The sequence below is a fragment of the Equus quagga genome, chromosome 9, assembly GCF_021613505.1.
Source record: "Equus quagga isolate Etosha38 chromosome 9, UCLA_HA_Equagga_1.0, whole genome shotgun sequence".
In the NCBI taxonomy this organism is placed as follows: Eukaryota; Metazoa; Chordata; class Mammalia; order Perissodactyla; family Equidae; genus Equus; species Equus quagga.
This window is the reverse complement of record NC_060275.1, coordinates 95,446,487-95,568,382: the sequence shown is the minus strand read 5'-3', so window position 1 is coordinate 95,568,382 and position 121,896 is coordinate 95,446,487. Positions and strand designations below refer to the sequence as shown.

The window sequence follows — 121,896 nt, the reverse complement described above, 5'->3', positions numbered from 1 at the left end:
ATACATCAAAACGGCCATGCAAAGGCAGGAAATGGTATGTGTTATGTTACGTTTTTCTTACCACCTACTATAAACAGAGGCTGTTTAATTTCTTGGCTTTTAACTCATTTTTTTTTTAAAAAAAATCACAAAACATTTATTTCTTGAATTCCTCGTGTCCTTTCCTAGCGCTCCGTTGTGTGGAGGACCTTCAGGTGGGGCTGCTCGTTTGAGGATGTCACTGCATTTCAAAGGGTTGGCAGGGGTTCTTGAAATCGGATAACGAACGTAGCAGTGCTATGTGAATGGAAAACACTGCAATTATTTTTATTTGATTTTATTTTATAAAAATTTCAACTTTACAGTAAGGATTGAATCCCATAATCGTCTGGTTAATTTTGCCATTTCCTGTGAGGCAAGGCACAGGGTGGGTCGAATGTTCAAGAATTCTGGGAAATCAGGCCCTGTGACCAGAGGCTCTGAGGCGGGATGAAACTCAGCCTCCTGGTAGAAAAAGGAAGGGTATTCATACATGCTCACAGGCTCTGAGGATACAGAAATAGCACCCCTTTATGAAGACATCAGGCACAGACGGTCCCACATTTGGAAGCTGGGGAGAAATCAGGGAAGTGATCTTGAGGTCGGTGAGAGCCAAAAGCTTCAGCGAGGAAGGGGCTTGAAGGGGCAGCTGCACAGCCTGCTGTGACGCTGCCTGAGCGCTGTTAGGGAAGGACGCACTGGAACTCTACCATCTGATTTAGAGGAACTTCTATCCACAGGACGATGCTGAGTGAGAAAGGCGAGATGAGAGAGGTTCCCCCAAATTCATATGATCTCTCGGAGGGTCCCCAGCAGGACTGAGCCCCTGCTGCCCACAGCGATACCTTGCTTTTAATGCACTCGACTGTTTTCCCTCCTGTTCTACTTTCCCACTTGTTCAGAGCTGCCTGGATCACTGGCCAAATAAACTACTTGCACCCCAATCTTCGTCTCAGAGTCGGCTACCAGGGGAATGCAAACTAAGACGGACAGACCTTAGGCAGCAGCCAAGATGGACTGAAGGTCATAGACAGACTTCATATACCCTAAGACTCCCAGAGAGCTCTAAAGAATGAGGGAGGAGTCCCTCTAGCTTGGTAACTACGAATGAATATCCAGTAAATCTAACTATATATAATGACTGAATTTCCAGTAAATCTGGGGGGATGTCATGAATTGACCTAAGTCAATTTGGCCATTCAGCAATTGTGACGTTCTTCTGGTAAATGGCAGTAGCTTCTGGAAGTCAGAAGTCAGCAGGGGCTATAGCTCTCTGCCACCATCACTACAACCTCTTTAGCAGACGGTGATATACAATGAAAGCCAGCCTTGGACCAAGTCTACCAGATGTGTATTTATTAATAGCACCAAAGAATCGTATTTCCTGTTCTTAGGTTGTGGGGGAAGACCCTCTCTCTGTGCTCAGGCCTCTACCCAGTACTTTGCATCAAAGTTTCACTCCCAAGATAGATGCAATGAGAGAGCAGAAGGAATTAACCCTATGGTCCATCAGGTGATGTGGAGACCAATGGAGTTTTTAGACCTCGTGCTCTGCTCCAAAGTGTGTACACTTCTGGACTTGATGGATATTTATATCCTGTAGGTCTGAGGATGGGGCCTCAACGCCATTTCCAGCCAACCACATCTCTCAAGTACTTACTCATTTCACCATTGAAAGCTGATTTTTTTTTTTTTGAGGAAGACTAGCCCTGAGCTAACATCTGCTGCCAAGCCTCCTCTTTTTGCTGAGGAAGACTGGCCCTGAGCTAACATCCATGCCCATCTTCCTCTACTTTATATGTGGGACGCCTACCACAGCATGGCTTTTGCCAGGTGGTGCCATGTCCACACCCGGGATCCGAACTGGCGAAACCTGGGCCACCGAACTGGAACGTGCGCACTTAACTGCTGCGCCACCAGGCGGGCCCATGAAAGATGATTTTTAATGTTCCTTGTGCTGCTCAACAAACCCTCAGGGGTAGATTTTGAAAACATTTAAAGTGCTTATACAGCCAGCTTTGAAACTTGGATTCCCTGTTTAGGGTATTTCAAATGCTAACTGCTCCTGGGGTGGAGAATAAAGTTAATCCACGCACACCAAACCCTCTGTTTACATGAAGTATTTGAAAGACCACATACACCAGAACAGTTAACATTTATTGAGCATTTACTATGTGATGGGCACTTAGAAGGAACTTATTTTTAACCTTCCAACACTCCAGTGAGCTGAGTTCTATGAACACTGCCATTTTACAGATGAGGAAACTGAGTCAGAGGGATGCTAACTCCTTTGCCCAAGTCCCACAGTTCCTAAGTTGCAAAGCAGGGGTTCAGACTCAGGCAGTCTGGCTCCAAAGAGCTCAGATCTTTAACCACTGCACTACACAGCCTCTGATGGGGGCCCGTGCCAGCGTTAATTTAGAGAAATACAAAAAAGTGACATTCATATTGTTACAAACTTTGAGGATCTGCCAGAAAGATGACTGCGTCACAAATAGTGAGCAGTGAGTAGCCATCAGTCTTTGCACTGGGCAAGTCTTTTGCACTGGGCACTAGGAAGCCATGCATACATCACTCAGAGCGAGTGGGAACAGCTCTAGTGCGACGTGAAGACCTTGCCTCAAAGCTGGCTGGCGCAGACTCTCTTCCCCCAGAATTTGGAATGAGGACCAAGATTCCAGCTTCAATCTGACTGTCTCTTAAAAAAAAGCGTTCCTGTGGAAGTTTCGTCCCATTTCATTAACTGGAAAGATGAGAAAGTGGTTGTGCAGAGCAAGAGCAGCAAATACCACTCCGAAAAGACTCCACGGGTTTCAGGTACTGAGATCCAACAGCATCTATGACCTCAACCTTCACACACACACAATTCCTCTTTTTGACTTAAGTTACTGCATCCGTCCATTTAATGGATGCATCTATTAAAAAGTTTTCGAGCCAAACAATGACGTGACTACTTTAGGAAGATTCATCGGCAGCAGTTTATGAGCTACATAGCAAGAGGAAAGGGACCAAAGGCAGAGAAAGGAGCTTATAATAACAATCCAGGCAAGAGAAAATGATGACGCAGAAAGACAATGGAAATGGAAAAGGGGGATGAAAGACGGGATGGGGAACATAAACGGTCTAGTTCCTTCTCCAAGTTCCATTATATCCTTGCGCTGGCCAGGTAGTTTGCTAAGGACAGGATTTCTCTTTCCCATAAGGGACTGATGTACTCCCTATACTTTTGTGGTTTTTTTTTTTTTTTTTGAGGAAGATTAGCCCTGAGCTAACTACTGCCAATCCTCCTCTTTTTGCTGAGGAAGACAGGCCCTGAGCTAACATCCATGCCCATCTTCCTCCACCTTATACGTGAGACGCCTGCCACAGCATGGCTTTTGCCAAGTGGTGCCATGTCTGCACTTGGGATCCGAACCTGCGAATGCCGGGATGCCGAGAAGCGGAACGTGTGAACTTAACTGCTGCGTCACTGGGCCAGCCCCCTTTTTTGTGTTTATAAATAATTCTTGAAGGATTTAAGACTTTTTTCCAAGAATTTATTATGAAAAGTTTTCAACATAGCAGTTTAAAGGATGTTATGTGGAGACCTATGCTCCCATGTGCCGAGCTCTTGATCATCTCACTGGTGTTTTACTTGATTTATCATATATCTAGCCATGCCCATCCCTCCATCCATCCATTAATCCATCTGATTGTTGGTGCCATTCAAAGTAAACTGCAGACAACAGTACACGTCCTCGTAAATAATTTGTGGGAATATCATTAACTAGAGTTCAATATTTGCTTAGTATTTTCTTTTAATGTAAAAGTTAAATACAATAAAATGTACAAATCTTAAATGTATGTTTGCTGAGTTGTGGCATACACCTGTATAACCCAAACCCTTATCAAGATACAGAATGCCACCATCATTCCAGAACATTCCCTCACGGCCCTTCCCAGCCCATCCCTGCCCCTACTCCAGGCAAAGTCTACTGATGGTTTTCCACCCCACATAGTTTGGGGAAGGGCTGTGTTCAATTCTCCTTGAGGCTACTGCAGTAGCATTTCAAGCCGCAGTCCTCAGGGTCAGTGAGAGGAATAAAATGTGGCCCATCCGCATTCCTTCCCACTCAGGAATGAGCACATGTTCTGTCCTTTCAGTGCTGGTGACAAATGAGCACTACATTCACCTGGCCCCAGACCTCTGCGAAGATGATAATTTAAAAAGTCTTCCAGTCAAGATTTCAAAAAAAAAAAAAAAAAGCCACACAGCCGTTAGTAAAAGTAATACTCAAATCTAAATTTAAAAAATAGTAACTGCTTAACAAAAACTAGACTGGCTAGCAAAACTGTAGTGTTTCTTTTTAAAGAAGGCCAAAAAGCTTACTGTGTGTATTTCCACGTGATTATACACTTCATATCCTTCAATTGCTAAAGGCAGACAATGCAACAGAAGGATTAAGAAGAAAAAAGAACCTGCGCCTGAACCACAAAACAGGCTGAGATGTTTGTGTTTTTAAAGACACAAAACCACCACTCCAACAAATTACTTTCCTCTTGAGTATATAAATGGCATTTGAAACAGGCATTTTGCATTGCCCACGGCTGGCCTGTTTGTCCACACACTCAAGTATAAACACTTGCACACATCCCTGGTTATACTGGAAAGCACGGCTCCCATCCTAATCTTCTTTTAAGGGCAGTATATACACTGGCTGTGTGTGTTGGGGAGGTTGTTGGGAGGGCATCTGTGGAAGGCCATGGTCACTAGAGACCTTGACCCTCCAGTGGGGCGAAGCAGGGGTCCTGCCCCAGGGTCAGCTTCACAGATGCCCGAGAGCCCCAGTGGGCAGCAGCATGGCTGAGGAGACTCTCCTGGTTGAGTAACTTTGACCACCATCACAGGAGGAGCTCAGAAAACAGGCTGTAGTGGAGGCTCCTGCTGCCCCTGCTGCCCCTTCCAGGACAGTAGGTGACACGAGGGCACAGAAGTGCCCCCTACCCCCTCGCCCCTGCCTTACTCTTACCCTACCCCCATCCTCACCTGGAAACAGGCAAAATCAGAAACAAGACAGCTGAGGCCACCAAAGGGTCAAGAGCCATTAAATATGGAAAACAGGACTAGAGTCTGCTCATCTATAGGGTCATAAGGACTACTTGGGAATTTAATACAAATATCAAAGAACTGAAACATGTGAAAGAATGTGGTAGCAGTGAGGACTTAAGTTCCAGTGATGTCTCAGAGCTGGCTTTGTGCCATACAGTGGGGGCAGGCAGAGGAGGGGGACGCCTTCTCTCATCCTGGCGGAAAGGAGAGGGCTGCCAGGAGGAAAGGTCAAAGAAATGGACTTTCTCCCAAGAAACACAAGCGACAGGTCTCAATCTAGTGTCGAAAATAATCCATAACTAATCTATAGATGAAAATTTGGGTGAGTTTATTCTGAGCTAAGACGTGAGGACCATGGCCCAGGGCCTTTCTTCCCGAAGGAAGAAAGGGCACCAAAGAAGTGAGGTACACAGAGTGGTTATATACCCCCAAACAGGTTGTTTCACATATGATTGAAATGTCCCTCCCACAATAGTCATAAGACTGCTCTGTCGGCACAGCGCTTGATGGACAGAGCAGGTAGGTCTGCTGTCTCGGTGGACACAGCAGGGTGGCATGGCAGGTCTGTTGTTTGGGTGGTCAAAGGTGAGCGCAGCAGTCAGTTCCTAGCCTAAGGAAGGATGCTTATCCTTAAGGAAATGCCAATGTGGGGGGAAATTGCACCTTTATCTTAAGGCGATTTGTTCTTGCCATGGTAAATGTTTAAAGCAGATATACAATGCATGCTTGATGGCCACGTCAGGCCCTTTTGGAAAAACAAAGTCAGGCCGAATTGGGTTTACACCAAATGGCTTCCTCATATACTTCAATATATCCTACTGCTTGCCATTTCTATTTGTCACTAGTGTTAAACAAAACGAAATCCTCTCCTCAAACCCCAACTCACTCAGTGCTAGCTTGCTTATCTTCTCTGGAAGGAAAAAACAAGCACTTTTCTCTTTCATGGCTTAACTGCGCACAGATCTCTTCCAGCGACAAAACAGTAGAATTCTCATTTTATGTACCCCTATAAAAGCAGAGGCAGTAATACTTAATTCTAGGGATTTTAAAAACCCTTTTCCTTTAGTCACCCTTACAGGGCTCACACCTTATTTCATTTTTCTTCACAGCATTTTATCACCACCTGAAATTTTAAATATTTGTTTATTGATTTCCCACTACCAACCAACCACCCAACCAACCACACGTGCGCGCACACACACACACACACGCACGCGCGCGCCCGCGCGCAAGAAAGCTCCAAGAGAGCAGAGCTTTGACCTGCTCACATCTCCTAGGACACTGCCTGGCACCCGGGACACGTTTAAAAACATTTCCTGAAGGAATGAAAGTAATCACTCCATGTGCTTTATCAACCACACCAGATACAGCACTGCTTGTAAATTGTGCTTTAATTTCTGCAATCAGATATGACGCAGTGAGATACAAGTATAAACTTTCATTGTACATCCAGAAAATAAAAAGCACATTTATACAGACTTAGCCCAACAGCTTATTCCCTTTAAAAAAAAGTTTTGAATGTAATTAAAGGTAATTTATCTTCAGTGTAAAAACTTGGAGGTATAAACAAACTCAAGATATTATATACAGTAAATTAATGTACATTTCCAAACTTGCACAGTGCAGCATTTTAAACAAAGTAAATGGTCTCATTTCAGCTTTTCCTGTTAAGCATAATCCGCGTCTCAATCTTGAATATAAATGTCACAATATATAAACCCACTGAGAACTCTGTACACAAATACAAGTTTATAGAAATCTGATTTCAAATATAAATACATAAATTGCCATGACCTTACATGTTACAACAGCTTACTTATTTTTCTATTGTAATTAAAAAAAAATCATAGAAAAATATTTCAATGCACATTCAACTGCTATGACAAAGGCCATGACCTTGTGCCTTTAAACCATACTTTGTGGAGTGTAAAGCATCACACCGGGCATTTTTGGAATGAAAATTACTAAGATCCTAAGACTGAAGAGGCTACTGTATAAATATTCACGTTATAATACGGTAACAAAAATAGTCAGCTCCATAGTGTATTGGGGAGGCAACGGGGTGGAGAAGTGAGTGGAGGTTAGTGCTAGTTTAAGAAGGCCCACAGAATGTACGTGAAGGTAGCTAGTGAACTAGTGTACTCCGAAATTCCCTACCGCAAGCCTAACACTGACCTCACTGCTGAGACTCTTAAGGCAATTGAGACCGGACACGGGCTGGCCCAGTGCAGGATCCTGGCCCCGCCGCAGCCTCTGTCATCTTGACAGACCAACCCAGCTCCTGTGTGACATGGAGCGCGGAGAAGAGCAAAGCAATTTCTTGTACGTACAAAAGATGATTCAGTGCAAACTGAGAAACTTCTTTGTTAACAGTTTCAAAATTTCTTCTTGCCCTTGAGCAACTGAAAGTTTTTCTAAACATGTTATATTCAAATTGGGATCTATACGGAGAAGAAAGGGAGATATAAAAGGCAAACATTCCATAGGAAACATTCTAACGTGAGATTTTTTTTCCCTTCCTTTTGCGAGATTTAACAAGGTTCCACTAAGAATGAAAAAACTGGTCCTTACAAAGTGTACTTTCCCGCATTTAAAAATAGATATCATCTAGACAGCAGATCCAAGAAGGTCACCAGGCATAGTCAAGTTTCTTCTATGGCTTTTTAAATCGCTGAGGTACTATGTGATAACTGTCACTTCTGACATTTACGCTTAACTGCTTCCCTACGAAGCCACGTTCAAAAGTGACCCTACTCATCAGTCTGGAGGGTAACAGAGAATTCGAGGAAACCATGTGAGGGGCTGCTGCAGAGGACCGTGGTCACAAATGCTCTGAAGCCTCGGCACGCTGTTAGAAAAAGGCACAGCAATTGCTTTCAAACACTGCGAGCCTCCGAGAGAACAGAAGCTGGTCTGGGCAAACCAGAGATTCCCCCAGTTCAACCAACAGGTTTAGTAGCAGGATCCTGGGACTATGTGCACCAAGATGGGGAGCAGAGGGATGGCGGCCAGGGGTAAGGAGCAGGCCAGAGAAAGACCTGGAGCTGTCAGCACACGCCAAAGAGCGGTGGGGTTGGCTAACGCATCCACTCCGAAAAGTGACACAGTCTACGCAGGAGGGAGGATGGTCTGAAACGGCAGGATGGGTGACCTGGGTGGAATTTCCCCAGCCTTTTATGGGGAAGAGGACGTAGAAAGGAAAAATTCTATGGTTTGTTTAAATGAATTCCATACATCTTAATACCTCTATTTGAATCTTTCAATTCACCATGCACACGTCACATAAAGCACAACTCGCTCCAAACTCAGATGGGTTAGAGAGACACTACTCCCCATGATTGGATAAATTATCTTGGCAGAGAAAAGCTCTGAAGAAAGTATCAAGTCCAAGAACATCTTACCAAAGCCCTTTCTAGTAGTAAACAGGCGACTGCGGGTTCTGTATGATACGCACGCATCAGACAATGGCCACCATTCGATTATGGGTCAAGTAGTAGTTACTTTCAATTAATAATACTAGAGATATGATTTTAATTGCATAGTCTTTCAGGACCACAAAAAAAAAATGAGAACCAGCTCTTTTCCCAAAGGCCCAGTCTCGCTCAGTGGAGCACTGGAGGCGGGCCCTCCCTCCCAGCAGTGTGCTTCAGCCGACACACCAATCCAGACACCAGATGCGTTTGACTACTGCCCCAGGCCTCAGCACTCCTCTTTCACAACCACTGAACAGACGAGTCACAAATCCCCTACATCCACAGACTCATCTTCGCGTCTGGCCAAATCTTCTTCATCTCCCAGAGCTTTCCAGCCGCTGGTGGGCAAGACCGGCTTGGAGGAATGTCGCTGAAGCAGAGCGAAAGGGAACAGAGAGGACAGCCGGGCAGAGGCCCGCAGCAGGGAGGAGGCCTCCGCCTGGAGGGCCACCTGGCCGTGGTGTCTCTCGTCGATTTTCTCTTGTAAACTCTGTACTTCCTCCATCATTTCCAAGAGTTTGCTCATGGTGGCCACTCTGCCACCGCCCAGGATTTGGGCTTCTGGAATCCAACGCAGGTAGCGCTGGGCCCAGACTTTGATCTCCGGCCCCTCGATGTGAGGCAACAGCAGGCCGTGGTAGTCAGTGGGCTTGCTATGCCAGCTGTCATAGAACTCTCGAAAGTTGTCTTGCAGCTCATCAGAAGAATTAATTAGTTTGCTAATTCTCTTGCCCAGAAGGTTTTTAATTAAGTGATCTGTTTCTTCCCTGAAAAATCCTCTTTTGGGAGATGATTTAGACTGGGTGAGTGGCAAGGAAAGCTGTCGTTGATGCTTTGAGAGAAAACACAAATAAAAATCTCTGGTTAAACTGAGAGCACAATTACAGTCGTTCCCATCAAAAAAGGGGCACAATCCAACCTTAACAACAGTCATGCAACATCAGAATTGCCATGTGAACGCATATTCATTAAAATGCTGTAACATACAGAGAGGAAGGGGCATTTGTGTTTATTCCATGATGCAAACGTGAGATGCACATGGTAATAATAAACGAATGGGTGAAACCAGGTGCAATGGAGCTGTGCAGAAAGGCAAGTTGTGACGTTCAATTCCCCTCTCCTCTGTCACAGGGGCACCAAAGGGCACTACATACTTTTCAAGAACAAGCTTAACTTAAGACAGGTTGATAATCTAGGGGAGTTTGGGGTGAGGCTTATTCATTCTTTGAAGGGAGCAAAATGTTTCTTCTTTGAGAACTTGAGAGTGCTAGCTTCTATAACACTCTCCACACCCGTGAGGAAGCAGGGCTGACTACCTGAAGGTCCCATCCCTTTAATGAAATAACTTTATAGCTCGTCAGGCATCCAGCAGGAGTTGAAGTCTAAGTCACAAAGATTCTTCTGGACAAAGAGACAGGTGGGAGCAAAAGGAATTTGAAGAACTGGCTAAGTTGACCAGATGTTCTTGACTGACAAGCTGCAGGGAGGAGAAAAACGTGAGCGCATTTCCATTTCTTTCCTCCTCAGTAATTCTACCTGCGGCCAGAGCAAGCTGTTGCACCTTGGCGTGTACTGTGAAAGGCTTGTGAAGATGAGGTAAGTGGTCAGAAGGTTACTAAGAATCCCCAGTGCCCAAAGGAGAAGGTAAAAATGTGAGGAGAAGCTGTTTCTCCCCAACTCTTTTGCTCCTCAGATGACCATTCAAAGTAAGAACAGATAAAAATTTTATTTTCAGGCTAGCCTTATAACTCTCTAACATCTTTCTGCTAGTGGTTCTTCCTTGTAAAAAAAAAAGGAAAGGAAAGGATTCTTTATTATAAAAGAAATACTTTCTTATAATGGAATATAGAGTTACAATAAAAATATAAAGAAGAAAGCAAAACCATCCACAATACCACAACTTAGAGATGACCAGGATTTTGACTTTCCACCTGGGGATGGGAAAGCCAAAGGCCAGGAGTCAGAGGCCTCTCTTCTCTCTGGTGATCCAGGTGAGGAAGGTGTGGCAGAGGACCAGGGAATGCAGGTGGAAGCTAAGTCACTGAGTGTTTCCTGCCTGCAGCTTCTGTGCTCAGTGCTCTCCATACATCAAAGTCACCATTTTACAAAGGAGGAAACTAAGGCACACAGGTTAAGTGATGTGGCAAAGGCACGAGCTACCAAGTGTAGAGGTGGCTTCATACACAGACAGCCTGGCTCCAGAGCCTGGGCTCCTAACAGAACTCTAGTGTCGTGGAAGGCCCTTCTCTCAATCTCCTAAATGAAGGGAGCATTCAAGACGGGCCAGGTGGGAGTAGTGCCCCGTGCCGGAGCCTGGTCAAGGCCTGGGGCTGAGGTTGAGACCACACATCTGATGTGATGAGATGGGGCGCGTTCAGGGTGCTATGGTCACAGATGAGACCACACGCCTGAGTAGGCTCGTGGCCTCCCACGGTAATTCACAGAGCGGCCAGCCACAGCTTCTTCAGTCTCTACAGACCATCTCCAATGCCATCTGTCCACATCGGGTCTTCTAACCCAAACGCTTCACAATTCCTCACTGCCCCAGCCCAACTCTGCTTTCACTAATACAATCTGAGATTCTCCAACCCTTCAGCTCAAACCTCTCCCATGGGTCAGCTCCAGGAACCTAGGCCATCTGCTCCTACCTACAGGGAGAAGGGACATTTAGAAAAACGGGTCTGGGCAAGAAATGAAACCCAGTCTTAGAAGGTGGAGCCTTGGTTTCCTCCCATGTAAAATAAGGCGTTAGGCCTTTGCCTCTCCTCCGGCCTGGGGCCGTTCTGTCCAGGCGAGATATGTGCATGCAGCCACCAGGGGGCACAGCACACTGAAGAAAAACTGCCCTCTGGCCAAGCTGTTCCGGAGCTCAGGGCAGTTCTGGTTCAGCTGGCAGGAAAGAGGTTGAACTGGGAGAGGAAATACGCACCCAAGGCCTGAGGACCCTTGAAAGGGCAAAGCAGCAGTTCTAAGTTGTTCAGCAGCCGGCACCTTCTGCGAGCGCTAGCTTTCCTCGCCTGGGTCCCCAAGCCTCTTTAGAAAGGAGCCGCCTCCATGCCAGAACTGGCAGGCTCCCTGGAACCCCTCAAGGGCAGGCGGGATCAGAAGTACAGTGGTGAAGAAGGCAGAGACACATACTGACTTGGGATTTACCACCACTGCTCTCACCTTTGGGAGGTCTGTGTGGGAGAGATTCCAGGCCAGGAGACAGAGTTAGGAATTGCGATGTAAATCATGTATCATTTAGGGAACTTTGGAGTTTTCACAACTAGTAAAATCAAGAACAAGTATTTGAAGGGAAACCCAAATAATTCGAGATTTGCGGTTTATAGCACAGATCAGCAAACTGCAGCCCGGGGGCAAATCTGGCTTGGTGCCTGTGTTCGTAAACACAGGAACACTGCCATGCCCACTTGCTTACGTACTGTCTGTGTCTGCTCCTGTGCCACAAGGATAGAGCAGGACTGTGTGGGCCTTGACAGAAAAAGTTACAGGTCATCTCATGGAGAAAGGTCTCGCTATTGAAGACATGAACTGCTACAGATGGAGCAAAGCCCACACAATGTTCCTCTCACTCTACTGACCATACACGCAGGCAGGGGAGACGCAGGAGCCCACGCAGCACGACTACTGGACAGCAGCACCCCAGTGACATTCAGCAAATGGCCATGCCTCAACAGGGCAAAGGCTGATTGGCTGAAAGCAAAGGACTCTCGTGGGCCCTGACAATCTGCCCGTCACAAATCTCAACTCTGCAGACTGTTTCCAGAATCCACGTGTACCTTTCATCCTTACATACATAGGGATCTCTGGGCAGACGAAGGGTGTCAGACATGTGCACATCTTACTTTGAACCGCATTCCTTTCCGCTGGCCTTTGTCCAGTTTCGGCTTTTCCACATAAAGAGGGTTTTTGAGCAACGTCTGGGCTTTCGGCTCAAACTGCACAGACCAATCCCACACGGTGAGCAGATTCAAAGGCTTGCCTTGTGTATCCTGGCTTTCCCTACCCTGCCAAAACAAGCACAGGTCACGATGGCTCCCAGGGAGGGCTGAGGAAAGCAAACACACAACACTGCGAGGCGGGCTCCAGAAAGGCCCCATGCTGCCCTGAGACTGAGCGTTCAGGAGCACTGCATCCTAAAGGCTGCGGCCATCAGTGCTTGTTCATGAAAAGCTGGGGGGGGGGCGCGATTAAGGGGGGGGAGAGAAGGTCAGGTTATTTTTCCAACAGGCCATATGTCAGCCACTGTGCTGGGCACTTTCACAACAACCTTGTGAGGCCGCTGTTATTTTTCCAATTTACATTTGAGGAAACTGAGGCTCAGAACACTGAAGTGAATTGCCTGAGGTCATGAAGCTGGTGAGTGGCAGGGCTGGGATCTGAAACCAGGGCTGTGTGACTGGAAGCCCAGGTTCTGTGTTTCCCACTTGGATTTGGTGAAATCCCTCCAGGGGGGCCAGCTAAGCCAACCCTGAGGCCGCTGAAGGCTGCTCAGAGCACTGAGATCAGGGAGGGAGTTAACCGCCGGGAGCAGGAGAGGCTCAAGAGAGGCTCAAGGGGTTTAAGATGGAAGGTGCAGGCCCAGCTCCCCTGCTCTGCCTTGTCTCCTTTCTCTTCTGAGGAACTCCAGGCATCAGGAACATGGGAGAGAAGGCTGACTGTCTTCACAAAGGACAGCTTTTAATTTTGCTTAATTCCCCAGCTCCAACACTTGCTCCCAGCTCCAATATTTACTGTGTGAGCTTGGGCAAGTTACTTATCCTCTCTGTGCCTCAGCTCCTCAGGGATAATAATAATACAGGCACCCATGAGGATTAAATATCAATACACAGAAAACACTCAGAATAGGGTCTAGTATACTGTCAGTGTTAAATAAATACCATTTTTATCGTTCATCTTATTGCATCCTACTTGTGAGACACGGCTCCTTCAATACACAGGTTCCTCAGAGGGACTCTTACCATGTTAGTATCTTTTTGATGAGGCGAATTGAAGAAGAAGGTGCTAAAAATAGGTATGTAAAGGCTATCTGACAAAACAGTCAGGTAAGTCTCCGTGAATTCAAATGCCGGGGGATGCTGGTGCACCAGCTGCCAGACACAATCTAAGAAAAGCAGGAACACAGGAACCTACGTGAAAACAAGACAGGCGTTACTGAGCGGCACCGAGTCCAACGTGGGCTGTCCCAAGTTCAGGGGCAGCCATCTCAACAGCCGTGGAATAAACACTTCTGAGCACGATATTCTCTGGGAAACACAGTAGACGCTATCCTGTTCCAAGAGATAAATACGCTCAATTGAAGCCACATTAATAGATTAATATCAGTACTTGGCAGTACCTAACTGTGTGAAAGACATTTCCAAGATGAAACATGTCAAATCTCATCGATCAGCATTGACAGATGAGCATTTGCAACTCATTTTGATGACAAGGAGCACTAACTCTAATCCCCAATTAAAGGAAATGTTATCTCCCCCCAAAAGAATTCCATTCTTCCTGTTAGTAGCACAGTATTACAAAAAACTGTGCTCAATTATTTTGAATTTTGTCAATAAAAAATTGTGGAGGAAAAAACCGCCAACCCATTGCCTGCCCACATGCTAACTAAAGTCAGGGCTTGGTCCTGGAGTCTGGGCTAGATGGAGAGGGCTCCCTTCTCCACCCCCTACAATGGCCCAGAAGACAAAGAGGACAGGAGAGAAGGCAGAAGCAGCAAAAATGAGTTTCTGACATTTTTTTCACAATTTTTCTTAACTGATAGCCCACTTTATTAGCCACCTAGAGGCAAGCCCTTTATTAGGAGAGAGAGGAATTTTCTAGGGAGCTTTGTCATTTACAAAGTGCTTATCCTTCTTGAATCAACAGTGACCCCATCAGGTGGACAGGACAGGCTACGCGCAGTCTCCCCTTTACAGAGGCTGGCCAAGGTTGCACGCACAGCTCACAGAGACACATGAGCTGAGAACCCAGCTCTTGAATTGAAGTCCAGTGCTACGTCAATTATACCACAAATTAGACCACCGATTTTCCTTCAAAACTCCAATATGTCAATGTTGAGATGCTGAGAAACCTTTATATAGCAACTTTATTTCACACCTCATTCTATGTTCAATACCATTAGATGGAGTGGGAAATATCTGAACCTCACTCTGCAGGTAGGGGAACGGGCTCAGAAACCATGGGCACCTTCTCCAAGGGCTGAGGGAACAGCAGATCAGATCTTCTCTTGGACTCTTTCTCCACTAGACATGGTGTCCATCAGTCCTCGTTTTCTCAAGATATGCAAAAGCACACTCTTCCTCACACAGTATCAGCTCTCTGCCTATCATGTTATTTGAGTCCCATCAACCTTTCAAATCAGTTTCTCAGAAAGGCAAGGTCCATTCCAAGATTGAAAGGTGGTGATTTCCATTCAGCTCGAAAGGACACAGATGAGTACAGACCAGGCTTGCAAGAAACCTAGCGAGAGGGGCCTGGGTCTCCCAGGAACACACGGAGTCCTTACGGGCAAGAGCCCCGGCTCTCTATCCCCACAGCATGCTGTGTGAAGCTGCTCTGCACCGCAGACAGACACGCTTATTATCTGGAGTAAGAAAAACCACCAGTTACGCTACTAGCCTGCGGTAGCTTTGCAGCTGATTTAATTAAAGAAAGTTCACCTGTTTTCATTTTTCCTTCCACAATCATTAACATTGCAGCCAAAGGAGTTTGTACAGCTATAGCCGGGACAACTACACAACAATGTGGGGGTTCATTTTCACTAACTGAACTATACTGCCAACTCTCCTGTGCCAGAATTCAGGGCTCAGGCCTGGAGGAACTCACACAGAAGGCAGAGAAAGCTGCGTGCTCAGCTCACACACACTACTGCTAAGGCCCTGGTAATGGACATTAACTTAACTCTATGCTTTATTTTGAAAAGGTTTATGTGCAAGGACAATTTCCTTCATGTTATTATGTATTTTCTGTAGGAAACTTGTACACTGAATATTCATTTTTTTTTCAAAGACTAATAACTTAACAGAAATTACAGGAGCCTCTCCGAGTTAATTTTTATTTAAGTTTTACAAATCAATATTACTCCCATCATGAAATTGAAATGCACCCTTGGTGTACACAATTTAGAAGACTCTGAATGCATCTGTTAATAGCCCTGTCCTCCGGGAAGGGTTTCAGTCCTGCCTGAGGCACTCAGCGTCATCCAGCAGTGAACTGAACAGTCTTCCTCACAAGCTCGCACAGCGTGCACTCTGTGAGCAGTACCCCTTCTCCCGACGGCCTCTTCTCCTCATGAATGAACCGGTCTGTGCTGAGGACACTCACCTCCTCCTTGTCACTCTGACGGAGATGGTTGCAGCGATCCAGGAAACAGTGCCCGCCCATGATCCACTCCTTTTGGACGAGGCTCTGGAAACCAACCCTGGTTCTACAGTGCGGGTCCATCATCACTTGCACCAGAGAGGAAATGAGGCAGCAGAGGTCAGAAGCGTTCTCCTCTAGGAGGGTGCAGCAGCAGTGCAAGGGGAAGGAGGGTACAAAGTGTTAAAAACTGCAAGGACTGCTTGCGCTTGCCCAGTTAATACTGAGTTCCCAACACCAAGGTCTGCCTGCTACTGACAGCCAAGCTCCAATTCCCTAAAGGCCAGGGCCATTCGATGGGGAGAAAACCTCCCGTTTTCAGGTTGAGGGACAAACTGCCTCTAGCCTGTCTGGTACAGGTCCCAGCATACACTGGCAGTAAATATGGATTTGCTTACTGAATAAATAAATGCAGCACGGCAAAGCCACGGTCAGCATGTGGGTGCCCAGATGTGCTACACAATGAGGGCAGATCATACACATAATGGTGACCTGCTGGGCTCCCCAGACCGAGTTCAAAACGCTTCTGCTGGTGTGTGAGTCTCCAGCACCGAACTCACTGTCCAAGGCCAGCTGCTGCTCAGACTCCCCTCAGAGCCCCTGCGCTCCGCTCTCGACTCCTCCACGACCTCTGCTTTGGAGAAAGTTTCCTAGTTCTGGACTGCACCAGAATGCTCTCTTGTTCTCAGCCCACGGCTCTCCCCGACTCCGTCTGAGAGTGCAGAGGTGCTGCTTCTCCTTGCCTGGCCTACAGAAGCTCTCCACGGTCTACTTCCACATGCCCACCCCCGAGTGCACTGTACAAAACCCACATGATGAAAATTCCACTCACATACATGTTTAACACTCACGACTGAGAGCAAATAAAAACATCTATCTACGCCCAGGCATTTGTCCCAGAGTTTTAAGATCCTAAAAGTCAGGGTCTCCATCCCCGGGCGTTCCTCTTTGCAGCTATTTTTTAATTAATTAATTTTTTTTTTTTTGAGGAAAATTAGCCCTGAGCTATCTACTGCCAGTCCTCCTCTTTTTGCTGAGGAAGACTGGCCCTGAGCTAACTTCCATGCCCATCTTCCTCTACTGTATACGTGGGATGCCTACCACAGCATGGCTTGCCAAGTAGTGCTATGTCCGCACCCGGGATCCGAACCGGTGAGCCTTGGGCCGCCAAAGTGGAACATGTGAACTTAACTGCTGTGCCACCAGGCCGGCCCCTCTTTGCAGCTATTTTAAAATGTCCGTGAAGATGATGGTGCTGGTATCAGTGGAGTAAGAGAAACCTGAGAATGAATTCTAAGCAGGGAGGTGTAACACTCTTAACACTCTCATTCTGACCCTGAAATCATGGAGCACCATGGGGCCAGGCTTACGCTTGTACTTCTTCTCCTGCAGGAAACAAGCCTAAACTACGGGAATGCATGAGTTTAAACGAAACTGATTTTTAATTCTGTCTTTCTAGTGCTATCCAGCTTTCGAAACAAGTTTCATTTTTAAGAGAATCTTCCTTCTTGCCCCTGAAGGGCATTAACAATACACCTGTAGGTAACAGGAAGTGGGGCTAGAAAACTCGATTTCAAATGAGAGAGAACTCAGCAGTCCATTTAGAAGCAGGGGACATTGCAGCCACATCAGCGAAAGACTCGGATTTCATTTCAAGCAACTCTGTGATTAGTGTGGTCTGGCCCTGGGGACCTCCACCTCTCAGACCCCCGACCTTTATCCCTCTCCATGTCACCAGTTACTTGCTTCTCTGTTCTGACATTGTTGGTTAGGCCTTTTTCAATAACATGCTCAGACCAACTCTCCCATTAGGTTGTAAACTTCTAGAAGACTCAAGTATAAAAGTCTACACACGGTAGGTGTTCAATAAAGGAACGAAAGTCAAAGTCAGCGAGCCAGGGTCAGGTGGTACAGAAGCCACAGGCAGACAATTTTCCAGTCTGCCCATAGACACTAAACCTCAGCAGTCAGGGAGCACGTCAGAGAAATGATAAAAGCTTGAGGGGATGAAAGCACGAGATAGTCGACTTAATTTGAAGCGTAGGGCTATAATATACTTAAAATATTCTAAACAGTAGACGTAGTACTTTAGCTCAGCTCTAACCAACTGCAGCAACAATCCTTGTTGCCTGGTGGTTACACCTGCTTTTACACATTCTGAACGTTTATGCCCTGTCCTCACATACAGCAAGTCAAGCCCACTGAGGAAATAAGAGACCACAAAGGTTCTGTGGCAACTGCACAGGGTTGTCAAACACAAAGATACAAAAATAACAATTCAACAATCCATGAGGCTCTTTATATAAAAAGGATTATTCAAAGATTTTAACTTTAACCAAGTTGAGTTAATATAAAACAAAATTCAAAATATTAGGAAATGTGAGCTTTGGTAAAGATACCAAACAATTCCTTCTTGGGTTGTGAATAGGTCTGCCAAGTTCCAAGTGGAAGATTTTATTTTTAAACCATAACAGTGAAATCCAACGCAAAGGATTCCAAGGTCAGGGTAGAGAAGAATGGGGAGGATTTCTACACTAGTTCTTTCTTTTTACAAGACAGTTCCAGCTATATCAAGCTGTATCTACAGAAACTGAAGCTCAAGGGAAGGAAAATGGAAACACCCTTTGTGCTATAAATATATTACCTAAAAGAAGAACGTTCATGTTTTGTGCTTCTAGACATTCTGTAATCTCTATTGCTTTTTTCAGGCAACGTCTAAACAAGAAAGAGACAAGAAAAAAAGGGGCATTAGTTCCTGAGTTTGGTATCATAAACATAAGAAATTTAGAGATAGTTTGACTTGATTGTCAGTTTTCTTTTATTTTTTCATGCTAAAATCCTCCAGAAAAATTCCATTTACACTATTCAGATACTGCAGATACACTCATCTGCCTATTGGAAACTTAAAATTTTCAGAAGGGAATCCCAAAACTGATGTAAAAGTGCTCCTAGGTGATTTCTAAACCAGAAATTCTTATTGACAACTCACATACCTGAGTCTGCTGGTGAGTCCTAGTAAGACCCTTAAACGCCCATGTCTGGAGACCGTGCTGCATGTCCATACTGTTTAATTCAAGGTCACCTGCCAAACGTGTTGGTGTGGCTGAAAAGGTCCAATATACCTAGAAATCGTTTTTGTCTCTCCCTCAATACAGTATTCCCTTCGAGAATGTTGCCACTATTTGCAGCTTCAACTTTAATTTGTGTGTAACTATGGGCTTCACACCTGCAGTTTCCTGCCTCTAGTGGTGCCCTTCATCTGCTTAGGGACGCTCAACCTTCTCTGCCTGCCCCATATGAAGAAAGGTCCTTTTCTCTTATAACGTGTACCACTGTTTGCAATTATATATTCAAATCACGGGACATGTAGCAGGCTCTTCAAAACAGATTTGTTAATGAGTGTTTGGAGGTCTGAGGCTCCTTTCCACAAAACTCACTGGTGGACCTGAGAGAGAACGCCGTGCTGGCTAAAAGGAAGAATTCTTCTTTTTCTCCAGGTGTTCCCCAGGGCTGGAGCTATTTCTCACCCCTGACCATTTCTGTCTTGTGCCTTCCCTTTGTCCTCTCCTCTGTTTAATGGCAACAGACAGGAGCTAGCCAAACTATGAAGTAGGAAAGGAATAGAATTCTGTTCTCTGGGAATCTCAATCTAATTCCAAAAGCAAAAATGACTAATTGACATTAATCATGATTTTAAAAATCTTTAAATAGGTAATAAACATGTAAGATACAGAATTCTTCTAAAAGGGTATTCAGTAAAAAGCAAGCATCCCTCCCCTTCCCCATCCCCAGGATCCTCCCTGGAGGCCAGCGCTGCGGCCTCAGTTAGAATTTTGGGTTGCCACGCCCCCTTTTTGTGGTCCTTCAATGCCTATAGTCTAGAGATCTCTGTGAGCAGAGAGCATGTCTGCAAATTCTGATCAAATGTGCACAGAAACAATAAATAGCAAATGCAAAATCCAGCTGAGGCCTGACTAGAACATGTGATCTAAGAATATGTAACTATGAAATATAAAACAGTTAAATCATTTGTCACTTTGCTTTACTACTCTGAATTAGAGAACTATAAAATTCATGAGCAAAACAAAAACAATGGCTTGAAATACCTGATTATGTCAAGCCAGCTGCTACTTTCCAACAGGGAAAACCATTTTATATCTGTGTCCCAAAACTCGGTACTATTATCTGAAAAATGAAAAAAGAGTGAAGAAGTCAGGTCATCATTTGCTGATTCGTCTGCCATAAAAAACCTGTGCTGCTCAACCGTGCTGTTCAGATGAGCGGTCCTAGGCCGAAACTGCGGATCCAGGAGCAAGTCTCCATTTTAAGTCAGGACATTTCAAAACCTCAGTTGAAATGGCTTTTGAACTGTAAGCCCTTGGAACAGTGGGGTAGTCAAAAATAGACTTTTATTGCTCAAATAAAAAGCACCCTATGACATATATACACAGCCACAGTCTACCCTGTAACTCAAACGGGGAGAATAACATGCTTTAGGCAGAAATAGTCAATAGGCAGGTTGCTGTTCCACAACTGGAAAACCCAACAGGACACACCCCAGTGCCACAGAGGCCTAAGGGGGAGATATGGCTTCCTCTGGAATCCTAAACACACAAACACCTTCACCTTGCACACTGCTACACAATCCCCCAACCCACCTTGCTACAAAGAGCCTGGCATTTTACAGAAATCTAATAAGTTTCAAAGTTGCAAACTCAAGTCAATGAAAAGGCAGCATACTCCTTCAAGTCCTGGATGGTGAAAACAAAAGTGCAGAATCACAGTCCTGTATCAACTAGTACAATTTAGCACTCTCTCTGCCAAGTCCCTGCTGTTCATAAATCTGTTTTATACATGCATCACGTGTTCTAGTCAGAGGAGTACGCTTCTGTTTCCCATTGTGTCACATTCATCTTTATCGCAGATGCCTAGTATAGTTAGTGCATATAATGGAAATTCAATAAATACTGGCTGAATGAATGAATGGATCCTAAATTAGTTAGAATTTGCTAGGCTAAAAAGCCCAAGTTAGGAAAAGTTACCTGTAAGTGTGACAAATCTCAGAGGGTAAAGACTCATTCAAAAATGAAGAGAGTTAATAGGTGACTGAGCTTGATTAAATGTGATTCAAGTTCTAAATTATCCATAGTGGGCAGCCTGGGCAGGCGAGAGGGGGTGGCTGGGATGGGAATATTTCATTTTCTACTTGGTATATTTCTGATTAATTGAAATTTTTTACATTGCTAAAAAATGTATATACTCAATCAGAAAAGTAAAATATTTCCACTTGGGGGAAAAAGTCCATTCAGTAAGCTGCTAAGGAAAACAAACTGATCATTCATTTTATAAATCACTGCAAGCAAGGGAATGATTCTAGGTATTGCACGGCTTCACAATTTTCAAAGGGAGAAGCCCAATGCTCACCACTGGGGAAAGGAGAGGAGAGGAGAGTGGCTTTGTGTTCACGGCTAGAGAAGGGGCAGTGGGGCAAAAGCCTGGAGAAAAAGAGAGGAGGACGGTGGCAATGGCAGCCGGACTCCTGGCTAGCATCCTCCACTCCACGACATGGCCATGAGCCTCTGTGCACCACCCTAAGGAGCCCAGGGAAAAGGCAGCAACTTTCACCCGTGTGGCCCAGCGTTCTCCTCACCTATCAGAAAGAGCTGCTTGAATTTAGAGTGTGCGGTCTGGATGTCCTGCAGGGACAGGAAGCTGCTTGATAGGTCTTCAGTTTTAACAATTTCATAGGGTGGCCTGTGGATGGTCTTGTAAACTCTAGGTATCAAAAAGTAACAAGAGATTAGAAGAGCAGATGTGAATTAAAAACAGCTTCTTTTTCCCCTGAGCACTTACGATGTGCCGAGCTCTGTGTGAAGAGCTCCAGAGGTATCCTCCCATATAATCCTCACCAACAGGGTAACCAGCACAGGACTGACACTCCCAGTTAACGGAAGTGGGCACAGAGGCGTGTGGAGCAGAACTTCCTGGCCCGAGATTATGAAGTTTATAAAGTGATCAAGTCACATGTGAACCAAGGCAATTTAACTCCAAAGTCTACCCCTTTTCTGTTTTTAACGTATCCACTTTGAGTTTCTTTCACTTTTTATTTTGAAAATTTCAAACACGCAGAAAAGTAGAAAAGGACAGTGATATATTCCATGACCTACATTTGACAACTGTTAACATTACAGACCTCATGCCACTTCCCCCTAAATGTTTCTGCGTGCATCTCTTAAAACAATGCAGTTGACATTCTTGATGATTACGTTATACTGACTCCTTTCAAAGTAATTAAAAATGACCACTCTGGGGGCTGGCCCCATGGCGTAGTGGTTAAGTTCGCCAACTCCACTTCAGCAGCCCAGGGTTCGCTGGTTCCGATCCTGGGTGCGGATCTAGCACGGCTCATCAAGCCATGCCGAGGCAGTGTCCCACATAGAAGAACTAGAAGGACCTACAACTAGGATGTACAACTAGGCACTGGCGGGTTTTGAGGAGAAAAAAAGAAAATGGGAAAACAAGGAGGGAGACTGGCAACAGATGTTAGCTCAGGGCCAATCTTCCCCACAGAAAAAAAAAAAAAAAAAAACCCTTAAAAAAAAAATGTGAGCAATATGTTCCAGCAGTTGTGTGCATTAAAAAGTAATCAAACACTGAAAATTAAAAAGAAAATGACCACTCTAAGTTGTGTTCCCAACACTAAGCTATCAGCGGGTAAACAGAATCAGATATACTACTAAGAACTGTTTCCTGCTTCTTAGAAAACAACTGATCTAAACAAAAACAAGATGTGGAAGAGTACTGACCCATCCAAGAAGCTCTTCTGGACTTGTAAAACGGCGTCATCCTGTTCTTTGGGCAGAGCTGACATTTTCAAAAGGGCACATCCATTGTGGCAGGACCAACACCACATCTGCAGAGGGAACAGAGGTTTCCAGACACAATATACACAACTCAACAGGGGACACGGAAGCTTTGCATTTAAATTCATACCGGGAAACTTCTAACTCCAGTAAGAAATGGCTGGATATATTCAGCTTTGTCAAGCCAAGAAATAGTCACTCACAATGAAACGACTGAGTTAGTCTTAAAAAAACCAAACCAGGTCTAGGCGGTCACACTCAGACTCGCTTACAGTCTAACATACACCTTTTAACTTGGCTTTAGCGCTGGGAACCTGGATGACGGGAACAACAACATTGTTATTATTAGGGTAGTAACTATCGTGGAGTGCAGCTTATGATGTCAGGCAAGTGACATGAATTAACTCAATTCTCACAGTCACACTCTGAGACAGTAAGATTATTAACCGTATTAAGAGCAAGAGCCTGGGGCTGGCCCCAGGGCTGAGTGGTTGAGTTCGCGCACTACACTGCGGCAGCCCAGGTTTTTCACTGGTTCAGATCTTGGACGCGGACATGGCACCGCTTGTCAGGCCACGTTGAGGCGGCATCCCACATGACACAACTAGAAGGACCCACAACAAAGAATATGCAACTGTGTACTCGGAGGATTTGGGGATAAAAATCAAGAGCCTGAGGCTTGGAGAGAGAGAATAACTTCCCCATGTTGCACAGAAAGCTGCAGCAGCCTGACTTGACTCTGGAGGCCGTGCTCTACCTGGACAGAGCGCAGGGGGAGCTCCCGTTATTAAAGAAAGTTCACACTAGAAAGGATGGGAAGTCGGCTATTCAGTGTACACTGATACCAGACTTGCACACGCAAGCCACTACATTAGGGTGTGAGAGGAGGTAGAGTGTGCTAAGATACAGTGTCTACCTTCTAAGAGCTTCTACTCTCAAAAGGGAAAAACGTTTACAAATAGAATAGAAGGGAGAATGTGATAAATGACAGAAGAGAATTTCAAGGAACAACAAAGGAGGGCAGAGGAGGAAGAAATCATATGAACAGCTGTTAAGTCAGAGTTTCAGGTGGTCAAGGCGGTTTTCCTGGCTTCAGTGGGAGTTTCCATTTGTTTGCTTGCTTTGCAGAGAGAAAAGGAGATGAGAACTGATCTTGGGGCCAAGTCACCCGCCAGTGGAGCTTGGGATGGAGGAAAGGGAAAGGGTGGTTGGGGCAGGTGAGTAATGTAGTGGACTTCGTGCCCCATAAAGCCCTGGCTAAGGGCTTCACTGGCTCAAGCCCCACCAGTGCCCTGGCTCAAAGGTAAATCGACAGAAGAAAACACCTTTTGTAATTCTGCCGCCCAGAGGGGCACCTTTTTGCCATCCACCTGCAACGTATAAACACATGCTGGAAATGCCAGCAGCAGCCTGGGCCGGGACATTAGAGATCAACACACAAGCCAGGTGACACTCTCTGCACTACACTTAGAAAGTGCGAAAGGCGGAAAGAGGAAGACGATGAAATCAGTGCCGGAAATGTGGGGCAGCTAATGCTGTGTGGAGATCTTCATCCATGATGAGGAATATGAGCTTAGGAGAGGCAAGCCTGGAGCCTGGGACATGGGAGCTGACTGTTAGCTGACATGGCAGAGATGATGAGCTTGCCCAGAGGGCGAGGACAGAGGAACAGAGAACTGCTTCAGGAACTGCCAAAATGAGCACTGATTCCCCTCTTGGGACTTGGGGCCACGTCGTACTTTGACTCTTTAAGATTTGTAACGAGGTGGAAGTGTTAGAACACTGAGACAAATCAAAGGGCCCTTTGCTGTCCTCTTACTCGCTTTTCCAATGTCATGCTAAGCAATGTGCAGGAACCACCACACAGTTTTCACTCTGCCACATTTCGCATGCCCAAGCAGTCCTGCCCTCTAGTTGGTGCAGCTCATTTGAATAAAGGGGGAGGCAACTTTGGCCATGACTGGGTAACAGGGTCTAAGAAATTAGGGTTCTTAATCCTTTTTATCTCCTCTCCTGGGGCAGAAAGGGTTGGTTCTTGGTGATATTCAACCCTAACTCATTTTCTATTTGGGGCACAACCATAACTGTCTCACCTCAACTGAGGCACTCAGGGGTAATTCCCTTACTATTCTCTATTTGAAACAGTCAATAGAAAACAAGCAAAATTCTTGGTCATAGAGAGACTTCTTACAGGAATTTACCAAAAAGTACATCTTCCCCTACTGTAATATGTACAATTTCTATCTGGGTTCTTTTTTTTTTTTTTTAGGAAGATTAGCCCTGAGCTAACTACTGCCAGTCCTCCTCTTTTTGCTGAGGAAGACTGGCCCTGAGCTAACATCTGTGCCCATCTTCCTCTACTTTATATGTGGGACACCTGCCACAGCATGGCGTGCCAAGTGGTGCCACGTCCGCACCTGGGATCTGAACCAGTGATCCCTGGGCTGCTGAGAAGCGGAATGTGTGAACTTAACTGCTGTGCCATCGGGCCAGCCCAATCTGGGTTCTTAATATGCATGGCTGACAATACACAAAAATAGTGTGTTAATCCCATTTATTTTGAAAAAGGAAGAGGGAACATGTACAACTGGAGACTAGAAAGCAGAGTAAGAAAGAAGGAAAGGAACTATTACAGAGGTGAAAGGACCAAGACAGCACAGTGTTTCCAAAGCAAGAGAGAAATTTAAAAGACAAACAGGGAGGACATAATCACTGTGAAAAACTAGCAATGGTGTGGAGAACTGGGGCCACGCAAGGCTCAATCAGCAGAGTGGGGGGAGCAGAACTCATGTTGCAAGAAGAAAGCAGTAGAGAGGTAAGTAGAGACAAGTAGTACAGACTCTTTCACTATGTTCAGGTGTCCAGGGAAGAGAACATAGCTTGACTCTTAAGGAAGGGATTCTTCAGGTTAAGGGAGAGGTGAGCAGAACTCATGGAAAGATACATGTGGATGAGGAAAGACTGACAGGAGCAAGTTCCAGACAAAGCAAGGGGAGACAAGATGAAGAGCCCAGGCAGAGGTTTAGATTCAGGATGAAGGAAACAGGAGCACAGAGAGAAACAACAGGAGGTAGAAAAGAAGGAAGCTGGGGTAGAAGGAAGCTGAGGGGTTGTCCAAGGTTCCACTGATGCAGGGGAAAGGTCATCTCTCAGTAAGAGGGTTAAGCGTGGAATCACAAACTTAAAAGAGAAGGAGAAAATGTTTACAGCAGCCCCAGAACGATACAGGAACCAAAGGAGTTAAGCAACAGACTGCTGAGCAGAACAAGGGCCCAGCGAGGCAAGGTAACACAGAGCTTTCATGTATCCCATTAAGTACACTCTGCTGTTCGGTTTGAATGATCTATAGCAATGTTCATTAGCCCTACAGCAAAAAAGACACATGCTCAGGGCTGGAGAACAGCAGAGGACCCAGGAGGTCAAAGTCCCTAGGACGGCAGCAAGGTAGGACTGAAACGACAAATGATGCAGGTCTTCCCTGAAGAGGAATAAGTGAAGGCAAGGAAGAACAGACTAGGTGAAAAGTCAAGGGTGGCTGCACAACACCGCAAATACACTAAATGTCACTAGCGGTCAACTTCACGTGACTCGAGAGCTCTGTGTTCCCTGGGTAAACGTGCAGATGCTATCTGTGCAGTATCTTTCTGCTGTCCATTCATGTAAACTCCACTGACGACTTTCAGGACACACAATTAAGGCTGATCTAATAAAGCGAGAACACCTTCCTACAGTTTCGATCAGTTATGTTGCTGGCTCCTCATCAGAACATTTTCTAACTTCCCAGCCGCAAGGCCTGGCTAGAACACAGAGTATGGAAATTTCCTACAAGGCCGGGTGGAGAAGCAGCCCATTCCCACATGTGTAAATAATTCATCTTTGTTTCTTCCCACAGAGCACATCCTCTTTTCCTAGATTCATTTATGAAAGGCTGAAGGACGAAGACTCTCATTTTCATTCTTCTGGAACAGAGATTATCAAAATGCAGCCTACAGGTCCAAGGGGTCCCAAGACCCTTTCAGGTGGTCTGAGAATAATACTAAGATATCATTTGTCTTTTTCACTGTGTTGACATTTGTGCTGCTGATGCAAAAGCTCTGGTGGGTAAAAGTGCTGGTGCCTTAGCACCACTCAAGGCCTTGCTGGCAAACAGCACTGGTCCACTGTATTCTTCACTGCCACACACTCACAGAAAAGCAAACTGTTTCACTTGAGAAGGTCCTTAAGGAAGGACTAAAAGTTATTAATTTTATTAATCTTGACCATTACATATTAATATTTAATATTATTTTTTATATTCTGTGTGATGGCGTGGGAAGTAAGCACTGAAGTAAGTGTTTGTCTCAAGGTAAAGCACCTACAAGACTAAGCTGAGAGCTAAACTAGGGCTTTGCCCATGGAACTGAAAGAATGAGTGACAGACAAACTACAGGTGTTCGGACTTTGGTATTTGGGAGAAATTTATTCTTAAAAAAATAAAAATGAATGAAGTGAGCCTATCACTTCAAGGAAAACAAGTGACAATTTGTTGCTAAGGATAAAAAGTGAACTTTCAAGCAAAAATTAGAAGTTTGGAAAACCAGCCTCTTTAGCTAGACAGCTTCCCAGTATTTACAGACTTCTCTGATGACACAGAGGTGATATTAATGAATGTGATTTTTATATTATACAAGGAAATATGTTAATATTTGAACAATCTATATAACCTAGTGAACCAATATTTCCCAATGACCAATGTACAGTCATGTGCTGCATAACGACGTTTTGGTCACTGATGGGCTACATATACAACGGCGGTCCCATAGGATTAGCACCATACAGCCTAGGTGTGGAATAGGCTATACCACTAGGTTTGTGTAAGTACTCTCTATGATGTTCAGACAACGATGAAATCGCCTAACAATGCATTTCTCAGAACCTATCCCCTTCGTTAAGTGACGCATGACTGTATTATGTTGTAAAATTTTTATACCATGTTTTAAGATCCTTTCAAAGTACAAGACAGACCAACGGATTTTAATTTAGCAGTGAATGAAAAGTTCACTGATTGTTTTCAGATTCCTTATTGCAACTAACCCTTATGAAACCACCTCATCAATTTTTTGGTGTACCATCAAAAAACAATATTCTCAATTACCTGAAAAGGCTATTAAATATTCTTCCCTTTCCCAAATATGTATCTGTGTGAGGCTGGATTTCCTTCAAATACTTTCAACCAAACCCAGACATACCACAACAGACTGAATGAAAGAAGCCACTGTAAGAACATAGCTGTCTTCTATTTTCAAAAATGTAAAACAGTGCTATTCTATTTTTTTGTTTTGGATAATAGTTATTTTTCAAAGAAATATGTTATTTATGTTAACAGGTCATGAGTTTATTACCACAATAAACATTAAAAAACTTCTCAGTTTTAATTTTTAATATGGCAAATCTCAATAGATAAAACCACATAAACAAAAACTCTTTGAGATCCTCAATAATTTTTAAGAGCATAAAGAGTCCTGAGACCGGAAAGTTTGAGAATCATTGCTCTAAATCAAAGGTTGCAAACTTGTGGGACATGAGCCAACTCTGGCCCAAAGACATATTTTTGAAACATTTGAATCAGTTGCATACATTTAGAAATTGGAAAAACTCACATAAAAATCTTCAAAGAAATCAGGACATCTGGCAAGATCAGGCCCATATTTCCATATGGCATGAACCAACTGGTACAGAAGAGCAGCCACCCCCTGGACCAGGCAGAAGGTCTCTGGTTCAGTGCAAGGGCCATGCTCATTACCTGCCTGGCCTGCTCTCATTTCTGGGCATGTGACCCCTGCTTAGACATTTTGCCTCCGACACAAGAGAGATCTTTTTGTTGAACCATTCATGTGCACAGCACAGCATTTATTTGTAATTCTCATTCCTTACTAAATTCCCTGCAGGCTTGGCAACTCCCAACCACCAATTGGAAACTGGGGTAATTGCCAGAGTCTTGCTTTCCTTGATCAGTGACACATTAAATATGGCTCCCATCCCAGTCTATTCTGTGAAAACTAAGTAAGCTCTCCATGTTGTCTCTGGGAGAAAACACTGCCACACCCACACAAAGATGAATGGTGCAGGACAAAAAGAATCTTAAACTCTACTACCATCAGAGTAGTTGGCTCAGCCTCAAAATGACTTAGGTGTTAAATCAGGCTGGCTTTCAACACTAGTCAGATCTGTAATCCTCTTAAAGCTGTTCAAAGATGTCTCTGCTAAGAACTCCAGTGCATCTGTGAAAACTTTAGAAGTCTGTCCCAGGAAGCCTCACGTCCAAGAGACTCCTCTAGGGAGTCCCTAAGATATTTTTGGATCACTCTTGGACTGAGGACAAACTCTTTAGTACCAAAGCCGAGGGCTGTAAGTAGGATAATTTGCCAGCATGGGCTGATGAGTGACCCATGGCAGTTGGGTTTCTAGATGCACTTACTGGTATGCCGTGACCCTGAAAGCGTGGCACATCCTCTTCAGGAAGAGGGGTGGGGACAACAAAGTATTCTGGCAACCTAGAAGAAAGAGATGTCATCAGTTTCAGAACTAGAGGTAACTCACTAAATATGAAAGCTTGACTTCAATGAACACAGGACGCCAAGCAGGGTGGTATGACATGGACCACATTTCCCTGTTAAGAAAAGCCAGTGCAGATGAACTGTTGCTGGTCAAATCAGTTGGGGATCAGAGTTCAAATCCTAGCTCTGCCTCTGGCTATGCATAACCCTAGGGAAGTTATTCCACCTCTCTGGGTCTGTTTCCTCATGCATAAAATGAGAGGATTGGAATATGTGATATTCCTCATCATATAGTGACAATATAAACACCTGTGTTGCTTTCAGTCAGTCTAACACGAAAATCAGTAATTATGACAACTGCTGCCAAGACACTTTATCAAGTGCTCTGACAACAACATATAAGTGCTTACTATATGCCAGACTCTCTCTCGTTCTAATTACTTAACACAAATTATTCATTTAATCCTCCCAACAACCCTGTGAGATATGCATTATTATCATTTCTGTTTTACAGATAAAGAAAGGAGACATAGCACTAAGGCCCTTCCCAGGTTACACAACTAGTCAGCATTAGTGGAGCTGGGACCTGAGCCCAAGCAGTATGACTTTAGTTCTACAGGAGAAAATTTAGGTTCTCACAAGAACAAACCTCCTAAGTAGCAGGACGTGGAAAAGTCAGGTTTTCAGAGTTGCAGTGATCAGAGATATATGGGGACACCATCTCTTCCTCTAATTAGCAGAAGCAGGTTTTATTAATAAGGCCACCTTAGTTCTACCACTGTGGAGCTGTAAACATCTTTCTCTCCAAAAGCTCGAAATAAAGGCTCATGAGAAATAAGAAGGTGCCTATGGTGTAAGAACTATGATGGAAAATAAGCAGATGGTGTTTGGATGCATGCTGCATGTTTGAAGTAAATCTCTTAAGTATTAGCTCATGCATGGGAAAGATGGATTTCCTGAATGGAAGAGATCAGAATTTGACTGTGATCAAGCTGTTAGATCTAATCAATTCAAGGGGGATGAAGCAACATTTTAAACCTCATCATGGAGATGTGATCATCAAAACCCAGACTATGGGAAACTATCAAAAAATGGCCTGGTTTCTTCAAATAAATTGCAAGAAAAAGATGATTCTATGAGAATCTATACATTAAGAGACTTCAGAAACCTATCAACCAATCGCAAGATACCAATCTCACTGAATCTTTATTAATAATACAACAGATAAAAAGATGAAAGATAAATTAATTAAAAAATTTATAAAACAATGGGGAAAATTTGAATACTCACTGGGGACTGAATGATGTTGTTAATGTCATTGATTATGACTCCTAGCAACGCTGTGACGGCAGAGCACCTGCTCAGTCTTTTTGTGCCACCCTCTCACCTTCCAGTACTGTATCAGACAATGCTCTGCTGCTATTCACAGGGTTTTCATGGCCATTTTCTATAGCAGTAGGTGGCCAGGTCCTTCCTTCTAGTCTGCCTTAGTCCAGAAGCTCCGTTGAAACCTGTCCACCATGGGTGATGCTGCTGGTATTTGAAATACTGGTGGCATAGCTCTCAGCATCACAGCAACACGCAGTCACCACAGTATGACAACCAACAGGCAGGTGGTGTGGTTTCCTGACCAGGAAATGAATCCGGGCCACAGTGGTGACAGCACCAAATCTTAACCACTAGACCACCATGGTGAGTGATATTAAGGGGTTAATGTTAAATTTGAAAGGCATGATAATGGTTTTATGGCTATATTTATAAAAATAGTCCTTGGGGCTGGCCCCATGGCTCAGCAGTTAAGTTCACACGCTCTGCTTCAGCAGCCCAGGATTTCACCATTTCAGATCCTGAGTGCAGACCTAGCACTGCTCATCAAGCCATGCTGAGGCAGCATCCCACATCGCACAACCAGAAAGACCTACAACTAGAATATACAACTACGTACTGGGGCACTATGGGGAGAAGAGGAGGAGGAAGAAAAAAAGATTGGCAAGAGATGTTAGCTCAGGTGCCAATCTTTAAAAAAAGGAGTCCTTAATTCTTAGAGATGGGCACTGAAATATTTATGAATGAAATTTGATGAGCTCTGGGGTTTATTTCAAAATAATCCAGAGGAGTGGGGGAGCAGGTGGAGGCATAGAGAAAACAGGAGTAGCTATGAGTTAATAACTGTTGAAACTGGGTGATAGGTAAAAGGAAATTCATATTCTCTTCTTTTACATTGCTTGAAATTTTCCATTAAAACAACCTAAAAAGTAATTAAGAAAAAAGCCCCCATGATATTGTGATGTAAAACCAGGTTTGGGAACCACTGGTCAAGGCTAAGATACCTCAAACTATCAAACCCTGGAAGAATTACTTGGCTTCTGAGGTTGTGAAGCACTTGGAATATTTTCTTCTACGTCTACTTGAGTGGGTGGGCAGAAAGGCATCCCTTCTTCAGGTGTTGTTGCTGAAGTAAAAACCTCTTCACAGACCCATGGCTCTCAAACTCAGGTGGTCCATTAAAATCATACGGGAAGATTAAAAAACTCCCAATGTCCAGGCTCCAACCCAGAACGATTTAATATCAGAAGCTTAAAAGCTTTCCAGGTGTGCCATCAGGATGAAAGCTGTGGTTCTAAAAGACCCTGCTGGGGGCCAGCCCTGTGGCCGAGTGGTTAAGCGGTTAAGTTCGTGTGCTCCACTTGGGCAGCCCAGGGTTTTGCTGGTTCAGATCCCGGGCATGGACATGGCACTGCTCGTCAGGCCATGTTGAGGCAGTGTCCCACATGCCACAACTGGAAGGACCCACAACTAAAATATACAGGTGCGTACTGGGGGGATTTGGGGAGAAAGAGCAGAAAAAAAGAGAAAGATTGGCAACAGTTGTTAGCTCAGGTGCCAATCTTTAAAAAAAAAAATAAAAAAATAAGGGACCCTCCTACTCAAAGTATGCAGCAGTATCACCTGGATGCTTTAAGGAACGCAGATTCTCCAGACAGACCCCAGACCTACAGAATCAGAATCTGCATTTTAACAAACCTCCCAGATGACCTAACTGCACATAGACTGTGAGCAGCACTGTTCCAGATGGCAATTTACAAATAGACCACTGTTTCTCAGATAGTACAGCCGAGTCCCCATGGGTTTGTTTAAACCAGATTCTCAGCTCCTTCCCCAGAGGCTCATTCTACAAGGCTGGGATGGAGCCACATTGGTTTAAAAAATTTGCATGTCTTCCCCTACTGGTGAGGTTGAATATTTTACGTTGGTTAACCAATTAATTTTCTCTTATAGTCTTTTACTGAAGGGGAAAAAAAAAAATGTCAGAACCAAGTACATTAGCATACGTATCATGCAGTCACTCAGGAAAGGAGGTTGCGCAGAGATGGATAGCTGCACACCAGTGAGGGGAGTCTGAGTTGTCCCTCCCATCTCAATGAACTTGAGGTGGTTCTATGGAGCCTCTGCCATGAGACTCTGGTGTCTACAAGCAACGAACCCTCCCCCCTCCTTGGAAAGCACTCATTTTACTCATTAGGATGAGTTTCGAATCCAAAGTAAACAGCCTCTCCAAATATGGGACAACTTTACTCAAGACAAGTTGTATGATCCACTCAGGCACAGCCCTACTTAGGGCGCAGGAACCCCCAGAGTGACAACATTAGAGTAGCAGCGTCTTCCTGTGGCAGCGTCAGCCAGGTCATAGGTTCCCTCTGTGTTATAGACACCCCACAGGGTTCTGGACCTTCTGATACCTTCACAGGGAGGTGGGATGAGAGAAAGGCTTTTCTGAAAGCACAGGCTCTGGGACTGCAAGAGCCAGCTCTGACCTTGGGAGAAGGTGGAGAGGACACTCAGTTTCTTATTCTTATCCAAACTGACTGAAGCCCCGCATAGCTACAGGGGCTTTCATTCATTCATTCAGTCAGTCTCCTATTTACTGAACACCTCTTACAAACCAGGCACTGTACTTGGCTCTGAGGATATAATGATGAGCAAAACAGTATCCCTGATTCCCCAGAGTTGACAGGTTGCAGAAACAAGCATTAACCAAATGGTGACAGATAAAAATAAGCTCACAACCACAGGACGTACTGTCAGGACAGGCCTGCGGTGTGCAATGAAAGCTCTCACAAGGAGACCTGACCTAGTCCTGGGAAGGCTCCCTAAGAAAGTGACACCTGAGTTACGATCTGACAGATGAAGTGGAGGTAACTACACTTGTGTAGCTAGAAGTAAAAGGAGCATTCCAGACAGGAGACAGTACAGGCAAGGTCTATGGTAGGGTGCGGTATGGTGAGAGAGGTATACACAGTCAGAGAATCAGGCAGGAGTCAAACCACAGAGGGCCCTATAGCACTCGTTAAGAGCATTGCCTATATATAGACCAAGAACAGCGGCGAGCCACTGAAGCAGGGGATAAGATGATCAGATGCACACTGGAGATGCTCGCCCGGCTGGCTACACAGAGTGCAAGCTGGGAAACAGAGAGATAGGAGAGTCCACGCAGGCAGCCACCACAGTGGTCCAGGTGAGAAACAAAGCACGGCTTTTCCCTATCAGCTCCACGTGACAGAAAGGCAGGAATGGGGAGTGCATGGCTGGGGCAGTCCAAGGGGAGTGCATCTGCACTGAGCACGCTGAGCACCAAAATCTTGCTACAGCTCCATTCTCTCCACTGACCACTAATTAAAAGCTTCCCTCCTGCCTTCTCTACTGGGTTCATTATTGATGTGCTGACATCTACGCAAATACCAATGAATTCAACTGGTATGTGGCAGGATTTTTTTAAAAGCAATTCTGGGAATGGGAATGCCTTCTATCAGTATCAATATCACATTACAAAATTTTCCCTCCTAGGAGCGGGGGTTTCTAACCTCTTTCTGAGCAAGAGCTAGCTTTTCCTTTTCAAGCTTTGTGGCTCTAAAGAGGGGAGGGGGCGGGGGGGAGTGTCATACAGACACTTGCCCGCAGGCCGCTCCCCAGTCACCCCAGTTTACGCTGTGACAGGAAGGCTAACCTTATAAATGTTTGAGAGTGATCAAAACCAAAATTGATCTGAAGAGGTCCATCAGAATCATGAAAACAAAGTGCTCCATGAAAATACAAGTTTATGAAACTGTTGGTAGGTATTGTGGAGTATGTTTCAAAATGATACGATTCAAGTTTCTAAACGAGGATTATGCAGAGTCATCCTTTAAAAATGTAGGTCAGAGAACATCACGCCTCTGCTCAGACTTCTCCTCATTGCAGTAGAGGTTCTTGGGAAAGCCTCCTGACCTGGCACCCCCAGCGCCCCTCTCTGCCCTGACCTCACTCCTATGGCTCCATCCCTTGCTGGTTCCTCTCCAGCACCTGGGCTCCTTGCTGTTCCTCATGCAAGCCAGACAAGATTCCACCTCAGGGCCTTTGTTCCTACTGTTCCCTCTGCCCGACCAACCCTCCCACCAACACCTCCAGCACTTCCTAACCCCTTGCCTGATCTGTTTTTCTCCATAGCACTAATTACCTTTTATTTATTTTTCACTTTAAAATTTTTTTTTAAGATTGGCACCTGAGCTAATAACTGTTGCCAAACTTCTTTTTTTTCCTCCTGCTTTTTCTTCCCAAATCCCTCCAGTACATCGTTGTATATTTCAGCTGTGGGTCCTTCCAGTTGTAGCATGTGGGATGCAGCCACAGCATGGCCTGATGAGTGGTGCCAAGTACACACCCAGGGTCCGAACCGGTGAAACACTGGGTCACAAGAGCAGAGCACAGGAACTTAACCACTTGGCCATGGGGCAGCCCCGGGGCAGCCCCAGATTACTTTTTAATACACACAATGAGTCATTAGCCTATCGTCGTTTTCCTCCCTTGAGAAAGCAGCTCCAGGAGGGCAGGCATTTCCGGGCTCTCTGTTTCTGCTGCATCTCTAGCAGCTGGGATGCTGCCTAGCACACGTGGGCACTCAAAAAATTTTATTGAATGAATAAATGAAGTGCTCGATAAAAGGAAAGCAAATACATAATATAAATTCAGAAATGCCTCTAAGAGTTTTACACTTAGATTACAGATACAATAATGGGGTGAAAAAGACTCAAATTCACTTTTGAATGTTTTAAGGAACGCTTCAAGGGTTTCTTTAAAAAGCAGAGTATCGATGTGGAGAAAGTGGAACACTCATACTGCTGATGGGAAAGGAAAATGGTGCAGTTGCTGTGGAAAACAGTCTGGCAGTTCCTTAAAAGGTTAAATGCAGACTTACTATATGACCTATGACCTAGCAATTCCACTCCGAGGTAGAGACCCAAGAGAAACGAAAACATGCATCAGCACAAAACCCTGTACACAGATCTTCATAGTAGCGTCATTCATAACAGCTGAAAAGTGAAAACAACCCAAATGTTCATCAACTGATGAATAAATAAAATCTGGTATATCCATATCATGGAATATTATTCAGTAATAATTAAAAAATGAAATTCTGGGGGCTGGCCTGCTGGCGTAGTGGTTAAGTTCATGTGCTCTGTTTCGGTGGCCCAGGTTTGCCAGTTTGGATCCCAGGCATGGACCTACATCATTCATCAAGCCATGCTTTGGCAGCGACCCACATACAAAAAATAGAGGAAAATGGGCACAGGTATTAGCTCAGGGCTACTCTTCCTCAAGCAAAAAGAGGAAGATTGGTAACAGGTGTTAGCTGAGGGCCAATCTTCCTCACCAAAAGAAAACAAGGAAATTCTGATATATCCTAGAAAATAGATGAGCTTTGATACATTACGCTACGTGAAAGAAGGCTGGCATAAAGACCACATGTTATATGATTCCATTTATATGAAATGCCTAGAATTAGGCAAATCTATAGAGATAGAAGTAGATTAGAGCTTGCCTAGGGCTGGAGGAGTAGGGGGCACCTGGGGAGTGACTACTAAGGGGGGGTATGGGGTTTCTTCTTGGGATGATGAAAATGTTCTAAAATTGACTATGGTGATGGGTGCACAACCCTGTGACTATACTAAAAACACTATATTCTTCAAATAGGTGAACTGTATGGCATGTGAATGAAATCTCAATAAAGCTGTTAAGAAAAGCCCAGCCCTGAAGGCTTACCTTTCACTGACTCGATAGCCTTCATTGACCCTCACTGCCTTGTACTTCATGTTGCCCTTGGTCCGCTCCAGTTCCCAGCACCAGTCCTGAAGTGTTTCAAACATCACGGTGTGGTTCTTGGGATCGGTGGCTAACAAAACAAAATTTAAAAAGACAATAAAATCTTGTCCTGAAGCACCGGTATTTTAATGATGTGAGAGTGGATCCTCAGGCCCAAATTTCCTCCACTAAGCCCTTTTTTTTAAAAAAAGATTTTATTTTCCCCTTTTTCTCCCTAAAGCCCCCCGGTACATAGCTGTGTATTTTTAGTTGTGGGTCCTTCTAGTTGTGGCATATGGGATGCCACCTCAGCATGGCTTGATGAGAAGTGCCATGTCCGAGCCCAGGATCTGAACCAGCGAAACCCTGGGCCGCCAAAGCGGAGTGCGTGAACTTAACCACTTGGCCACGGGGCCAGCCCCATACTAAGCCCATTTTTATCCAAGCAGAATGAATTCACTGCTTAGTCCTAACCTTTTTCTTTCTTTATTTTTTGGTCATTAATCCAAAATTACAACCAAAGCTCTGTCTTTTTATACTGGAGAAAAGAAGTTGTTCTTGTTCCATTCCTTGCAAAAGTAATTTATAGCTTCACTTTCAGTCATCTGACCATGAGATAATTTATATAACATAAAAAGATCCTGTGAAGTACTAAAAGACAGGGCTGGTACAAATGCTAAAATAATAAAATATTTTTAGCCTTACCAGTGTGTGCATAGGATGGCAAACGTATTTGAATAGCATGTCAGACTCCTGAATGTAAATCCTCCTTCAAGTGGAAGATGCACTGCCAGCAGGAGGACTCTCCAGTGTGACACCTGGTTACTAAAGGCCATGAACAAATCAGACAGCCACAGCGAAGGCCAGGGCCTGCCAACTGATGGCCATGTCACGCTGACAGGTACTATGACCCTAGCCATGCCCTGCTACTACCTGCCAGGAGATGCCCAGGTACACTGCTCTCCAGCCTGGCAGATGTGTCCTTGCTCCTCTCCTGAGCCACAGCATTGCTTGCTGGGGGTGACACGCACCACAATAGTCTTGGAAATTCACACAAATCAGTTAGCTCAACCCCTTGCATATCTTAAAAACACAAGCCTTCTGGGAAAAATAAAATCTGATAAAACTCCCACCTGCTCCTTTTAATAAAATCAGATCATTGTTAAAAGGATGATAATAAGAATAATGATAAAAACAGTAGTTAAGCTTATGTGTGCCAGGCACTGTTCTGAACATACTACCTTTATTAACTCAATTCTCACTACCGTATCGGGTAGGTAATACTATTTCCTCCATTTTACAGATGTGGCACAGAAAGGTCAAGTAACTTGCCCAAGGTCACAGAGCTAGGCAATGGCAGAGCTTGAATTCAAGGAAATTTCCATAAGGTAATAAATGCAAAAAAAAAATTCCCCATGGACATAAATAATAATACTCCAATTCAAGCATAGTAGGTCATTTTCCTAGCAATATAGATAGGTCCTTCCCTAAAATCCCATGTTATAAGCATTTAAGACCTTTCATCTAAAGCACATCTGTAAATATTAAGCCTGAGAATAATTAAAGATGTTCAGATTGCAAAGCACCCACCTCTACAAATCCTTACTCAGTGAATAAGCTAATCAGTCAATTCACATCTACCAGTTGTAACGTTTACTTCTAAAAAAAAATGGAGGTTGGAAGGAGGAGAAAAGAAGGATGGAATCATACTAGAATAAAAGAGATGGAACATATCCTGAGCCTTCTGGCACAAAAAGCCACCATAGGTAATGAAACTGCCAGTGTGGATCAAGGTAAGAGTTTCCGCACAGAGATCAACATATGTTGGCGAGCCGAGAGACTGTCCTACGCTGGGTCCAGACCAAGAATCAGGATATGAGGAAGAGGCAGAACTCCTAAAATTGAGTATGATTTTTCAAACGTAAACCAGTAAAAGTTTATATAAACTATAGTAATCAACAAAGAAGTCATATTTTGTGTATCTTTCATTGCAACAAGCTGTTGTAAGGTAGGACCCAGTTAATTAGCAGTTGGACACACATCGACAGTGAAAAGATCTGTCATTCACAAAGATGAACTTACTGAATTAAGTAACACATTTTACGTTCAGCCTAATAGTCATACTATTTACGTCAATCTAATTCTCTGAACATAATCTGTCCTGAATAATACGTAGTTATACTCCCAACCCTCACTTAACAACTGTACCCAACGTGCCATGCATTTAACAATCTACAATCTTTACAACACTTCAAGGGAAGTATGAACACTGCTGTTTTTAAAATGAGACACAGAGGCCCAAGGGTTAAGTGCCATCCCTAGGATCACACAGCTACTAAGCAGCTGAGCAAGGATTTGAACTCAGGTGGGACAGACCTCGAAACTCATACCTTTTCTACTAAACCACCATAGTTCCCAAAACGTAACCTGCTCTCCCAGATATCTACTCTGCACATGCCAATCCTCTACCTAAAATACTCCTCTGGGCATAAGAGACACTCCCACACCCTCCACTATCAGCTCAGGCATAGCCTCGGCCCTCTGACTGCCCTCCCTCCCTCAGTGGGGTCGGAGACTTCCTGCTTCTGTCCTCATGGCCCCTTCCACCAGAGGATACACTGCTCAGCCGCCTGTTGACTTGATGCTCTTAGAGCGCAAGGATTCAGTACTGTTCAGCTCCATATCCCCACACTGCTTGACCCATAGCAACCATTAGATAAACGTTTCCCAAATGAGCAGTTAGTGAGAAAGCATCTCTGCACTACAGAAAGTCTGATCTATGACGTTAAAATTAACACGCCGCTTCCCTGACGAAAAGCACATGGCACACAGGATCACAAAACATCAACTTCCTGTGAACAGTAATGGGCAGAGCAAGTGAACAGACGGAGGGGAGCGGTCTAGAGAAGGAAGACGGACATCTGTGGAAACACTGCACAGCGCTACGCATTTTTAACGGCTAATTCAGATGACTGAAGTTTCTTACTTAAAGACTGCTCTCCTTCAGTGAACTAAAGAGAAAACATTTGGAATCTCAAGTTTTCTAACCAAACTGGGTTTTTGATGTGCTCTCTTATGTACAACTGTTTCATTTCCCCCAAAATATCTGTTGTAAAGTACATTCTGGTTTCTTAAAAACTTTCTAGAATGCAAGAGTCTTATTTTCTAGAGTCTTATGAAATGAAATCAAGTATATTAAAGTAGAAAAAGAACCCAGGACAATCAGGTTATTTCATAAAATAACCTGTATATAAAATATATATACAAAAAAGTGTGTGTGTGTGTGTGTGTATATATATATATATATTTTTTTTTTTTTTTTTGGTGAGGAAGATTAACCCTGAGCTAACATCCATGCCAATCTTCCTCTATTTTGTATGTGGGATGCTGCTACAGCATGGCTTGAAGAGCAGTGTATAGGTCCACACCTGGGATCCAAACCTGTGAACCCAGGCTGCCAAAGCCAAGCACAAGAACTTAACCACTATGCTACTGGGCCGGCCCCAGTAGGGTTGTTGTAAACTTGTCTCAATTTCGTTTCTTTATAGACTCACATTCCCAGTTACAATATATTGATTTTCTCTTTCATAAAAAACAAATAATCCCTCACAAAAAGTGAACAACCTAAAAGATAAGTTAAAGCAACAAAGATCACAGGAAAAAAAATAGAAACTTTTTTTAAAGGAAACTTGAGTCACCCAAGCAAGAGGTCACCAATTGTTTGAGAAGAGGAAAAACAAAACTCATGGCTGGGTTTTCTTCCACTAGTTTCAGGTAGGAATTGAAAGGGTCCTGCCTCCCCACAAATTAAAACCCAGCGACACTTACCCGTGCTGTTCCGTGCTGCGGCTGCATAGGAAAACAGGAACAGTCGTTTCAGCAGTTTAGGGGCCTGGGTGTGATGAATGATGCCACTCACAATCTGGAAAAGAACCAAGCAATGTATATAGTCAGGCTTTTGGCAGATAACACTGAGAGAGACAAGAACCAAGGTGTCTAGGTTTTCAGTCATGCTAACTCTCACCAAGGTCTGTATCCATGACTTCATCTCTTGGAATAATGCTAAACAAACAGAATGCTAACTATTTTGTCAGGTTTTCTAAAAGCTTTGAACTTCTAGGGAAATTTTTAAAACACAGTCTAACTTCCTAAAAACGAAGTGCTAAGAAAACTTAGCGCCATATTCAGATACCCTAAAAATCTGACATGTCAAAGACATACAGCTGATGTGAGATAATAACCAAGACTCATTGCTATTCTGATCTACTTGTTGCAGCCTTTAGGATCTTCTAGAAGATAAGGTAAAGAAATCAATCCACCACGCTTTTTGTGCGATGTTTCAAACAAAAGTATGTTTGCAGAGATGACTAAAATCATCATTCAAAATGAAAGTTTCTGGCTTCTCAGGGAATTTTCCATATCTACACTGCTCCTTTTCTGCTCAGAATAGATACTGGAATCGTGTTTATTATTCTAACTGAACGGCCACACCACCTGGAAGAAAATGAAGGGGTTACCTATAAAGTATGCATAACTCACTGCAGCCAAGGACAACAGAGGAACTAGCCTCTCCCTGGCTTTCCCCTGATGTATTCATCACCATGACAGTGGCAACTTTGAGACCTTCAATATCTTCATTAGAGAGACCACTATAACCAGCTCACCCAGTGATACACCTCAATTTGCTGTGGCAACCAGACTAAGTTTACTAAATGTCCAAAAGCACAGGCTCCTTTGGTGATTCGGCTTTGCCCACATGACCCACGTACCTCCTCCTCCTTCCACACGCAGCCACTACCTCCCAGAGGGAAACCCATTCATTCCACCAGGGGGTCCCTGCTACTGCCTTTCGAGAAGGCTGTTGCAGGCTGGGGAAGAGGGTGCTTCCAGCTGCTCCGTCCTTCCCTTTCCCGACCGCGTCCTGATGCTGGTTTACCACCTCCCACCCTGTAGAGGCTTCAGGAATAAAAATGCTATGAAGTAAAGGGCTGAAGGTAGTATGTGCCAAGATAATGCAGTCATGTTTACCAAATTATCTCTCAATTCTAATCAAAGCATATGAGATTATAGTCAGATTCAACTTTACAGAGTAAAAAGTGCCCCTCAACCTTCATGCAATGTAAGCAAAAACTAGAGTTAGAAGGGAAAATCTGACGGGAAATAAAACCTGAAAACACAGGCAACTAGTTACCCTTTTGACTTCCTCTTCTTTTGTGTACCTCAGACAAAAGTGGAATACCCGGAGGTCCTTGCAGTGGATGATGAGTTTCTCAGGGTATTTCTTCAGTTGTCCAAATAGAGTTTTTTTTTTCTCATCAAACACTAGACATCAATGATGAAATCAAGAAGGGAAATCATGTTATAAGGCAACAAGCTAACATTAAAGAAACAAGGTAGACATTAACTTCTTAGACGCCTCTCAGAAGTGAGAGGAAAGGTGCTACCTTCTAGGTACTGTCAGCACCAAGTGGTTGAGTCCCACTCAGCAGGGGCCCTGGCTCTCTGAAAACAGTCAGGGTTCTTCATTCCTCCGGGGTAAGCACAAGACCAAAATGGACAGGCCACTGATGGCACAACGGACTCCACTGATGTGCAGAAAACCCAGCTCCGAAAGCTGGGGTTAGAAAGGTGGAAGGGAGATCACCAGTGACGTGCTTTGGGGACAGTCAACTCCTGGGTTTATGGCTAGGGCCCATCCTGACACCTTCCTCCCTGTCCCAGAGTTTGGACCACGCAGCACCTACTGGTGTTGGGAACATCGTAAATGGCTACTGAATGATTTCTGAAAAAGCCCTGACCTCAAAAATGGAGAAGTGGAGCAGAGAGAGGCTTGTTTAGGAAGCAGAAAAGACATCCAAGTGCAGTACAACAGACCCTTTTCAGACTCGCCTTTAAAGTAAAACCCACACAGCTAACACTGATAGCAAAAAGTATGACCAACATCTAGCACATAAAGGCATCGTGGAGCATTAGAAAAAACAGGTTCCAAGTTCAAGTCCAAGCTCCTCCAGCTCAGTGACCTCAAATAAGCCACTTCACATCTCAACTTTATCATCCATAAAACTGATTTAAACAGGATAAATATGTGAAGAAATTTCAGTAAAGTATAAAGGACCAAAAAAACATTATCATTATCAGCTATACTTTCAAAGGCTGGCAACACCCCAGGGAAAAACAGACACTTACCTCCATAAATCTGATCAACACAGTGGAGTGTAATGTCGTTTTCTCCTATAACCTTATTCTTAAACTGGGTTTCCTAAAAGATTCAAAAGGAAACAACTGTGACTCATTTCTATGCACTAGACATTTATAGGCAGAGCAAATCATCATTCTCCACTTGCACATTAAGGGAAATGGTGGGGGGATGGGGGGGATGGGTGAAGGGAGTCAGTCAAAGGTACAAACTTCTGGTTATAAGATTAAGTCCTGGGGATGTAATGTACAGCAGGGCGACTACAGTTAACAACACTGTACTGTATATTTGAAAGCTGCTAAGAGAGTAGATCTCAAAAGTTCTCATCAAAGAATAACTTTTCTAACTATGTGGGGTGATGGATGTTAACTAAACTTATTGTGGTAATCATTTCAAAATATGCACACATATCAAATCATTATGTTGTATACCTTAAACTAATGCAATATGTCAATTATATCTCAATAAAACTGGAAAAAAAATAAAGAGTGTACACCTTAAAAACAAAAAAACACAAAAAAACCCCAGGGAAATATAGCCACCTCCCTAGGAAAGGGACGATGGAGCGTGTGAGAAATGCTGGTGAGCACTTGTTTTTCAAACATGCCACTCCTGGGCTGCTCCCAGGCAAGCCTGCCATGCCACACATGATCACTTTGAGAGGTGCTGGGAAGTGGCATGCAGGCTAAGATTTCTCCACACACATGCAAACAGGTGAGTGACAGTGAAGCCAGCTTTAGGAGAAAACACCGGGAGGTTCGAGTTTCTGTAAACAGTGTCTTTATACAGGACCAAGCCGTTCCAGAGGACAGCGGCACAGGAGACCACCCTGTAAGACAGCAGTGGGGCTGCTGTTTAAGAAGTGAGGGCGGCCAGGACGGCCGGGTTTCCACGAAGGCACAGTGCTCTCCGAGTGGGGTGGGCCGTTCTCTCCTCGCTCCACTGCTCGTTCTTCAGAAGCAGGGACAAGTCTCACAGGGACACTGCTACTCCACGCAGAGTACATAAACATAAAGTAAACCCAAATTCAAGTGCTGCATTCAGCATCGGTTTCATAACTAAATTCACTTCCTGAATTTGAGAAAGAGTTTAGTATAGAGACAACAGGGGGAACTAGTCTATTTGGGGAGATGTAATTCCAAGGAGCGATATACTGTGCTGAAATACAGAAGAAATTAAGAAAAAGTTGGTGTCAACCTATAAAATCAAACACAAGCCAACCTGACATGAGGCACAGGTGGGAAACTTTAGAACAGTCCTCCCAATGGAGAAACCCCATAGGATAGAGAGAGGCCTAGTGGTGAGGACTTCTGTCCTTTGTGTTTCTGTGTATTGAGGGGGAAGTCATTGAGAAGCTGGGAAAAAGATAAAGGGTCTGCATTTGCACTGCTTCCCCAAAACTCAGCCAAATGCAGCTCATACATACATCATTATCCAAAGCAGATTCGTCATCACCCAAGAAAGCAATCTTGAAGTCTGTGCAGACAAGTTTCCCATAGATGCCACGCTGACAGGAATCTTCCTGGACATACTTTAGTACTGTGCTGGCTTCACAAAGCAGCTGTTCACCTGATCGAAAGCAAAACAAGTCCTCATGGAACATACAGTGTAAACAGTAAAAGCTTCCCCAGCCCTAATTACGCAAAGACAAACGGACCATACAGTGCAGCACTCCAGAACTTCCCACTATGGCAGGCGTTGAAAAACGTAGAAGATGAAGCAGAGTGGGGACCACTGATAACTGAAATCGCAATGGCTCAGGTACACCTTCACACAGGCATTTCTCTATCTTCTTACTGTGAGTGATGGAAGTTTCCATGTAGGTGGAAATGATCTCAGCTATACTTGCAAGCGAAGATCACAGTGTTTTCATTACTCGGATGCAAACAGATGTTCCACAGAAGCAATACCCTAAATGAGAGCCAGAAAGGCTCACTAGTGTGCTTTAGAATGTAGATCTCAAGCACTTTCCTGTGAGAGTGGGCCATTTCTCACTGTGGAATTGCTAGAAGAGAGCGGGGAGTCTCCCTGGCCACAGGGCTTCCAGGCAGCTTCCTCAGATGCAGAGTTGCAGCATGACCACACTCATTCTGGCTCCACAGACATGGATGGGAGGAAAAGGGAGGTCAGAGGTTTGTGGGAAAAGAACTGTTTCCTGTCTTTCTTAGTTGAGAGAATTTCCTCCCAGTGTGCCACCTTTCCTGCTCTATCTGCAGGCCCCCAGCTCACAGGAGAAGCCATATTTCCTGGAGATAGAGTACTTCCCTTTACAGTCAAGAAGATTAGGATGGAGGGGTAGGTAAGCATTCTCTGCTCCCCGGATTCAGAGGGGCTCATGAGGGCTGGAGGTCTGTCGGGGGAGGGCAGGAAAAGAGAAGGATATGGGAGAAATGAAAAACTAAGTGTAAATACTTCACAACGAAAAAGAAAAGGAATTTTCTTCTCCTCCAAAAGACAATCATCTCCCCCTCAGAATTTCCCTCTGGATGTCTCCTTCAATGTCTTTAAATTTACTTTTTGGCTAAAAATTCAATATGAAAACAAAGAAGAGCTTCAGACACTAAGACTATCAAGGAACACATATTATGGTATCTTTTTTCATCCTCCAAGGGGTTAATTACTAAGAAAATATTGGAAGATGGCTCAGTCACTAAGTCAGCCTCTAGAGAGAGCACAGAGCTTGAAGAAAACAATGAAGTCAAGGCCTCATTAGGGTTTAAAATAGTCCCAGAAAAAGTGCCTCAGCTAAGTCCAAGGTGGATGATACATGAGCAAGGCTTCTGTGCTTTCAACTCCCAGCGTGAAAGAACTTTCAATAGTGAGTGTCTCCCCACGACCAGGCAAGCTGTCTCAGTCCATGGCCATGAACTAGAGACTGGAAATTGGCATGCAGTGGCTAATCCAGCACCCAGGTGAGGCTGTGCAAGCATGGCGTGCTGCTCCAGTTATCAACTCATGTGTACAGACAGAATCTTGATCTCCATCCAGTCTAGCAAACTGGGGCTCAGAGAAGTTAACTACGAGCTCACAGCTGCACACCTAGAAGGGACCATCAGGTAATCCAGAGGATGGGCGAATGTACCAAACACTAAGCTAAAAATAAAAGTTGATTTCAGGAACTATAACCCAAGAAAAGGAAAGACAATAGGATGTATGGACTAAGGTTTAGGCCATTATTATAGGAAAAAGCCTTTGAAGCTGAAAAACATTTAAAAAAAAGTAAAGGGTTCTGATATATTTACCAAATAATGTGGATCAGTCAGAAACTTGCACATATTCATATCCCCTCAATAAACTAGAATAAAACAAAAAGTACCAGAAGCAGACCATTGTTTTGGGAAAACGTCCCTTAAAAACTTATGAAGAAAAAGCTGTTTGAGATTGGAAAGAAGAAAGTGGAAGAAGAATTGAATGCGCAGCTCCCAGGATATCCCATATATGGAGAGGCTACGCCACCAAGTAGTTTCTGTTTCTGAATTCAGACATGATCAAAACTTGACTGAAGTTACAGAGTCCCTGTCCTCCATCTCAAAAATATCCAGCCAATCCAGGCTCTTTGGTGATGACTGCAGAGCAGAGCCTGGCAGCCCCGGGGCTGGTAAACCCCAGCATGTATTGAGTGTAGCGTTCTGAGAGGGACCAGGATTTTTCTGACTGGGGACCAGAATACTGGATGGGGCCAAGAAAGGCAACCTGAAAAAGGCCTCGTTTCTTTGTGAAAGAAGTGAGAATTTCCCAGGTTTATTTTTGTCAGCTTGGGGGAGGGGAAAATAAGAAAAATTCTTTGCAGATGTTGTCATACTCAGACCCAGGTGTGTGGTTACTGAACTAAAGACCTTGATATTTCTGTCCAACTCATTACTGTCACATGCTGTCTGGAAGAAAACAAAGGAGTTTATATATAGTGATACTAGGGATGACATAATTTATCATTGGCTTTGAGCTGCACATGAGGTAGGATGCTAGCATGACTGTTACCTGGCAACAAGTGAAGAGTTACTTCCTTCTCTGTTACTTCCTTTTCATTTGTGTGAATTTCCTGAAAGAGAAGAGCAAATGGTAAGATTTTTCTTTGTTTAAGGGCTCAAAATGAGTAACATAAAGCCATGCTTTCAGAATATACACTAAGAAAACATTTACCCTCAGGAGTTTTTTGTTTATTTGACAAGCTAGTTACTTTCTTAAAAAGTATTTTTAACTAAAGGAAGACAGAAAATTCCAACAAATTAGTTCAATGTATTAAACTAATTACTTAGGACTGACAACTATTAGTAGTCCCAAGCAAAGGGGCAGGGATGGGCACTCCCTATCTAAAGGAACAAATGTCACACGGCAGCTCAAAGTAAGGCAGCTCAAACACAGAGTCAGAAAGAGAACAGAAGACATTCCACAAAATGATTCCCCTCTTCTTCCAAGGAGAATCAAGAATTGAAAGCAAAAGAAGGCTTTTGAGAGAAAAATGGGCATACGTAAAGGGCTTAAAGGTAAGAATAGGAAAATATGAATGTATCAAGTCAATACTGATCCATCTCGGCTGTGGCATACCATGACTCACTAAAGACAGCTGGGAACACTGCGCATCCTAAACTATCCAAACCCACGAGACAGCGCCACGAGATACAATCACTTCTAACAAGGAATCAAGGCCAGCTTGTGTGTCACTGTCTGTCAGTGAAAATATCTTCAAGTGCCTCCATGTTGGGTCCAGTGTTTATTGGATATTCAGAGATAATCAGCATAATCCTTAATGAATTAACGAACCAAAGCAACAGTCAGAAATGACTGTTAACACAAAAAGAGAGGCATGATGGGCCTCCCAATCTACCACATCATCAATGAGGTATTCTTGCCAAAATATCTAACCTCAACCTGCTGGAACTTCTATATTAATCTACCAATTTATAACAAACACTGGACAGAGAAACATGTTAAATGACACCACAGGGACGCAAACAGTCAAATCCTGACTGGAAAATTCTACAAGACACAACCAGTTTTGTCAACAAATAAAATAGGAAGGTTCTTGTTTTGTTTTGTTTTTTTGGCAGAAGGCTCTGGGTGGTATGAGTTTTCTGAAGTTGTTAATCCAGACTAAAATACAGGATGAAAAGAAAGGTGGGAAGAGCTGAGGCAGGGAGAGATTAGACAGCCCATTTTGAGGCTGAAGAAGAAAGTCCAGGCTGTTTCAGAGAACCCATTTTGAGCATGGTCTATTTTAGAGATGGCTACAATTTCCATCCCAGGAGATGCCAATAAACCAAGTCCCTCTGAGGCAGTGCTTCCCAATCTTGGGAGTGTCAGGTCATTTGGGGAGCTTGTTCCCTCTACAGACACTGAGGCCCCACCACATGCCTGAGGAATCAGTGTAGGGGAGGCAGCTGGGCCTCTGGTTTTGCAAAAAGCTCCCCAGATGAATCTCATTCATTGCTCTAGGTGATGCAAGAGGGACTATTCTTGCATACATAAACGATATGAGTATTTGGTAATTTAGAAATTCTCACTGAGAATTTTCATCATCTGTCATTGGCAAAGAACTAAATTGAAGTATAATTATTTTTGACAGGTCTATCATCTTTCTCTGAGGAGAGAGCAAAGCTCTTCATTAAATTCTATTAGCTGTTAGAAAACTCTAGTGATCATCTTGACTAGTGCTTGGAATTCAGTTCAAACATGAAGCCAGAGTGGAGAAGACTACCCTACTGTTACGTCCACAGAAGGATCATCTGATGATGATGAAGAATTTATACTATCCAAAACTTCCTACATCAATAGTTAGTGGATTCTTTTTTCACATTCCAAAAACAAAACAATTAGGAGATACCTTTTAGGATTCTGTCCTACTCCAAACTGCCTTTCCCCAGACAACTGGTCCCGGCTGCTCCAGCGTCCTGGAGTGAACCACCTCCTCCCCATCAACCGCACAGGGAAAAGGACAGCAATTCCGCAAAGGGCTAGTCATTTTCTCTCTCCTAATAATTTAGAAGAAGAGCTAAGAGAAGCTAATCAAGCTGGCTGCTTAAACTACAGACTTGTAGATTTGGCCACAAATACGGGGAAGCAGAGAAAGCTGTTCTGCAGAGAGTAAGACACATGAAGAGGATATGTGGAGATGCAAGCCCAACCCTGGACACACACAAACAACCATGGCCCAGACTCCCACGGCTTTCCAGGCTTTAGTGAGGCCCAATCGCATGCCGCACCTTTGAGCCACAGTTCCATGAATCACACCTGTATGTTTATAATAAAGCTCTTTGTTAACACAAATAGCTACAGTGGGTTTCTGCTGATTGCCACCAAGGGTAGTTTTGACTTAGGTCAATGCATTAACAATAAAGAAACCACAAATGACCAGAATCATGTCACGCAACATGTCAAGGTACAGTATATCCAGAGCCATAGGATTAGGAACCAATGTCATAGCCACTACCTCATGAGTAAGATGGGCAAGAAAGAGTAAAATGCCAGAACTAGCATCCACTGCCTCAAGTGTGTGGGTTTTAGACAGAGTGAGGATGTATGAGGCCCCCAAACCATAAAGCCTCATAGGATTTTGCCATTATTCAGCTGATAAAGCCCTCTGAATGGCTTTCCATTGCTGCTACCCACCACAATCCCTGCATGACCTCTCTGCGTGCAGAGGCACATACCCTGCCCCCCACCCCAACTGCCATACACACATCAAAGCAGAAGCTAACTTAAAAAACCAGTATCACTCTTAGCCTTGTCATTTCCAAACTAAGGCATATATATATATTTTAAAGCAGAGGATGATGAAGATAGTTGAGGTTTGCACATGGAAAGGGACAAAGAGATTTATAAGAGACAAAGATAATTTAAACGAATCCATACCAAGCACTAGTAAAGAGGAGCTTATGGTCCCGTGGGGAGAAGAGACAATACCAACACGCCTGTCCAACCATAATACCATATGATGGATGCCATAATGAAGGTACTGACATGGGGCAACAGGAGCACAAAAGAGGGGACCTAACTGTGTAGGGGGCCAAGAGAGGGAGGAGAGGGAGACTGGTCAAAGCACGTGCTTCTAGGGAAGCGGCTTGTAAGGAATGTGCAGGAGTTCAACAGATGGACAAGCAGACAAAGAGGAAAGAAAAGAGAAGGTGCAAAGACATGGAAGCAAGCAATTCTGCAAGAGAGGTGAGAAACACAGCTGGGCGAGTGGTGGCTTGTAGGCCATTTTAAGGAGTGTGGGCTTTACGCTGTGGGCAGTGGGGAGCAAATGAAGGCTTTTAAGCAGGGGAGTGAATAAAGCACATAGCATTCACTTTCTCCAATAAATGTCTTTCAGGAAAAAGCACAGGACTAAATCAGGAACCTGGGTGGGTTCTAGCCTACAAAGATATCAGGAGGATTTTGGCTGAGTGTCCTGACCTCAATGCCCCCATCTAAAAGAATGGAATTAAGAGCTGTATTGCCTGCCTTGTGAGATAATGCGTAAGACACCTATCCAAGATCAAAATTATGATGGTGAAGTGAGCTTGAATATTTGTGTCCAAAAGGAGGCAGGGTCCTAGGTGGCTTTCCCTCACTAGAAACAAAAAAGGAAGACTTCTGTAGACCCGCTGTCTCCATTCCAAAACACTCCATCACACCACGGAACTGCGTTCTCAGAGGAATGAGCATCAATCTACTAGAGCGGTTCCTGGAAGCAAAAAGGACAAGGCTGGAGACCTTTTCCAATTCACCTTCATCTTTGTCAAATGCCCCAAAAGCTTAGTACGCATTTTTTATTTTAAAAAGTACTGACTCCTCTTCTTCCCCAGAATAATGTTAAATATATTTTGATGTTGACAACAAGCTGCTGACCAAAAATTGATCTGATAGAGAAACGGGAAAACACACACAAACCAGCTGGCTAAGTCACTGAGGGGCCACATATTTTATGAAGCATGTGGGAATTTCAACATTGGAGGGGGATGACAGAAAAACCACCAAGATTCCTAACAGTGCTCAACTTCCTCCTGAAATTGCGGCTATTCATCAGACTTCCTTCAGCACTGCAGACGGGGAAGGAGAGGTCTGAATAACACAATAAAACATACACTGCCGCTGAAAAGCCAGCATCCAAGAAAAGGCAATCTAATCATCAAATGCATGAGCCACTGCCTCAAATGCCACTAAACAGATTATAACAAGACTTTATTCCAAAACATAGATGATACAGCAACACCAGCCATTTGGAACACTGTCGAAAATCATAAACTCACGACTTCTGAGCAGTAAAAACAGATGCGTCCAAGTTTGTGCAGAGCGATTGAAGCCCTCCACAATCTGTTAGGCTCAGCCGCCACTTCACCTGCATGCTATAATGATAAGAGTCAATATTTATTAAGCTTCTATTATGTGCCAGATAAATACACTTCATGAGTATCTCATTAATCCTCACAAGAACTCTAGAACTGGTATTATCTCCATTTTACAGATGACAAAACTGAGGCTTCAAGAGGTTAAGGAAGTTTCCTTTTATAGGAAATAAGTCACTAACCAAGGGTTCAGCCCAAGCCCTAACTCCAGATCCCATATTCTTTGCCGTGTACCAGTTCTAGAAACACAGTCTCCAGGTTCCTACTACAAAAGAGAAAACAGCTGTAACATCCACTGCCTATAGTAGGGAACCAGTTTCCTATTACAAAAGGGATGAGAACAAATTAGAAAAATTTCCTTAAGAGAACTGTACTTCACTGAACAAGGACCTGCCACAAACAGGACAAAACCACAAGAAAGCTAAAGTCAGCTAACACGCCTGAGAATCTGCTGAGAGGCTGAAAAGCAGCCTGGGTGTTTTCATTCCGTTGGTTCTCAGAAAGTAAATTTTCTAGTTTCTTACCAAGTTCACAATCAGGTTGCAGATCTTCTCAAAAGTGTGATAGACCAAGGATATCTCAGGAAAGGCAGAAAAGGGAACGGCCCCATCAGAAGATCACTGATCTTGAAAAGAATGAGTTGGGGTTTCCCGACAATGAAGCTCGCACAGGCCACAGTGCTTACAATGTTCACATCAGCCCTTCACTGCTTATGAGGGCTTTGAGTTGAAACCTGAAGCTGTTAGTCTCAGTTTAATTTCATCCAGCCAGAAGGGCAAATTCCAAGAGGCAACAGCCCTAATGGTTCCAAAACACAATTTCTTTCTATTACATTTGGCACCAAAGTGCTAAAAAGACATAACACAGATATTTCATTTCCTCAAAGTCTCCCTACTGCTCTAAAATGGACAATTAATACTCTTTTTTTTCTCCACTAAAATAGAAAATCTGAGGGGGGGAAGTATTTGCATCCACGTTAGATGGGACTCCATATGTATCTTAGAACAAAATTTACCTTTTTTAAGGCAGAAAGTTGTATTTTTAAGACAGCATAGTAGTAATAATTTAATTTTTATCTTTCCCCTTGTTTCTCCAAACTTGTCTCTGTGCATGCACTAAAAACAGAAATAACACAGACTTGGAGCCATGGTCCAAATCCAGCTCTGGTACCTGCAGATATGACCTTGGGCAAGTCATTTAACCTGAGTGAGCTTCTGTTTCCTCCTGCGTAAATGGAAACAATACTACCCAATATGAAGATGTGAAGAGTGTGTGTAAATGCCTGGCACACACATTCAGTAAACAGGATGGCTTATAACTGTTGGACACAGCAGTCTCTGTGCTTCCTCTTGATTTCCTTTCATTTTCTCCTCTTTCCTTTGATGAGTAGACAAAGAATTCAAATATACTACTTCAGAGTTGCAATTATTCAAGATTCTGTCATGAGTAGAATAATTTCTACTTCTCTCTCCATCCTGTTTCCCACATTAAAGTAAACTGACTCTTCTCAGGAGGCGTCTCAATTTTTTTTTCTGTGGATCAGAAACTCCTGTTATTAGCAACACCCAAGTTGGCCCTAACTCCATAAGACTGTGACTACATAGGACTATCTGAAGCCATGGAGAAAGAAATGTCATTTTTCTATTAATAGGATTTGTTTTCTAAGAGCCCACAATAACCTAGGTCTGGTCATTCTGTGCCTTATCCTCTGCAATAGAAAGTACTTCGAACCCACTACAAGACCAAAAAAGTAGACTAATGGCTCCCTTAAGAGAACACCACATTCGAGTAAGGGACTGCTCACGCATGCCCTACAAAACGAAAGCTTTCTCAAAGGCTGAATTTATTGAAAGTAGATTAAGTTGCTGAAAGCTGCTAACAAATTGAGAATAAAAACCTACATAAGCACTTGAGCACTGGAATTTAAGGAGACACACTGTAGGCAATCATCACTAATAGCTAACCTCTCTCTGGTCAACACTTCAAAAAAATTTCAAACATACACTATCCAATTTTTACAAATAATCAACTCAGGAAAAAAATAAATACCACTACCACTATCATCATTCTCCCCATCCTAAACCAAAGTATATACCAGTCCTGGGGCCAGCCCGGTGTTCGCCGGTTCAGATCCTGGGTGTGGACATGGCATCGCCTGACAAGCCATGCTGTGGCAGGCGTCCCACATATAAAGTAGAGGAAGATGGGCACCGATGTTAGCTCAGGACCAGTCTTTCTCAGCAAAAAGAGGGGGATTGGCAGCAGATGAGAGCTCAGGGCTGAGCTTCCTCAAAAAAAAAAAAATATATATGTGTATATATATATATACACACATACACACACCAGTCTGGAGAAGAGAAATAACCTAGAGGACTTGAGTAAATCAGGGTATATAAAGAGGAATCATAAAGAAACCCTCCCCTCAAAAAACTGAATTTTTCCTCTTAATTTGGGATGCTATCTATTGGGGGTGGGGAGGATGTAGGGAAGACAGAATGGAGAGTACTCAATGGCTATGTCCTATAGTTCCTTCACCTCTGTATTTTTACAATAGTTTTTCAAACTCCATAAGAAAAACAAAGAAAGAACTAATAAATACAGGGATAATGCCTCAATGTTTGTGAGAAAGAGAAAAGAGCTGTAACTTTCGTCGCTTGCTGATCCAGGAGAATGAACACGGTTGAGTGGAGGAGGGGCAGCAGTTACCAACAGGGCTACAGGAGTGCCCACGTCTGGATGTGCTGGGTCTGGATATGGATCTTAAAGTGGGTTACAGGACATGATGAAACTCCTACGTGTGCATCCTACTCCTCATTATGCTTCATTCAGAATTCCTCTTTATATACCCTGATTTATTCAAGTCCTCTAGGTTATTTCTCTTCTCCAGACTGGTGTGTGTGTGTGTGTGTGTGTATAAGGTGGGCAAATTTATTGGATGAGTGATTAAAGGCTGTCCAACTTGACCTTTACAATTGGGCAAGCAACACAATCTCTTCCTTACTGACATGATGAATTACTACATCACGACTACAGAAATCACAAATGTCCAATTTGTGAATGCCAAAGTGGGTACGTCAAGGGCCAGCCCTCACTGAGGTTGAGAGGTGAATAATGATAACAAATGTTTCTTGAGCCTATGTGCCAGGCATTATTTAAAGGGCTTTATAGGCTGGCCTGGTGGCGCAGCAGTTAAGTGCGCATGTTCCGTTTCAGCGGCCCAGGGTTCGCTGGTTCGGATCCCGGGTGCGGACATGGCACCGCTTGGCAAGCCGTGCTGTGGTAGGCGTCCCATGTATAAAGTAGAGGAAGATAGGCACCAATGTTAGCTCAGGGCCAGGCTTCCTCAGAAAAAAGAGGAGGAGCGGCAGATGTTAGCTCAGGACTAACCTTCCTCAAAAAAAATAAATAAATAAAAAATAAAGGGCTTTATACTTATTTACTCATTTAATCTTCACAGCAAGCCTCTGAAGCAGAGTTATTATACTCACTATTATTTCCATTTTGCAGATGAAGACACCCAGCTAGTACATGGTGGAGGTGAAAGTCAAATCCAGTAGCTGGCTCAGCCTGTGTTCTTACATGATGCCATACTACTTTTTATGTGGAATGAAGGAAAAACAGGAGTGAAAGATCAGTGAATGTATCTGCAGACCCACCTGCAACTAGGTAAAAGTAAGCATCACTGGAAGTGCCCAGGGAAAGGCCGAAAGTGTTGTGGAGAGGCAAAAGGAGGCCGAAGGGAAAAGCAAAACACAGAACACCTACCCCCCAGGAGTAATGGCCGGCTGCATGCAGAAGAACTTTGGGGCTTCTTCAACACCAGCTGAAAGAGTTACCTCTTATGACTCACTGTACTGAGTCCTCTAAGGCATAAGTCTCTGATTGTCACCCCAACCAACCCTTGAGGGTTCAATGGGAATCTGTGGATTTACCACACTCCAGGACAGGCTCTAACCACAAATAACACCGCTATGCGTTGCCTGGACACCTGTGCTTCCTTTAAGAGCATGGAGTCTGTAGATCACTCTAAGAGTCCCCCTTTACACCTCCTTCTCCTTCACCCTCAATATCCAATCTATCACCAAATTCCATCACTATTACCTATTAAATATTTCTAGAATCCATGTTCCTCTCTTATCTCCACCAGCACTACCCTAGTCCAAGCCATTATCATCTCCCACCTGGACCATGGGAACAGCTTTCCATCTGTCCTTTTTCTAACCCATTCTCCACCCTAAAGCAGCAATGATCCTTTCAGAACACAGTCTGCTTTGGATTATTGGTGGGATGAAGGCAATGCCCTGACATGGCCTATAAGGCCCTGCACAGCCTGGCCCCCTACCTACTTGTCCAATCTGGTCTCTTACCATCCTCTTCCTCAGTCTGCGTGTTGGCCACCCCAGCCTTCTCTCACCCTCCCATACCTGCCATGCTCCTTCCCATCCTAAGCTGTTTCCACAGGAAGTTCATTCTGCGTGGAACACTTCCCCTTTCCCTCTTCGCCCCGTGAATTTTGTGTATCTATCAGATCTGTTACTAGGTTCTTACAGCCCCATGTATTTCTCCCTCCTAGCACTTGTCACAATTGCAATTTCATATTTGTTTATGTAATTATTTAAGTCTATCTCCCTACCAAACTATAAACTCTTTGACGGCAGGTCCTTTGTCTGGTTTTTGCTCACCATATAACCCTAGACTCCAATACAGGCCTTGCACACACAACAAGTGCTCAAAAGATTTCACTGAATAATTTAACTAAGAATGACTTTAAATGGTTTAAAGGCTTTAAAAACACTCCAGCAGGAGCCAGAGAAACAAGGGAGATTAAGATCTAGGTTTGGCATTAATAAGGATGGCATCACCAAATGCTCTAGTCATACTGTAAAGACTGGAGAAAGAGTGCATGCCATTGAAGACTGTCATGAATGTGGTATTAATCCAGAAAGACCAGAAGTTGTGAAGCCTGTCCAGTAAAAACCAGGAGTGCAAGAGCCGTGGATGGGCCTGGCATCATCCCAGGATCTTGCAACCCATTTAACCAGCATCCAGGGACTGCTGCCTCTGTCCTATCCCTGTCCTCTGGGCAGTGGGAGCTTCTTAAATTGTGACCTGGTTTCAGTGAGGGGCCCAGAGTCCCCCTTAACCCTTTGCTCCTTCTATCTCACAATTCAATTCTGACACTCCCTGCCCAGCTGCCTACTCAGCAAATGGTGACAAACTTACTTCCAGAGCTATGAAACACGGGATGAAATTCTTTACTGATCCCAATTAACTATCACGTTCCACGTGCAGGAATAAAAGGTAGAAAAGCATGGTTCTTTAATAACCAGCAGAACTGGTTCTACTAGTTACACTGACAGACTTTTCTCTGCAAAACGCCTGAAAACTAACTCAGTTGAAAGTAACGCAAATTTTCAACAAACGCGGCAGCCCATGTGCCGTGTGTGGTACCTCTTGCTACTCCATCTGAGTTGGACAAAGCTTGCTATTATGGCACAAAAGAACAGCAAAGACTGCTGGCACTGGTCACAGCACGTCCAGGTTTTCAAAACTAGGGCATCTCAGTGGCCTCAATTCAGTCAGAACAGCGGCACGAACACAAATGGAGAGTAGTTTTGCCAGAGTGGGAGGATCGGGGATGGGGTTTTTGTGTTAACTCTTATTTCAAGATTTACCCCAATGTTATGGCCGCTCATTTTGTTTGTTTTAATTTAAAAAGAGGATAAGGGCATGAGTAACAAGTCTTCCGGTTTCTGCATGTTTTACCTCACAGATTGAAAGGAACCTCATCTGTTCCTGCTCCCAGTGTATCAACACTTCCCAGGACCCACAGCTGCCACTGCCCTCACATCATCTCAGAGCCTCGCCAGTGCTGCTCCAGAAGCACTCCCATCCTGGCAATGTCTCTGCCAGAAAAGCTTACGGCTCAAAGTAGACACACTTACTGGAACCCACATCATACAGCTGGCTCAGCATTACAAAGTTGTTAATCTGATCTCTTCTTAGAACTATGTTCCTGAGGCGTGGCCCAAAGCATGGGCTCCAATGAGCCTGAGGAGCGAAATCTCAGTGAGTGAGTGAGTCAACAGTGAAGTTGCATGTCTGGTTACTCAAAACTGCAAGACGACCAATCTCTAATATATACCAATTCATTTCAACAAACAGCTCCTGAATATCCTAAATACCAAATGCTGAGGATAAATGATGAATAAGAATTGACTTCTGCCCTCATGAAGTTCAGACCAACAAATAAAAAATAATAATTGGAACACTGGGTAATCACTGCAATAAATACTAGAAGTATTTATTGCCTGCAAAAGATTCTCTAGCATCATCTCATTTAGTAATCCTCACAACTCAACTGCCATAGCTGTTCTCATTTTAAAGATGAGGAAAATGAGGCTAGACAAGGTTAAGCGAAGTGGGACTTGAGCCTCGGTTTACCTGACCAGAGCCATGCTCTTCACTACAATACAACTACCTCTCCCTGCTGTCACGTCCTCGCCCAGGACACTGTCTCCTCCCCCTTGCCTTTCACACACTCTTTCACTGACTGAACTGTCATTTCTTCCACACCTGCTCTATTCCAGCACAGCAAACCAGAAGTGAACACAGAGCCCCAGCTTTCCAGAGTGCACAGGAGTCCAACCACAGCACGAGCAACAACCAAGACATGTGCGAAGTGCCACGCTAGGGGAAGAACAGGCTGCGATGGGAACCCAGCAGAAACACCTGACGACATTCAGAGAGGGTCAGAGAAGACTACTACTCTCAGGAAGTGTCATTTATACTGAGACCTGAAAATCAGCGGAAATGAGTTCCAGGCTAAATGACCAACACTCTCTCCAGCTGCTCTTCTCAAGTCTCCTTTCTGGGCAGGGTCCTCTTCTCTCCTCACAAGACCTGTGTTCCCTGCATGAGCTCTCCCACTCACGTCATTGCCAACAATATAGCAATGACCGCCAAATGGCTCTTCCCTCCAGATATCTCTTCAGAACTCCAGACCTGGACACCCAAACAGCCTCCTGGCCACCTGCACTGGAATGCCCCTTAGAGCCTCCAAATTCACACTTCAAAATTAGCTGATCAAATATCATTCTCAACGGAGAAAAACTGAAAGCCATCCCTCTAAGAACAAGAACCAGACAAGGATGCCCACTGTCACCACTCTTATTTAACATAGTATTGGAAGTCCTAGCCAGAGCAATCAGGCAAGAAAACGAAATAAAAGGGATCCACATTGGAAAAGAAGAAGTGAAACTGTCACTCTTTGCAGACGACATGATTTTATATCTAGAAAACTCTAAAGAATCCACTAAAAAACTTCTAGAAATAATAAAGGAATACAGTCAAGTCTCGGGATACAAAATCAACGTACAAAAATCAGTTGCTTTTCTATACACTAACAACGAAGTAGCAGAAAGATAAATTAAGAATACAATCCCATTTACAACTGCAACAAAAAGAATAAAATACCTAGGAATAAACTTAACCAAAGAGGTGAAAGATCTGTACACCGAAAACTATAAAACACTGTTGAGAGAAATCGAAGACGACACAAAGAAATGGAAAGATATTCCGTGCTCTTGGATTGGAAGAATTAACATTGTTAAAATGTCCATACTTCCTAAAGCAATCTATAGATTCAACTCAATCTCTATCAAAGTTCCAACAACATTTTTCACAGAAATAGAACAAAGAATCCTAAAATTTATATGGAACAACAAAAGACCCCAAATAGCCAAAGGATTCCTGAGAAAAAAGAACGAAGCTGGAGGTATCACACTCCCTGATTTCAAAATACACTACAAAGCCATAGTAACCAAAACAGCATGGTACTGGCACAAAGACAGACACACAGATCAATGGAACAGAATCAAGAGCCCATTTATGGACAGCTAATGTTCGACAAGGGAGCCAAGAGCATATAATGGAGAAAGGAGAGTCTCTTCAATAAATGGTGTTAGGAAAACTGGACAGCCACATGCAAAAGAATCAAGGTAAACCATTACCTTACACCATGCACAAAAATCAACTCAAAATGGATTAAAGACTTGATGTAAGAACTGAAACCATGAAACTTCTAGAAGAAAACATAGGCAGTATGCTCTTTGACATCAGTCTTAGCAGCATATTTTCAAGTACCTTGTCTGACTGGGCAAGGGAAACAAAAGAAAAAATGAACAAATGGGACTACATCAAACTAAAAAGCTTCTGCACAGCAAAGGAAACCATCAACAAAACGAAAAGACAACCTCACAACTGGGAGAAGATATTTGCAAACCATATATCAGATAAGGGGTTAATATCCAAAACATACAAAGAACTCATACAGCACAACAACAAAAAAACCCAATAATCCAATTAAAAAACGGGCAAAGGATCTGAACAGAGATTTCTCCAAAGAAGATATACAGATGGCCAACAGGCATATGAAAAGATGCTCAACATCATTAGTTATGAGGGAAATGCAAATCAAAACTACAATGAGGTATCACCTCACTCCGCTCAGAAGGGCTGTAATCAACAAGACAGGAAACAACAAATGTTGGAGAGGATGTGGAGAGAAGGGAACGCTTGTTCACTGCTGGTGGGAGTGCAAACAGGTGCACCCACTATGGAAAGCAGTATGGAGTAGCCTCAGAAAATTAAGAATAGATCTACCATATGATCCAGCTATCCCACTGCTGAGTATTTATCCAAAGAACTTGAAAACACAAAGGCATAAAGATACTTGCACCCCTATGTTCATTGCAGCATTAGACAAAATAGCCAAGACTTGGAAGCCACCTAGGTGCCCATGAAGGGATGAATGTATAAAGAAGATGTGGTATTCATACACAATGGAATACTACTCAGCCATAAGAAATGATGAAATCCGGCCATTTGTGACAACATGGATGGACCTTGAGGGTATTATGCTGAAATAGTCAGAGGGAGAAAATCAAATACCATATGATTTTACTCATAAGTAGAAGAAAAAACAACGACAAACAAACACATAGCATTGGAGATTGGATTGGTGGTTACCATAGGGGAAGAGGGGAGGGCAAAAGGGGTGATTAGGCTCACACGTGAGGGGATGGACTATAATTAGTTTTTGGGTGGTAAACATGATGTAACCTACACGGAATTCAAAATATATTATGATGTACATCCAAAAGCTATATGATGCTATAATCCAATGTTAGTGCAATTAAAAAAACAAACAAACAAACAAAATTAGTTGATCACTTCCCCTCTGCCCCTCACCAAACCTGCTCGTCCTTCCCCAGGCTTTGGCTCAATGATGGCTCTGCCACGCACCGAGCTAGGCATGCCAAACACCCAGGAGTCATTCTTAACTTCTCCCTGCCCCTCACGTGCTGTCTGCTCTGCTTTCTTAACTAAGGCTCCAGAATCTGTCCACGTCTGTCCACGCCCATTGCTGCTCTCTTACTTCAGGCCACCATCAGCTCTCACCTTGCCTGCTCGGTGACTGCAGGTGCACTGCTTCCACCCAGCCCCCACTACACCCACTGGGCCCACCCAATCTACTGTTCCCGAGTCCTGTTCATCCAATTCATTGTCCAATCCACTGTCCACACAGTTCAAGTCCTCGGCAGTTCTTTCTTTGATCCAGTCTCCCTCCTGTATTGCAATAACCTCTTACCTTGTCTGTTTCCCCAACCAATGATGCCAACTGGGGGCTGAAGCTGTAACTTTATGTATTTTTAGCCTCAACTCCTAGCGTCTAATTCCTGACAAATAATTGTCAAGAAAAGTCTGCTGAAAGGACGCATAAATGAAAACATACAAAGAAACACATAATTCTTGATCTTGGTAATATTCTTTAATCCTAAGCATTGTTCTTGAGAGATTAAAGAAACAGCTATTAAAAATTACTACATAAGTATATGCTTAGTGCCAGGTATTACTCAACTTTTGTCACACTCTCCCTTAGCTGGCTTTCTGAAATACATTCTAGTCTCACTAATAGGGCAGAGGCATAGCCAGAGCCAGACTTTACATCTGAAGCCTTATAGCTGAGGATACAGACTAGAGACTACACGAATCCACTGTCCAGTTCTAGGGAGCTAGAAATCAAAATGGATGTGTTTCTTGGAGCTGATTCCCAGGGCTGTTGGCTCCCTGCTCCTGGGCAGAGGGCTTCCCTCCCTCTGAGCCAGCCTGACTAACAGGCTCATTGCCCTCTGAAAGCATGACCAGGTAACGGCTTTGCTGCTGACCACAGTTCAACTCTACTAACTAGACACTGTCTCTGGCAATTACAAGCAACAATTACTCTGACAATAAACTAAGAAAACAGTATCTGCAGCCAGGGAAGCAGACATGCAGTAAGAGGCAAAGTGACATCTCTGTCTGGACTCAAGGTAACAGACCACAGATAGAGCCATTCGGGACGTGGTCTTTAAGGACTCTGCTATTTACTCATCATGCAAATCAGTTGTCAGCCATAAGTGTTCATTTCACAGGGCTAGTTGGGAAATCTCAAGAGCATTTCAGACTAAGTATTTATTATCCACAAAAATATTATGTCTAACTTAAACACATAAATATATAATTTGCTGGAGGTTTTACTATGTCTACTTTCACATGTCCTATGTCATTTATCTTGACAACAACAACCCCCTAAGGGATTTTCATCTCCACTTTACAGGTAAGGCCATTGAAGCTCCAAGAGATTGAATAATGTGCCTGTGTTCACATGGATAAGTAGGTGGTAAAGCCACAACTCAATCTCAGGAGTACTGACACCAAGTTTAGTACTTCTGATTTTTTTTTTTTTTTAAGATTTTATTTTTTTTTCCTTTTTCTCTCCAAAGCCCCCCGGTACATGATTGTTTTAGTTGTGGGTCCTTCTAGTTGTGCTATGTGGGATGCCGCCTCAGTGTGGCTTGATGAGCGCTGCCAGGTCTGCACCCAGGATCCGAACCGGTGAAACCCTGGGCTGCCGAAGTGGAGTGCACAAACTTAACCACTTGGCCACAGGGCTGGCCCCAGTACTTCTGATTCTTAAACTTCATTTTTGTAAAAGCTTCTTTTTTTTTTTAAGTTGACCTTGAGCTAACAACTGTTGCCAGTCTATTTTTTTCTTCTCCCCAAAGCCCCCCAGTACATAGTTGTATATTCTAGTTGTAGGTCCTTCTAGTTCTACTATGTGGGACATCGCCTCAGCACAGCTTGATGAGCGGTACTAGGTCCGCATCTAGCATCCAAACTGGCGAAACCTTGGGCTGCTGAAGCGGAGTGCGCGAACTTAACCACTTGGCTGTGGGGCCAGCCCTATAAAAGCTTTAAGACATAATTTACATACCATACAATTCACCCATTTAAAGTGCACGATTCAGGGGTTTTAGTATATGCACAAAGTTTCTACAACCATTACCACAATCAATTTTAGATCACTTTCGTCACCCCCAAAAGAAACCCCGTAACCATCAGTAGTCACCCCCCCCATCCTCCCTATCCCCACCCCCAGGCCTAGACAACCACCAATTTTAATTTTTTTCCTATTACAGAACAATACCATCAAGTTTCTTTCAACTGTAACAAGTCTCCAGGACAGAGAAATAGGCACAGCCTTTTACAGTGCCCCACCTTAATGGCTAAGCAATACTTGCTCACGTGTCCATTCTAAACTCTTTCACATTTAGAGTGCTTTTTTCCCTTAGCTCAGATTTTTTTTTAAAGGAAGGAAGTAATTGCTAAGACACAAAGTAAGTCCCTTGCTGTTTTGACGGCTCATCATTTATTGATCAGCAGTGAAAGTATTATTCACGCTTCTTAGCAAGAATCACTCTTACCAGGCATTCGCTGGGCCTTTAAACAATCCAAACACTTTATGAAACTCTCCCCAGTAAGAAACTCAAGCTAGAGAAGGAATAGTAAGACCCAAACACCAGTGTAAACCTCAACCCAAAGATCTGACCTCACCAAATAGCAGGCTCAATTCCAACCAAGAGGGTCTGCCACTTGATGGAATAAGAAGCTGCCTGAGGAAGCAAAGGGCAGCCAAGACACATCACAAGGAACAACTAGGCTTCAGGCATCCATGCAGGTTACTGGTCTAACAACCTCCGTGCCACAGTGACAGCTAAGAGGAACATTTTAAGGCAAAGCATCTCATCCCAAAGCTGACTCTTGGGACATAAAGACCAAGAGGAGAGTCAGTGATCATACTAAAGGCCTAACTAGTTTTCAACCTCAACTCTCCAAATCACTCTGCAGGAGAAATTTAAAAAAGACTTCTGAATGATGCTCCCACCAGCCCTCTGAGGCCCTCTCTTGGATGGCTCAGGGCCACAGTCTATTCAGCCCTCTTGGAAGCCACCTTGAGGTCCGCAGGCCACACTGACTGGCAGGCACTACAGCCCTGCCCTCAAGGAGCTTACAGTTCTGGTGGAGAAAAGAGATCCACAGACATAAAGCAATTATACAGAAAGGAGTGGAGAATAAATGCTCAACTGCATCACCAAGAATCCAGAGCTACAGCCAGCATGTATCATGGATAAAAAGAAAGGAGAATGCCGGTTATGAGGAAATCCTTGAGAATGCAAAGCGGCTGAAGTGGCAAGGGCCTCTGATACTGCCTGGTCTGGGGCTGTTCAAACTGTGTTCCTAGCACCCTTTCTCTTCTTTTCGTTCTCTATTTTTAGGGGTCCTCTATGATTTCATTTGAAACAGCAGTTCTCAACACGGGATGAGGGAAGAGATCATAGTCACCTGAAAAAAATGTAGCTTCCTACTGCAGGTGTCCCTCCCCCCACACACCCTTCCCTGCACCTGGGGCATATCTGAATCTCTAAAGCAGGACTTGGGAAAGCGTATTTTGAAAAAGTTCCCCAAAGAATCATACTGTTTAAAAAAAGAAGTTCCCTGAGCGGAACATGTTTAAAAACTCTCACCTAATCCAATTCTAACAATCAGGAAATGAGACCCAAAGAGGTAAACGGGCTCTCTCAAAGTCACACAGAAAAGAAATGGCCAGCGCCCAGGGCCTCCCAAATCCAAGCTAATGGTCTTTCAACCAACCAGCAGGGGGCAGAATCTGTGGTGAGCCTGGAAAGCATATTAAGATTTGGACCAGTGGAGACAAAATGCAGTATCCATTTATGATAAAAACTCTCCACAAAGTGGGCACGGAAAGAATGTAGCTCAACATAATAAAGGCCATATATGACAAATCCACAGCTAACATACTCAACAGTAAAAAGCCGAAAGCTTTTCCTCTAAGACTGAGAACAAGACAGGGATGCCCACTCTCTCCACTTTTATTCAACAAAATATTGAAAGTCCTAACCACAGCAATTGGACAAGAAAAAGAAATAAAAGGCATCCAAACTGGGACAGAAGAACTAAAACTGTCAGTATTTGCAGATAATGATACTATACATAGAAAACCCTAAAGACTCCACCAAAAAACTATTAAAACTAATAAATGAATTCAGTATTTGCAGGATACAAAATTAATTATACAGAAATCAGTTGTGTTTCTATACACTAATAAGCTATCAGAAAGAGAAATTAAGAAAACAATCCCATTTCCAATTACATCAGAAAGAATACCTAGGAATAAATTTAACCAAGGAGGTGAAAGACATGTACTCTGAAAACTATAAGGCACTGGTGAAAGAAACTGAAAATGATACAATAAATAGAAAGATACACCATGCTCATGGATTGGAAGAATTAACATTGTTAAAATGTCCATACTACCCAAAGCAATCTACAGATTGAATTCAATCCCCATCAAAATACCAATGACATTTCTCAATGAACTAGAACAAAGAATCCTAAAATTTGAATGGAACCACAAAAGAGCTCGAATAGACAACCTTGAGAAAGAAGACAAAGCTCAAAGTATCATGCTCCCTGATTCCAAACTGTACAACAAAGCTACAGTTATCAAAATGGTATGGTACTGGCATGAAAACAGACACATAGAACAATGGAATAGAGAGCCCAGAAAGAAACTCATGCACATATGGTCAATTAATCTACAACAAAGGAAGCAAGAATATTCAATGGAGAAAGACAGTCTTTTCAATAAATGGTGCTGGGAAAACTGGACAGCTACACACAAAAGAATGAAACTGGACCACTATCTTACATCACATACAAAAATAAACTGAAAATGGATTAAACACTTGAACATAAGACCTGAAACCACAAAATTCCTAGAAGAAATCATAGGCAGTCAGCTTTGACATCAGTCTTAACAATATTTTTTTAGACCAGTCTCCTCAGACAAGGCAGCAAAAGCAAAAATAAACAAATGGGATTACATCAAACTAAAAAGCTTCTGCACAATGAAGGAAACCATCAACAAAACAAAAAGGGAGAAGATATCTGCAAATTATACATCCAATAAGGAGTTAATATCCAAAATATATAAAGAACTTACACAACTTAATATCAAAAAACCCAAACAACCCAAGTAGAAAATGGGCAGAGGACCAGAATAGATATTTTTCCAAAGATGACACACAGATGGCCAACAGACACATGAAAAGATCCTCCAAATCACTAATCATCAGGGAAATGCAAATCAAAACCACAATGAGATACCACCTCACATCCATCAGAATGGCTATTACCAAAAAGACAAAAGTAACAAGTGTTGGTAAGGATGTGGAGAAAAGGGAACCCTCGTACATTGTTGGTGGGAATCTAAATTGGCGCAGCCACTATGGAAAACAGTGTGAAAGTTCCTCAAAAAATTAACAATAGAACTACCAGAGCCAGCCCTGATGGCCTAGTGGTTAAAGTTTGGCATTCTTACTACTTTGGCGGCCCAAGTTTGGTTCCTGGTCATGGAACCACACTACTTGTCTGTCAGTAGCCATGCTGTGGTGACGGCTCACACAGAAGAACTAGGAGGACTTAAGGACTCACAACTAGAATACACAACTATGTCCCGGGCTTTGAGGAGAAGAAAAAAAAGAGGAAGAGTGGCAAGAGATGTTAGCTCAGGGTGAATCCTTCCCAGCAAAGGAAAAAAAAAAATAGAACTACCATAGGATCGAGCAATTCCACTTTTGGGTATTTATCTGAATAAAACAGAAACTCTAATCCTCAGAGATATATGCACCCCTATGTTCAAGGCAGCATTATTTACAATAGCCAAGATATGGAAGCAACCCAAATGCTCATCAATAGATGAATGGATAAGGAAGATGTGGTATTTATAAACATACATACATACACACACCCCGGAATATTACTCAGCCATAAAAAGAATGAAATTTAGCCATTTGCAACAACATGAATGGACCTAGAGGGTACTATGTTAAGTGAAATAAGTCAGACAGAGAAAGAAACCATACAATTTCACTTACATGTAGAATCTAAAAAACAAAACAAATGAACAAACAAAACAGAAATAAACTCACAGACGCAGGAAACAAACTGGTGGTTACCAGAGTGGCGAGAGGTTGGGGGTGGGCAAAATAGGTGAAGGGGATTAAGAGGTAAAAACTCCCAGTTACAAAATAAATAAGTCATGGGGATGTAATGCACAGCATAGGAAATATAGTCAATAATATTATAATAACTTTGGATGGTGATAGATGGTAACTAAACTTATCATGGTGATCATTTTATAACGTACATAAATATAGAATCACTGTGATGTACACCTGAAACTAACAGGATATGGTATGTCAGTTATACTTCAATTTAAAAAAATAATTAAAAAAAAGATTTGGACCAGTGGAAGTGGCAGAAGGAGCGGAGGACTCTTAAATAGGAAAACGACACTTGAAGGCTGCATCCAGAAGGAGCCTGGCTGTGGTGTGCGGGGTGTCTTGGGGTGGTGCTTCTGAAGGGACAGTGGTAGGTGGAGAGACCAGTTAAGCAGTGGTCAGTGGTCCCAGGCATGAAAGGAGATGCTAGAAAGGGAGAGTGGCAATGGAAATGAAGATAGACCAGCACGGAGGCCCCCTCAAAGGGCACCCTTGGGACACTGACTGGTTTGGAGTACAGGTGACTGGGGAAAGAAGGGCTGTTGGCAGCAGCTGGGAGGCTGACTTACAAAGAGGAAGGCCAAGCTGAACTGGAGGTATAGGCCCCGGGTATAACACGGTCCCCAAACCCCTAGAGACCAGGGAAGATACTGTTAGAGGACAGAAACGGAATCCATGACACAGCTTACTGAAAAAGAAATCTATGCCAGGGTGAGGCCCTCCTGGTAGACAGAAACGGTACCCATTGTGGGTATGGCACAGTCCTACAAAAGGGACCGCCCCCTGGCTTCAGACACAAGCCTGTGGAGAGTGCAAAACGAAGAACAATGATGGAAGGGAATGTAGGACAAGCCCTGCAGGCACGTGTGAGCGCGCGCACGTACACACACACACACCCCCCACCATTCTGGAGTGGTATAGAGTGATAGTGACTTACAGCAATTAACATTTAATAAGCGTTTACTACATGTCACGTATTGTGTTAACAGCTTTCCATTGGATTGCCCTACTTAAGACTAACAACAACTTTATGGGCTAGATACTATAACATTTATTCCCATCTCACAGATCAGGAAACTGAGGCTCAGAGAAGTTAAAAACTCAGCTCAAATCCATGCAGCAAGCAGCAGAGCTCTAATTCCAAAGCCATGCTCTTAACCACCACATTACATTGAAAGCAAAGAGGGTAGTGTTGGAATGCGTACAAGTGCTAGAAGAAAGGTGTCAGGTGGCAGTTATGGGCTGTCAGAGACTTATAATTTAAGCTAACTGATGTGACTAACAGCAGCTGCAGAAACACATGGCATTGCCTTCTGTGCCTCCCCCGGCCCCTCCTCCTCCAGAACTGCTATATAAATACTAGGTCAGCTGACTACCTGGCGAGGAGCTAAAAGCCTTAGAGAAGAAGCTTTTCCATGGTCTTGGAGGGAGAGGGAGCAGAGGCCAATGAGAAGGTGCCTTAGGCTCACGAAGGGCCAGACTGACCTAATGGTAAAGCAGCATGTCACAGAAAGGAGGAAACAATTCTGCACGTCCTAGTGGGGCTCCTTGATTCTATCCTTCAGGATTTCTCTCTCACTTGCACACCCCCGCGCACACGCCTTATGTAAGGGATGAGGACAGATGCTCCAACCACCCAGTCCCAACATGCCGACGAGCGTTTCAAGTTGCCCCTCCTGCCTGTCCGCTACATCACCCCTCTTCCCACACCAGAGCCCACTTTAACGCTGCCCTTTCCAAGTCCTACACAGCCTTCAAATGAGGCCACATGCTGCAGCAGGTTCTGCGGCGAGTCCTCCTCTGTGCTCCGGGAGCATTCTGTGCACTCCTCCCACACAAACAGGCAGCACCTACCTCCGTGTGTCAGAGCCATCTGTTGACCTGCCAACTCCCCAACAGAATGTGACCCTCCTGAGCGCACAGACTATTTCTTTGTACTCCTAATTCTAACACAGCACTTAGCAAATGGCATTACACAATAATTCTCCCAGTTCCAGTGAATTTGAATAATAACAGCATCTAGCAGTTGTTGAGGATCTGCCATGTGTCAGATCCTGGGCTGGCTATGCGTGGTATTTCTTCTCATGCTCAAAAAAGCCTGCGGGGAAGATGGTTATCCAATGTTACAGGTGAGCAAAGGAAGTCTCAGAGAGCTGAAGCGGCACTGGGAAGTGGACCTCAGGGATTGAAGCAAAACAGGAATTTCATGTCTGGAGAAATGGTGGGAATAGTTAGGCTTTTTTTTTTCTTTCAACAAGTTTTTATTGAGCACCTCACAGTGAGATTTCTGATTCAAAAACCTGGGCTCATTCCCTTCAGGGTATTCTCAGGAATTTTAAAACTCTTTTAGCAGAAACAAAAAACTTAGCAGCTCAGGACCATTGTCTAAAACAGGTGGTGGCAAGCTGTCACAAGGGAAAGGCAGACTTCAAAGTATCTCCCCATTGTGACCAGGACTTCCATACACCAGCCTCGCTGCTTCTTAGAGCTGAAACCGCCCCCCCGCAACCCCCTCCACCCCGTGCCCAAAAGCAAACAACTGAAGGCTTAAATGCCAACTCTGAAAGGCCCACTCGTCAGGTCAATAACGAATGATGGAGGACAGGGGCACAGGAGGAAAACGTATTTACAGATGAAATCAAAGCAGCATGGTCTTGCCAACGCCTTTGAAACAGATACAGTTATTACTCCCAGAGGTAATCTGATTCTACTTACTCATATCTTAAGTAAATCATCGAACAGATGTGATAAACGCACAAAATTTGACCTTTGATATAGAAAATTGTTAGAAATGAGGGAAGAGGAAAGATAAGTTCACAGAATGAAACTAGCAAAATGTCAAAGGCGAGATGTTAGCAAGGGAAAAGTCAACTACTAAGTGTTCTCATTAGGTTGGAATTTTACATATAATCAAATCATTCTCAAAAGTATAAAGGAACAAAGAAAAGAGGAAAAGAAAGTTTTAGATATGGTGAAAAATACTGTAAGAGAGTTACCACACAGTGAACTTTCCTAGTATGATACCACGGCAACAAAGACAACAGCTAAATATTCCGCTTTCATGAATACCTTAGCTGGCAAAGATTTCTGTATCCCAAGATTAAGGATCAAGCATTTTCTGAAAGCATCCAAGTGGCTCTGACCAACAACTTCTGAATAATAACAACGACAGCCCACAACTACTGAGAGCCAAGTATGTGCCAAGTGTTCTGCTAAGGACATCATGTGCATAATCACAGTTAATACTCATAAATACTCACATATACCTACGAGGTAAGATTGGCATTATTATTATTCCCATTTTTCGGGCAGAAACACAACCAAGCCTTAAAGGACTGGCCTTCCTCACAGCTAGCAAGGGAGAGCAACTGGCAAGGGTTTTCCATCCCTCGAGCTGAGGTGTGACACTTGATGTACATAGAGGGGACAGGGGACTAAAGGAAAAGCGAGGCCCTGGGGTCGTTCCGCTCTCACCCTCCCTCCTAGAGTCCCTCTCCATTTTTCCTCCCCTCTTCTTCCTCCCAAAGCAACAGAAGATTAGAGGTTATAAGAATTATTCCAGTTCAATGCTGCCTCCCAATCTATCTCAAGAGGTTTCTTTTCTTTTTTTAAAAGATTTTATTTTTCCTTTTTCTCCCCAAAGCCCCCTGGTATATAGCTGTATATTCTTAGTTGTGGGTCCTTCTAGTTGTGGCATGTGGGACGCTGCCTCAGCATGGCTTGCCGAGGGGTGCCACGTCCGCACCCAGGATGTGAACTGGCAAAACCCTGGGCCACCGAAGCAGAGCATGCGAACTTAACCACTCGGCCACTGGGCCGGGCCCTCTAGAGGTTTATTTTAAATGATTCATTAAACTGCAAACCTACTGTTCTCCTTGTTGTCTCAAAAAAGCACATCAGAAGGCATAAGCGTAACTTGAGGAGAAACTGAGGGTGGTTCCCTACTGGGAAAACAACTCAAAGTATATGCTCTACTGACACGTATCAGTAGCACCATCTTCAAACATGACAACTACACGCAGGTTATAAATTTTTACACGTACAATTATTGCAACCATTTAAGATACACATACATGGACAAAGCCTGGAAATAACTGCTTTGGTTAGGATAGCATAATTAAGGGTGACTTTATTTTTCTAACTTTCAAACTCTGCAACTTTATTACATTGTCTTTATCATAAACATAAGATATGTATCTTTTATAGTGATAAAAAAAAAATGTGGCCCTTAAAAATCTAGTTCTTTCTAAAGCACACTGTCACACAGGATGGTTGTAATGTGGAAGTATCCAAGAATATCATACATTCTGGTGAGGATGTTCAGAGAAGGATTTAGAACTTTAAATTTCTAAGCACAGGTTCCCCAGAGCCTACGATTTTGACAGAAGCCCTAGTTTTGACATTAGAGACGGAAGTAGAGTGCAGAAGAGCGTCCGGCTCTGAGATGGTGGCTGTCCATGTGGCAGCTGTTTGACCAGGCTGCAGGAAGTGTTGCTTGACATAGCCTCATGACATCTTCTGATGCTCCATCTGCAGAAGTGGTGTGGTGTTGGATATGACCCAGGGACACGCTACAGGAAGCACATGCAGGAGAGAAAAAGCAGAAGCTTCGGACAGATCATCGGGCTAAAGCCACAGCTAAGAAAGTGATCATTTTGGGAAGAACTTTTATGCCTTTCAATGGCCTGTTAAATCACTAACAATGACCTCTAAGCTCAAAGAGCAAATTCTGCCATTAAAAAATTAATTTGGAATGGAGAAAAAGTTATAGAGTATTTAAAAAAAGATAATGGATCTAAATTTTGCTTTCAAAGGAATTTTTTATTGACAGACTGAGGCAGGAGGTCTGTTTTAGGATAAGCCAATCTTTTTTTGTCATTGATCCGTCAGTCATCAAAGTTAGTAATCCAATACAGCAGTGTTCCACCAAAAAACAATCTCAATCATTCCATCTGTTTTGTATCCCCAACATTTCGAACAGTGCTTGGTACTGGCAAGTGTTGAGCAAATATCTGCTGAATGAATTAACGCTTTCTAAAGGGTCCAGTATCCATTCACCGTCACCTGGTGGATAACCTAAAAGTCAAGAAAGAAACTACTAGAGAACACGAATGAGAAAGCACTCTAGTGTGCAAAAGCCAATCACGACTATCAGCAGGTTTCACTAGTAATATTCCCTGCACCCACAAATATAAGGATATGAGGATGGCCCTGGAGTCAGACTGCCCTAGTTTAAATCCTGGCACCACTCCTGCAGTTGTGACCCTGAGCGGGGCACTCACCTTCATTGGGTTTCGCTTTCCACATCTAAACACAAAAAATGGAGGTAACAGTACTACCCACTGCATAAGATAGTTGAAAGGATGAAATGAGATAAGCGCAGTTCCTGGGACACAGAAATGCCTACTAAATATCAGTAATTAATCATCTTTAAATTTTCACATATACCCACAGTCACTTCTCTGGGAAGAATACAGGCTCACAGGTTCACTTCTCCCCACCGAAAGAAACAGTCTTAAATGAAGACTAGGCAATTGAATGCATTCTTTTCCCTGAGGGAAAAGTGAAAAGGAAAAAAATCAGCTCTTAAGTCTGGATTTTTTTTGACCCTTCTCAATCTTCATCTCTCACGCCTTTTCTTTCCACGTCTACATCAAACTTTTCCTGAGCTCCTGTGGGCCTGGCTAGCCACTGGCACTCCTGATCTTAGGAGAGACTTAACTCTGTTCTGCAATGCTGCTGTGCCCCTGGGCAGGACATTTAACCTCGGGGTGGGGGTGGGGGGACACCTCATTTCCACATCTGTATAACAGAGGGTACCGTGGTGGAGTAGATTATCTTTAAACTCTCTTCCAAATCTAGAAATCCATAAATAAGTAATTGATAGCCATTATCAGTACATTCAAGTCAAGCACTGACCTAATTAAATTCTACTAGAAAGTACATTTTAACCATATTTGGAATACCACACAAATATGGGCACAAGTACAGCAGACTCTAAAAACAGATTTTTCCTGGTCTCAGTGTTAGAGAACAACATATGAGCACTCTGCAGCTTTTATTCAACTTCCTTATCACACTGGAATGAGCTCTTATTAAATCAGAACCACTCTCTCTTTCTCTTAGGGCCACCTAATGGTCCTTTCAAGCTTCTGGGTACAGACACTAAGCATTTCTACCAAACCAGTGCTTACAATTTCAAGGTAACCGAGCAGAGAACTAACAGCCTTGAAGCATCAGAATTGTCATTCAGCATCAGAGAAGGTGACTAATTAGAAAACCATTTAAAAATCACACTACTTTCTTTGGATCTTTGCGCTACCAAGCATCTCCCCATCACATTGTGTGTTTGTTGAAGAAAATATGTCTTAGGTAAAATGACGTTACAGGTTAACAACTGACATGGAAAGACATTTACAATATACATCACTAGTGAAAAAGGCAGATTACAAAATAATATGATCAGCAATATTAATCTCATTTTGGTAAAAACATACACTGACACACATATCTAACAGGGTGCACTTCAAGCTGTTAATAAGTTTATAATTTTTCTTTAAAAAATTTGTTAGCATATCTGTGTTTTCTTATTTTTCTACAATGAACACTTACAGCTTCTGAAATAATGATAATTCAAACAAGTGCTTTAACAAGAAAAATGGATCTGGCAACCAAACTATAACCAAACGCCTCCCTAAAGTGGATCTGATCAGGGTTCCCCTACACGGAGGTGCGACATCTTTTGCACCTTGTGCCAAGGGCTAAACTAGGGTAGAGGTGCTGAGATGTTTCTAGGTACCAGCCATGAGGAGGTACCAAGACAGGCCCAGATCTCTCCCTCCTGTTTACCTCAACTTCCAGAGCCCAGCTTCCCACTTACTAGCATTACCAATTAGTAACCCTCTGAGCAGAGTTTACAAAATACAACGAAAAGTCCTAAATTACAGTTCAGGATTTTAACTTTCACATTCACTGATTTAGGAGAATCACTGACAGAAGGGCCTTCAGTTACTCTGGCAGAGACCCACTTTTAAAAGGTGGATTAACTACTACTACTCCTTTTAGGCTGTCCAGTGCCAGTTGCTTATGATCACAAGAAAAAAAAATAAGCCATCATGTTTAAAAGCATCATCTTCAAATACTTTATCCAGTTAAGCCCTCCTGTTTTTAACACAAAGTGCTAACTTTTGATAGACTCTTTGGCATAGTGAAGGCAGCCGCTGTTGAACCTTCCAGGATCTGATCAGCCAAGAGCAAGTTCATCACCAGGCACAGGGACCGTAAGGAACATGACATCGTAAAGCGTGAAGGTTGTTCTTGCAGCTCAGTGATCTACCAGCAAAAAGGTGGACATCTTCTATTTCCCGGTTAACAAAAGAAAAGTACATGCAAAGAAGTAAGTGATAGGAAGACATACATGAAAGGCAGTAAAGATGAAGGCAATATGAGGGAAAGGAGTAGAACGACAGTCTTCAGAAAAATGTTCTGAGGGACTCCTCCTGAGTGAGCCAAGGGAAAGTCACCAGACCCAGTGCTCTCAGAGACATAGAAGCTACGCCTCACAGCTGCTCACACGCATGTTCAATAATGGGATAACCAGCAGAAGCTACATATTTAAAAACAGATTTTCTTACCCCCTCAGTCCCTTACCTTTTAAAAACCATTCACAATTAAGGTCAGAGCCTTATCCTCTGTTAGAAAATATTTGTAGAGACAGATTATAACAAAGAAGTATAGTGTCTACACAGCATTATTTTACTGCAAGAAAACAAAACTGCCAACTACAAGGATCTGAAAAATGTGACCATTTTGAGCTTATTTTGGGGCTGAACCACTCCCCTTCCCTAATTATCCCTCAAAGGAAATACATCAGGCACTGTGGGCAAAGAGAGAAAACATGTTTAATTATAACACGAGCATTTGGTGGATGAAAAATATGAACATTCTTGAACTCTGGCCACGTTTCAAGAGGACTTTCCACTTGTAGCTTAATCTCACCGAAGAGGAAAGTTTAAAGTTCAGTTATACCTCAACCAGGGCTCAATTAAAAAAAAAAATATGAAGAGAAACTGACCACATTACTTACCAGTGATACTACAAGGGAAGTCTGCTAAAAATTCAAGATGACCCTGACTCCTTATCAAGCATTTACAGAGGAAGTGTTTTTTTATTTTAAAATTAAGACCCATTTCAAGAGTACTCTGCACTGGAGAAAACACACACATCTTGAATTTGGAAATACATGTGCGAAGGCCTCAGGCTCCAGGTGGTCTTACAGAAGCAGTCCCTCATCAGGACCTCTCATCTACGGCCCATCTGCCTTTGCTTTACAGAGATGGGAAGACACCCTAAGTGCAGTTTGGTAGCACTTCTGCACATTGCTGATTAAAGTGCTGGAGAGAGGACCAGAAAAAAACCTTCAGGAACCGAAAATGAGAACGCTCTAATTAGGCATCTGGATTGGGAGCAGTTGCTCAAGAAGCCCTCAGCACGACCTACAGGTTGTAATCTCTCCGACCTCTTCTCCTTTGACTCTCCCCCTCACCCACAGGGCTTCTGCAGGGCTGGCTTCCTTGATGCTCCTCCGGCACTCCAGATTCTTCCCTCTACCTGCCCTGCTCTTCCCTCAGGTCCCAAGCATCCTTCAAGTCTTTGCTTAAATGCCACCGTTGCAAGGAGGAAAAAGGTGCCTTTTCTTTTCCCATGATACTCATCACCTAATACACCATATAATTTACTTATATCTGTTATTTTCCCCTCTCTCCCTCAAACAAGCTCCAGGAGAGCGGGGATCTTTGCTCACTGATGTATACCCTAAGCGTTTAGAACAGTGCCTGGCACAGAGTAGAAGCTCAAAAGATTTCCTGAATGAATGAATGAACTTGACAGTAAAACTCCAGGAGGAAAGCAAGAGGGGGTGGAAAGGGTGATGTGAGGGGGTGAAATGAAAGGGGGAAGAAGCGACAGAGGCGAATCACCAGGGAGAGGTAGAGACTGGGGCCGAGCCACAGTTTCTCCCTGCAGTGCTGAAGGGAGGCGGGAGGCGGTATCCCGCCGGCGGCATCGAGTAGCACTGAGAAGCAGGCAGCCGAGACCGCCGAGCTCTGAAGACTCCCCAAGAAATTCCAGGGGCAGGACAGACCCAGCCGGGCGGTGGGCTCTGGGCAGGCACCCACGGGGGTCCGGACCCCCAGCCCTCCCCTCCCGCGGCGCCCAGAACCCCAGCTCCATTCGAATGTGGTCAGGGGCGTCCCTGGCCGCAGCACCCTTCCGGCTCGGGCCCCCTCACCTGGTCGCCAGCGAGCCGGGCCCTGCACTCCGGCACCTGCCTGCCCGCGCCGGGGGCCCCCACCCCGGCCCGCGGGGAGGCCCAGAGCGCCCCTGCGGGCCCCACCCCGCCGGCCCCCCTCCAGCACACGGGCAGGAAGCACCCGCGGCCCTCCCTGCGGCGGGGAAGGGGCAACCAGTGCCCCTAGCCCGGGCCGCCCCAGCCCGACGCCCCGCCCGCGCGGCACCCCCTCACCTCGGGGCGCACGTACGACACGAAGGAGGGCTTGGGCGCCTTGGTGCCGCCGCCACCGCCGACTACCCCTTTCCCCAGCATACCGCCGCCCTGGGAAGCAGCGACGCGCGGGAGCAGAGGCGGCCGCTCGGGCTCCGGCAGCGGCGGCGGCCACCAGCACTGGCGGCTGGGGCTCCGCCCATCCCCAGGGCAGCGGCGGCCGCGGCACCGCCCGCATCCGGCTCCGCCGCTGACACCGCTCGCCCCGCCCAGGCCCGCGGGCCCCACCCACTCCGCGCGCTGGCCCATGGAGTCGGACGCCGGAGACTGGAGGCCACGCCCCCTCCGTTCGCTACCGGCCGGTTTGTAGGGTGGAGACTCCCCTTCCGAGATAGGCTCCGCGCCACCCTCTTGCGGCAAAGCCCGCCCCTATGCGTTCTCTGATTGGCCAGAATGCGCTGCCGGCCGAGACCCGCGCCAAACCCCTTCTTGAACGAACGTGGAGAGATGGTTCTTCTGACCAATCCAGAGAGCGTTCTTTCCGGACTCCCCGGCGATTGGATAGCAAGAATGTCACCGTCTCCCAATGATCCTGCGGTCACTAAGTTGTGAGCAGTGTTCCTTGTCGTTTTGTAATAAAACTTCCAAAAGTGTGGTGTAGCGAATCTCGCTATAGGAGTTACAAAAACACATCAATGACGTTCACGTTTATTGTATCATGTGGCGAGAAAAATGAGACAAACCAAGTGTTAACAGGCACTTAGGAATAGGTTTGAATGTTTGATCATAAAAGGTCTTGTGCACTTCATTTTCCCAAACTGTTTTTTCTTTGTTTCTAACAGAATATCAAAACCCCTTAAGAGATTTTTTATCCACCCTCCCAAGTTATTGATAAAATCCTCACTTTTAGTGAAGATTGCAAAGAAAATAAAGAATTTAAGTTATTTAAACATTTGGCGCCAAGCACTGTATTAGACACAGATGAATAAGACAGGACCCCGCCCTGAAGAAATGCAGTCTAGTGGAAAAAAACTAAGTATTTGCAGTTAATTTTTTCGGTGTCAGACACTGTGCTAAGCATTAGAATCATTAGTGACAAACGCTCTTTACTGTCTTCATCTCCATGAACCCCGCCCCCAAGCCACTCCAGATAAACATCAAATCTAAGAGAAAACGAATGTGCTTACTTTTGCAAACATAGCTCCAGGACAAGTCCTGTGGCCTCATTTCCAACTAGACTGCCATCGTTAAGCCTATCTAGTAGAGCAGCGCTTGGGCCACCACTGAGTGCATTATCCCTTTTTTCAGATGAGAAAAGAGACACAAGTAATTTGCCCAGGTCTCACAACTAGTTGCTGACAGACCTGGTATTCAAAGTCAGGTTTGTCTGATTCCAAAGCCAAAGTTTTAACATTACAAATATACAAATTAGGAAGGAGCACAATGAAAGAGTGGTCAGTTTTACTTGGGAAGGCCAAGTCAGGCTTTGTAAAGAAAGACACTCCTTACAGAGGTGTTGAAGAATGAAGTTATTTGTCCTGACTAATATCACCTTATCCTTCACAGTAGCTTTTACTTTGCAAAGTGAAACAGCAGGGCAGATTTTTACAGTCTGAGCAAATTTTTGCTTTCTTAGTTTTCAAAGGACTTTGAATTTCCATGATCTTTCACATAGTCAGTATGTTAGAGTGGGTACTATGGCCAGGGCTGGCTTCTTGGACGTGCAGCTAGTGCAGCCACACAGGGTCCGCACTGAGAACGGCTTGGGTTTAATGCTCTGCTCTTGCACCCTTCAAAATCTTAATCTCATTGTCTTTGAATTTGTGTGTGTGTGCGTGTTTTTTCTTCTCCTCAAAGCCCCCCAGTGCATAGTTGTATATTCTAGTTGTAGGTCCTTCTGGTTGTGCTACGTGGGATGCTGCCTCAGCATGGCTTGATGAGCAGTGCTAGGTCTGTGCCCAGGATCCAAATTGGCCAAACCTGGCCACCGAAGTGGAGTGTGCAAACTTAACCACTCGGCCACGGGGCCTGAATTTGTGTTTTTTAAGTGAAATTTGATACAATGATGGAGCAAGCCCAGGGGTTTTGGAGCCTCAGCTTCTGAGCAGTCTCAACTCCCATCCTCTCCCTACCTCCTCTCAGGTGCCCACTCTGCTGGCACCCATCCTTTCCCCAGCCAATCCTACCACTGCTGCTCACCTCTGTTGGAGCAGCAACTGCACCACATTGCCGGGAGGGGTGAGGGGGAAATCTCATGTTCTGCCATTGCCCTCCACCCCTAGCCCCCATGGGTGCCTCGGCACTGACCAGGAGATGATCAGGGTCAGGCACTGCTTCCCAACCCCTTCCTGTGTCTCTGAGTTGGGTAAGCTGCCATCCCTGCCCTAGGCTGGCAGCACCACGGCAACTGGCCAGGGCCTCTCATCCACCCCTGTGCAAATACCGAATGTGGCCAGGTGCAGAGGCACCAATCCCTTAGGGCTTGCCCATACCCTGTGGGAAGGGGTCTTGACATCCCTGCCTCCAGCCAGGACCCCACATTTTCACTTTTCACTGGGCCCTGCAAATTAAGTAGCTGGCCCTGCCTATGCCCTTTATTATCTCTGTGTCCTTGAGCAAATTACTTCATCACTCTGTGCCTCCGCTTCTATCTAGGATGATAGTAACAGCAATAATAATTATCTCAAGGTGGTTGGAGATTGTTGTGAAGATTAAAGGTGATCCAGATGATGCCTTGGAAGCAGCAAGAACTAAAGAGGTGATGGCTGTCCTTAGTACAATCCCACAAAGCAGGACATAATTTACTCCTTTCCAGGGACTGTAGAAAGAGAAGCAAAGTGACTTCTCCCTGTAACCAGCTGAGGGACTTTGTTTGACAAAGAGATTTTGTTTGTTTGCTTATTTGTTTTTAACTTTTGGCCCAATCCTTGGACTAAAGCTAATGGCTTTTATTTCTAATCCACCACACCAACTGTCCCTCTCTTCAAGCCATGCTGCATTATAATAATTACTTTATTCTGCTCTTCAGCGTCCATTTGTGGTCAGGTTGGTTTGCAATGTGATGATTCTGGAAACTTGACACAACCACTGCATCCATACACTCTCAGAAAGCTATAGCCAGGAAGTGAGGAAAGTTTTTAAAGACTGGAAAGGCTGGCTGCTTCCAGGGGCAGTTTTGACTCAGTGATGAAACCCCACATTTTCCTTAAGAAGCATTTAGGAATGAGGACAGAGGATAAGCTAACATCTGTTTCCATCTTGCTCTTAAGATTCTCCAGCTATCATCATATTTTCACTTGATCTTCAGGGTGTGGGTCAAATCTCCGTGGGAGAGACTCTCTCAACTGATTGAAAAATTCCTGTCATGATGAGGGCAAATAATTCTCCATCTATTAATAAACACAGATGGTAGCCCTTAGACTTTGAAATATTTTAATTTACACATAATAGTTTTAAGGTCACTCCTTTCTCCTAATGTTGCCCTAGGCTTTCTTGGAGAATTATAAATAGGAACAAATCTTAGCTCACATAGAAACGAGTGCCAGACCAAAGCCAGTGCTCTTTCCTCCCACAGACGCTGAAACCCACAGCACACTCCCAGATGGGGGAAGTATTGTCCTCTGGCAGATAGTCAAGCCTAGCTATTTGCATTTCCTCCTTTTTGGAGTCACTTGAAGCAGCCTACTTGTCTGTGTTGCTCATCTTTATCTAACAGGTGCCAGGCACCTAATAGGAATTCAATAAATATTTGCCCCTGAGTGAGTGAATGAATGGGGATTAAATGAAAAGCAGCCTGGGCATCAATTGATTAGTAAGGAGGGAAACAAGGGTTCAAATTCCAGCATCCAAGTTAGACCCTGCACTTCACTCGGATCACTCGGATACAAACCAGGACCTGATTTGAAAATAAATAAATAATATGTACAATATATTATGTTGTTATAATAAACAAATTACTAAACAAACAATATTCAAGGACTAAAATGCAAGTGTTATTTAATGGCCACCTGCCAAACTTCAATTTTAGCAAATGGTCCAGATCTGAAGACTTGCCCTCTTCTTTCACTAGAAATAGAAAATTCCTTAGCCTCTTGCTGCTACCATGGGTCTTTCAACTCTCCTCTGAAGATGGTGAGGACTAGACCTGGATTAAGAAGAATTTGGATTGTTCTCAATCTGGCGGTGCCACAATATGAGGGCCTGCTGGGAAGACTCAGCCATTGTAAACAAGGACTTACCAGTGGGTTTTGTTTTTTTTAAAGATTGCCACCTGAGCTAACAACTGTTGCCAATCTTTTCTTTTTTTCTTTTGTCGTCTCCCCAAAGCCCCCTGGTACATAGTTGTGTATTTTTAGTTGTGGGTCCTTCTAGTTGTGGCATGTGGGACACTGCCTCAGTGTGGCTTGATGAGTGGCGCCACGTCCGCGCCCAGGATCCGAACCAGCGAAACCCTGGGCTGCCAAAGCAGAGCTCGGGAACTTAACCACTCGGCCACAGGGCCGGGCCCTTGTTTTCGTTTTTACAAAGCGCATAACCTAAGCTGGTCACATGGTGGGGGGCTTGAAGAGCCTACTCTGTGATCTGTAGTCTGTCTTCAAAACACAGGTTAATGGCTTGATTGATTTATTCATTAAATAAAGGTTTACCGATGGTCTGCTGCGACTCCTCTCTTAGCTTCTCCCAGTGAGACTAGAAGTTCTCGAGAGGAGGGATGGTCTCCTTTATAACTAGCACCGAAATACCCAATTGGCTCACTTAATTAGCTCACTTAATATTGTAGCATTGGGCACTACAACATTAAGTGAGCCCTTAGAACAGGAGAAACAGAGATTCTCATCCATTATGGGGGGTTGGGAGGGGTAAATTAATGGGGCCAGAGGGAGGGCAACTTTGCAATATGCATCAAAAACTGTATCCGGAATTTCACTTCTCAAACTTCTCCTACAGATATATTCTTACTGGTATAAAATGCCTTATGTCCAAGCTTACTCACTGTAGCAATTTTTGTAACAGCAGGAGATTGGAAAAAACCTAAATGTTCATCAATAGGAATGGGTTGAATAAATTATGGTACAGCCCTAGAATGGGATACTATGCATCTGTAAAAAAAGAATGAGAAAGTTCTTTAGGTAGAGGCTGTAAATTTAGTGGTTAAAAGCAAATATTCTGGGCTGGCCCTGTGGCCAAGTGGTTAAGTTTGTGCGCTCTGCTTCGGCGGCCCGGATCCTGGGGTGGACCTAGCACTGCTCATCAGGCCATGCTGAGGCGGGGGTCCCACATGATAGAGCCAGAAGTACTTACAACTGGAATATACAACTATGTACTGGGGGCGGGGGGGCTTTGGGGAGAAGAAGAAGAAGAAGCCAAAAAAAAAAAAAGGAAGATTGGCAACAGTTGTTAGCTCAGGTGCCAATCTTTAAAAAAACTTAAAAAAAGCAAATGTTCTGGAGTCAGACTGCCTCGGTTCGAGTCCTGGCTCCACCACTTATTAGATGTGTTACGTTTAACTAGGCATTCATCTTCCTGGACCTCAATTTTCTCACCTATAAAAATGAGGGTTATGAGGATTCTCTTTTTTTCGTTTGTGAGGAAGATTGTCCTTGAGCTAACACCTGTGCCAGTCTTCCTCTATTTTGTGTGGGGGACAGTATGGCTTGATGAGCGGTATGCAAGTCTGCACCTGGGATCAGAACCTGTGAACCCTGGGCCAGCAAAGTGGAACTCACAAACTTAACCCCTGCACCACCAGGCTGGCCCTGGGCTATGGGGATTCTAATGGCATCTACTTCATAGGATTGTGGTGAGGATTAAATAAGTTAATAAATAAGTATTTAGAGTGTTGGCACATAAAATGTGTGAGCCAAGATACATTCAGTGATTAGCGCAAGGCACAGAACAGTATGCGGAGTAGGCTACCATTTGTGTAAAAAAGGATGGAAATAAAGACTAAATATACCTATCTCTTTATATATGCATAGGACATCTTTGGATACATACAAAGGGAACTATGGCATTAGTTGCTTTTAGAAGAGGAAGCTGGGTGGAAGAAAGATTGAAAGAAGAGTTTTTACTATGCACTCTTTTTTCCCTTTGGATTGTGAACCATGAGACTTATTACCTATTCCAACAATAAATAAATTGAAAATTTAATATATATACACACACACATATATAGCTATCTCATGTAGTTTTTAATTGAGGCAAAAGTCACATAATAAAAATTAGCCATTTAAAAGTAAACAATTCAAATATGTTGAATTTTAATTTTAATTTAAAAACAAGAGGCTTTAACAAGACCTTGCCATCTTCTGCATCTGCTTGTCTTGGCGTTAGTCCCCAAATCATCTCATCCATTAAGGTCTGCTCCCAATGCCATCACCTCTTTGACACCTTCCTTAGAGACTGTTGGGACCAGTCCAGACCTCTTCTGAATTCCTAAGCATCCAGAATCTGCAGGCTGCCTTGGCCGTGAACTTGAATATGTCTTGGAACCACTGCAACAGGTCCACGTCTTTGTCTTCTTCCCTAGAACTATGCCCGGAGTTTCTCACAGTCCGAGGAGGCCCTCCTGTGCTTCTTGATACTCCCCACGGTGCTTCCTCAGTGCTTCGAAGAGATTATCAGACGGATGGAAAAGCCTTCAGAGCCTGCCTGAACCCTGGAAGCCTCTGGGACGAGGAAACCGCGCCCTCTACAGGGCTGTTTGAAAAGTGGTCCTCGAGGAACGTATTCTCGGCGCAGGCTGGGGAGTTCCTCAGCTGGGGCACAGGATCAAGGAAAATGATAAAGGTGCAGGCTGGCCCGTTCCTTCCCCGTCCTCCTTCACCAGGCCCCACCTGGGCACACTGACTGGGTCTGCAATCACATGAAGCATGCAGTAGAAACTCGGCTTGACTCAGCTGTGGGCTACCCCTGGAGACTAAACAACTACTCCCAGAGCTGGAAAAAGAATTCATTTTGAACAGCCAGGAGATCATAAGGACCAGAGAAACCAGTAAAACAACTTGCCCAAGATCACACTGCTGGTCAGTGCCACCCTGAGACTTATTTCTTTAATGCAATCTGATTTCTGAACATGAATTTTAAGCCACCCTGGCCTGACGCAGGCCACTTAATCTGGTTCTCTCTGAGCTTTATCTTTGTCACTTCAGGTCTAAGCCAGTCACAGTCCATTTTAGAGCTCCGTTGCATGTTTCTGCCCCTAGTCTCTGGGCTGAATTGAAGGCCCTAGGATGCACAAAGCCCCAGTCAGGCCTGAGGCAGGCTGGGGCAGGTTGCCCATCTCTCTGACCTGGTCCCATTGCTTATCCTGTGTGTTCCTGGGCAGGGAAGATGCCTCTTTCAGAGGGTGCTAACTTGGGCCTGCAGTCACTCTGTCTTGCCCCTGTGCAGCTGGCTGGCATGGCAATTCCTCAGATATGCGGCTAAATCCTGATCCCTGGCGTGGTTTGTGCCCTATCCTTGAATGGGTGTGCCCATTTCCTCTGCCAGGCAACCTCCCAGTAGCACCTTGGCCCTCTCTCCTAATTACTGTCTGGGTCTCAGTTGGGGGCCATGGAAAACTGTGGATCATTTCTCGACCTCATGAGAGATGGAAGAATCAAGGGTTTTTGCAAGCTCTTTAGCATCTAGAAAGGCCATGTGCTATTTCGACTACTCTATGCCTGGGGGAAGGAGAGCTTTCACATGGCTGCCACACTCCAAAAGTCTCATACTGGGGTGCCAGCCTCAGGCCCACTCTTCTCTCAGTTCCCTAAAACGATGAGGTAACTGTGGAGCACAGGATAAGTGCAGGGACACTCCCTGCTTTGCACTCTGCTCTCTCTCTCCCAAGCTAGCTCTCTCCCCAGCTCACAGCCTGGGGTGTGTGTATGTGTGTGTGTGTGTGTGTGTAACTCTCTCTCCAGCTCACAGCCTGGGGTTTGTGTGTGTGTGTGTGTGTGTGTAACTCTCTCCCCAGCTCACAGCTTGGGGGGTATGTGTGTGTGTGTGTGTGTAACTCTCTCCCCAGCTCACAGCCTGGGGCTGTATGTGTGTGTGTATGTGTGTATGTGTAACTCTCTCCCCAGCTCAGAGTCCTGGGGTGTGTGTGTGTGTGTGTGTGTGGTGGGAGGGAGGAAGCAGCAGACAGAAAAACCTGTTATTTTGGTCTGCTCTCCATTTCAAATTTCTTTTGACTCACTCCAGGATAACAGAAGTCAAGATCTAGCATCTGATCCAGAGATAATCTCCAGGAGAGAGGCATGAAAAATCTTGCTGATGTCTCAAATTATTACAATTGACGCAACTTAATGCTTTACATGTCATCCAATCATATGAAAGCTGTGTATCACAAAATAAAAAGAATATGTTATTCCTTCTTGATTTTTAACTGAGATCAAAGCTTTAAGTTTAGGGGCTGGCTTGGTGGTGCAGTGGTTAAGTTCGCACGTTCCACTTCATGGCAGCCTGGGGTTCACAGGTTCGGATCCTGGGTGCGGACATGGCCCCACTTGGCAAAAAGCCATGCTGTAGTAGGAATCCCATGTATAAAATAGAGGAAGATGGTCATGGATGTTAGCTCAGGGCCAGTCTTCCTCAACAAAAAGAGAAGGATTGGCAGATGTTAGCTCAGGGCTAATCTTCCTCAAAAAAAAAAAAAAGCATTAAGTTTAGATCTTAGAATTTCTGGTACTACAGAGCTGGTTGGGGAAAAATGAGGGACCTGGTATCCAGGCTGTTTATTCTCTAATTTGAAGGAAGATGGCACTGAGAGAATCTTTTCTTCTTTTCGAGTTTTGCTCAGGGCTGAATGTTTTGAAAATCTAGCAGAACAGTAGGAGGACACAATTATCCTCAGAGGAGGGCCACTCGTGTTAGGAGCCTATGATCTTAGCAAAGAAGGAATCTGTTGCTGTCATGAGGGCCGAGAGAACCTTCTCAAATAAAAACATGCCTCCCCACTGGGATATTTGATCTTTGCTCAAAGTGCAGTCAGGCCTGTTTTGAGCTTGGCTAACCCATTCCCACCCACTGAAAACCTGAAAGGCTTATTGTTCAGGTGGCTGTAAAAGAACACAGAGGCTGTGAAAGGCCCACTGTTTTATGTTTGAAATAGTCGTCTGTCCCGGGGTTTAAATGTAATCAAAATTGTTTTTTAAAAATCTTTTTTGTCCAAAGGCAAAAAGAGATTGTAAGGAAAGAAATGGCTGAGCTGCAAAGAAACATAGCACTATTTCTTACAGCGTAACTTTTCTGCTTGAGCACCGTTAATGCTCAGCCATTTCCCTGCTTCCCTATTTCCCTCCAGAACACTGGAGTCCATTCACCATTCATTCACCTGGTCTCTGGAACGGATTCTGAGGGCAGCCAAATACTAAGCAAGGCAGTCTCAGACTTTGCAAACATCTTTCATGGGTTCAAGAAATCTGAGACGAAGTTTTACGGCTCAGCTGAACTGGAGGCCCAGAAAGAGAAGGGAAAAAATTCATTCATTCTCTCGCCTCATGTGAGACAACATCAACTGAAGAGAAAACACTAAGAGAAACTTAATTTGGAACCCAGTAAGGTCAGAGAAGTAATCAATTCACTTTTAGGAGGAAGTCTCTCTGCTCTACTTTTTTCCTGGTCTCCGCATGGGCCAGGGTGACTGACACCTTCCCCAACCCCAAAGGAAAGGCTCTTTCTCTCTGTCAGAAAAGGAGCGCCCTGCATGGGCTGATGATACCAGCTGACCTCTGAGGCAGCAGGATGTGCACCGTGTGGAGAGAGAGGGTGAGGGCTTTGCTCTGGGGGTTATACTGCATGTTCTAGAACAGGCAGTGGCAGGAGATGAGGCTGGAAGGACAGGTTGGAGCTACAGTGTTTGGGGTCCTGAACGTCCTGCTAAGGATTTTGGAATTTATCCTTAGGCAAGTGGAGCTATTGGAGGCTTTTTATACCATTTTCTTCTTTTTGGAGAATTATTATGTAGTAATTACTTAAGAATTATTAAGTACTCATTTATTATTATGTAGTAAAATTTATTATAGAAACCTAATCAAATAGAAATAAAAGCCCCAAACTGAACAAGCCATAATCATACTACAAAGGGGTAACCAGTGGAAACATTTTGGGGAAGAATGGTTATCTATTAAAACAAAAAGGGATAATATTTTACAAATGGTTTTATAATCTGATGTTTTTCATTAAACATTATAAAGTAAATTTCTCGTCTTATTCTCTTACACAGTTACTTTCAACTTTTTTCCTGACCTAACATCCCTGCGAAAGCTGACACCCTCTCAGGAGTACCAGGCGTTGAACAAGAGTGGTTTTTAAGGAGGGGGCACTCTCCTTAGAATCACTGCTCTCTAACATCATTTAGACGGCTGAGCTGTATTTCATTAAAATGCTTATTGAACATTTCAGTTATTTCTAATCTTACACACTTGCCAATAATGCTTTAGTAAATATATTTAAATTTGTAGTTTTGTATACTTATCTGATTAGATTTAATTCTTTAAAATAAATTCTTTGAAGTTCAGTTGCTGGGTCAAAGGTACTATCTGTATATTTGCAGTAAAAAAAAAGAAAGAAAGAAAGAAAGAAAAATAAATCAGATGTCGACTGAGCTAGCATCCCTTGCTTTTGCCTTTGAGATTCTGGTATTACTAGCTCAGACCTTAATATTTTCAATCTTTATAATCTTTGTCAATCTGGTTGACAAAAAGGCTATTATCTTTTTTTAAATTTGTATTTATTAGATTACTAGTAAGGTTGAAAATTTGTTTTCATATGGCTATTAGCCATTTATATGTCTTTTGAGAATTGTCCACCCATGTACATTACCCACTTACCCTTTTAAAGAAAGAAGCCTGTATCTTCCTATTACTTATTACCAAAATATTCTGTGTTCATTGTCAAATCATCTGAATCAGATAAAAAAGTCATCCAGGATCTTATAATCCAGAGATAGCCAAAGTTAATAGGTTTGAATTAGGACTTTTTCTATGTGTGTGTGCATATGTGGATCTATGTACTGCAAAAGTGGACCCTTACACAGATACTGGTTTTACATACATTATTTGTGAACATTTCAGCATGCCAATAAATACATAGCTACATCATTATTTGTAATGATCCACTACACGGATGTCCCATTTTTCCAATTCTTGACCATTTAGGTGGTAAATCTATACCTGTGTCCAATTCTTTTCTTAGTGGAATTAGATTCAAAGGATTTGAACATCTCTATTACTATCAACTCTTTGATATATTATGTTGTAATGGTTTCCCCCAGTTGTCTTTAAATTTTATTTATTTCAGGATACAGTAGTTTTATATTCTCAGTAATAAAATTCATGTCGATTGATTTTCACATATTGAGCCAGCCTTGCATTCCCAAGATAAACTCCACTTTGTTGTGGTATATTATTCTTTATATACATTGCTGGATATGATTTGATAAATCTTCTATTAAGCATTCTTCAATCTAATTTCATCGGGTATATTGGTTTGAGCTTTCTTTGAACTTTTTTACCTTGTTTTGGTATCAGGGTAATGTTGGCCTCATAAAATAAACTGGGGTAGAGCCCTGGAAAAAAGTTATTATAAAATTACTCATAACTAACTTTATAGGGTCACTTACCCTGGCTCCTCCTTCTCCCCAATCCGCTCAGTATGTTCCTTGGGACTCCCCTTTTCAATCCTCTATTTCTGGGCCTTTAGTTACTGCAGCTTGCCACACACTTCTGTGGCTATACTCCTGTCCAAGGCTAAGCAGTGTTTACCTCTGGAGGGTGAAACATAGCAAACTGTCAGACTGATGATATTTCAGTTCTGTTCATCTCCAATCTGCTTGCCACCAATTACATTTCTGAGTCATCAAATTGCTGTTCTATGCATTTAATCCAGATTTTACAGCTGTATTCAGAGGGAGAACCAGGGAGGAGGGTGCCTACTTCATCTTATTGGGAACTAGAACTTTTTCTTTTTTTGGGAGATTAGTCCTGAGCTAACATCTGCTGCCAATCCCCCCCCCTTTTTTTTTTGCTGAGCAAGACTGGCCCTGAGCTAACATCCATGCCCATCTCCTTCTACTTTATATGTGGGATGCCTGCCATAGCATGGCTTGACAAGCGATGCATAGGTCCATACCTGGGATCCGAACTGGCGAACCCCAGGCTGCCAAAGTGGAACATGCAAACTTAACCGCTGCGCCACTGGGCCAACTCCGGAACTAGAACTCTTAAGTTTGGTTTCAATTACTAATTTAGTTGTAGCTCCCCTTCCACTTTACTAAATACTAAGCCCTCTCCTTTCATCTCTTTTGATATACACTGAGATTTCATAAAAAGAAAAAAATTTAAGAACTCATACAATTAAGAATTTTGCCATCTAGAAAAGCCTACTTATCTTTTAGCCCATTTTTGATCTCAACTCCCACAGCCTTTTCTTCCACCTCTTTCTCTTAGTCCAAAGAGCAGAAAAGAAGACCCGCAGGCTGCTCCAATGTTACTAGGAGGTTTCCAGTAAATAAGAGTTTGGTCTCTGCTCTGAAATAAAGGATTCCCTTAAGGCTGTAGCTTGCTTAAATTTCAGGCCTCCTTCCTGACATTTCTCTTGAAAGAATGAATGAAGGAAGCGCATCAAGTGTTTCTTTTGACTGTCCTTTACATTAAGTGTGGGAGACAAGTATCTTCGTGTATAGCGGAGAAACACATGATCACACGACCAAAGAGTTTGGAATAGAGAGTAATTTTAGAGATCGGGCCTCAGTCTTAACAGATGTCGTTGCACATTAAAATTGGGAGAGTCCATAGGTGAAACGGCCAGGGTCTGAGATGCAATAAAACCAAATGCCCACAGGACCAGCCTGGAAGACAAAACAGGGAATGGTAGAGGCTGTGGTAAACTGTCCAGAACAGACATTGTCTTAAATTTATCCTCTGGCGGGAGCAGCCATTACTCTCAGTTTTAGCTAATTGTTACCACATAAAAAGGCATGACCTCCGTCATTGGGTCTCCCAATTTTTCAAAAGAAGTCAAATTGGGGTTTCCATATGAAATCTTTAATATTGGCTCAGAGTTTCTAACAGTATTAGGGCCAAATAAGCCACAGCTATAACCTGGATATAGTGCATAAGGTATCATTCCCGACTTCTGGCTCAGGTAAAAGATAAAAATGCAGAATAAAGAAGATGGAATTCTCTTTTTTTTCCATCCTTACTTAACCACTGATCTTTAAAAGAGATATAGCGTTTTAAGTTCCTTAGAATGAAGAAGGGAAAAAAAAAGCTGATGGTTAGGCCTTAGTAGACCAAAATTGGGATACTTAAAATCTATTTGTACACCATGTCTTAAGTATTAAAATTCTACAAAAAGAGGCTTGGCTAAAAGACACATCTATAGGAGGTACACGGCATAAAGGTTAAAAGTTCAGGTTTTGACGTCAACAGTACTCTGCAAGTATGTAGCTTTCTGACGATCTGACCCAATTCAAGACTGTGTCATCCAAATAATCTTTTATTGCAGCAACAGCAAATTGCTTAACCTCAAACCCTAGTTTGCTCACGTGTAATGATCACCTCCCATGTAGCAATGTTGTGAGGATGAAATAACGTATACTGTTTAGCACAGTGACGTGGAGTCACTTAAAGGTCTTTTGAGTAGCAGTGACATGATCAGATAGATACTTTAGGAGGAATAACCTAGGGGTTGTAGGCTGAATAAATAGTATAGAGATTGGAGGCAGAAAGAAAAAAAGCAAGACTGGACTTTGGATATAGACAGATTTGGAAACAATTTTAACAAAGGGAGTATCTGAAACTTGGAGGATGAGGAGATCATCAATAGCATGTACACATACAGAAGATGCTGATGACAGAACCATGGGAAGTTCTACTTAGAAGCAGAGAAGGAATGTTCAAAGACGTAGGGGGAAAACCCTCTATCTGTAAGTTGAAATCAATTTAGTTGTCTTTTCATTCAACAGTTTTTTTTTTTTGAGGAAGATTAGTCCTGAGCTAACATCCGTGTCCGTCTTCCTCTACTTTATATGTAGGACACCTGCCACAGCATGGCTTGACAAGTGATGTGTAGGTCTGCACCTGGGATCCAAACTGGTGAACCCCGGGCCGCTGAAGTGGAATGTGCAAACTTAACCGCTGCGCCACCAGGCCTGCCCCAGATTGCCTTTTTTTTTTAAAGATTTTATTTTTTTTCCTTTTTCTCCCCAAAGCCCCCCAGTACACAGTTGTATATTCTTCTAGTTGTGGCATGTGGGATGCTGCCTCAGCGTGGTTTGATGAGCAGTGCCATGTCCGCACCCAGGATTCGAACCACCGAAACACTGGGCCGCCTGCAGCGGAGCGCGCAAACTTAACCACTCAGCCACGGGGCCAGCCCCTCAGATTGCCTGCTTTTTAACAAAGCATTTCAGATTAGGTTAGATTAGCTACTAAACTGATTAAATAGTCCTCTCCAAACTGAAGACCCTATTTCTCTAAGTACCATGTCTTACTTGGGACTGTATTAGGATAAAGTGAATATAGTAGCTTTGTATTTAAGACAGAACCAGTTTAAGTATTCTTCAAAAATAGTATTCAGGCTTTAAGTTAGTCATACAACTGCTTCCTATTTTCAGATTTTATTTTACATCTAGTATTATTACACTAAGCAAGATAAAGGAAGACTAAAATTACCCATACACTACAGTTAATCAATAAAATTACTTAGAGAATGGGAATATGATTTGCTGAATATCCCAATTAACTTATTGCTATGTATCTGTGGCTGCTAACAAAATACCTTTAACACTGGGGCTGGCCCCGTGGCCGAGTGGTTAAGTTCGCGCGCTCCGCTGCAGGCGGCCCAGTGTTTCGTCGGTTCGAATCCTGGGCGCGGACATGGCACTGCTCGTCAGACCACGCTGAGGCAGCGTCCTACATGCCACAACTAGAGGAACCCACAACGAAGAATACACAACTATGTACCGGGGGGCTTTGGGGACAAAAAGGAAAAAATAAAATCTTTAAGAAAAAAAAAAAATACCTTTAACACTAAATTAAAAATTTAGTTTTGGACTCTAGAGTACATTATGGTTGCTGCTTTAAAGGATGTTTATTAAAGCATGATTCATGTACCACTTGCAAGGGAACCACCTATAATTAAAGAAAAAACCTAATTTGGAATGACTCCATAGTGATTGTTAAAAATGCAGTTTTCCTATGTGATTCATATGGAACAATCTCCAAGATTCCAAGATAAATTAAGTGAAAAAAAGGCAAGGTGCAGTACAGTACTCACGGTATGCAGCCATTTGAATAAAGAACAAAGGGGTGCCCACATTCATGCTAATATGTGCACAGACCATGTGTGCAAGGATGTACAAATGGGTAACACTTCCTGCTTCTGGGAAGGGGCAAGGCAAGGCAGAACACATTTTATGCCTTTTGACTTCTACAACATGTGTATGAACCATCCACTCAAAACGTAAGAGAAAGCCATCTTAAAATGCACATTCTCAGGCTTATCCTGGCCCTCCTTAAGTCAGAATCCTTGGAATAAGGGCTTAGAAATCTTAATTTTTAGAATGTTCCCAAATGACTGTCATGACAAACCATTGCTATCAACATTATCTTTCTATGACACTACAAAATTTGCCCTCTATTAGGTAAAACGAAAAATTTGATAACTGTCAAATTCAGTATAAAAAACGGTGGCTCCACTAAAGCAACTGTTTATAACTTAAATTCATAACATATTGACAACATAATAGCACAACCAAGCAAAACCAAGACTTATCCTTTTTGTCAATAAACAGGAAGAATGATTTAAAATACTCGACTTAAAAAAATCTTTTGCTTTGCTGTTCATGCAACTTTGCATTTTAAATTCTAGCTTAGGGGCTGGCCCCGTGGCTGACTGGTTGAGTTCGCGAGCTCCGCTTCAGCAGCCCAGGGTTTGGATCCTGGGGGCGGACATGGTACCGCTCAGTAGGCCACGCTGAGGCGGTGTCCCACGTGCCACAACTAGAAGGACCCACAACTAAAATATACAACTATGTACTAAGGGGATACGGGGAGAAAAAAGCAGGAAAAAAAAAAAAAAGATTGGCAACAGTTGTTAGCTCAGGTGCCAATCTTTAAAAAAATAAAAATAAAAAAAATAAAAAGAAGTACCAATTCAGTTTACCTTAAAAAAAAAATTCTAGCTTATTCAAAGAAATAGAAAAAACAATAGGGAAGACAAAGAAAATTCTAATTGGAATGCATTATGTAATTGGGGGTGGGTGAGAGGAATCAATTTATTTTATTTGGGATATCATTAAATTACTGCAACATAAGTATGATTAATAACAGGGAAAGCCAGCCTGAGATGCAAAGAACTAATAAGTAAATTAGTTGCCGAAACAACTGGTTCAAGAATGCATTAACAGGGTGATAACCAATGCTTCTTTTGACTAGAGAGTCCTGTTTAAAAAATTGTCAAAGCAGAAGAAAAGATACTAACAAATATTCAATCCAAGTTATTTCATCCATGAGTTAATGTGGGTCTAGCACCAGCTATGAAAACAATTAAGCCATGCAAAAAATAACTAATACTGAAATAATTTTAGTACAAAATTTAAATGGCACCAGTTCTATATGCCGATGAAGACACCCAAACCAAAAGCAAAATTTTGAAACGTGGGCTGATAACATTTTGAGAACATAACCACAAGATGAAGGGAGCTGCCTGGCAAAGTGCTGAGCATAAACTTTGAAACCTGGCTCTCAATTTCAATTGTCACTTAAATTGACGTGTGATATTTAATAGCCACTCTGGGCTTCAACTCTCTCATTTGAAAAATAAGAAATATAGTGCCTTCACTTATTGTTATGATAGTTTTAAAATGGGAAAAGGGGGGCAAGCCCGGTGGCACAGCGGTTAAGTTCGCATGTTCCGCTTCGGTGGCCTGGGCTTCGCCGATTCGGATCCCGGGTGCGGTCATGGCACCGCTTCGCACGCCATGCTGTGGTAGGCATCCCACATATAAAGCAGATGATGGGCATGGATGTTAGCTCAGGGCCAGTCTTCCTCACAAAAAAAAAAAAAAAAAAAGGGCAAGGAAAGGTATGAAAAGCATGATGTTTAGCATGATGTCTGTTACTAGTGTGTGATGTCAGTTCCTTCCTCTCTTAAGAGAACCTTGAGAAGTTTGTGAGAAGCAAAATTCCAAAATTTTACTGGGTGATTAATTATTCAAAAGAGTAATATGAGACCCAGAAAGACTAAAATTACAATTAAAGAAAAAAAAAAAAAGGCTTTCCCAAGTTACATAGATAGGATGTGAAAACTTGAGAGGAAAGCCTGAGCCTCCTGTTCTGTCTCCCCAGTGGTTTTCCCTTACCATCTCCTGGTCCTCTAGGATTCCAGGGGAAGATTCTGACCCAAGAAAGAAACTGAACCAATATGATATTGAATTATAAAAGTTTTTGGAAATTATGTGCTCAGGCAACAAACATTTGCCAGGAATAACAAGATGTGAGTACCCAATAAATTTGAATATGGTTTTACTGAAGCATAAGTCATTTCAAAGCAAAAGTAGTTTATGATGTCAATTCTAACATAATACATTTAAAGTCATTATATGAATTTAAGTTTTTATTTGTATATTTCACTGTAGTGCTGTGACAACAAAATGACATCTGTGTACCAGAGCATACATACATCACAGTAAGATGTAACTTTTCATTACATCACTGCTAGAATATTTAGCTTTTGTAGGACATATAAGCATGTAAGATGGCCACACCAAATAATTTTCTGTTTTTTTTCCTTAGATAATCTTAATTTTTTATCAGTAATACTTTATCAACCTCACTGTTAATAGAGCTGTAAATTATCTGGGTGATGGGGTGTGGGGTCAGGGGGGAATCATTCAACTGTGTTATACTGTAATAGTCGCTAGGGTAATCTCACACACACCAATAAGGAACTGTCATCATAATTAAGGGCTAGTCACTGTTGTTAGTTGCACAATGATAAAGTTCTTTTGAAAATATTGGTTAGCCCACTTATATACGAAAAATGCCCTTTCCACTTATGCAGAAGAAAAAAATATTCAGAAAGTTATTTTTGGCCTTGCTATGTCAAAAAGTCAACTGTACAAAGATCTACGTGTCAAACCTAAAATTATAATTTTAAAAGTCTATTAAAAACAAAAATGTCATGCATTTTTATTATCATTTATGCAGAGGCTTTAAAACTGTTGCAAGACCATATAGTATATATTAGCTTTTATACTGCTAATGCACAACTAACAGCAAACTTGATTAGATTAACAGAAATCTGTCTTAATTACACCTTTATATAGCACACTAGAGAGACAAATGCCACAAGATCTGCAGAAACATTCAGTTCTGAGCACTTAAATGGCAGGATAACTTTTTGTGTTGTAATCCATCACAGACAGAATAACAAAACAAAAGGAAAAAATTCTGCAGTCTCACGTTACCAAAAAAACGTACTGCTGTAAAATATTAAGGGGTAAAGGATATCATCTATAACACAAAGTAACAACTAGTGTCAAAGAGCAAACAAAATCGCTAAATAAAAATATCAAAATACACATAGCAACTGAAGCACAAATACTGCAATAAATACAGTAAAGATTTAATAAGACTAGTTAATAAAAGACACAAAAATAGGGGGAGCTAGGGCAACCACTAAATAAAATCAAAATAATGGGAAAAAATTCTGAATCGTTTTTCCCCTAGTTGGAGCACAATTTTTTTGAGCATCTTTCCATTCATATAATACCTAACACTGTACATTAAGATTTTAGTGTCATAGAAAAACTTGGTTCTTCCATGAAATTCTTTAAATTCTTGATACATTTTTCAAAGTAGACATTATTATGAATGAAAAACAGCCAACAAATGGGCACCTGTTGTTTCTAACACTGCAGATTTACAGAAACTTTTTAAAAGTTATCATAATCTTTTTTGTCTTTTTTCCCCTCAGCTTCAAATCCATCAACTCCATCGCTATCCCTTCTTCGTTTCCTGTTGTTGTGGATGTTAAAACGCTGGCTCATTTGGGGTAATGGATCCATGCCTAGAACTTTGTGTATCTGGCGGAATGCAAGGAGCCTCAATGCAAACTGCAACAAAGAGAGTCATAATTTGGAGTTAATTCAAAAAACCAAAATATTAATTCTTACTAGGTTTACATCCCCATATAATATAAAAAAAACAAGTTTAATGAAACAAATACCTTGAACTATATTCGTTTCACAACTGAAATACTCCATATGTTTTGCTGTTTTTATTATCAGGCTTTCCTGTGTGCATGCTATTTTGTTTTTTAAAACAATTTAAAAAATAAATCTTAAAAAAATTTAGCATTATGTTCGCTAAAAAAAAAAAAAAAATCCTGGAACAATATACAGTAAAAGAAAAAGTGTCTCACTTTGAGTGAACCCCTCTTTGGTTGATATTCACCTATTTCCCCACTTTTTCTGTGGATGTCCACATGTGCAGGCTTAGTATGGATTGCGTGCATGCACACACACTTCCCCAGGTTTACAAAAATGTGATCACACTTTTTCAACTTTTTACTTCATGAACTAAAACACGATTTTCACTACAATGGCTAAGTATACACAGGAATATGTTAGGCATCAGTGTCAGAAGATTTCATAAAATCTTGAAACTAGAGGGACTTTTGAGACAATTTATTCCTCAAATTTCTGGGAATATATACCCATTGTCATTTGATTAAATGGCAACTTTGACAATTTAGTTATAACCTTCATAACTGTTTAGATTATTTTGAGATATAATTCACATTATCCTAAGATTCAACCCTTTAAAGTGTACAATTTAGTGTTTTTTAATATACTTACAAAATTGTTCAACCATAACCACTCTCTAATTCCAGAGCATTTTCATCACTCCACAAAGAAACCTCATGGCTCAGTAGCAGTCATTCCTCAACCCCTCTATGACCCCTAGGCCCTGACAACCACTAATCTACTTTTCTTTCTCTATAGATTTGCCTACTCTGGACATTTCATATAAATGGAATCATATGACATACGCTTTTTGTGTCTAGCTTCTTTCACTGAGCGTAAGGTTTTCAAGGTTCATCCATGTTGTAGCATGTATCACTACTTCATCCCCCTCTCTCTTTTTTTTCTGGTGAGGAAGACTGGCCCTGAGCTAATATCTGTTGCCAGTCTTCCCCTATTTTGTATGTGGGATGCCTCCATAGCATGGTTTGATGAGCAGCGTGCAGGCCTGTGCCCAGGATCTGAACTGGTGAACCCTATGCTGCCAAAGCAGTGTGCAAACCAACCACCATGCTACCGGGCCAGCCACAATACTTTGTTCCTTTTAATGGCTGAATAATATTCTACTGCATGGATATACCATATTTGTTTATCCATGCATTCATCAACTGATGGACATTTTGGATGTTTCCACTTTTTGGAAATTATGCATAATGCTGCTATGAACATCTGAGTACAAGTTTTTGCATTGAGATAGGTTTTCAATTTTTTTAGGTGTATACCTAGAAGTCAAACTGTTTTCCAAAGTGGCTGCTGTTTAGACTATTTTTAATCCCTTTTATTTTCTTTGGCTGAGATTAGTTATTGGTTACAATCATCTATGTGAGAATTCCCTGTTCTAAAACTTTTTTCCAGATTAGGTGACTCCAGTTCCATAGAATTTTGCCTAATACACAGGTTTTTCAAATCTTGAAAGTCCCAAAATCATCTGTATTCATAACTTGACGTAATATTCTATTTAGTCTGTAATTCTGAATTTTTGCCAGTACTGAGTGCTTCTTTATCTCATTTATGCTATAAGGCTATTAACTTTCTGAAGTGAGAACTAGGAATATTTATCATAATAGAATACTAATTCTTCATTGAGAGAGACTTAGAAAAGGTCCTTCCCAAAGATAAGCAGAATAATGTTTTCTGCATTAACAGAAAATATCCAAAGAAGTCTGGTATATAATAATGACTATTAATACATTCTCACCACAGGGATATTGCTACTAATCACCAGCCTATTCTAATACTAGGAGTTTCTAAATAGAGGAATACTCCAATGAGTAAAACTAAGATAGCTTCTGAGGCTAGAGTGGGCACTCCAATACCTCCTGTTCTGTATGTGGTTTTGTATGTATTTCTAACATCTGACAAGAAGAGAAAATTCTACCATATAGTTGGGCAATTATTTAACAGCAAATGAAATTTGAGGAATAACACTAAAATAATTCCCAAAGATAGCATGAAATTTTTAAACAACCTCAAAGAGGTCTTAGGTTTACCTTACAGTTCCTTTTTTGAGGGGAAGGACTAATTTTATAAACGTACCTTTTTAAAGGTACACTGCTCTATTGTACACGTATAGGAAGGGATCTGAATAAATGACAAAGGTTCTATCTTACAGAATCAACTGGAGAATAAGACATACAGAGGCATATAAACATAAACATTATGGAAGGAAAAGAGGAAGAGTCCCAGACAGAGATAAAGGAATGAAGAGAAAATAATTCTCTTAATTGTGATGGTGGTTATGCAAGGCTACACATATGATAAAACTGTATAGAGCTCTACACACATATATACATCAACGCCTGTATAACTGGTAAAATCTGAATAAATTTTATGGATTGTACCTATCTCAATTTCAGTTTGTCTTATGCTGGCCTGTGGTGCCCACTTCTGTAATTACCTAAAACCAGACCATTTTCTTGTGTCACATTAAAAAAAAAATTGCCTTCCTTTATAATTGTGAATTCTATTAGTTTTTGAATGCCCTGCTCCTAATCCTAAAATTCTTTTCTCTTAAATTTATAAATAATTCCTTTTTTAAGTACCAAGGAAGAAAGAAAATCCATTTAGGGTAAACTATCTTCTTCCCTAGAAAATTAAACGCAAAGAAATAAAAACAAAACTTGTCTGATATACACAACTGGTAATCTCGTGAGTCTGTAACATATTCATAATGTTCTATTACTACCGACTGTCCCTTAATAAACTTTCGGAATAACAATTTAATCTTGAAATCTTTCAAATTATCCTTGTCAGAAGAGACAACAAATCAAGATCTTGAGGACGACAACTTCAACTGCCCTAGAGTGGATTATTATTGTTCATAGCTAGTAGTCTTCTCCTTTTAGTACATTTTTGGAATCAAAAAAGGAAAGCTTCAGCAGTTTTAGATTGATTTTTTTTCATTCATTCATTAGCTTCACATATTTTTTCTTTTCCATAATTATTCTTCCTATAGGACTGATTACTGATAATGACTGACATTTATTAAGATCCTTCCATATACCAGGTACTGTTGTATTTATACATATTAACTCATTTAATCCTCTCAACAATCCTGCTTCAGACAGATCTTGTTTTTATTCCCATTTTATAGATGACTCGGCAGAGCTAGTATTCAAAAGCCAGGGAGTCTTGACTCCAAAGTCCACGCTTGTCATTTCTACATTAGATGGCCTTTCTAGTGGTGGGAGAGGCTAAATTATAACAATTACCATAAACCACACAGTACTTCATTTCTGTACAATCAGAGCATGTAAATAGTTTCTCTATGATCTTGATATATAACCTAATACCCAGATGTAATGAGACAATGAAAATACTGCTATTTTTATATTTACAAAATACATTTGAAAACACACATAGTTAAAATAATAAAATTTAAGATCAGTGAAATCTATTTTAAATTCTATCTCCTCTAAGGGCACACCTACTAAAGAAGCAGAAGAATAAATACTATACAGTGATTTCTTTTAAAGGACAATTATAAAAAAAACAAAACCATAAGGGCAGTGACCGCAAAAAGTTTTGGGATTAGGAACACATTGGTACCTGTGCACTGGATGTGATGTCTTCACGTTGCTGGTCAGTCATTGTTGCCAAGGTATCAAAGGGATCCTTCTCACAAGGATCCAGAAGTCCAGGACTACCTACAGCAATCACCATAGGAAGGAAAAAGCATTCATATTATCCATTTGGAAAAGAAAGAAGAGTTCTTATTCAACTATCAAACAAACATTAAAAATAAAGTAAGACTTACCTTTAAGAATAATCCCTGAAGAAATGCACTCAAAAACTCTTCTCAGTGCATCTCCAGGACTCTGAGGACTAGAAGCACTACTGATTGCTTTCTCTACTAGTAACTCCATAGCCTAAAGATAAAAACATAAAAAATGTGTTTAAAGCTTACAGACCAAAGGAATTACTCATTTGCGAAGACTAGAATGACAAACTACTTACGATGTTGTCACGAAAAATTTTAAGGATTGAAAAAGTTACATAGAACAAATCACAAAAACAGAAAATAACATATAAAAACATTCAAAATTAAATAATAAAACAAGCAATGAAAATAAAACTCACAAGGCAAAATATAATTCACATTTTTAAAAGATTTTGCAATTTATGCTTAATGAAGAAAAATGTAAAATACATTAACAGTTTTTTTAAAAAAACAATTTTTAGTTTTAATTATTGCTATCCTTTCCTATTAAAATATGACAGTGCTCAAAATTCTTTATCTATTTAGGGCTCGCATACATTTATTCTTTAATATCTACAGACTGATGATACTAGGGAGCTACAGCAGGTCAATATTCTATGATTCTGAAGCTGAAAATACCTTAAATCCACTTTAGCTGTGTGCTCCTAGATTTAACAGAGGTAAAAACTATGTCCGCCTATTCACTCCAAGGCCATTATTCAGATCTTTTAAGTAAGAATAATTCTAAAAAGTTTGGACACATGGAGATGGTAGTCTCAAACAAATTAGGAATAAATTATAAGAGTGATGAGAATTTAAAGAGACAGGGCACATTAACAGACATAAAAAAGTGATAGCTGGAAGCAAATAAATCAGACGGAGAATGAAAAATACCATAAGATTTCACTCGTGTGGAAAATAAACAAACGCACACATAGATACAGAGAACAGACTGGTGGCTCCCAGAGGGGAAGGAGGTGGGGGGAGGGTAAAAGGGGTAAAGGGCACATACGTACGCTGATGGATGGCAATTGTAGCAACTAAAAACAAGGTAGTCTACACAGAAGTTGAAATACAATGATGTACACCTGAAATTTATATATAATGTTATATATAAATCGGTTGCCTCAAAAAAAAAAAGATAGCTGGTAGCATGAGAAATTGAAAAGTCTGAAAATAATGGATGTTCATAATGATATATATAAATCAGAACAAAAAAAATTAAGACAGTTTAGTTTATTCAGCTGAAGAATGTAGGAAGAGGCTCGTGACTTTTTTAAGGATTTTCATTTAAAAATTTTTAAGATTTTAAGGAATCAGCTTCAGTTATCCAAACAATTCTATGAATATATAATAAATATCTCTCCTTTCCAGACAAATCAAGTATTATTTTAAGATGTTCAACAGACTGTGAAATCCTTAAGGATAAGGTCAATGTCATTTATTTTGAACTGCTTTGCCTAGTGTGAGTGGCCAGCATATAGAAAATATTCAATAAATGTTTTTGAAACGGAATACTTTTGGGAAAGAATGTGAAAATAATCTGCTGATAAAAGAAATCAAGGTAAATTAGCAAATTACTGATGCTGTGCTTAAAATATAAAATTGAAGTCATAAAATATGCAACTTTCCATAAATACCTCAAAATTTTCCCAAGTATTTTTAGAGAATGTCAAGAGAAAAATAAGTAATAATTAGCTATAATCTAGGTATGTCAAGATATAGAATGTGTTTCAAGTAATTTCAAAGTTTTTTCAGGATCCGCTTATTGACTGACCTTAAGAAGTGGGAATGTGTGATTTATACTTGCATTTAAAAACAGAAAACTAATTAAAAATAAAGAAAGAAATGAATTATTTATGGAACACAAAAAGTCAATATATTTAAACACACACAATAAAACTAAGTCAACTATTTGCCTTCTGAGATCACTTACTGTGAAGCAAGCAATTAAAAAAAATTAAATTTTCTACACAACATGGTTGTTCTCCAAGCAGATCTTGTTGCTAGTAAAGCAACAAAAGCAGAATACACGTGGTTTATAAACTCTGAAATTATGCATTCGAAGGTAAAAGGAAAACAACAAAGATGAACAAAATCAAATTAAGGAAATGATATTTATACTGTAATGTACAGCATCTTGGTGGCTCAAGTTATTTTAAGAGAAAACTTCCCTGTATGAAATGATTTGCATTCTAGGATTGTAACATTTGCTTTTTTTTTTTTGTTTTTTTTTGAGGAAGATTAGCCCTGAGCTAACTACTGCCAATCCTCCTTTTTTTGCTGAGGAAGACTGGCCCTGAGCTAACATCCATGCCCATCTTCCTCTACTTTATATGTGGGATGCCTACCACAGCATGGCTTTTGCCAAGGTGGTGCCATGTCCGCCCCTGGGACCCGAACCAGTGAACTCTGGGCTGCCGTGCGAACTTAATCACTGTGCCACAGGGCCAGTCCCTAATATTTGCTTTAAAAAACACTCATGAAGCATATTCTTCCTTTCCGTCTCAGGCAGTAATAATATTGCTTACTAAGTGGCAGGCACCATGCTAAGTACTTTAAATGCATGATTTCATTTAATTCTCATAACTAGATGCCTTTATACCGCAATTTTTTTTATTTGGAAGATTAGCCCTGAGCTAACAGATGCTGCCAATCCTCCTCTTTTTGCTGAGGAAGGCTGGCCCTGAGCTCACATTCATGCCCATCTTCCTCTACTTTATATGTGGGATGCCCACCACAGCATGGCTTGCCACGCGGTGCTATGTCCACACCCAGGATCCGAACTGGCGAACCCTGGGCCACCGAAGTGGAACGTGAGTGCTTAAGCACTGCGCCACCGGACTGGCCCCCCTCGCCAATTTTAAAGATTAAAAAAATAATCTTAAAGAGGTTAAGTAGTTTGTCTAATGTCATACATCCAGAAAGTAAAAAGACTGGGATTTGAACCCAGGTCTATCTGACTCAAAAAACTGTTGGTTTCTTTTTTTTTAAATTACAATTATATTTCAATAAATATCCTTTATCACTGGGTCATCCAGATAGATAACATTAATGCATTTCCTTGGATATTAGTTTCTAGCTCTGGTAGAGGTCACAGACCATATAAAAAAACACCTTATGAGATTGTCCTAACACAGGTACTTTCATTTGATGGGAGACTAAACTGGTAATACCTTTCTTAGCACTCAATTGGCAAGCTCAAAGGCACATACTAATGAACCCAGCAATGTCAGTACTAAAGATTTACAATAGGGCTATTATACTTAAAGCAGACAAAACACTCAGTGCAGCTGCTTATCTGTAATGAACTGAAAACAATCTAAATATCTAACATTAGGAAGTCTGGTCAAGTAATAGTAATAGTAATAGTAGCAGTTATCCTCTTCATTAACTAACATCTGAGTGCTTATTATATAATAAGTACTGTTCTAAGCCTTTACATACATTAACCAATATTAGTCATCAAAATCACCTTTTGGAGATAGACATGACTATTATTCCCACTTTACAGATAAAGATGCTTATGTTATTAGAGTAAGATTTATAAATACCATTGCAACAAGCATTTGTATAGACAAAAGCCATTTCTATATTCCAGTTAACATAATATTGATACATGCACGACAGACTTCCATTTCTAAGCCCATTTTCAGGATATTATATTTTTGCGTTATATTTATGCATAGTACCTTATTTCACACTCAGTAACTCTTAATAAAAATTGTCAAGTCTTATGGAAAAAAGTTTACTCTCAGCTTTTGGTTATTCAGGGGTGTGTGTGCACTCAAGTAGATGCTTTTTGTTAAGGAGTAGTTACGTGCTGAGTTGTTTATTTTTAAGCTAAAGCAAATGAGATGATACTGTCCACATATAATTTTCTGATTCTTTTGCAAGCTAAGAGAATGATAGTTCTTTGCCCTGAGATGTTAGTATCCCACCATTTAAAAACTCTTCATTGGTTCTAAAAGTGACAGACATGAACTCTATTACTACAAGCTGCCACTACCACTAAAATCTGTTACTTATATTCTTGAAAAACCAATAAAATATGTGGAAAGAAATGTTGAATCACATATTTCAACTGCCATTTGAGCAGAAAGTATAATTACGGCAGTTCTCTCAGCCTCTTCTTGGGAACTGTCGTTTTACATTCTTTTTAAAAAAATAAGTGAGGTAAAATTCACATAACATAAAATTAACTATTTAAAATAAATAATCCAGTGGCATTTAGTACATTCACTATGTTGCGCACCCACCTCCTCTACCTAGTTCAAAACATTTCCATCACTCCAAAGTAAAACTCCTTACCCAGTAAGCAGTTTCCCCCCTTTACTCCTTCCCTCAAGCCTCTGGCAACCACCAATCTGCATTCTGTCTCTATGGATTTGTCTATTCTGGATATTTCATACAAGTGCAATCACATAATGTGTCATCTTTTGTGCCTGGCTTCCTTCACTTAGTGTAATGTTTTGGAAGTTCATCTTGTGACAGATCATTCTTTTTTGTAAAATATTCCTCATCTTAACACATACTGTTTAGAAATAAAATATACAACAAAAATTTAAAAATCAACTAGATGCCTTTTTAAAATTACAGCAGATATACCATTCTAAAGGAAGTTTAAATACTACACAGCAGTTCTGATGTCAGACCAGCCTTACAAGAGAACTCTACCTATATTTTCTTTACTTCATCACCATGGATTCAGGACAACAGAACTAATTTAAAGGCAGAGTACCATTTTCAGTACTCATCACAGTGGTAGAGGAAAAGCCTAAAAGCAGGCATTGTTACTTAATAAAACTGAAGATAATAAAGTTCATAAGAATTTCAAATTTCCTTATGAAAATTAAGAAGAAAAGTTATTCTCTGCTCAAGGTGATAGTAGAGAGCCAAATCTCAATATCTCTTGACCTGACAACATGATTATGATTAAGAAATATGTTACCAAGGCAAACTACTGCCACCCAAGCAAAAATATAACAGTTTCAACCAAACAGAGGAAATGGCCAGTGAAAGACTATTTCCAAGAGACCGAGTGGCTTTGGGAACTCTCCGTGTAGCTCCTAACTTGGTTCTCTAGAATGAAGATGGAGTGCGGTTGGCAGTTGAGCGAAAAAAATTTCACCAATAACATCCCAACTCAGAGAGGTAGAACAAGTCATGTTGCAAGTAGCCCCAGGAGAAGAAATTTTCCTAAACATAAATATTCTTCCTGACCACCTTTTATCTCACCAGAGAAAGGAAAAGCAACAGAATTCATCATCCTGAAGACTCTTTGTGGAAGTGAGAAAGAGGAGAAGAATTCTAATTATCCACATCTACCTATCTCTAATAACAAATAGACATTTGGCTAACATGTAGATAAAAGAAAAATAAATAAGGTAAGATCTTCCAAAGGAATAAAAAGTAGGGAAAAAGCACTATCAAAGATGGCTGTGAACTCTCAACACAAGTGTCCCAAAGTGGCTTCATACACTCAAAACCTTCTCTTGGTTCAGGCAAAAAGAAGTCGTTCCTGAAAGGAGATGGTGAATAGGCTCAGGAAACAAACAAGAGCAGACACTGTATAGGCAAAGGCTCTAGGGAGCCCAACCTGGGTTGGAAACCTGAGGCTGAAGGTGTACCAATGGATTCCACCTCATAGAATATGACAGCACACTCGATGAAGATACAGGAGAGAGCACAGCCCATGTTTGTAACAAAGTTTCATGCAGTCAAACCCTACTCTTTCCCATAAGCAATCCTCAAAGCAGAGCTCATGAGGAAAGAAAAAGGAGGAGAGGTATTTAAAAAAGTGTGAACAGATTCAAAGACAATTCTTGTTCAGATGTCTCAGCACAAAAAGATGATTTTGTAATGGAATTGACGATGCTAAGCACTAACGAGATGAAAACACAAAAACAACAAGGCCTGATATCTTTGTATTTGGGTGGAACATAGTATGAAAGATAGAGATGAAAAATGTATTCTCTATGGACTTTGAATGATAAGGAAGTGTCAACACAGGTTCACTGCTTGTAACAAATCTATCGCTCTGGTGTAGAATATTGATAGGGAGGCTGTGCATGTGTGTGTCTGTTGGGGCATTGGGTCTGTGGGAACTCTCTACATTCTGCTCAGTTTTGTTGTGAACCAAAAACTGCTCTAAAAAAGAATATCCATTTAAAAAACAAATAAAAAATCTATTCCAGAAGAATCTTAAGGGAATAAAGATACAATGTGCTAATGTTTTGAATTAGAAGAGAACTTGATAGATACAAAAAGCCAATAAAATCAAGAGCTCAAAGTTGAGATGAAAAGGAAGATTGCAGAGCTAATAAAGCAAATTGAAATGCAAAATAACATTATTAGAGAACTTATAAACAAATTATAACTAGCAAAGAAGATTGGGTTACAGCTGAAAATCAAGTCACTGCCAAAGAGACAATCACTAGGGGACAAAAGAGGAAAGAGAACAAAGATTAAAACAATTACAGAGAAGATAACAGATATGCAGGACAAAGGCAATCCAACATAAGGATAATTGGTGTCCCTAAAAGAGCAATTGTATTAATTAGACATAATAGAAGATTGTTTTTCCTTCTAACTGAAGGAAAACTCCAATCCATATGATATAACGACATAAAGATTTCAATGAAATGCTGATATTGAACAACAGATTCCAAGACAATTTGGTTAAGTTACTCAAATCAAGGATAAAGAAAGAATTTCTTCAGCAGTCTGTAGAAAAACAAGGGCAAAAACATTAGGCTGGACTCAGCAATACTCAATGCCCAAAGATATTGGAGAGAGAACTAAAAATGGAGAGGGAAAAAGTGTGACCTAACAACGTATTTTTCATTAAAGTTTAAATGCCAATAAATAGAGATTCTCAAACATGAAAGAAATTCAAAAGAACAAACACTGTTTGCTAAAAACTATTTGATAATAAAATGCAGTCAATCAAGAAATGAAAAGAAGCCTGAGTAGAAGATCTAGTGTTCAGCACTGAACCATTTAAATACAGAACATTAAACAATCACAGGGAATATTACTACAGAAGGTAAATGTAGTTATTGTTACACTTTCAAGGTTTAAAAAAAAAGCATAAAAGGGTAAATTTTCTCATTTTCTAAAGTGGAATCAGCACATATTCAGTAAGATTAATAAATCAAGAAACAGGTTTAAATACATTACTTAAAGAAATGAATGCAACAAATGAAAGAAGAAAATACAACAAAAAATCCAGAGGAGGATGAGGGGTGGGTAGGAAGAAATATAAGTGGTAATTTTCTCAGTTTTATAGATGAGAGGTTGACAGACATTATCTAAAATTGTTAAATAGATGAATGAGAATACCACATAAAATTAGAAGGGCAACAACGAATTGTCTAATCAGAAGGAAACACACACACAGTGTTTGTTTTTTGAATTTCTTTCATACATAAAAAGAACAAGAGAAGGAAAAGATAAGAATTATGGCAAAGGACAGAAGGAAACAAAGGAAACATGAACAGAATCATACTAGACAAATGCTAACAAAAAGAAAGCTAGAGTTTCGATATTCAGTGGACAAGCCTTCTTAATTCATGGCAGAAAGTCTTAAATGAGGGGCCCTTTATAATGGCAATAGGTTCAAATTCACAATGAAGACATAACGGTCTTAAGCGTTAATGTCCAAAAATATCACTGCAACAAAACAATAAAGCACAAACTGTAGGAAATACAACAGAAATTAAGAGAAACATAAGAGAAGTAGGAGATTTTAATTCATTTTCGTCAGTCCCTGGACAGATAAATAGACAAAAAATATGCAAGGAAAGAATATAGAAGATATGAACAAAATTACTGATGAAGTTGAACTAAGAGGTACATATTGTATCCTATACTTCGTTGAGAACACATCTTTTAAGTGCCCATAGTTTACAAAAATTGTACATATTATTAGACCACAAAGAAAAACTTTAAATTCCAAAAATTACAAATAGAACACATTTATTGAATTACAATGTTATAAAAACTAGAAATTATTTACAAAAACAAAAGCAACCCTCTTTCAATCATGTAGAACTAAAAAATTCCCTCAAAACTACTCTTGGCCTAAAGACAATATTAAAACAAATTTCAAATTGCATAGGAAAAAAAGACAAGATATTATATATACAGCCAAAAATCTGTGCTCAGCCTTAAATTAGCTTTAAAACCTCTACATAATTTAAGACTGAGTGAATGAAACAAGAAAACAACTCAAAGAAGTTTGTAAAAGAACAATAAAAATAAACCCAAAGAAAACAGAAAATTAGAGATGAAATCAGAAATCAATGAAGTTAAGAGGAAAATGGTAGACGTGGCAGATAAATTTAAGGAGCTAATTCTTTGGGGAGAGGAAAATATAATAAACCACTGCCTAAAGAGTACAATACTAGGAGCAAGTTTTACAAGTCAAAATACTGACATCTTAGTGTGTTTTAAAGTACCAAAATACTGGTGTACTTTTTCACTATGTGTGTGTGATTTCAGGATCAGCCAGCAGCCGCTGTTTGCTCTCCCTGATTCTCCCATCATTACCCTGCCATGGCCTATGCTCCCTCAATTCCTTTTACTTATGCATCCTCTCTTTTCCACTCAGTTCTTACAGCTCTGCAGGCTCAAAAGAGTGAGCACCCTCTGAGGTCGATGGCGCTCTCTGATAAAGAGAAAAAAGGTGTAACGCAGAGCAGGGCTACCAACAGTGTTGAACCTCTAAACTCCAAGAGTGACCCAGAAGGAGTGGCCTCAGAGTCCATTCTCACAAGTATTGAAGCTTGGACTTACTACAAGAGAAACAGCCTCAAGGGCATCTGGGTTGAGGGGACTGAAGGTGAAGGAGCCAGGAAGTAGGATGATGATGTATAATGCTTATATTTTTACACATTTTAAAAGTCTGAAGTTATTTAATGCTTATAAATTTTTTATATTTAAAATATAATAAGAATTCAGTGAATTCTCATGACATATAAATACTGAAACATCCATTTGTCATTTTGCTCCTATATAGCAACTGCTATTACTGGCAAGTCTAATCAGTCAAACAAGACAGAATTAGAAGCAAAAGAAAGCAGTAATAAAGACGCTCCAGGTATTTACAAAACCCTAAGAGAGTAAAACTCTATTATATAAAAATCTGACTATGTAGCTGAATTGGCTGATTTTTCTAGGAAAAGAAGTTGCCAAAATGAGCCCCAGGAGAGAGAAAAATTAAATGGATTAATTAATCATAATAGAAGAAACTGAGAAAATGCTACCCTGTTAAAAGGTATTGGGAACTGATGATGTCACATGAATTCTACAAACTGTCAAGGAACAGATAGTTAAAAAAATTAATAAATACTGTGAGATGACCAAAAAAGGAGAGGAAAATACAAAAAGAAACAGCAAGCGCAATTCTGTAAATAGTAAATTCTCAGAAAATTAAACACTGTAAGACCCCCAGGATTTCTCACTAGAAGAGGAAAAAAGCTATATTTAGGAAATGAAAATAAAGTTGATCCTTAAATGTAAGATGAGACTACAAAAACTGCAGAAATATTTCCTAAATATTTATTTTCCACACCATACAGTTACATACTACTCACCCAGCTTGGAAAATCAGACCAAGTTGGAACTCGCTGACAGAGGTCCCGGAGAATACGTATGATAATCACACAGGACTGCAGACCATTAGCTCTAGCCTTGAGAGCAACACAAAAACCAAGTGAATTAATCTTAGAAATATTGAAAATATCCCTTGATGAAAAAAAGTTAAAATACCACTGTTTAATGGAAGCTCAGATAAAAATAAAACAAAAATAACCACACTTAAAATTGGACTCAATGAGCTGCCATTTACAGCAATATTTTATGCCAGGGTTAGTATTTAAAAGCTGGTATTTAGGTCAAAGTAAACAGATTATACAAGAATAATATTTCTTGATCCCCTGTGAACCTTGACCTGTGTTCATTTAAAACAGTAAACTTAAAAAATATCTGCCTACAGTAGAAATAAAAGAAAAAGTAAAGAGCTAAAAAGTTTGTCTAGGGACTGAAAGGTTAAGGAAATCTGTTTGGTTTCCCTTCTGTGCCTTTGCATGACTGCAAAGTCACTAAACCAAACAGCTGCTTCCTCTCCTTTCACTCCCTACACTTAATAACTTAGAGAAAGAAGGGAAAAAAATCTTAAAACTATACACAAAGCTTTAAACACATATTCCATTATTTAAAGCAAAGTTAATCTGCAGCCTTATGGAATATAATATATATACACAAACATGTGATGTTCCTAAACAAGTCAACTTTAAATATAGTCACTAAAAATAAAAATAAAAAACCCAAACTACAGAACACCCCCAAAACCTAAGTTTATTGTCAAATTAATAGTAACTGCAATACGCAGATCTTCATACCCAGCTTTCTATGTTAACATATTTTCTGAGATTTAATTCAAAATAGTATTGCTTGGGCAATCTTTTGAAATGTTTAAACACAGTTAAACATGTTGAACTGATCTACTCTCTCTCATAAGGCTACAAGAAAAAAGTAAAATGATGTTCCGAACCTGGAACCACTTAGCGTGGCGTAGAGCAGCCAGAGCGTCAAGGCATTTTTGCCTGTCCAAGACGTCCGGTGGGTCTTTCACCATACCCGAGGTTACATCTAAAATGGATTGAATTGGCAAAATGCAGTGAGGAATGGGTGTTTGACCAGGTGAGCAAGACACTTCCTTAAAGTCGCATCAGTGTCACACAAGCCATTTGAGAGTTTATCAACACTTTGATGTACCAAGGGAGTTATTTTCAACAAATTTACATAATCCAATATGAAGACCAAAAGGAGAATTAATTTAAACTCTTAATTTAGAAATATAATAATTTCTGCAAATATTAACTCTACCCACCAAAATAAAATCAAAAGGAAGGATTACTGGACACAGCGCTCCAGCACAAGGATGACAAGACAAGAGGGAACACAAAAATCCACCTTAATAAATGAGAATGTACAATAAACTATTGAGTTTGTTCAGTATTCTAAATGGTCATTGGTTTTTCTGAGGCTGACACAGCAAAAAACTAATGATAAATATGGAATGACCAATACAGTAATAATCATAGAAAAAAAATGAAGAGCACAAAATAGGCATCTCTAAGAGCTCAATGCTTTCTCTTCCATGAGGGAATTTTAGCTGTTAGGGAATATAAAATGCCCTTTGAAATTCAAAGTTCCTGTAAAGAATTCCAAAGAATGACTAGAGAGAAACAATGGGTAAAGTAGAAAAGGGCAACCGGAACTAGCATGGTTAAATAGAAGAAGTATAGAAATAGAAAAGATGCAGTAAGCAGAATGCTTTGATGATAAATAGTATATAGGCTCTAAGGTTATAACAACTGATTTTAATCAGATTATTGTACTAAAACACAAATGAACCTCATAAAACTTGTGAAGAAAATGTGACCCTAAACCAGGACAAGAAGTTAACCTCACACTCATAAAAGCATTTGGAGGACCAGCTTTATATTCACCTAAACATATCTGGAAAAAGTGTATTAAAAAAACAGGAAATTTGCTAATCAAACTATTCACAAGTGAATAGCAATTAAGTCAATCTAATTCACAGCTCTTGGTGATTTTACTAGTATAAATATTTTTTAAATACAGGAAAATTATATACCTGGTAAGTAACCTATTGAATTAACAGTCAGTCCTGTGGCTACAGAGTACGAGCATTATGGGGCATTTAGGATATAATTTACAAAACCATTGAGGGCACCAAATGAATATGAGGGACAAAAGAAGAAATACATGATAAAAGAAAAAGTTAAAGATGATTTTATTTTAAGAGTATACTGCAACTCTGGGCAAGCTACTTGATTGTATATTTTATATGAGCATTCAGAAATCTTAAAAGATACTTGTCCTTATTTTGAGCAGATAACATATAAAAAGTGATAAAGAACTCTAACCCCTGTCTAGGCCTTCCATTCTTAGTTCTTCCTCCTCAAATAATCAGATGGCATAGATTTTCCCCAAGACATATCAGAAGGGAGATTTACAGATAATCAAAGAACACTATGTGGCATTTTGAGAATAAACACTGAATGAGGAAATCTGGGTACTAAAAAGAAATTATCAAGACAAAACATTAGTAATTTTTTTTAAGTAGTAAACAATCTCGAAATCTGCCAGACCAACTACTAAATCCAGAAGTATATTGAACATAAGAAATGGGCTATTCTGAGATATGGAAAAGGAACACAGGAAAGCACGGCTAACTAAGGAAGTAAAAAAAAGAAAGGAAAAAGAAACAACAAAAAAACCCATTCCTCAAAGCAGGGTTACAGAACATGCTGAAGGACTCTCTTCTCATACCCCTTATTTATTTCCATTATTTGCTAAGGCTAGAATGCAAATAGGTGACAATGTGCAATCTCTTTCCAAAAAAGTTTCTGAATTTCTAATGTTAATTCACGATGTTATAATTTCCTCCAATAAGAAAGAAAATTTTTATTTTTGCACACAAGCATTCATAACTTTGCAAATTTTAATTAATGATACAATTTCAAAGATGCCAAGACACCTATTGCAATTTAAAAACAAATGAAGAGCTGTAAGTAGAAAATTTCTGTTAAATTTAGAGTGTGGATTTTTGCACCCATTTTATATTTCAAGTGGATTAACCCCTTAGATATAATGTACCAAAATTATACTTGTTGCCTAATACCCAGTTAACAAAAACAAAATAATCAGTTAATTTATTTAAAAAAATTCAAATTCTTACCCTACATGAACATGTTTCATAAATTTTAAGGGGTTAATCACCAGTTAGAAGACATGCTGTGTCCACACTATTTTATGATTAAAAGTTAATGGGAATATATTAATTTAAATTAACATGGTTATATAAAATATATAATCCACCCAACCATTTAAAAACTAGTGTGAACACTGCTCAATTCTAGAAGAGACAAAGACAAAACAAACAAAACAGCCACACAAGGACAATAAATGCCAGACTCTGCATCCAAAATCCCTCCTTAATCAAATGGCAGGTGTGACACTGAGCTTTTGAAAACCTTGGTCAAAAATCCTTCCGATGTCTTGGCAGCAACCCCTGACAGGAATCAATCCCCTCTGCTAGAAGGCTTTGGACCGGGCCTGATAAGCTACAGGTAGAAAAAAACACACACAATACTTGACTTGCTGCAGAAAAGATTCTGCAGCAAGGGTTAGAACATTTCGAACATTTCAAGCTTCAAGTCAATTAAATGTTTATTTAACATTTAACTGTCAAACACAGTACCATAAAATAGATCTGTCATGCGTTTAACAGTTATTTGGGCAATTTAATCATTTCCTTTAAATAATTTTTGGTATTAAACAGGACCATTACGCATTAAAGAGGGTACCACACTATGCGCAAGTCACAAGTCTCATGATTACAATTGCTCTTCCGGCAAAGCCTTCCTTACCCCCTGTACTAACTCCCCAAAGCAAGCTACAGGCTTTAAATGATTTTAAGACACAGAGCATTGGGAGCTGCAGTGAGAGAGAATACATACCGTTATTCTGCAGCAAGAAAGAAGCAATCTTCGTAATGAAGCTAAAGACATGATTTACTGCAGTAATCTGCAGCAAGGAACACTCTATCAATGTTTCTATACTTTTTGCACATCCAACTTTTCAGCTCAGTGTCTTGAAGTAAAATCTTTCAATTTTGAACTGATCATTTCTCTCACCATAGTATTTATGAAATTCAGAACAATAATTCTAACTCAAGTCTGGGTCAGACAAAAATATAATTTTGTTTCCTTTAGAAGGGATAGGTTATCAAAGACTACTACAAACATGATACTATTAGCTTTAGACTTTTGCAACATTATAAAATGACTTCATACTGCACAAATTTAACTAAGCCTAAATTGGACAAAATGTGCTCTGAAATAAAGTTAAATGGTTATATGAGTATAATTTCATCCTACATATAGCAACTTTTATTTATATCATATTAGAAGACTTCTTTTTCAAATCCTAAGAGTCACATGCTGCATATGAATTGACCAGATTGACTCAGGAACTGTTTTTCCAGTAATATCCACGGCCAGACCTTGAGTGGAAATTCATGTCCATATAAAAGATCCTTTACACAAAATCCACTTCTTTTTATGATGCAGAGCTTATACAACATACAAGTCCCGACATGCTGTATATACAAAGTATGCAAGATTAGACACGTTTCCCAATGACCACATTTTTAATAAAATGTTCTTTTCCTGGGTTGTGGAAAGCCCAGTGCCTTAAAAAGAGTGCTTTGCTGTAAGAAAATAAATTTAAAGGGACAGTAATTGAGAGCCTAGTGATGCTATTTTAGACTAAATAATTTTATATTCAATATATAGTATTCTATCTTATCACAAAGAAATATTAGTAGATTATAACTCCATACTTAACAAGTTAAGATGTACAAAAATTACATGAAAGGAAACAAAGTAAATTTTATCTGACCCATAAAACAACAGAACCAACATACCGCAGACACTGACCATGCTTTTTGGCTTAAAAGCTTTTGAAGCTTTGAAAATGTTACAGAATAGTCCCTAAAGCAACATTGCTGGCACCAGCAGGATTTCATAATCTACAATTGTAAAGTAAGTTTAAAAACCCTCAACTGTACTGCAACTCACTAACTACACCTACACCGTTTATTTTTTCATTATCTCTAATACTAGGGTCAAATGCCCAAATCTATGTGCATTAGGATGCTCTGGATTTATGAAAGTGCTCCAAACCAAAGAGCAACCTCAGAGAACTAGAAATATATACCTCAGGACAAGCCAAATCCATGATCACATACATAACAATGCCTCTTAAAATATAAGTATTATGAGTATTTAACCAATTTATTTCTAAAACTCTCTTGTCTTCTTTGTAAGACAAGGCAAGGACAAGAACGTTTTAATAGAAATTAAATTTGTGGCCCCTTACTAGCAACATTTCTTTAATTTTTTCATGTGTTGACTATGCCGGTAAGAACAATTTTGAAGTTTTTTTTTTTTTCCAGAAATCTGAGGTTAGCAAGAAAAGAAAAAAATCAAGAAAATCAGTAATACCATGAGAGTTTTATATATAAGTACACTACTAAAAAGAGCATTTACTTTCTGAGAAATGATCTTAAGTAAAACTGGTTGCTATATAAGTCAAATCTATCCAATTCATATGTAATGCCAGCATGTTGCCTTCTAGGGCTTAATGCCATCTTAAAGAGTAGGTAAATGAAAAAAAAAGTTAATAGAAAAGTAGAATGTTTAATGGCTTTCCAACCTCCTTCCCTCATGTTCTCTTCTCGAATAATTGGAGATGTCAGGGTGATAGTGACTTGCATTTTGGGTTCCACACATGAATTCAAAATTATTGCCGCTTCAGACACAGCACATTTTATGTCATACTTCTCAGGACTTATAACCTATGTAATGAAGAGTACAAGAAATTAGTTGGACCTTTTTACATACGGCTCTTTCATTTTTCTCACCACCATAACCATTTCAAAAGAACTAGATCATATACTACTCTCTCCAAGAAGCCTTGCAATGAATGCAAATATCACTAATCTCTTGCCCTACTTTCCTTTTAGGATTCTTTGTTGAGTTAATATTTACCATTATTTATATCATGAGTTTTATTCGTCTATATGTATGTCCCTCTTAGATGATGAATTCTTGGATAAAATAAATACCGCCGTATTTATTACTGTATTTTCCTAATAGCATCTGGCTAGTTAAGTACTCATGTATTTGCAGAAATGGAATGAGACTAAAACAGATACTCAAAACTACAGGAGCCATAATTCAACCATTCCCATTGCACTGTGAAATCAACAGATCTACATTTTATCAGAGAGCAGAACGTCCTGGTTAACATCAAGAAAAACAAGGATTCACTGCAATTTGGTAGACATGTGGGAAGCCACAGTTTATATGATCAAATGAAGATCCACAGAAATTAACATTGAGTGTTTATAGTATAGTATCTAGGTTCAAATCTTAGTTCTGCTACTTTGTGATGTGAAGATGGGTAAATTACTCACTCCTCTACCTGTTTCTGTAAAACGGGGACAATAATTTTATCTAACCTAGAGAACTGTCAGAAGTTTAAATGAATTAACTATATAAAACACTTAAAACAGTACCTGATACATAGTAAATACTATGTAAGTGTTAACTATGACAATGGTGATGATGAAGAATTAGTTCCATTTCTCTTGCTTATCCACTAGTACAGTAAGTACAGACTAACTTGGAAAGAGTATTCTGCTTTTGGCCCAATTGTTTAACTGTTATTTAGGAAGGATGTAATATTTCCTGCTTTGTAGTTTTACTAAGCGCCATAGCTAGGATCAAAATGTTTCTTGAAAATTAATGTAATTCTTTCAAGGTCCTCGAATCTCCTCTTCTCCCCCTTCATCGCCCTAGCAGCCTCAACAGAGGGGTAAGAAGCAGACACACAATGCCAACTCTGCTGGCTCCTAATACTTACAAGGACTCATCCACAATAAGAAATTCCGTATCTGGAACAACAGTAGTATAAGGCAAACAACAGTAAGTGCCAGAATTGTCAGAGCTTAAGTTCAATAGTGTGCTTCACTATCCCTTGTGTTATCAGTTGCTCTGCTGTGGTCAGGTATTACTTATTTTGACTCATTACTGTAGAATACACATTACCAAAGAAATGTCAAACCCTGGATTTAGAATGTTTAGTTAAATTGCAAGGTTTTGAAAGAAGTTTTATACATTAAATTCTTCAAAGAATCTTTACTTATTTATTTTTTGCTAGTAAGATTCACCCTGAGCTAACATCTGCTGCCAATCTTCCTCTATTTTGCTTGAGGAAGACTAGCCCTGAGCTAACATCTGTGCCAATCTTCCTCTATTTTGTTTGTGGGATGCCACCACAGCATGACGGACCAGTGGTGCAGGTCTGTGCCCAGGATCCAAACATGTGAACCCAGGCTGCTGAAGTGGAGCACGTGAACTTAACCACTACACCATGGGGTTGGTCCTAAAGAATCTTTAAGTCTCAGCCTGAGGTTCTTTCAATATGAGCTAATGTATTAAAATTTTCAAAAATTCAAACAAAGAAAAGGTTTGCTTTTGTAGCACCAAAAGGGGATATTCTATTAATTGTGCATTGCCATGATGTGTTGGATGAAGACAGAAGTAATTCCTACTATTATAACATGTAGAAAACCAAAAATAGTAACAATAAAACTGGGGAAATTAAAAATGAGAAAGACTACCTTAATTACTACATTTTATTGAAAACGTATTCAACTAAATAGGCAAGATACTTATGACTTTTAAAAATTTAAGCTTGCTATACAGAGGCTTTGTTTGGAAAAAAAATCACTTTCTGTTCTGACTGCCTTCTCTCTTATGATTCAAATCTTGGAAAAAGAATAGGAAGAGGACATGTGCTGCAATTTTACATTTTTAAATAAATTAGCAAGATGGCTTCATGCCAAATCTAAGCACTGTAAAACCCAAAAAGACAAAGTAGAAAATAGTTCTACCAATTTGCACAATCAAGCAAAAAACTCAATATGGAAAGCCAGGCCAAAATTTTAAAGGGCAGCTTAAGTTTAAGCTTGAAGCACAGTGAGTCCTGCCAAAAACTTTTGAACCAGACAAGAGGTAAAAATGAACATTTCCATAATACTTACAGCAAGCTGTTTGGGTAGGTTTTCTGCGATACGGCTTAATAATGTCTTTGAAGGTTTCTCTGAGCACAGCAAAACAAGGTTGACATTTCTATCTCCTCGGAGAAGTAATCCTTTTGCCAATACTCCCACTCGCAAAACTCCTTTTAAAGCTCTGCAGTAAAATCAAATTATGTTATGACATTTCTCTTTTCAACCAGAACCAGGATAATCTCTAAACACACAATAGTAAATTAATTTTTATACTATTAAAATTTTCAACTATAATATAAAAACATTTAATATTTTTAGAATTATCCTTCATTTAGATAAGAAATGTGGATAAATAAATCAAGACCTAAGTTCTCACAAGGACAACTACAAGGCAAAGAACATTAATGCTTCTGTGTCTCATTTTACAAGTTAAAATTGTGTAATATGAAATATGGAATATGAAAATATTTTCAAATGGTAAAGGGAGAACGAAGTTATAGATCACAATGTAAAACCTGATATGAAAGATGTTGCTAAAACAAAGCCTGAACGTGGGGCAGATGCACAAAAAAACAAAAATTGAATAGCAGCTGACTGTAATTGGAAAACTACAAAGGCTGCTTTGAAAAGGGATTCAAAATAGTTTTATATAAGTTCAAATAAAATGAGTAAAATTACAAGGTTGGAGATTGTACGGAATTGTGTATTTCTCATTTTAGCAAAAAGCAGCTGAATACATTAAATATCTAACACAAGCACAAGACATGCAAACTCACACCAAAGAGTTTTCAGTCTTTGTAAACTCTTATTTCAAGTGTAAGAAGTCCATGTAAAGAAAAACAAAAATATACAAAGTAAGTCTGAAAACACACCTGTCTTTACCTCCCTCTTTCTTATCATCTCCCTCTTTGCTCTTGCTCTTCTCATGTTCAGACAAACTATCTGAAACAAGTTTTAAAGCACGTTCAGTGATAGAAACAATTTTCTGAACTGCCTGTAATTCCTCTTCAGTTGGATAAATGGTTGCATGTTTTGTCATTACATAACGGTCATCAGAGGAGTCAGGGCGACGTAAAGGCTAGAGAGAAAAAAAAGTTACTTCATTTTAAAAAATGTTTCCTGAGCAAAAGTAAACCAATATTTTTCAACTATATAAATGTGTCATATTTTTTAAAAAAGAAAGTCAATTATGCAAAATGTCCATTTTTAACCGTCTTCCCCTTTTTTCCATTTTAGTAGAAACAAAAATGCAAACCATGGCAAGTTATACCAGCGAGAGTATGTATATATGTATGTATACATGTTTTGCCTGAAAACAAGACAAAACTATAACACATGGCATTTAAGCTTATGAAAATACATTTTACTCCACTTTAAGAACCAGTGATTCTGAAATTTTTTTTGCTTTTAATAAAACAAGTTTTACCAGTGCTGCTTCTGTGTAAAGACAGATGAGAAAGAGAACAGGTTAAAGAGGACAAATTTGTTCTAAATGGTTTTTCTTCTAAATGCTTTCTAGAAAACAAAGCAGTCCTCATGTTTTCCATAGTCTGAACTTCTATAAAATGTTCCTCATAACCCAGGTGTCTCTCCTCCTACCTAGCTTCCACAGAGCACAAACTCTCAAGATGCAGATCTTTCCTGTAGTTTTCCTAACACGTCAACTGTGGTACTCCTGTTAAACCATTTAGCCCATCCTGCACTTAATTCAGAAGTAGTAGTAGGTTTTAGATAGGATTTGAAGGAGGAAAAAAGATTCTAAACCACTGGTGATGGGAAGATAAGAATAATTTTGAAGGCAAAGGAGCTGCTTTCAAAATTAGTTGTTCCTGCTAATCTAAAGAACAACAAAGGCAAGAAAATCTCCTATGTGAAAGAACAGCTGGCAAAAGAAGCTCTGCTCCCATTTAGCTTATACTGAAAGTAAGAAAGATTCATGGAAATTGTAAATTCCTTATACATAAAGACATGAATTGAGAACCTGTAATAAAAGGAGGGAAAATTCTAAATCAGGTGAAAAACTTACATCAAGATTAAGAGACTACTAAGTCTAAGAATTAGTCCCCCAAACTGTTATCTTCCAATGCTGAACCAGTCTTACACTTTCAACCCCTACATAAACAAAGTGGACACTCACTGCAGGCCCTTGTGGCTGAGGAGGCATCCCTGGTCGGACTCCCAGAAGGCCTAATGGGCCCGGGGGACCATGAGGATAGCCTCCATCAGGCATTCGGCGGCGATCATCCCAATGATGCTGTTCTTCCTCCATTCTTCTCCAGTACATGTCCTCTTCATAACGTCTGAAACATAGAGAATATTATAAGCCTATAAGAAAAACACAACCCAAGAACTTACATCAATAATGACATAAAAAGCAGTTTAAAAAACCAAAAACCAAATCAGTCTAGCTAATACCTTTCTTTTTCCCAACTGTATCTGATTTCCCTTACGTGCTTTCATCCAGAAGTAAATTGAAGTGAATGGAAGCGAAAAGAGAAGGTGAGAAAACAAAGAGAAAAGGAAAACAACATTTCGCAGCCTCAGGTCAAAGTCGAAAGCACCAGAAACCTCAGAGTTCCTTTCAACCTCTCCCTCTTTAAGGGAGAGTCTGTAAACTTAAATGCCTACCTAAAGCGGCCAGACCAATAATATGTGCGAGTCAAAGACCCAAAGCACACTTTTAGGAATTTTATTCATGTCTCCAAATTAATGTGCTCTCTCCTATTGTTTCCTTAGAGACAACCTCTTAAGACTACCATTAATTTCCCCATTTATGATACAGGCAGAGACAAGGACATTTCTCTACCATGAGGAAAATAACAGTAAAAGACAGTGAGAAGTGGCAACTCATATTCTGTCTCACTCTTGGGGACATATGAAGGGTGATGGGGACTGTGGTAAAGTAGAAAGCGCACCTTCTCGCTGGAGACAACAGCTGCAATTCAGCTTCTATTAATGACTGCCAGAAGGGAATATAGGTTGCAATCCCAAATTCATCAGGATTTTAATGCTTATAAATGCTCTCAACGTTGGTCTTTAAATGTTGGTTCAGATTTAAAAATACCACATAGACCAAATAAAATACCCATGGGCTGATCTTGGCCTGTGGGCAGCTAGTGTGTAGCCTCTGTTTTAACGGTCAACATTTTCAGAATCGGATTTCTTTTGCACCATCTCACTCTCTCTCTCTCTCAGTTCTATCCTCACTTTCAGCTTCAAACTAAGATATCAGTAATTCCCAAGGGAAATCATGTCTCTAAAGCAAATTTTGGTAGACATAAGGTTTTACTAGACAAGATATAAGAAAGAAGTATACTTCTCAAGTAGCACTATAGAAACTACCAATTTCCTCAGAGACTGGGAAAAAGCAGTGCTTTTCAGGTCATCCAACTTAGGACCTGAAGTGAAACACACTTCTATTTTATGTCTACGCCTTGAGCGAAAACGAATAAAAACAGCATGAAGGCTCTGGAAAAACAAGTTAATTCCATTAAACATTAAAAAAAAGTTTAAGTTAAATAAGGGCAGGGAACCTTATCCATTGTTTACCAATTCATACTCAGCACCTAACATACTATGTGCTACTTCCTGGCACACAGTAGGTATTCAATAAATATTTAATATATCAGAGGAAATAACTGCATAATCTAGGTATAGAGAATTTCCAATGCATTACAAAGGCAGAAACTCCATAAAGAATGAGACAGATTTCAATGCATAAAAAATAAAATGGATACATAAATAACATCAAAAACAATGTAAAGGTAACACATTAATAAGGGTTAACAGCTACAATATAAGAAATGTCTGTACGAGAATCAACAAAAGTAAAAAAATGAATAGGCAATTTACCACAGAAGAACTCTACGTGGTCAAACATAAAATAAAAATTCAATCTGCCAGTAATATAAACAATTCAAAGTGAAACGAAAATGGCTCATGTTTCACACTCTCACTGGCAGAGATTTTAGTAAGTTACAGCAGTGGTTCCCAAATTGTGGTTCAGAGACCCCAGATGGTCCCTGGGACCCCTTCAGGGAATCCATGACATCAAAATTACTTTCAAAATCCTAAGACATTATTTGCCTTTTCCACTGTTATTCTCTTAAGAGTGTACAGTGGAGTTATCCAGAGGCAAAATGTGGTATCACAACATACTGAACACAGCAGATGGAGAATCACGCTGCCTTCTCTTAAACTGAACTTTTAAGTTGCAAAAATTTACAACAATGTCATTCTCACTATTCTGGGGAAGAAACATAGTTATGTTATAGTCAATTTTTCACCATATTGTATTTATTAAGTGTATTTAATCTAATTATTAACTATATTTTAACAAATATAGTTAAAATGTCATTTTTAAATGAATTCTATAAATATTTAAACTTGTCAATTTTCATTTCTAATACAATAAATCTTGACAGCTATAACCCACATAAGCAAAAGCTCTTTGGAGTCTTCAATAATTATTGAGCATACAGAGTCCTGAGACCAAAAAGTCTGAGAACCAGTAAGTTATACTACCCAGTATCAGCTGAAGTATGGGTATCCTTCAATCAAACATTTCTATTTCTGGGATTTTATTAGTAGCAATTAATCATGACTTACGCAATAATATAGGCTCAAGTATGACCAATGTAATAATTACAGGGAAATACTGGAAACAAACTAGATATCTAACAATATGGAACTGGTTATAAAGAAAATTTTACATCTGCAAAGAGAATACTATGCCATGAAAAACAAAATAATTCTAGCTTAATTTTTATAAAAGTTGCTATGTAAATGAAAAAAGTGGGTTATAAAATGTGTACATTATGCTTCTGTTCATATTTTTTCAATTATATTTTAAAACTTGTACAAAAATACTCATGGCAGTAGTATTCATGATAGCCCCAAAGTGGAAACAACAGAAATGTCCATCAATTGATGAATGGATAAACAAAATGTGGTACTTCCATATAATGTAATATCATTCAGCCATAAAAAGGAACAAAGTACTGACATATGCTGTAACATGCACGAATCTTGAAAACATTATGACAAGTGCAAGTAGCCATACACAAAAGATCAGGTATTGTATGATTCCTTTTATATGAAATCTCCAGAACAGGCAAATCTATAGAGACAGAAAGTATATTAGTCGTTACCTAGGGATAGAGGGAGGGGTTGGGGGAAAAATAGGGAGTGATTGCTAATGGGTTTGTGGTTTCTTTTGGGGGTTATGAAAATACTTATTCTAAAATTGATTGTGGTGATGGTTGTACAACTCT

General features: G+C 41.4%; 2 protein-coding genes across 4 annotated transcripts in view; both read right to left on the bottom strand.

Moving 5' to 3' along the window:
- Nucleotides 1-7,068: 7,068 nt before the first annotated feature.
- On the bottom strand, nucleotides 7,069-76,151 carry MTMR12 (myotubularin related protein 12). The gene is made up of 16 exons (XM_046671694.1): nucleotides 75,968-76,151; nucleotides 46,632-46,692; nucleotides 44,080-44,222; nucleotides 42,644-42,716; nucleotides 41,649-41,779; nucleotides 40,286-40,379; nucleotides 36,419-36,548; nucleotides 29,263-29,338; nucleotides 22,749-22,855; nucleotides 21,593-21,717; nucleotides 20,049-20,127; nucleotides 18,587-18,657; nucleotides 15,907-16,079; nucleotides 13,545-13,712; nucleotides 12,429-12,590; nucleotides 7,069-9,412 (listed from the first exon to the last, which is right to left on the bottom strand). The coding sequence occupies exons 1-16, from the start codon at nucleotides 76,046-76,048 to the stop codon at nucleotides 8,843-8,845; spliced, it is 2,244 nt and encodes a 747-aa protein (XP_046527650.1). The 5' UTR covers nucleotides 76,049-76,151; the 3' UTR covers nucleotides 7,069-8,842.
- Nucleotides 76,152-93,540: 17,389 nt separating this feature from the next.
- The window catches only part of ZFR (zinc finger RNA binding protein), a 66,389-nt gene continuing 38,033 nt past the window's right edge, over nucleotides 93,541-121,896 (bottom strand). For 2 of the 3 annotated variants that reach the window (XM_046671566.1, XM_046671567.1), the window contains 9 exons: nucleotides 118,761-118,923; nucleotides 117,496-117,701; nucleotides 116,654-116,804; nucleotides 114,259-114,400; nucleotides 109,502-109,599; nucleotides 108,543-108,638; nucleotides 99,001-99,112; nucleotides 98,793-98,890; nucleotides 93,541-95,054 (listed from right to left, as the gene is read on the bottom strand). In XM_046671566.1, the coding sequence (XP_046527522.1) occupies nucleotides 94,875-95,054; nucleotides 98,793-98,890; nucleotides 99,001-99,112; nucleotides 108,543-108,638; nucleotides 109,502-109,599; nucleotides 114,259-114,400; nucleotides 116,654-116,804; nucleotides 117,496-117,701; nucleotides 118,761-118,923 (1,246 nt within the window). In that variant the 3' untranslated portion in view covers nucleotides 93,541-94,874. Of the gene's footprint in view, nucleotides 95,055-98,792; nucleotides 98,891-99,000; nucleotides 99,113-108,542; nucleotides 108,639-109,501; nucleotides 109,600-114,258; nucleotides 114,401-116,653; nucleotides 116,805-117,495; nucleotides 117,702-118,760; nucleotides 118,924-121,896 lie in introns of those variants that run through there. The other variant, XR_006890109.1, reaches the window with a different exon arrangement.

Coding starts and splice junctions, on each gene's coding strand:
- MTMR12 (XM_046671694.1), bottom strand. CDS start 76,048: ATGCTGGGGAAAGGGGTAGTCGGCGGTGGCGGCGGCACCAAGGCGCCC. Junction 41,780..42,643: donor TGTTGATCAGATTTATGGAG/GTAAGTGTCTGT, acceptor ATTGATGTCTAG/TGTTTGATGAGAAAAAAAAA. Junction 20,128..21,592: donor CAAGCAGCTCTTTCTGATAG/GTGAGGAGAACG, acceptor TTCATTTTTCAG/ATAATAGTACCGAGTTTTGG.